The 108,839-nt window shown below is 46.0% G+C and overlaps 18 protein-coding genes and 1 long non-coding RNA gene across 41 annotated transcripts; 8 read left to right on the forward strand and 11 right to left on the reverse strand.

Moving 5' to 3' along the window:
* The first annotated feature begins 12,530 nt into the window (after positions 1-12,530).
* LOC117899999 (loricrin) lies at positions 12,531-13,328 on the forward strand. Of its 2 annotated transcripts, XM_034810183.1 has the most exons (2): positions 12,531-12,961; positions 13,022-13,328. In XM_034810183.1, exons 1-2 carry the CDS (start codon positions 12,584-12,586, stop codon positions 13,094-13,096), a joined length of 453 nt encoding a protein of 150 aa, XP_034666074.1. In that variant the 5' UTR covers positions 12,531-12,583; the 3' UTR covers positions 13,097-13,328. The 2 variants fall into 2 exon arrangements, with proteins under 2 accessions (XP_034666074.1, XP_034666065.1); XM_034810174.1 differs by having other exon boundaries at positions 12,531-13,328.
* Positions 13,329-15,047: 1,719 nt separating this feature from the next.
* LOC117899823 (glycine-rich cell wall structural protein 2) lies at positions 15,048-15,947 on the forward strand. 10 transcript variants are annotated; one of them, XM_034810092.1, is made up of 3 exons: positions 15,048-15,289; positions 15,323-15,343; positions 15,377-15,947. In XM_034810092.1, exons 1-3 carry the CDS (start codon positions 15,088-15,090, stop codon positions 15,841-15,843), a joined length of 690 nt encoding a protein of 229 aa, XP_034665983.1. In that variant the 5' UTR covers positions 15,048-15,087; the 3' UTR covers positions 15,844-15,947. The 10 variants fall into 10 exon arrangements, with proteins under 10 accessions (XP_034665983.1, XP_034665988.1, XP_034665989.1 ...); XM_034810097.1 differs by lacking the exon at positions 15,323-15,343 and having other exon boundaries at positions 15,048-15,286; positions 15,383-15,410; positions 15,606-15,947; XM_034810098.1 differs by lacking the exon at positions 15,323-15,343 and having other exon boundaries at positions 15,048-15,286; positions 15,383-15,406; positions 15,632-15,947.
* Positions 15,948-17,120: 1,173 nt separating this feature from the next.
* Positions 17,121-17,856, reverse strand: LOC117900045 (glycine-rich protein DOT1). The gene has a single exon (XM_034810238.1). It carries the CDS (start codon positions 17,744-17,746, stop codon positions 17,309-17,311), a length of 438 nt encoding a protein of 145 aa, XP_034666129.1. The 5' UTR covers positions 17,747-17,856; the 3' UTR covers positions 17,121-17,308.
* A 1,822-nt stretch (positions 17,857-19,678) lies between these two features.
* LOC117900057 (putative glycine-rich cell wall structural protein 1) lies at positions 19,679-20,224 on the reverse strand. Its single transcript, XM_034810264.1, has one exon. It carries the CDS (start codon positions 20,124-20,126, stop codon positions 19,743-19,745), a length of 384 nt encoding a protein of 127 aa, XP_034666155.1. The 5' UTR covers positions 20,127-20,224; the 3' UTR covers positions 19,679-19,742.
* A 1,385-nt stretch (positions 20,225-21,609) lies between these two features.
* LOC117899721 (vitellogenin-3) lies at positions 21,610-23,910 on the reverse strand. The gene is made up of 3 exons (XM_034809944.1): positions 23,613-23,910; positions 23,286-23,545; positions 21,610-22,392 (listed from the first exon to the last, which is right to left on the reverse strand). Exons 1-3 carry the CDS (start codon positions 23,872-23,874, stop codon positions 21,655-21,657), a joined length of 1,260 nt encoding a protein of 419 aa, XP_034665835.1. The 5' UTR covers positions 23,875-23,910; the 3' UTR covers positions 21,610-21,654.
* Positions 23,911-24,932: 1,022 nt separating this feature from the next.
* LOC117899771 (phospholipase A1-like) lies at positions 24,933-26,198 on the reverse strand. The gene is made up of 2 exons (XM_034810041.1): positions 25,712-26,198; positions 24,933-25,652 (listed from the first exon to the last, which is right to left on the reverse strand). Exons 1-2 carry the CDS (start codon positions 26,177-26,179, stop codon positions 24,969-24,971), a joined length of 1,152 nt encoding a protein of 383 aa, XP_034665932.1. The 5' UTR covers positions 26,180-26,198; the 3' UTR covers positions 24,933-24,968.
* A 402-nt stretch (positions 26,199-26,600) lies between these two features.
* Positions 26,601-27,804, reverse strand: LOC117899796 (phospholipase A1-like). Its single transcript, XM_034810082.1, has 2 exons — positions 27,362-27,804; positions 26,601-27,302 (listed from the first exon to the last, which is right to left on the reverse strand). Exons 1-2 carry the CDS (start codon positions 27,773-27,775, stop codon positions 26,616-26,618), a joined length of 1,101 nt encoding a protein of 366 aa, XP_034665973.1. The 5' UTR covers positions 27,776-27,804; the 3' UTR covers positions 26,601-26,615.
* A 3,457-nt stretch (positions 27,805-31,261) lies between these two features.
* LOC117899989 lies at positions 31,262-31,937 on the forward strand. The gene has a single exon (XM_034810162.1). It carries the CDS (start codon positions 31,302-31,304, stop codon positions 31,860-31,862), a length of 561 nt encoding a protein of 186 aa, XP_034666053.1. The 5' UTR covers positions 31,262-31,301; the 3' UTR covers positions 31,863-31,937.
* A 103-nt stretch (positions 31,938-32,040) lies between these two features.
* LOC117895931 lies at positions 32,041-32,463 on the reverse strand. Its single transcript, XM_034803900.1, has 2 exons — positions 32,355-32,463; positions 32,041-32,291 (listed from the first exon to the last, which is right to left on the reverse strand). The coding sequence occupies exons 1-2, from the start codon at positions 32,461-32,463 to the stop codon at positions 32,041-32,043; spliced, it is 360 nt and encodes a 119-aa protein (XP_034659791.1).
* Positions 32,464-33,442: 979 nt separating this feature from the next.
* On the reverse strand, positions 33,443-34,979 carry LOC117899723 (glycine, alanine and asparagine-rich protein). Of its 3 annotated transcripts, none has more exons than XM_034809978.1 (2): positions 34,287-34,979; positions 33,443-34,178 (listed from the first exon to the last, which is right to left on the reverse strand). In XM_034809978.1, exons 1-2 carry the CDS (start codon positions 34,872-34,874, stop codon positions 33,624-33,626), a joined length of 1,143 nt encoding a protein of 380 aa, XP_034665869.1. In that variant the 5' UTR covers positions 34,875-34,979; the 3' UTR covers positions 33,443-33,623. The 3 variants fall into 3 exon arrangements, with proteins under 3 accessions (XP_034665869.1, XP_034665861.1, XP_034665852.1); XM_034809970.1 differs by having other exon boundaries at positions 33,443-34,176; positions 34,258-34,979; XM_034809961.1 differs by having other exon boundaries at positions 33,443-34,976.
* Positions 34,980-37,964: 2,985 nt separating this feature from the next.
* Positions 37,965-76,952, reverse strand: LOC117899419 (partitioning defective 3 homolog). 9 transcript variants are annotated; one of them, XM_034809423.1, is made up of 10 exons: positions 75,737-76,952; positions 45,893-47,623; positions 45,159-45,817; positions 44,815-45,093; positions 44,076-44,749; positions 43,429-44,017; positions 43,069-43,176; positions 42,420-42,839; positions 42,239-42,265; positions 37,965-38,745 (listed from the first exon to the last, which is right to left on the reverse strand). In XM_034809423.1, exons 1-10 carry the CDS (start codon positions 75,854-75,856, stop codon positions 38,034-38,036), a joined length of 5,319 nt encoding a protein of 1,772 aa, XP_034665314.1. In that variant the 5' UTR covers positions 75,857-76,952; the 3' UTR covers positions 37,965-38,033. The 9 variants fall into 9 exon arrangements, with proteins under 9 accessions (XP_034665314.1, XP_034665304.1, XP_034665322.1 ...); XM_034809413.1 differs by lacking the exon at positions 75,737-76,952 and adding an exon at positions 49,469-49,724; XM_034809431.1 differs by lacking the exons at positions 43,069-43,176; positions 75,737-76,952 and adding an exon at positions 49,469-49,722.
* On the forward strand, positions 39,488-41,157 carry LOC117899679 (probable tubulin polyglutamylase TTLL1). 3 transcript variants are annotated; one of them, XM_034809871.1, is made up of 4 exons: positions 39,492-39,784; positions 39,840-40,416; positions 40,475-40,815; positions 40,867-41,157. In XM_034809871.1, the coding sequence occupies exons 1-4, from the start codon at positions 39,507-39,509 to the stop codon at positions 41,144-41,146; spliced, it is 1,476 nt and encodes a 491-aa protein (XP_034665762.1). In that variant the 5' UTR covers positions 39,492-39,506; the 3' UTR covers positions 41,147-41,157. The 3 variants fall into 3 exon arrangements, with proteins under 3 accessions (XP_034665780.1, XP_034665762.1, XP_034665770.1); XM_034809879.1 differs by having other exon boundaries at positions 40,475-40,819; positions 40,867-40,946; XM_034809889.1 differs by lacking the exon at positions 40,867-41,157 and having other exon boundaries at positions 39,488-39,784; positions 40,479-40,643.
* A 1,634-nt stretch (positions 76,953-78,586) lies between the features above and the next one.
* LOC117899499 (protein xmas-2) lies at positions 78,587-83,239 on the forward strand. Its single transcript, XM_034809551.1, has 4 exons — positions 78,587-78,687; positions 78,756-78,907; positions 78,968-80,510; positions 80,570-83,239. The coding sequence occupies exons 2-4, from the start codon at positions 78,864-78,866 to the stop codon at positions 83,099-83,101; spliced, it is 4,119 nt and encodes a 1,372-aa protein (XP_034665442.1). The 5' UTR covers positions 78,587-78,687; positions 78,756-78,863; the 3' UTR covers positions 83,102-83,239.
* A 19-nt stretch (positions 83,240-83,258) lies between these two features.
* On the forward strand, positions 83,259-83,634 carry LOC117900101. Its single transcript, XM_034810326.1, has one exon. It carries the CDS (start codon positions 83,293-83,295, stop codon positions 83,506-83,508), a length of 216 nt encoding a protein of 71 aa, XP_034666217.1. The 5' UTR covers positions 83,259-83,292; the 3' UTR covers positions 83,509-83,634.
* A 223-nt stretch (positions 83,635-83,857) lies between these two features.
* Positions 83,858-84,562, forward strand: LOC117900128. The gene is made up of 2 exons (XR_004649265.1): positions 83,858-84,175; positions 84,250-84,562. It is a non-coding gene; the product is annotated as an uncharacterized LOC117900128 (long non-coding RNA).
* Positions 84,563-84,876: 314 nt separating this feature from the next.
* Positions 84,877-85,816, reverse strand: LOC117899981 (histone H1-like). The gene is made up of 2 exons (XM_034810150.1): positions 85,657-85,816; positions 84,877-85,594 (listed from the first exon to the last, which is right to left on the reverse strand). The coding sequence occupies exons 1-2, from the start codon at positions 85,784-85,786 to the stop codon at positions 85,152-85,154; spliced, it is 573 nt and encodes a 190-aa protein (XP_034666041.1). The 5' UTR covers positions 85,787-85,816; the 3' UTR covers positions 84,877-85,151.
* A 679-nt stretch (positions 85,817-86,495) lies between these two features.
* LOC117900068 (histone H2B-like) lies at positions 86,496-87,042 on the forward strand. Its single transcript, XM_034810275.1, has one exon. It carries the CDS (start codon positions 86,581-86,583, stop codon positions 86,959-86,961), a length of 381 nt encoding a protein of 126 aa, XP_034666166.1. The 5' UTR covers positions 86,496-86,580; the 3' UTR covers positions 86,962-87,042.
* Positions 87,043-87,960: 918 nt separating this feature from the next.
* Positions 87,961-89,124, reverse strand: LOC117900009 (coiled-coil-helix-coiled-coil-helix domain-containing protein 2). Its single transcript, XM_034810196.1, has 2 exons — positions 88,969-89,124; positions 87,961-88,672 (listed from the first exon to the last, which is right to left on the reverse strand). The coding sequence occupies exons 1-2, from the start codon at positions 89,013-89,015 to the stop codon at positions 88,234-88,236; spliced, it is 486 nt and encodes a 161-aa protein (XP_034666087.1). The 5' UTR covers positions 89,016-89,124; the 3' UTR covers positions 87,961-88,233.
* A 13,547-nt stretch (positions 89,125-102,671) lies between these two features.
* On the reverse strand, positions 102,672-105,264 carry LOC117899660 (hexokinase type 2). Its single transcript, XM_034809847.1, has one exon. The coding sequence runs from the start codon at positions 104,916-104,918 to the stop codon at positions 103,266-103,268; it is 1,653 nt and encodes a 550-aa protein (XP_034665738.1). The 5' UTR covers positions 104,919-105,264; the 3' UTR covers positions 102,672-103,265.
* Between the last annotated feature and the right edge of the window lie 3,575 nt (positions 105,265-108,839).

Genomic DNA, 108,839 nt, shown 5'->3' on the forward strand with positions numbered 1-108,839 from the left:
TCTATGCCAAGCTGGGGCCGCAAAAGCAGCCAAATTGTGTCAGAGTACAAGTTTCTGTGGTCTTGGAGCTCTGGGTATATTTCTACCATAATTAAGCAACATATTGGATGTACAATTTGTACATTTCAATGGGTTCAATGCTGCCTTAAATGGAAATATTTAATCAAATGTACAGGGAACCATTCGATTTCACAGTCAGAACAGTGCTTTTTCAATAGCTTATTATTTATTGCATTTAAATCAAAGTTCAAACCATTTTCTGAATCATTTTCCCAGTGATGTTTGCTCGGGCTTTCGAGATCCATCTGTAAGCATTCAGCAGCCTCAGCAGCCCCAAAACAAGTGTTATATAAATCATAAACTAGTCGCCTAATCGCATTAAATGTCTCATCATATCACATCACATCGCCTTGGATCGGATGTGATCGAAAATGTGTTCGAAAGTTACTGGGTTTTCAGTTCAAAAACATTTGTTTTCCCCCCCATTATTCGGCTGCTGTTGTCATTGTGCTGAGTTATTGGGATGCGGCGACTTATTTATTAACGATGCCCTCGACGAGGTTTCACTTTCCAGCCACACAATTACAACAAATGTGTGTCTGCCAGGAGAGGGTGGGAGGGGGGAAAAACATATCTACAACCTACAAATTTGTTTATAAATGTCGGCTGGTATTTATTTGTTGACTCCGTCATCGATTTGTCATTGTTCGAGCGGAGTCAAACTCTCAAATTTATGATACTTTGTGACAATTTAGCTTTTCACTCGCTGTCTCTCTCTCGGGAAGGCCGAAGGTGAAGGGTTGACAATGGGCCATAGAATCGCTGTGGGTATGGTAACAAAAGACCAAAAGACAACATCAAAACTAAGCGATTCCAATTCGAAAGCGAGCAGAAAGATGCCGAGAAGATGGAGATGGAAAAAACCCTATCAACATTTATGCATAATTTCTGTGACAAATGCGACAAAAGGCCGCCGGGAGGGGAGACAACAAATTATGAACCAGAAAGCGCCGCATGGAAAGTGTGAAAAGTGCAGCTGGACGCAGCTGCTGGAAGTCCGAGACCATTGATAATTATGTTAATTGTTTGCTAAAGAAACACCAGAAAAAATGGACTGGCACTGGCACTGGAACTGGCACTGACACTGACACTGAGAAATGAAAAATATGATGTGTTCGGCAATAAATAAATTTTCACATTGACAAAAGGCCCCGAAAGGCCCCTACCCGAAAGGTGGTCCACCGCCGATGGGGTAGCCATCTGAGTTTCGTATTATTTTGTATTGTTCAAGTACGCGGCGTACAACAGTAACTAACTTTCATTCTTACGAGTCGACTGTTGATTTGACACAAGCGAAAGAGACCCATTTGTTGCGCTATCTCGTATTCCTCTGCCGTTTGTTATTTTCTGGCACTTATTTTTAGTGTTTTGTGGGTTGCCTGCCAGTGAGCGCAGCGCTTCTTGATTATATGTTGTCGAGTATTTCATTTGCTGACGGAAACAAGCCACAAAGCTGCACAACTGCCAACCACAAAACAACCAACGACAAACACCAGAGTCTAGGGCGCAACACCGAACAAGTGGCTGCTCTTCGTGACTGATTTGAAGAAAATGTAGATACCATAACGCTGGGTGTAGGCACAATTTTCATAGACATCATTTGATGACAGCTTATACGAGTTTTGGATAGATTTTCGAAACTGGAAAACAGGCAGAAACTTCTACTTGTTAGCACTTAACACAACGAAAGAGTAAGCAGAAGATCATCGTTGATACAAGAAGTCATATTTTTAGCCCATAAATCTATTGCTTAAAGATATCTCCCACCCTTTACATCTTTTACTTTTGCCCCGACAAAGTTCTCGAGAAAATCTGTATGCCCGTTGCAGGGTTAACACAACATTAACAGCCACAAGTTGATCATGATCATGGACATGAACTCGACTGCTGCGTTGCTGGTTACACGATGTACATACATATGTAGCTAATTCCACTGCTGGCTCTCCTGCTGCTGGGTGTCTTCTAGCAGCAGCCTATCCATTCAGCAGTACGAGTACCCGTGCCCGAGCTCTGGCGGAGCAATTATGATCCGCTAGCTTCACTTTACTCTCAGTTAGCTTTGCTCAGAGGCATGTCAACGCCTAGGACTGGGTGGCTGTCAGCCCATCCATTCCGGAATTCTTGGAAGTGCTGCTCGGCCAGCGATCCCCAAGCGATTTCCCATTGGCAAAAGGTTGGGAAAAAATACGTTCCCCACCCCACCGCACCCCACTTACACATGCAAAATGAACGGGCGAGATTTATTTTAATCATTGTTGCCGCTGCTGTGCCGCTGATTTATAAAAGTGAAATTGCTCCGGCCCAACTGAGAGATATGCAGCCGGCGGTGGTGCTGCTGTTGGTGGTGCGTTGGGGTGGTGCAAATTATGAAATTAGTATTATGTGAAACGGAGTTAAAAGTGTGATTAAACTGGAGCTGCAGTCAAAGTCAGGGCAGCAGCAGCAGCAACAGACGTGCGAGTACATATGTACATATATAGAGCATAAAACAAATAAAAATAATACTCCTATGTACATACATACGCCGTTTGCCGCATAATAAGACACCACAAACCATCGTTAAGACAATGAAAGTCAACTAAGTACCCAAGTGTGTGTGTGTGTTCATGGGTGTGTGTGTGTGTGTGTGTGTGTGGGGGCAATTAATATCATTTCAGCTGGAATACGAGCGGCATGGCATAGTCCCACACGACACTGTGGCAGTCGGAGACTCTTTTCCAAGTGAGCGACTCGCCCAAATTGAGTTGCGTTCAGGCCAAAAGGTTAGACCCTGCGATGCTCAGTTCCTACAACTAAGCAGAACTACAAGAATTAAGCATTAACTTAGCTGCGGAGATAGCAAGGCATAAAATTCGAACCAACCTAAATGCTAGCTCAGATTTATCGCAATTTTGTTCAAGTTTCATGGCTTAGTTGGAGTGTCCATCCTTATAGATTTTGTCTGTGATTTTTGTTGCATTTTCTTAACATTTTTCAGCAGTAAAATTGTTTGTGCTCGAGGCGTACTTGTCATCGAAGCTGCACGCCCGTGGCTACCCTCGAGCGACAGACAACAAACCGAAACAAAAACCAAACAACAATCCCCTTGGCTTATTAGCAATGGCACTTAGAACGAGAGTCTGCAGCTGGAGCCACGCGGGAGTCACTGGAGCTGGGAGCTGGGAGCTAGGCACGGCAGGGAGAAAGTCATCCATCTGAATGCACATAGAGACGTTGCGTTGTCACCTGTCACCCCCGCTACCACTCCCAACCTGCCGCAAAACCGCAAGCGCAGTCAAGTCTGTTGCCCAAGTCTTTTGTTCTGCAAAATCCAAACAGCAGCAACCAACAACAGCAAAAGATACGCCACCCCAGGCCAAGTCCCCCTCGCCATCATCACTTGGTTAATGGGAAATTGCGTACGGCTTCCGTTGCGGTTAATATTTCAATCGTAATCAAAGAAAACTTCCAAGTGCCCCGCGAGCTGGCTGAAAAATGATTTTGACTTTTCGACCATCAAAAATAGCAGCCAAAAATATACAAAGAGTGTGTGCAGAGTAGAAATATGAGTGTGTGTGTGTTTGTGTGTGTAAATATAAAAGAAAATGCGCTACTGCCATGGCAATTAATAGACCATGAACATTTTGCTAGACGAAAGAAAATTGCAACAAAGCAAAATGAAGCCTCATCCTAAAGTTTGACTAATGCGCACTTATCAAGTGAGATGCACAACAACAAAAAACACACACACACACACACACACACACACACACACACACACACACACAAGAAGAAGACTTTCAGTCAGAAAATAACTATTGAATATGAAGTACGTGTATCCATAAATATGAGTGAGCCACTGTGGGACTGTCCACTTGCTAATGAGTTATTGACAATTAATTAAAGTGGAACGAGAGATAACAAAATATATGTATGCGGATTTGACTTTTACTTTATGGAGTGCAAATTGAAATGAACATTTTATAGAGCATTTGCTGAAGCATGGCCAAGTGTCCTTATCATTTTTAACATGAACTTATTATATTTTTAACAAATACATTTATATATTTATAATTAAAATTCGATGCACATATTTCTAGTTGTAATCATTCTGATTTTTATTTATTTATATCTTCATTTCAATTTATATTTATCTATTTACTTGCCATACCGATTTCTATGTTATTTTTGTTACGTTTTCTTTTGCCTCCATTTATTTCCGACACTTTTCTATTCTTACACTTTGTACTTCTTTCGTCTGTGTGTATTTCTGTTAGTGCCTTACCATTTGTCTTAGTTAATTACTTTGAAGTATTCCCACATTCCAAAGGTATTTTTAAGCTTACCTTTTCAATTCTTTTGCAAAAATGTGAACAACAGCTCTGTGGATCGATTGGCTTTGTATTCCGCTTGGCAGTACGACTATCGTCTGGTTATGATTCAGCAAACACTTATCATATTTCTTTTGTAGCTTGGTAGTGCAATTTTTTCAATTTCAAACATTTATTAATAGTTGCCGACAATGATTAACGATTAACGAAAAGCAACAAGCAAAAAAAACATAAACGAAACACCGCTAAAAAACCTAAGGTGTCACGCACTTTGAGTCGGTCTCGCGAATAGTGTTCACTTCTGACGGGGGGGAGGGCGGAGGACACGGACAGGGGCGATAAATCATCTGGGAAATGCACGACTCGCGACAAAGTTGACGATGGCAGCAGCGCGATCCGGCAGGTTCGCCAGCGATCCGTTCAAACACGTTTTCCAGTTACAACGTTGGCAACGGAATGATTTGGCCAAATCTGCAGCGCCTGAAATGAAGCCCGGCTCGGCTCCAAAAAAATAACCGAAAGAGCGAAAGGCAACGGAGAGAGCCTCAGTAGCAGAGACTCGGCAAAGAAAGACAAATAGAGTTGGGAGAGAGAGCGAGCAAAAGAGAGTGAGAGAGAGGCTTTCTCTTGCACTTGCATTGAGAGAGCAGCCGCTGGCATCCACTTTGAATACCCTACAACAAATTTTGATTCAAGCTTGAACACAAAAACGGTTTAGTAGTCAGCTGGCTGCAGCTTCTGTTTGGCAGAGCAGCCTGCAGCTCGCATACATTTCCATCTCTCGCTGCCAGCTTCAATTTTCCAAGCTTGCCAACCCTGTCAGCAGCTTCTTAATGCTCAACACATTTGTGCCCCACTCGTTTTTACGGTATTAAGTCATTAGTTCTGAATGATTCGCTGAACCAGTCTGCTCATATTTCTTGGTCCAATTGAAGTGTTCAATTGGAGAGGGAAATGAAGGAAGAGAAGTGATGAGCAGAATGAGGAGACAGATCCTAACATGCCCAATTAAAGATAGTTTTCAAAGGATTCAAATATTTCCCCTTACTATCAATATTTTGTCTGCTAAAACTTGGCACATAAAAACCGCCAAAAAAGTACTGGCAGTCTTTGCATGGTTTCTGTCAGTATGCTATAATTTTGTAATCCTTATAAATAGATCTGATTGAAGCTTTTGGTTAGTTGCTTTGACAGTTTATTGTATCTTCGGTGTAGCTAATAGTTCAAGATTCAATTTTAGGTGCATTTTCTGATACTCCAATTATAATTTGTATCTCTTGCTCTCAATGTAGAATTATTTCTACTCCCATCTGCAAGAATATTTGATATTAATGTCATAAACTTTACCCAAACTAGTGGAGTTTCTTGGGAAATCTGTTGGATTTTCTCCGCTGTGTTTGTTATACGAAATTTGTGTAAAAATCATTCCCCCCCTCGTTGTGCTGTGTGTTTGTTGAGATTTCCATTCGTGTATGTTTGTCCGGTTCATGAGTTGCATGTCTGCACTTTCGGTTGCATAAACAAATTTGTTCACTTTCAAAAAACAAAAAAAAAAACACAAAACAAAAACGTAAACCAACAGTAAAAAAACAGTGAAAAGGAAGACAGGCAGTAGGTGGGTGTAGCGCCCCACGCAGTGCATTTGGGCAACTGATTGTGGCCATGGCTGGGCATAAACTGGACGCACAGCGTCCACTTGGGGCGCCTTTTAAGCGCCAGCTGGCGCTGAACTCTGGTGTGGGCTACAAATCGGAAGCCCACAGGCAATAATCGATGATGGCTAATTGCCGCTTTGCAATTAATTTGAGACTTTTTAATTAAAGCCAAGGAAAACAAAACGAGAAACGTGAACCGTGAAACAAGACTGCAAAAGCGTCAAAAGATAAACATAAATATGAGTTCAGGTCGTAACTATTGGCCAAAGAGCAGTACCAGAGAGGAGAATCTAATGATTGGCCAGGGCAAATTGATGTTTTGGTTTTTCGCTTTTTTTTGGCTTTTCAAATTTAATTTTTGTTTGTTGCTGTTGTCCGGGCATCTTGAGAAGATCATTAGCACAAGACTTGGACTATAAATGGCGTTGCCTCTCGTTGGGTAGACATCACAAACCATTGGATCTCAGCTCTGAGAACAATCTCAACTAAATCTCAAGAATCTCGAATCGCAATCCAACTCTCCAGAATGAAGGCAAGAATCACACAGCTGGAAGGACATGGACTTCAGCTTAATCTTTGTGTTCTTTTCGCAGGTATTCGTCTGCTTGTTGGCCTCTTTGGCACTGGCTAATGCTGGCGGCTTCCGCGGTGGTGCGGGTGGTGCTGGCGGTGGCTATCTTCCCGGCGGTGGACGTGGAGGCGGCGGCGGCGGTGGCTTCGGCGGCCGATCTGCCAATGGAGCTGGACTCGTCTCGCATGTCTCGCAGTCCCATGGAAACACCAAGGTCCATATTGCAGGACAGGGACATGGACATGGTGGTGGCTCTGCTGGCTACAGTGCTGGAGCTGGCTCCTACGGAGGTGGTGCTGGCGGGGGCTACGGAGGAGGCGCTGGCGGCGGCTATGGTGGAGGCCGCGGTGCAGCCTGGCAAGGATCTGGAGCCGGTGGAGGACGCGGTTCCAGCGGCTGGCAGGGAGCTGGTGGTGCTGGAGGTGCTGGCGGCTGGCAAGGCGCTGGAGGAGCTGGCGGTGCCGGTGGCTGGCAGGGCGCAGGAGGCTCTGGCGGTGGCTGGCAGGGAGCCGGCGGTGCTGGCGGTAATGCCTGGGGCAATCCCGCCGAGTTCGATTACACCGTTAACCATGCCTCCAGCGCTGGAGGCGGCCTCTACGGTGGTGCTGCTCGTGGTGGTGGCGCAGGAGGTGGCTATGGCGGTGGCTCCCGTGGCGGTGCTGGCTGGTGGAACGATAAGTAAATCAGCTTTTAAAAACTGTCACGAAATCCTGAATCTGAATCCGATAAACTAAAAATAAACAATACAATGCATCGAAAAAAGTTCGTTTTATATTTGATTTGATTGCTGCAAAAGCTCAACTGAAGATTTGTCTGCCTAGCTTTATCGACAGATGCCACGAAATGTGCTTTGGTTGTTGGTTGTGAGCTTGGCTTACGGTTACAAGCACAGTTTTAGTGCTTTTTTAGTGCACAGAAAAAAGACACATAGTCAAAAACGTTTCTTGCTTCTCTGCCGCTGCGGCGTGCGAGCAGTTTTGCATTGGGCATACGAAGTTGTTTCTCCTGCCGCTGCCACTGCTTCTCTGAAGCTTTTGCGTTCTGCTTGTGCCGACTGCGCTGCCCAATATCTTTTCCAATGCACAGAGCACACGACGCTGCCGCTGTTTGCAGTAAAAAAAAGCTTTTAAAGCCGCGACTGTAGCTTAAGTTGATCTATATCACACCATCGAGCATCACACTGAAGCTCTAGTTAGTTCTCAAAGACGATAAATATGTAGTTTTAGTGGGGGAAGCATCACGAATTGTCTGCAATTCGTTTAAGGTCTAATTTAATTTAATCCAAGTTGAATTGGCCTGTAGGTAATGAGTGTAAAAACTACTAATTACTTACTTACTAACTAAGCACTTACCAACTGACTTACTAATGACTATTTTCTAATGAATTATTTATTTTGATGGTGATTTCAAATGACTTCGTACATACACTTCGAGGACTCATTTTTTTGTTCATTTTTGTTTTTAAAAAACTCTCCAATATCCAACACACGATCACAAACTACAGCGAAGTCTGCCCTATTAGGCCACGAATTTATCGAGCATAGGCAGGCCAAACTGTTATTCGCGAAGCTCATCGCAACTTCACAGACAGATGGCGCTGCTGTCAAGTTTGTTGCCGAAGTCTTTCGTATTTTGGCTGCCAAAAAAAACCCGTTTTCCGCTGTGCATTTTAAGCTCTGCCCTTGCTGAAGGTCAATGTCAGTGCGACGGAAAGCGAAAGTTGCAGCTCGAAAGAGTTTAAAAAGGAGTCAGAAGGAGTCTGTGAGGCAAGGTCAGTGTCCAGTTAAGGGAAGACAAAACAATGCCAAGCCCATCCTTGACACTAAAGCCCAAGGCAAACTTTGTTTTCCGCCTTTAACAAATATGTACATACGTCTGTACGTCTGTATGTACTTACATATGTACATACATAAAACAAATACAAACCTGAAGTGGAACATTTGATTGGTTGTCATTGATTTATCGCACCATGAAAATGTATTTCTTTGCTTTTTCGGTGACTTTTGTTGTTGTTGTTGTTGTATTTTTGTTTTACTTCCGCTGGCCGTCTTTGTTTGGCTTTGGATTTCATCGCTTTTCTTTGTTTGCCTCTGTCTTTGTGCGTTTTAATTCGGCACTCGATAATGATGAAGTTGCGATCGTCAGCAGCCGCGGCTGCGGCGTCAACGAGTCTCGACTGGGCTCTGTCTCTGGCTCGAGTTCGTTCGATTTGCCATGTGCTTAACGCGGGCTCTGTCCCTGTCTTTTGGTTGTATTTCCATGGGTTTGGCTCTGCCTTGGCAGCAATCGCGGGCAGACACAAATTAAATTACGTTTTGTTTGTTTGCTTCCACAAAATTGGTAATCGGTTTTATGTACAAAAGTCTGAACAAATTATGCATTCATGTGTGCGGGCCCGAATGGGCGGCATTTAAAACTTAAATGTGTTTTTACTGTACTTCATTGATAAAGGGGACTTTTTAATGGTGGATTGAGCAAATCTTTTGAGCGCATTAAATGTTTCTAACATGGAAAGAGTTCTTGCATAGAAATATTCATACTAAAATTATTCCTGGAAATAGTTTGTGATGCTGCATGCAGAAACAACGAATTTAATTGAACAGTTTCAAATTCAAATTCTATGGGAGAAGGATATTCAGATTTAGGAAGAATTCTCTCAAATGACATATCGAAATAACATATTTTATCAAGAAAATGTATAAAACTCAACTCTCACGGCGATCCTTTACTTATTGGAATCATTGCAAGCTGGTCAGCAATTTCTCACTATGTATTTGCCCAAGAGTTATGTTTTGCACGATGTGTGCCAGTGTTGGCTGGAATAATGCAATCGATTCACCTGCAATTACCAATCGATGCTTTACGACCACCCCCCACCGCTGATGTTCTGGCAGTGCAGTATAATTTGTTTATATTTATATGAGCTGGACTGCCATCAATTAGCTGTGTGTCCGTGTGGCTGCAATGATAGTAAATGGAATATATACTCGTACACATGCAGTTGATTATTTATGTGTTTGCCTAATTGCCATTAAAGGGGAATGCGAATTGCACTTGCATTTTTCTATGCAAACTTGCAACCTTTCGCTTGGATTAGAATTAATGCTACTGCCAAACGGTTGAAATATTAATTATTATACTTGGACGCTTATTATCCAGCAACGATTTATGAGTATCATCAATTTCAGTTTTAATGTCCAACCATTGCCGCAGACTGATGTTTCGGCCCTTTCTGATGTGATGACTCTGCCCTCCCTCCAGCCCAAATATCTGATTTTTTCTCCTTACAGCATTACTCGTATTTTCCATTCACTTTTGTGGCAAACATTCAGCAATCATTTTGTTCGGCTTCGGCTTCTATTTGCACTTCTGTTTACTATTGCACTGGTAATTTCATTTGGGTACATAGCTCGTAATTAAATATGTTAATTCTGTTGGTTTAATGGAAGCCTTCAGCACTTTGAAGGCAAAATGATGGGAAATATTGTAGGTTTTCGGTTTGGCCTGTAAATTTACTCCATTGTAAGCCGGACGAGTGTGTTGTGTATGTGTATATTCGCATCTTGATCTAACAATAGGGTAGACATGGTTTAGTGGGCGGGGATGGGGTTGCCGGTGCCGATGCCGATGCCGATGCCACGCAAACGGGTTAATGTTTGCGTTGCTCTGCCGAAATCATTGCCTTGGATCTCTGCTAGATCTGAACTGGTCTGGCGTAAGCCTGAGAGTGGGTTAACGAGGAAACCAAAAACGTTCTGATGCCCTGGGGGTACCATCGATACTCTTTAAGATTTTGGAACATATTTTTTATTCGTTTCTGATGCTTTTGGTTAGAATAAATAAAATACAAGAGGCTCTCTTGTGGCCAGGCGTGCGGCTGATGGCTCTTCAGCTCTCCCATGCCTGCATTTGGCTAGAAATCATCATTAGCGACAGTCTTGGCCAAGTATATTAGCCAAATAAAAAAATAAAAGGAATCTCTGGCCTAGCTCTGCAGAGTGCGAGATGAACATTGATTGTTTCTTTTGTCTACAATTTGAGCGCTCTATTACAATCAGGAAACCATCGAATCGTTAGCCAAATACTAGTTCAAAATTCTCATTCATTTTCTTATCCGATCTTCCATCTTTTAAATGGCAATCTTTCAACACACGTATGGCATTAGTTTCCACTTGTCTGCCAACTCGTTTCAGCCTCAATTGATAGATGTACCCACATATGTCTGTCTGTTCGATACTCAAGAACGCGATCTAAAGTTGATCTGTCGATCTGTCCATTTGTCGTTGGGTCGGCAGCTTACAGCTTCAAATAGTGGCTGAACCATAATCATGAGGAATAATGCGATTATGAATATTCAACGGCAGCAAGACGAGTATGTAAATGCCAAATGCGATACAGAAATACAATATCTTGAGCTCTTCTGCTCTTTTTTCTGTGTGTTTGATTTCGTTTCTTCGTTTCGCATAAATTTCCAAACGCGTGTGCCGAAGAAGTGCATTGAACCCATGTGGCCATTCGTGGGCGGGCGACATAATAAGTGAGACTGTTTATATTTAGTTAGTACCGACAACTAGAGAGCGGGCGAATACACAGGCCTACAAAGTCTGGCCATAACCAGCAAGTGGCTATGCAAATATATGCCAATCCGAGCTATAGAAATAGAATCACAGGCAGGCAGAGCTTACCAACCGGTTTAATGTATTAATAAGCGGTGATGTGAACTAAGCCTCAACTCTGAGATACACAAACATAGATAATAGACAAGTATCTAAGTATATATGCCCAACTAGGCCGTAAAGCAAAGTGGACCCTAGTTCTGGGTAAATGATCTTCCTGATTTCCTGCTTTCTTGCGGGCTGTGGGCAGGCCTTGGGGCAGCATCGATTGGTTCTCTCCTCCAATTTGGAGCCATTAATCAGTCTGACACTTGACGTTGCTTCTGCTTTTGACGCTGCTGCTCTTTGCTGGCCAACTGACAAAACATTGATATGTGTATGTTGATTGTTGTTTGCCGTTTGCTGCGTTGATTATATGCCGATAATTTGTTTGACTTTCGGGCATAGGCACAGTGGTACGTGCGCTGTCTAGAAGCGGAAATCCAATTGGATTTCGTGAGAATCGATGCACAGCATCAAAGAGGTGCAATACAGCATTTAAGTTTATGTTTTGGGAGTTTCTAAATGCGTAAAGAGTGTGTATTTAACCTATAATTGCCTATATTGACTTGCTCGAGCAATGCTCGTCTGTTTCCAGGTGTTCTGTAGATCCAATCACTGATATAAAAGGGGCTGTAAGCCATTTCTCGACTCATTACTTCGCTTTGCTGCTAATATGATTATTTAATTTCAATATAAACTCTGAGAGCGTAAGCATAAAGCGGGTAAAGCACACATAGAAAGCCAAAATAGTGCTTATTGTGTTTCGAATTCATTCATTAAAATTCTCAAATGAAATTTCCGAAATAATTGAAACCACTGTGCAGTCTTGAGACACAACAAAAGATGAAGATCTTAAGCCGTAGACCAAGTCGCGCATGCGCAGAGATTAGCATAAGCAAACAAAAGAACTGCCGGCAACGAAGCATCAAGAAAGCATCAAAGCATCCGAGCAGCCGAGCATCCACAGCCAGCAACAAACATGGCCACACGGACATGGGCATCTTCGGCAGCTGCTCGGCTTCGGTTCGGCTCGGTTCGGTTTCGGCATGGAAATGTGGGTTATTATGAAATCGATAGCGTGCTGCTGCTGCTGCTGCTGCTGCTGCTGCTATGCGGCGTCCATCAATGGCTTCTAATTGGGCAGGGTAAGGTGAGGCGCTCTGTCTCCGTCTCTGTCTGTTCAGCAGCATCTTCAATTCCGATTCCGATTGCGATTGCTTCGATTTTGGGGTATAAATGTGCGTGAGTCTGCCGATTTTGGAATTAGTCAACGCTTCCGCTTCTCTTCGTCAGCAGTCAGCAGTCAACAGTCAACACTACAGCTTCGAGATGAAACCCTTTGCCTGCATTCTTGTGATCCTCGCCACCATCCTGGCCGTCGGCCAGGCCTCGCTCGGTGGTCTGCTCGGCGGTGGCGGTGGTGGTGGTGGCGGCGGCGGCGGCGCTGGCGGTATTGCACAGCTCCTGCAGAGCAAGCTGGGCGGTCTCGGCGGTGGACTTGGAGGAGGACAAGGCGGTGGATACTCTGGCGGCGGCGGTGGTGGATACTCCGGCGGTGGTGGCTACTCCGGCGGCGGTGGATACTCCGGCGGCGGTGGATACTCTGGCGGTGGTGGATACTCTGCCCCAGCTCCCAGGCCCGTGGAGAAGGTCATCATCGTCAAGGTGATCAATGAGGGACACTCCGGTGGCTACTCTGGCGCCCAGTCCGGTGGCTACTCCGGCGGATATGGTGGCTGGTCCAATGGCGGCCAGTCCGGTGGCTACTCCGGTGGCTACTCTGGCGCTCAGTCTGGTGGCTACTCCGGCGGCCAGTCCGGTGGCTGGAACAAGGGCTGGTAAACAATCCACCCAAGTCCTGAAACCCCTCCTCCCTGACCCCACCCCACCCAACCATCCAAACTTAGTTCAAACTGACAACCAAAAAGCCATCTGAAGAAGGAGCAAAGGAAACGCGTTCCAAAGTGTCTTCAATGGCTTAAGATTAATTTTTTTTTTATTTTTTAGTACACATGTTTTTTTTAACATATAAAATAGATACTCTTTGGTAGAATTGATCAAATCTGCCAGAAATGAATTTCCATTTTAAATTGTTTCTATTTATACTCTGCGAACCGGTTGAGGTTCTGTGGTTCTGCCGCTCTGCGGCTTCCTGCTTTGACCCAATGCCTGAGGTCATCAGTGGAGGGAAGGCGATGCCACCAGTCAGTCAGTCAGTCAGTCAGCCTGTCTGTCAGTCGATTTGGTCGGTAATGGGACAGCAGGCGGCTGTGAGGTTAGCTCTCAATTGAAGACCAAACACAAAGGCAAATCAATTTGGGCCGTCTAGCACTTGGCCTGGTGCACAAAGTTGCGCAACCAAAGTGCACTGCCATTGTGATCTATGCTGATCTGTGCTGATCTGTGTCTGTGGCAATTGATTGATCACCAATCTTAGTCAGCCGTAGCTGCAGTTGCTCGCACAAAAGACCCAAATTTGATTTTTATGCCGCCCATGAAAGTCAAACCAACGTGAAAAAGTCAAAAGGTTTAAATGGTTTTCCAAAGCGGACAAACCATTGTGTCAGCACCGTGAATGGCAGAACCGAATGGCGATCACTAAACAGAAGCGTTCTCTTTTTTCTTTGGTAGCTAGACTAGCTATAGGGCGCAGATCAGTTTCAACATAATTTAAATCATAATTGAACTTCTAACTTCTAAATTCTTTTAGCCGTATCCAAATTTGTGTACCTTTCGGCTGACCCTGACATTTGGTTAGACAAAGAGACAGAAGTACGCACTGCAATTCAAAGCCGCATTGTGAAAGAAAAATGCATGGAAGCCGCTCGTAAGTTTTGCCACACCGAAGATAAATTACCGATGCTTAAGTTTATTTAAGCCAAAAAGCCGGTCGTTCAAAGCGAGTGTTACGTAAGCGTTGCTGTGCTCTTAGAAGACGGAAAATCAAGGCAGTTTTTAGTTCTCAGTTACTCTCTCTCTCTGCGTATTCAAGGTCCATTTTTCTTGGGATCTGTGTGGAAATTCTTTGCAACAGCTTAAGTTATGTGTCAACTCATAAAGAACATAAAGTTGCACCAGAAAAATTAACCCCAAACTGATACTGATTGATTGATTGATCGATTGTTTTGCAAACCTATTTGCCAGACAGCACGAATTGTGTGCAACCATTGCAAACGGTAGCCAAAAGACAAACACGCAGCTGGTGGCACCGGCACCCTCGACAAACCAGAAATCGTTCTGAGTAATGGGCAGACCATCAAGAATCGATTGAAGGCTCCTCGGGGCACTGCCAGAAACTCCACCAAACTCAATTAAGTAGACTAAGGCTGGCTGTTACACCAAAATGGCGAGCCAATAGATCGATGATCGGTGTTCGGTGATCGGTGATCATGATGCGGGTTCGCCATGGATCGATATCGGTGCAGTCAGGTGCGCATGCGCAACTGAACCTGGAGGCGTTGCCGGGCAGACTGCTGCCGTTTGGGACCTACGGCTTGCTGGTCGCTAACAAAGCGTACGAAATTGAAAGTCGATGTTGGCATAATGAGGCCCAAGCCAAGACGAGCGGCAGCCAGTGCAGGCGGCTTTGGCTTTGGCAGTTTTGGCAATTACATCTGATTATACGACTCAGCCGACGGCGACGACGGTGACGGCGACGACAACGAAGTTGCTGCTGCTGCTGCTGAGGCTGAGGCTGATGCTGAGGCTGAGTCTGATGAGGCCGGCTAGAATCTTAGATGAGCTTAGCTCTGGCTCGGGCGGTTGCCAGCTCTGGTATAAATAGCCGAGAGTGGGCCCAGTCGGAAATTAGTTAGTTCACGGCAGCTGCAAAGATGCATTCGACAACGAGACGTTTGGCCCTGGTCGGTATCCTGGTGGCTCTGGGCGTCACCGCCTTCGCCAAGCCACATGGCAGTTGGAGCAGCGGTGGTGGCGGCAGCGGCGGCGGTGGTGGAGGCTGGTCCTCAGGCGGCAACAAGATCAGCATCAGTGCCTGGCCCTCCAGCGGTGGTTGGTCCTCCGGCGGAGGAGGTGGCAGCAGCAGCGGAGGCTGGAAAAGCGGCGGAGGCAGTGGCTGGCAGAGTGGCGGTGGAGGGGGAGGCAGTGGCTGGAAAAGCGGAGGAGGAGGCGGCAGTGGCTGGCAGAGTGGCGGTGGAGGAGGCAGTGGCTGGCCAAGTAGCGGAGGAGGCAGCGGTTGGTCCTCCGGTGGATCCTCGGGCTGGCCCAGCGGCGGAGGCGGCGGTAGCTCTGCCTGGAAACTCAGCTCGGGCGGTGGAGGTGGCGGTGGATCCGGCTGGTCGAGTGCCTTGTCCGGCCTATCCGGCTGGAAGTCCCAGGCCTTGTCAAGCCTAAGCAGCGGCTGGAAGAGCGGCGGAGGAGGAAGCGGTGGAGGCTGGTCAAGTGGTGGAGGCGGCGGCGGCTCTGGCTGGAAGAGCGGCGGAGGCGGCGGCAGCTCTGGCTGGCAGAGCGGCGGAGGCAGTGGAGGCAGCGGCTGGTCGTTGGGCGGCGGCAGCTCCTCAGCCTGGCCCAGCAAGAGCAGCAGTGGCTGGTCATCCGGCGGCAGTGGCGGCGGCGGCTGGAGCTGGTAAAGAGATGCACAGATGCGTGATCCACATGACAACAGGCGACGAGGCGACACTAGATACCACACTGCTCCACTTGTACATAAATAGCATTTCTCTTCTTAAGTTTACCCAAACATTTCTTCTTTTTTTTTGCATTTCTTAATATGCCACATAAATGTTACAACTCTTGTAATTCTGTGAGTGAGAGAGCAATATGGTGAAGAGAGCGAATAAGCAGTGACCAAAGAGGTTGAACTGTTGCAACGGATTCTCCTGAAGTTTTCTGCATACATATGTACATATGTAAATGTAGTATGTATGTATGTACATACATATGTCTTGTGCACTCTTGCAATCAGGCGAAATCTATTTGATTACGAGTATTATCTGTGTGGCGATACTTGCAGCTATCCGATTACAGCGAATTATTGATGCTGCTCGCATTTTGATGGCGTCATAATTGGACACAATGTGGATGCAAGCGATAATGCATCTCTTATACAAATATATTTATGTACATACATGTGTACATATATGTATATGCATAGAGTGCCAAATGAGCTTCAGAATATACCAAAATGCACCCAAAGCATTAACTATCATTGGCAAAGGTAACAATTATGTTGCGATGAGCTGCAAGCACAAGCATCAGAATGCTTTTTCAACTTCCCTTTTATTTCGTTTCGTTCTTGCAAAACTAACTGTACATCTCGCAGGTAGCGGACCCTCAGCGACGCTGCGAGAGCGTCAAGCGGGAGAGCAAAGTGTGCGTTAAGCTAGAGATGGCACTTTTGGCTCGTTTCTGCTGTTAGTTAACTGCATATTTATTTACTGCATATTGGCATTAGCCCCGCGGTTTTTTCACTAAAAGGGTTTTTTGTTTTTGTTAACAAAAACAATTTATTCTTGACACACATTTTTTTCGATATTTTTACGGCACTTGCTAAACCTTGACATGCTACTTCTTCTGTAAGCGCTTCTCGATGTGCGAAAATTTGGCTACTCCTGCTACAGCAATAGTCTGGCTTTTTTTTTGGACTAAGAGCTCCAGGCAGTGCTACTTCAACTCTTTATGTTCTGTCAAGTTATCTTTATAAAGAAGTTGAGTAAAAATAGGCCAAAAGAAGCGACAGCTCTTGGACATTTGATTGATTTTAAGTTGAAGTCCGATTTATGGCACATGTCATGAAAATTGCTGTGCACTTCTGAAGAAATATAAGAAAAGAAATACCAGAGATCTCACTTACAATCTTCCTCTATGGCAGCTGCCTTGGGCTTTGCGGGGAAAAAAGAGGCTCGTATAAAATGCATTAAATTTCTTTATTAGTAAAAAAAAAATAGAAATAATAGAAACAGTTGGGGCAGAAGCTTTGGATCAAAAAAATATTAGAAGTATTTATGGTGTCTCTATCTCTATGCCATGGAACACATATCAGCGTCAGCTGATGGAGTAGTTTGGTGTTGGTGTTGGTGTGGGGTTTGGGGTGGCTTACCAGCCTCCTCCGCCGTGCTTGCCACCGCCGCCGCCGCCGCCACCTCCATTGCCTCCCTGCCAGGAGACTGAACTTCCGCGATTGCCAGCCAAAGACCTGCTACCGCCGCCATATCCACCTCTGCCGCCGCCGCCGCCGCTATTTTGCCAGCCTCCCTGGCCACCGCCGCCACCGCCATTTTGCCAGCCTCCTTGGCCGCCACTGCCATGGCCTCCTCCTCCACCGCCGCTTTGCCAGCCTCCTTGTCCACCGCCGCCGCCGCCGTTTTTCCAGCCTCCTTGGCCAACACCGCCATGGCCTCCCTGTCCTCCACCATTATTTTGCCAGCCTCCTTGGCCACCGCCGCCATGGCCACCTCCGCCACCCAGCAGTCCAGCCGAGGCAAATGCAAAGAGCAGGCCGCAAAGGAAGACGACGAGTAGAGCGTGACGCATCTTGATGAGCTGTGGGAGTCCTTGGATTTGAATTGGAATTCGAATTCGATTCGGAGGGGGGTTGATTAACTGCCGCTGACTGACTGCTGTTGGAACCTTAGCTCCACTGATGATCCAACTGGGCCCAGAGCTGCGTTTTTATAGCTCTTGCCACGGAACTAAATGGGCAAAAACTCACACACACATCAGCTGAGTCATCCAGCGCCCGATTTGGTGGCCCATTCCTTTGCTAACGCTCCCAAAGGAAGGTTGAGAACTGCACTCGAAGTCGAGCGAATAATTCTACACAATGCACAATATTCTATATGTTCAAGTACGGCCCACAAAGCGCATACGCAATGTCGAGACATCAGCGCATCGCGTATACGCCACCGCCGCAACAACCACAACAACCACTCGAACCACTCGTAAATCGCTGAGCCATAGCTGCATCATTAATTGCAAACAGTTTACACATTTAGCCATCAGAGCCAGAGCAATTTGTCTTCAAATTTTACAATATTTATTCTATGCTCTGAACATCTTCTGAGTGTACCCTGGACATGGGAGGGTGTAATGATTGTATGCTGCAGATGGTCCCCGCGAAAAACAGTCTCACAATACTAAGAATATAAATAAAAAGCACATCAATTGAAGAGCCACCGCCCTGGACTTATCTTAGTTTCAATTTGCAAGTAAAGTTGAGGGACTTAAGCAACTTGGGGAGACAATTCTGTGGCCAGACACATCCAGTGATGGAGAACTGTTGAATCTGGCAAATGGAACAACTTTGCCCTTCAAAATAATCTAAGAATAATCTTTACAAGACAATATATATGGTACGAAAAAAGTGCGGTTAGTTGCATTTTGAGCAACATAAATGGCATCCATAGAGCATTCATGCTGCGTTCATCATCAGAAGCTGCAAATTCATATTTATGTTCATTTTTGTTGTTGTTTCGTTTCATTTTTGGTGTTCCCAGGCAATATTTGCGGCAATTAATCTCCATTTTCAGTGCGGCCACAACCGCAACAGCAGCAGCAGCAGCAATAGTAGTGGCAGTGTCAGTAGTTAAATGTGTTTAACACGATTACCATACACCCAGCAGACTCCCCTCGCTGCCAAGCGCAGACCAGGCGGCACACACGTACAGCCAGGCGGACAGACAGTAGTTCAATGTCAATTTGCATGTAAACACAGCAAGATGATTGCCCAAGTGCATTACTTACCATAAATTTCAACGCCAGAGCGTCAATCTCCACCACCAGCACCACCAGCACCGCCATTTGGCTGGTAACGCATGCTGCACACATGACCCAGAGCCAAGTCCATGCGGCGACCTCTAACACACGATACAGCACTGCGCACTATGGGGCAAACTTCAGATGGAGATGGAACCAAACTCCTGCACTCGGCCATAAATTAATTACTACAAAGAGCGAATATTTTTTGTAACCATTTAAAGTGTTGTAAACAAGCATAATTTGCCCCACTGTACCACCTGCTGCTGCTTGCTTCTTTGGACTAGTGATGATCTCCACTGAACTCCACTCGCATCTGCACCTTGGAAACAAGCAACGATAACAACCACAACAACGATGTTCCACAATCATTTAAAAAATGCATAAAATAATAATTGTTGCTCCAAAGAGAATCGAAGATTCTCAAGTTTAGAACGTTAATTGCTAACGATCCATAATTCAAAGTTCCTCTGTTTATGCGATGATGATCGAGCAGCTGAGGTCGAGTCTGGGTCTGTGCATTCAACATTTATCCCATAATTGAGCAACTTTCGGATCTTAGAAGTGGGAGGGAAACCAGTGAGCATCAATTTACAATGCGATTTTTGTATTTGTTTAAAAAAAAATAGTCATAAGAATACAAACAAAAAATATACGAGTATTACAATAAAATATTATGATACAAATTCAGAGAGAGAGAGAGGAAGAGGGAGAGGGAGTTGGCAGGATGTTGGCAGGGACTGGCTTTGGGGGGTTGGATTTTCGAGGGAGCTGTTCACCACCAGCCGCTGTTGGAGCCGGAGCTGGAGCCGGACCAGCCATTGCCCCAGCGGCTGTTGCTGCCCCAGCCGTTGTTGCTGCTGCCGCCCCAGCCTCCAGTGTTGCCCCAGCCTCCGCTGCTGCCGCCCCAGCCTCCAGTGTTGCCCCAGCCGCCGCCGCTGTTGCCCCAGCTGCCACCGCCTCCGCCACCGCCAATCTTGATTACTTTAATGATCTGTGGCTGGGAGGACCAGCCGTTGTTCCAGCCACTGCTGCCACCATTCCAGCCACTGCTGCTGCTGCCGCCCCAAGGATTGGAGCCCCAGCCAGCGGATGAGGTACGGATGAGGCCGGCGGTGGCGCCAGCAACCAGAGCGCAGAGCACAATGAGCAGCTTCATGTTACTTGGGAGTTGTGGCTTGTCTTGTTGGGGAATCCTGATCCTGGTTGGTTGGTTGTGCGTGTGCGTCTCGAAGTGTGGCACTCGAATGATACGGATGCTTGGACAGCGTTCGGTATTTATCGCAAAACTGCGTGCCCAGAGACAGATCTCGTCTGGGGCGTCAAGTCGAGAATCCACAAAATAAATCGCACTCGACGCTGGGTGGGTGGCAGGGGAATGGAATGGGATGAGGATTGGGGATTGGGGATGAGGATGAGGGGGCTATTGCGTTGGGTTGGTTGCCCTGGACGGGTGATAAACAACCGAAACCAGCTGCGACATAGACACCGACGCCGGTCGAGGTAATTGCAGTTTATTAAACCACTTTGAGCGTCCGATTCTTGACCAGGGTCAACTTGTTTACAAGCAACCACAACACCAGCTGACACCTTCTCCCAAACAGAGGCAGAAGCAGCCAGCCAACTACTCAACCAGCCATGTGGCTAAGTTGCAACATTTTTCGTACATAATTCACACGCTTGATGGATCATTTCCTCGCCTCGCTTGTGGCGGAAACTGCCTCCGACTCGGCTCGGCTCGGCTTGGGGCTTAGGCTTAAGCTTAAGCCGCGGACAGGCGGACAATCGGACAAGCGGACACACAGCGAAGAAGCTGGCGTCGGGTGAGTCATTTGTCATGCTGGACAGAGACAAGCCCAAACAGACACCAGGTGAAGGGGCCCGCCTGCAGCGGCACAGTGGAAAAATCAACCGAAAAGCAGATCAACCTCGAGCCCTTGTCATTTCCTGCTTGTCAGCTAAACGGGATCAAGTGAGACTTTAAGTAATCCGACACTTAATAAACAGGATGGAACCCTTGAAATGTTGAACTTATTTCAGTTATAATTAACAATATTTCATGGCATCCCATTCATATGTTAATCGAGCACATTGAAAGCAAATTTAATTGTTGAGCTAACATTGTAATAAACCGATTGAAGCTAACAACTTTCGACACATAAAGATGCCAGCCAGCGTGTAGGACATCCAGAACATTAAGAAGGTACCAAAAATGGAGCTCATTTCCAGCTGCAACTCGCTCCAGTTGGAGGTTGGAGGAGTCAAGTTCCCTGACAACATTCACCATTGACCTTAGCTGACAATAAAGCATCAGCTGGATGCAAACCAGATGACATCCAATACCAATTTCCGACACCGCTCACCGATCCCACTGTACGCCAGAGTCAACAATTATCTCGCAGCTCGTTGCATGCACAGAGATTTGTGGCGACACTGCGGCCTCTTTCTACACACAAGTTGTGCTTTGCATAAGCACAAATAATAATAAACACGAATTTAATTGAATTGTCAACGCTTAGAAGGCAAATTGTAATCGCAATCGGGTCAGACCAGGCCAGGCCAGGCCAGGCCAAGTCGAGCCAGTCCAGACTGAGACCAGGCCAACAATAAACAAAAAAAGAAGAGAAATAACAAAGCCTTATTCTAGCTACTATTATGTATGTATGATTGTGTGTTAGAAAATAGTTTTAGGACTTCTTCGGCGTTGCCGTGGAAGTTGCAGCTGGTGTGGAGTCCGCTGTGCTCGAGTCCGTTGCATTGGGGCAGACGCCGCAGTGCTCGTGGCTGGCCGAACGCACTGCGCTGGAGTGCTTGCCGTAGGGGGATGTGCCGCTGACCTCCAGGAAATAGTTGCCACGAATGTTGTGCGGCACGCCGTAGCCCATTGGCTGCTCGTTGCCCGGACAGCGGAGATCTCGCAGCCGCTTCAGGGAGTTGCAGCGCGTGGCCATGAAGTTGTGCTCGTTGCCGGGCAGGATGGACTCTGCGTAGTACTGCCAGGAGCGGCCGTGGGCACAGACCACCGAGTAGCAGCCCTCGGGCAGCGGATTTATGCCGCCCGGATAAAAGTCCACGTCCCCCAGCGGATCCTTTTTGCCCAGCACGCCCGGATTGCTGTGTATCACATCGATAAAGTCGGCATCGCCGCGCTGCAGACCGGATAGAATTTCGCCCTCGTTGAAGCACGGCTTGGCCGGATCGAGGCCGGTGATATGCGGAATCGTTTTTCCCGTCAAACGTTGCAGATGGCGACCCGCCGAGCCGACAATGTGTGCGCCCAGACTGTGGCCAATAAGATGAATGTTGTCCACGGGCACAATGTCCAGCAAATGCACCAGTCCATGGGCAATGTTCTCGCCAATCTCCTCCGTGTTGAAGGCGGACCATGTGTAAAGGGTGTCCACGAAGCGTGCCGCATCCACTGCCTAAAATAAATCAACAATTGATTAGAGGTGATAAATAATGATGTAGCGCATACATCGGCTCAGTTTATTACACTGTTACATTACTCTGCTCATGAAGAGTGACTTGCTAGGAGTGGACACCTAAACATGCATACATATCTGATTGCTTGGAACCAGCTAACAATTTCATTTCGTTTTATAGAATATAGAATCCCAAATATTTACTTTCCCTCTGGTGTTAGGCTCACGGCAGCAACATTACAATAGTTCCATCTCTAGTTAGACAGTCTCTGAGAGAGCGCATAATTTACTCTCTCTCATCTTCGCGATGGGTCTCCATGCACCGCTACCTGCTAGCTGCGCAGGTAGCTGAAAGAATGTAACGGGAATAAACTCTGTCCCTTTTCGCAATGTGTCGCAGACACCCCGAAAGTATTAACAGTTATGTATTTGCGAGCTATGGAACAAAGAGACCGTGAGTCTACATTGCTGTGGGCACAAATATCAATCACAGCTAAGCCAAATGCTTCTATCACACTTTCGTATTCTGTTATGTGTCGAAATGGGGGGAAATTAATTTCTCATGCAGATCTGTGCAGGCGAGTTTCTTACTCGCTTCCCTTTACTTTAAATCTCAATGTGCATAGGAGAAGGCTTTGCTGCTGCGCTGCCGCTCACGCACACATGCAGTACAGTGGTGTGCACCAATATAGTGCTACGTTTTCTTGCAAAGCAAGTGCTCTAAAAAGCTTCAAGGGAGGTGGCATAGGAAATGTTTTAAATATCTACTTATCGTGCCAAATCTTCTATCATTGTTGCCCAATTCTCATCTAATCTCTTTTAGAAAAAATCTGAAGGATTGCTGAATAATTTGCCAACAATAAACCCTCTGCTAAACGTAAGAAAAAACTTACCACAAAGTTAACATCACCGCGACAATTATAGGCCTTGGACATGACATCTATGGTGTCGGAGCCATTCACTGTGGTGGTCCAGCCGGTGGCCAATATGACGACCTTCTTCTTTGGATCAAACAGCGGACTCTTCCACATGGATTGCGCATCGGTCAGAGGAAAGTTTGTCTTGGTGCAGGTCGTCTGCAGCTGGAAGTTCATCTTGTTGATGTCCGGCGTAAACTTGGACTTGATTTTATGCGACGACAGAGCCTGGGAGCCTGCCAATTTGCAAAAACAGACTTCATTTGGCACTTGAATATCACTTTGTGGTGGATGTTTACTCACAGATGAAATTGAGTGAGCTGGAGACAAACTCAAAGGGGTAGCCGGCAATCAGCTGTTTGCTGCCATCGAGCAGACCCTGGGGTGTGGGCAGCAGGCTGGGATCAATGATGCTCGTGCCCACGGTGCCAATCGATTCTAGGACATCCGGCACGGTCCACTCAATGCACCGAATGGGAGAGGCCAACTGCAGCACCAGCAGTCCCACCAACGGTAGTCGTCCCGTAATCTTGGACTGGCCATGAATGCGTCCTGAGTTACCCATCCTGGACGGGAGTTGAGCGCGAACTGAGTGCCGGAAACTGCTCGACAAAAGTATTTATAGCCCGAGGGTGATGCCTGGTGCCTAGCATCACCTTATATATACATATATACATACACCTATTTAATACCATATCGATGTGATGTATTTCATGCGCATCACAGCAATCAGATAAGGTGCACTTGTCACTTAATTAGTTTCCATTTCTCGATCACACTCACTCGCTCACTCGCTCACTTGATCGTTTGCTCGAAAGCCCACAGTGCCGCACAGCCGGAGACGCCCGAGTTGCACCCCATCAGAATCAGATCTGGAGACAGAGATAGAGTGATACGAGCTTGGAGTGGGGCGGCAGCCTGCAGTCGCATGCCCAACGCCTCATCTGCATAAATTTCAGTTCTAACCAACTCAAACTCGACGCAGATAGCAAACCCGTAAGGCCAAGACCCACCCGATGCGGTTAACACTCTTTCAAGCAACAATTCTTATGATTATGATCAATAGCAAACACTTGCTGAACCCACAGGTCTCTGATCTAACGGCACCGAGGGTCGACATCGAACTGATTAGCGACATTCGCACAGATTGTTCTATAATTTATAAGCTCCATATACGGCCACAAACTTCCTCATCCAGCTGGCAAGGTCTGCTCTCCCGGGAGTGTATCAAACTGTAGGCAAAGTCTCACGTAAACGACAACAAGTGAGTGCCGCTGCCGCTGCTGCTGCTGCTGCTGCTGCTGCTGGTTACGGTTACGACAACAATGCCATATTAATGCGAACCCGTTTCCGACCCATCGGACTCACAATTCTCAACTCAATATTCCCGATCCCCATCCCCATTGTTATGCTGACGACGTGCATTTGATAATTATTGATGGATGCCCCTTCAAATTACCGAAACCAAAAATACGTCACCCGAAAATGAAGTCTGCCTTCTCAGCGATTCCCAACACGAAACATGAGGACAGGAGAGCTTCCCCATAGAAGCTCTGATGTATGAGCATTTGTGTAAATAAAAGACATTTAATCACACAGATAGATGCAACATAAACAGAAATCTGTTGAAATCTTCCATTTCCAACACCTCTGGCAGGCCTAACAGGCGCCGCACTGGCTGTTGCTCGAGGTGAAAGAATTCTTGTCTGCATTTTGCCCGAATGGCTCTTCAGCATTGGCATCCACATAGAAGAAGCCCAAATCGCTGGCACTGGCATCGTAGCCCATGACTGTTCGGGTGTCATCGCAACTGCGTCCAAACCAGAGATTCGCATACCGATCGCATCGCTTGCCAAGGAAGTTGTTTGTGTTCGTGCGGTACACCGTCTCTGAGAAGTACTCGACGGCGCGGTTGTGCGAGCAGCTGATGTCATTCAGGCCCTCACAGCCACTCTTGAACGCAAACAGTCCCTCGACAAAGTAATCAGCATCGCCCACGACCTTCGGAGTGCCCAGGATTCCGGGATTCGAGTGTATAATGTCCACGAACCTGGCATCGCCACTGCGCACGCCCTCCAGATCGTTGCCATCGTAGAAACAGGGATTGGCCGGATCCAGGCCAGTCACTCTCGCCAAAGTCGCTCCTCCCGACAACTGTCTGAAGTAGCGGCCTGTCGAACCAGCAATCTGTGCACCCAGACTGTGTCCAACCACATGCACGTTCTCGACGACATAATTTCGGTTCAGCGTCAGCAAGGCCCTGGCCACATACTCCCCGATGGCGTCCGTGTTCAGCGCCGACCACGAGTACAAAGTGTCAATGAAGTTGGCTGCATCCAGTAACTGTTGCAGCAAAGGAAGATCAAATGAATATTAGATGCATGTAACTCAAGTTAACTTACCACAAAATTGGTATCATTGCGGCAGTTGTAGGCCTTGGCAGCTGGACCACTGTTCGATTCGGAAATGGTTGTTTTCCAGCCCGTAATGAAAATGACCGTGGGCCGATCCTGATAGAAGCCCGGCGCCTCCCACAGCCTCTCGGCCTCAGTGAGCGGAATGCTGACATTCTGGCACTCGTCAGTGCGCAGCAGGAAACTCATAAGCGACATGTCCGGTATAACCTTGGGACGGACAAGGCCCAGGTCAACGATTGTGCTGCATATATGATTGAGCACTGAGAAGGTGATGCTCAGCGGCTGCCCAACGACTGCTTGCTTCAGCGTATCCTGCAGCTGCTCCAGCCGCGCACCCAAGTCTAGAATTTTCAGAGTCTCACTCCCACTGAGGTCAGCTCCTTGGTCGCCGCTGGACGGAGCCACGGCCAGGCCGAGAGCCAGCAGAAAAAGCAGCGGAATGGAAGGTGTCATGGTTGTGTGAGGAGACCACGGCCCATAGGAACCTTTTATACACCTGTGGACAAGCCAAGCAAATATTTTTTCAATTATAAATAATCATTATGGCCCTAAAGATATCCGCTATCCAGATTCTTATTTGTTTCGTGTTCCACGGGCGAGGTAGATACACGTACCACAGCCAGCTCCAAAGGGGGAAGGCCATGGGCAATTGCAATATAAAGCTGTCTGCGTTGTCAACTGCGACAGTAAAACAATTGACGATCGTTAAAAATATCGCAAGTAAAATGAGAAAAACGAGCAGAAACATTTAAAATCTTTATGGATGTTTTCTTGTATTCTTTTCTTTCAGTTTGGCTATCTGCAATCTGGCATGACTGGACTAGCTGCACATTCTTACTGCATATATTAGTCAGTTTGATGAAACACTGCAATTTCTTAGAGACTTTGCTTAGGCCCAACAGGCGCCGCACTGGCTATGGCTCGAGGTAAAAGAATTCTCGTGTGCATTGGGTCCGTATGGCTCATCAGCATTAAAATCCACATAGAAGATACCCAGATCGCGGGAACTGGCATTGTAGCCCATGACTGTGCGGGTTTCATGGCAGTTGCGACCTTTCTCGAGATCCTCTTGCCGATCGCATCGCTTGCCCAGGAAGTTGTTTGTGTTCGCGGGGTACACCGTCTCGGCAAAGTAGTCGACGGCACGGTTGTGCGAGCAAGAGTTGATGTTCAGGAGCCCACAGCCCTTCATGTAGGCCTTTTTCAATCCATTGACAAAGAAATCAGCATCGCCCACGACTTTCTCTGTGCCCAGGACTCCAGGATTGGTGTGTATAATGTCCACGAACCTAGCATTGCCGCTGCGTATGCCCTTGGCATCATCGTAGAAACAGGGATTGGCCGGATCCAGACCAGTCACGCGCGACAGTGTCGCTCCTCCCGACAACTGCCTGAAGTGCCGGCCTGCCGATCCAGCAATCTGTGCACCCAGACTGTGTCCAATCAAGTGCACATTATCGATCACATAATTGCGGTTTAGCTTCAGCAAGGCCTTGGCCAAATACTCCCCAATGAGCTCCGTGTTCAGCGCCGACGACGCGTACAGGATTTCTATGAAGTTGGCTGCATCCAGTAACTGTTGAAGAAGTCACAGATCAGATGAATTTTAGACACATTTCAGTCCAATTTACTTACCACAAAATTAGTATCATTGCGACAATTGTAGGCCTTGGCAGCTGGACCACTGTTCGATTCGGAAATGGTTGTTTTCCAGCCCGTTATGAAGATGGCAGTGGGCCGATCCTGATGGAAGCCCGGCGCCTCCCACAGCCTCTCGGCCTCAGTGAGCGGAATGCTGACATTCTGGCACTCGTCAGTGCGCAGCAGGAAACTCATGCGCGACATGTCCGGCTTAATCTTAGGACGGATAAGGCCGAGGCGAATGAATTTTGTACAGGCTTTACTGAACTTGGAGAATGTGTGATCTATGAGAGGCGCAACTATCTTTCCTATAAACGGTCCACGCTGCTTTCCCACTTCTTCCTGAATCTCATTTTCACTCGAATCAGCTCCAATTTCAGCGATCGAAGGAGCCACGAACAGGCCCATAGCCAGCAGGAGCAGCACCGAAATAAACGCTGTCATGGTTGTGTGAGGTGACGACAGTTCTTGGCCATCGTTTTTATACACAAGTCAAATATTTGGGAAATTAAATCACATATTTCTGCACCCTTAGACATCCAGTTTCTGGATTCCTCGGATTCTTCTGCATTCCTATCAGTGGTGCACGTGCCAAAGCTGCCAAATGCGAGCTCCGCTTGCCCAACCAGGTAGCTTTTCCCACTCGAAAGGGGCAGAAGATCAGCGGGTGGAGAGGGGCAAACTGGCAAGCAAGCAAAAACCATTGGCAATCGCATAATTTCCACAAAAATATTTTGCGTTAGGAAATGCTTTGGCTACTGCGGCCCAAAATGCGAATCGACATTAATAACTACTTTGCTACCGTTGGCAATTACAGACTGCGACTGAGACTGCGACCACCACTCCCCCAAACGGCGCACTATAGTGGGTGTACATACGTACGAGTTTGTATGAGCAGAGGCACAATCTGTGGGGCGGCTATTACATTTGTAATTTTGTGTGCTGGAACCGCTGTTGCCGCTGTGGATGTTAACGTTGATGTTGCCGCCATGCGCCGTCACGCGAGCCGAGAGCCGAGAGCCAAGCCAAGTGAAGGAGCAAAGTGTGAGTGTGAAAGTGAGAGAGGAGAGTGCTCGGAGGGGGCTGGCTGCGCATTTGATCGACCGATTCACGGCTTAATCTTCCCCTAAATGATTGCTCATGTGTGCGCTGCGCTGCCTTTGGTAAGTTATCAATAATTTATCGCAGCTAAAATGTTTCGCAAAATGTATGCCACGCTGCAGTTATATCACCTGGCAAATGGATGAATGCAACGACTTTTGAAACACACTTCATGTGTGTCATTATGTGTGTGATTTATGCTGAGATAATTACCAAATTCAATTGAAACATTTGCTGCATTTTCTGTACTCGTATTTTAAGCAAATATTCACGCAATTCTTGCTGACATTTATTTCGACTTTGTAAAGTTCGAATGGCAAGAGCACCCATAATTCGTGTGCATTTCCATTTGTGTTTTCATTTCGGCAAAATGATTCGCACATTTTACGTTGTATTGGCGGCAGCCACAATCAGCCAGATGTACACATGTAACTTTAGCTATTTTGTTTCGCTTTTTACCTATTGCAAATCTTCCAGATACTCGTGTCCGTCAGTTATTGTTTGGGTTAGTAGATTGGGTGAGTGTGTCAGCTGTTGGTGGCTCTTTGGTGCAGCCTGGCGATCAAGCGAGGAGCATTCGCTCGCTCCGTTGGCTGGCGGCTGAATTGCTTTTAATTGCAGTCAATAGACTCGTAGACTCGTGGAAACGAAATCAATTCCGACTGCCACACATATCTTTTATGGGGATATCTGTAATTAGACAAAAGACATAAGTTTCGATGAGGAAAGGTGTACAAAATGTCTTTCGATATATTTGTGCACTTATATTTGTGTTTCCGAGTCGCCAAATATATTTATTTCCCTGCCATGTTTATTTATTATATTTCCAAAAACACTTCAGTAAATAAAGATACAGAATTGAACATGTAGGTGCAAAAATAGATTGGAAACCTTCACAAATTGAAATTCCTGAAGAACTTTAGCTCCGAGTCACAGCAACGAAGCTATGCCACAGGTTCATTATTTAGTTGAAGAAATATAAGTGCAAAAAATAGATGAAAATTCCTAGCACGATAAAAACTGATTGATGATTGTGCTTGGTTATTTTTGGCACTTGCAATTGGTTCTTTTGGGATACTTCGAGACAGCAGCTGTAGTTTTATTAGTAAACTAAAACCAGCAACTACAACTTGGACTTCTGCAGTAAAATTCCATAAATAATATTACCAACTAAAAGCTATTTTATTATACCCGGTACTCGAAGAGTAAATAGGGTATATTGTATTTGTGCGGATAACGGTTGTATGTAACGCACAGAAGGAAACGTTTCCGACCCCATAAAGTATATATATTCTTGATCAGCATCAATAGCCGAGTCGATTGAGCCATGTCTGTCTGTCCGTCTGTCCGTCTGTCCGTCCGTCCGTCTGTCCGTCTTGTTTGTCGGCTAGTTCTCAGAGACTATAAGAGCTAGAGCCACCAAATTTTGGCACCAGACTGCTGTATGCTCACACTGAAACCAGTGTATTTCAAAAATGAGCCCCGCCCCCTTCCGCCCACGCAAAAGGGCGAAAACCTCCCAAATCTATCATTTTGAAGATAACAGAAAACTAAAAAAGCCATTCCGTAGGGAATGACCATATCTATCAGATCACCAAATTGGGATCCAATTGGATCATTATTATAGCCACAATGGAGAAATTAATTTTCAGTGGCCAAACCCACCCCGTCCCGCAGCATTCACACTCTGCTTCGCGCTGTTTATGGCCTGGCCCCTGACACGTCACTGCCTCTGCCTCTGCCGCTGCCTCTGCCCTGACTCTGCAGTGTGTGTTTCTAGGGGAGGGTGGCGAGCTAAAGGAGCGTGTTGGCGTGAGCAGTGTTGTTGATGTAGATGACAGATGAAGAAAAAATGTAAAATTGGACAAATAACCGCTAAAGTGCAGATTTAGTACTGAGTGCCGGGTATAAAAGTTGTGACGCGTAAGAAGCGTCTCACACGTCCCTTCTCGTTTTCCCTCTAGATCCATTGTCTCTTGGCTCTTTTCGGCTATTCAAACTACATACCTGCCCGCCCAATTTATATTTAAAGTTAATTTGTTTGTTTTTCATCTGTTTTGTTGTACCAGCAATTGGCAACTGCAATTTTTGGAATATTATTTTGCACAATGAAAATCTCTTAGTGCATTGTTTGGACTCAGAGCCCGGGGCCCAGTGTGGCTCGCTCTGCCATTCTATTGTTGATAAACTCAATTAGTTGGCCAATTGACGGAGTTGTGCCAAAAAATGTTGGCAGCTTCCGCATTGGCGCCGGAGATCCGCAACTTTGAGAGGCCTCAGCGGTAGGGCTGGTCTTGGATTGCGCAACGAACTTACACCGAGAACAGCCGCCGAACAGACCCAAAGGCAAAGCTCGAATATTACGTATACGCACCGCCATTGCAACAGGCTACTCAATGGCTACGTCGATGTCTGCCACTGCGTCCACATACACGTAATGCGGAGTAAGTGCAGCAAATTATCAGCTCCAGCCGAACGGGCCGAGCGGCAGGCAGGCAGGCAGGCAGGCAGATGTCCGTTGCAACATTGTGGATGGCGATGGCCCAAACGGAGCAAGCCAAGCCAAGCCAAACAAAAGCAATGCGAAGCTGCCACTGCCACTGCTGCTGCTGTTGCAGTTTGTGGTTGGAAAATGCAGGAAAATGCAGCACGTACACAGGTACACATCATGTGTGTTTGTGCTCAGCCCCGAAGCATATAAAATGAAACAGAGTTTGCCAAAAGAAATTAGTTGATTCGAAACATTTCGCCGCGTCGGTTAAGCCTTCACCCCAGTTCCACCCAGACATCATCGCAGATTCAGATTCAGATTCCAATCACAGTCCATTGCAATATGTTCACGTACCGCTCGAAGCTGATGCTGTTGCTGGGCCATCTGCTGGCTGGCGCTTTGTGCTCCCCCATTGGCGAGGACTACGCCTCGGGCGTCCACTCGGCTGGCCTGCTGGGCAGCTATGCTGGCGGCCTCACTGGCGGCGAGGCGCTCTCCAAGCTGGACTTTTCGCACGAGTTCTCCTCGTCGGAGCACGATCAGCTGGGTGCGCTGGGCGATCATCTGAGCGAGGACAGCTTCCCGGCCGACTACGGCAGCAGCAGCAGCAGCGATGCTGGCGAGGAGTATGCCGAGGCCAGTGAGCAGCACTCCCACTACGAGGAGGACCACAAGCCGGTGCCGGGCATTGATCACGGCAAGGGCGCCTTCAGCTACAGCAGCCTGTACGAGTTCAAGGATCGCGACGAGCACGAGCTGCACCAGCTGCAGCATCAGGCACTCGAGCAGCAGGTGGAGCACGAGCAGGAGCATCAGCTGGAGCATCTCGAGCACCAGCTGAGTCTGGATCATCAGCTGGATCATCATCTGGATCATCATCTGGATCTGGAGCATCACTACTAAACCCTGTGATAGTCAACCCAAATTATAGCAAAAAGCCTCAACAATTACTTCGATGGGCAAACTTTGACGCAATTCCTTCTGTTTTTTTGTTAATTTTTGAAGCGATATTTGAAATAAATCTAAGTTAAAAAAAACACAAAAATATGATCCTGTCGGATCAAAGGGTCAAAGGCAGCAGCTAACGGCCATGGGATTTCACCAGTGGCTGCTCGGAAAAGTCCAAATTGTCGCTGATTACAATGCGTGCCTCATGCTGGGGCAGCGTGGCCGCGTGTGGCAAGTGTGAGGTCAAGCCCTCAACGTAGAAGTGCGGCCATGGCTGGGCTAGGGGCGAGTGTGCGTGCACGTTGGGCAGCAGCAGCAGCTGCGTGTCAGAGTCGGCAGCCAGCTGCAGCACACCCGAGCTGATGTGTATTGCCGGACCATAGGCTAAGCAAATGCATCAAAGAAGTGACAAAAAAGAGAAAAAAAACGCACGTTGCTCATACGCACCGTGGACAGCCTGTGTCGATGGCAGCTCCTGCTCCACCGCATGGCCAGCTGTCAGTGTAACGGCGACTGCCAACAGCAGAATGGACAAGTTTACTTTCAACGCTGACATTTTGTTGTGGGATTGCACTTACAGCACTTTTTATAGCCACCAAGGAACGGAAGTTCTTGGTCTTGGCTGAAAGACCATCGGGGTTCGATCTCTTGACACTTTTCTGCAGCCGAACTTGGCACATAAAATATTGCATGACAACATGACGATAAAGATCAAGATCTTAGGTGCAAAAATTGGTGATTAAATGGATTTATTTCGCTGGTTTCCTTGCTTTTAAAACTCAGCGATCATTGGTAGAAATGTAATCAACGTTTGACTTCATACAAGTGCCAGCTGCATGAGCGTAGAAAGCGTAGAAAACCCAGTGATTTTGAATACAATTCAATCGATCTGTGCTGCTGATAGACTGTCGTCGCTGTGCTGCATAGAAATTACTTTTAATCCAAAGAATGCATGAAATTGCATGGAAAGAACTTTATTCAAATTTGTCACGAACACTTGTCAAAAATGACATAATCGAAAGGTAGCAGCAAAAAAACCCAACTCTTAGATTGAAAGCGTGGATATTCCAGTGAGCTAACAAAATATTTGCGACAATTATGAATCACAGCAGTCAGAGGAAAACGAAGGCACTACAAATGCTACTAGCTCAGGGCTTAAGCAGCCCTCGAAAATACCCATCCAAAGGCCAATCGATCAAGTGGCTGGGAGTCGCAGCTTCGCGTTCATTGCCAGCCTCTGAGAGCCGGAATCGAGTCGGAATCATTCGAAGTTAGTTAGCAGCCGCGTGCTAATTTCGGCTAGAATATCAATAACACAATGAACTCTGGAAAAACGAAGAAACGTAGAGCAAACCATGAACGACCAGCCGAAAAAACCCCCAAATAAAATTAGAAGACAAACGAAATCGATTGATGGACGCATATTCTGGCGATTGCATAAGTCCGCAGTCTGAGGTCGAAGCAATTTGAGAGTGTTATGAGATCCATCAGAGCGTTGTAAATACAATGACTGCGAATAATAAAGTTCAGATTTCGGGGTTGACTTGTTGATTTATTTTATGTACACAGCGATCGGCTCGAAATTATGCATACAACAAAAATATACTCGTAATTATTCGATTTAGAACTAGGAAAAAAAAATAGATACACAGTTGAGTAAGGTTAGGTAGGGTTTAGGTTGAGTGCGATTGGGATTGGGTCGTGGATGCCTTTCGCTTAGCAGCCGACCAGCTTCTCCAAGATGCCACCACGCTTCCAGCCACCGTTGAAGCCACCAGCGGAGGAGCCACCGTTGTAGCCACCGCTGTAGCCACCGTTGTAGCCTCCGTTGTAGCCTCCATTGTAGCCACCGTTGTAGCCTCCGTTGTAGCCACCATTGTAGTCGTTGTAGTCAGCCGCAGAAGCACTGGAGGATGCGCTCGAGTAGCTGCTGGCCACTGGTGCTGGTGCTCCATAGACTGGCGCTGGCACGCGTCCGGACTGATCCTCATCGACAATCACCTTGATGGTCTTCACAATCTGTTGGCTCTGTGCAACTGGAGCATAGCTGACGGGTGCTGGAGCTGGAGCTGGAGCGTAGCTGACGGGGCGAGAGATGGCCACAGGTGCCGGGGCGGAGTACGTGACTTGAACTGGAGCAGGAGCGGCTTGATATCGCACCACGGGCTGGGGAGCGGGCACCGAGTAGGTAACTGGAGCGGGTGCAGGTGCGGCGTAAGTGACAGCAGGCGCACGTGGAGCCGAGTAGGTCACAGAGGGAGCTGGAGCGGAATAAGTCACAGAGGGAGCTGGCGCGGAGTAGGTCACGGAGGGTGCTGGCGCGGAGTAGGTCACAGCGGGTGCAGGAGCGGAGTAGGTCACAGCGGGAGCTGGAGCCGAGTAGGTCACAGCGGGAGCTGGTGCAGAGTAGCTGACAGCAGGCAGGGCCTGAGCCGAGCTGGAGGCACTGGCACTGGAGCTGGCGCTGGAGTAGCCCTGGCTGTAGCCGCCATAGTTGCCGCCATAGTTGCCGCCATAGTTGCCGCCATAGCCCGAGCTACGTCCGTAGGAGGAGTACGATGGCTGCTCTACCACCTTGATGATCTTCACCACCTGCTCGCCGCCATAGCCGCCTCCGTAGCCGCCTCCATAGCCGCCTCCATAGCCGCCTCCGTAGCCACCTCCGTAGCTGTTGGATGAAGCGCTGCTGGAAGCGCCGCTCGAGCCGTATCCAGAATTGTAAACGGGACGACTGGGCTGGCTGTAGTAGCCCTGATTGTATCCGCCGGAATATCCACCGCTGCCGTAGCCACCGCCGCCGTAGCCACCGCCGCCGTAGCCACCGCCGCCGTAGCCACCGCCGCCAGAGCTGCCGCCACCGAGGCCGCCTCCAATGGCCTTGAGAAGCGCCAACTTGGCGCCCAGCAGCGCCTGGGCGGGTGCGGCAATGGCCAGCAGAGCAAGTGCTATGCAAACGAACAGCTTCATGATGTGGATTGTGGATTGGGTTTGGGCTTGGGACTGGAACTGGATTGGACTGGATTGGGTTTGGGTTGGTGGTGCGGTGGTGCTACTGGCTCCTTAAGCAAAACTCAACTGATGTCCCAATTCGTGGAGACGCACTAATTTATAGGCAGCGCCAACGTTCGATCTTTCATCTCGTTCCCCAAACACTTCCCTCGCCCATCAATGGGTTAGCTGTATCCATAGCTGTAGCTGTATCTGTGTCTGTGTCTGTGTCTGTATCTGTAGCTGTATCTGTAGCTGTGTCTGTGCGTGTGTTTGTCCAGTTCTAATCTATGCCACAAGCAGGGCTCAGAGCTGAGCTGAGCTTGATCCAACGAGCGACAGTTTGGAGCTTCACCAAGCTGTTTGCTTAATTCATAAATAGTTACTTATAAGCCCAGCCAAGCAGAGACCAACAAAAAACATGGGCGGGGCAGCAACACTCATCTCACAGCTCACATATCCGCCAGCACCGGCCACTGGCACCATCCATCCCATCCATCCATCCATTGGGCTGTACCTGCCTGTCCCACGGTTCATCTGTCCGCCTGTCTGTCACCTCAACTACTTAACCATCAAGTGAGATATTTTGCTCGCATCTCTGGGCAAACAATCTTAGCGTGGAAATACAACAGCAACAAAAATAAAATGGGCAGCCAACTTTTGGTTGCCGGCACGGATTCGCAAGAAGCGCAGGTAATTCCCCAAACAAAATAATACACTGAGAGAAGATTGAGTGTGGCTTATCAATAAAATGGAGAGCATCACAAAGAGCATCTGCGCTTATTTTGAGGCAAGAATATATTTGAAGAAATATGCCAAAAACTAAAAATATTTTGTACATTTTGAACATATATTTTTGTATGGAATGTTAATTGATTTTAATTTCTGAATTTGTGTTTCTTTTCACATTAAATAATTAAGTACAGAAGTAGAAATTCACATAAAATTTGTTTAAATTGTAAAGTGTTTCCTTGCTATTTTTACCTATAAGTTAAGTTAAATACCTAAAGTTATAAATGCTGAGTTTTGATTTTCTGAGTCCGACAACACTGCTCTGCATATCCGCTACTCAATTTCTCTCAGTGCACCCGCTAGACCATGTGCGTGGCCATTGTATTGTCTTTGTCACTCATTCAGTCACTGAAATCTTGTGCATGGCCACACGTAGTCAAAGGGGTTGGGGGTGGGGGCGATGGGATACGGGGACAACGACAGCCTAGCCAACGCTACGCCAAAGCACGCCCAACCCTAAGTCCGTACACCGAACGCCGAACCGAAGCGCAACGAACAGATGCGATCCGAGCCGAGCTTCATCCCAGTGTGTGACGCTCAGAAACTTGTCCACGCTGGCCACGTCTCAAGTATGTTTATTTCCATTTAAGATCAAATATTACAAATGTAAATGTAAATGTAAATCATGCCTTTGCTTTGCTTTTGCTTTGCTTCGCTATTTATCTAGACTGTTATGCAAATTAGGTCACCAACCAACAGAACACCGCACAAAAGCTTTTCCTGAATTCTGTGCAAAATGTGCTAAGCCATTTCCATAATTTAGCAACAGGTTATCCATGTGTCCGCATGTAGATCCGGGCGGGGTGTGGTGGCAACATAAAAATTCCCTTTTTAACATCCAACTTTTATGTGTGGTTGGGGGCGTATTCTAGAGTTTATATTTGCAATTGAATTGAGTTGAAGTTGATTGCGTGGAGTACACTTTTAGCCCTTCCCAAAGTAGCTTTTCCTTATTAATTTTTGTTGTCTGTTAAATCTTTAGACACTCATTGAAATGCCAAAATAGTTCTGAGCTGTACTGTACCCCGTAACTAATTTCTCTGTCTACTTTTCCACCACGTTCTCTGCCGCTGCCGCTGCCGCTGCCTCTGCCACTGCCGCTGCCTCTGCCTGTGCCTCTCCTCCTTTAGCTCTTTTTGGCTAAACATGGCAAATATTAAATCATAGCCAATTTACACATTCCCATTTACAGATTTTTGTGGGTTTTTCTTATCTCCCGATACAGTGGGGTATTTTGATTTGAAGCAGATGTGTGTGCAACACTCAGAATATAATTCTGACCTGAACTCATTCTCGCATTTATCCCTAACTTTATATACTTACAAGCTAACCCCTCAGTTCGATGCTCAACTTTCTGTTTATTGTCAAAACTCTCAACCCATGTGTAAGGGTATTAAGACCATCGACTCAAAGCCACAGATTTTCTGCCTAATTTTTGTTGTTTGTACTTTTTGGTTTCGCATTTCAGTCTGCGGCTGGTGGCAGCGATTGGGAAGCTGAAGCTGAAGCTGGAGCTGGTCCAGCAAAATCAATTTACACCCAAAGCGTGTACAGCATTCTTGGCCCATACGTTTTTTTGGGCTTGGCTTTTGTGACTTTGACTTTGGCTTTGGCTTTGCTTTTGGTTTTTGGCACTTGATCACCATTAGCAGTAGATATTGTTCGGCTAGCCACACGATCTGCACCGCAGAGAGAGAGAGAGAGCGCAGAGGGTGGGTAGCACAAAGAGAGAGAGGAGCTTAGAGAGGAGCAGAACGAGAGAAGCAGAGAGAGCGCAGAGTGAGAGGAACAGAGTGAGGTGCTTAGTGGGAAGCAGTGAGGGGCGGAGAGGAAGAGGGATAGAGTGAGAAGCAGAGTGGGAGGAGCAGAGAGAGACAGAGAGCTAACTGAATGCGTAAACAGGCAACTGAATGCCGGGCCCAGCACTCAACTCAACTCAACTTAACTCTCGATTTCATTCAGAAACCCCCACATGAAGGTCAACCATTCTATGGGCGTTGGGTCTTCAATTAGGTGCGAAATTTTCATTTGGTAGTTGTCAAAGCGTTGAATTGCAACAGACAAATATTACACAACGAGAGAATGGGTTTTTCTTGCCACTGCCACATGGAACTGCAGCTGTAGCACGCTTTCGGGCGTCTGAAAACCTTCGAGAACAGCCAAAGAACCATCCAAGAATTATGTTTATATGCTGCAATAAATAAAAAACAGACTTTTTTCAATATATTTTAACATTTTATTTATTAAATTCATTAATTAAACATTCTTAAACATTTTTTATAAGATATTTGGACAAAAAAAAAAGGAAGAGAAGCGAAGTTAACTGTAATTCGTTCGTTTTTGCGTCTAGCACAGGCCTGATGCCAGGCCGAGGGGTGGTGGTGGGGCACCAAAGCCCAGGCCAAAGCCACCGCCAGCGCCATAGCCGCTGCCAAAGCCATAAGAAGCGGGCAGGGCACCACCTCCGAGACCACCGCCCAGACCACCGCCAAGACCACCTCCGAAGCCACCCAATCCAGCTCCAAAGCCGCCCAGTCCGCCGCCAAAGCTGCTCAAACCGCCGCCATAGCCGCCGACATAGCCAGCGCCGCCAGTCAGTATGGGACTAGCCACGGGTGTGGACACTGAGGTGACCACTGGTGTGACCACGGCAGATGTGGAAATGGCCGGAGCGGCGCCAACAAAGCCGCTGCTATAGCCGCCACCATAGCCGGATCCATAGCCTCCGCCGTAGCCTCCGCCGTAACCGCCGCCGTAACCGCCGCCGTAGCCGCCGCCATAGCCTCCTGAATAGCCGCCACCGCCTGGCAACACCGACACCTTGATCACCTTGACTACGTTCTCGCCGCCGCCATAGCCATAGCCGGAGCCATAACCAGAGCCATACCCATAGCCGGAGCCATAGCCGGAGCCATAGCCAGAGCCATATCCCGATCCGTATCCATAACCAGAGCCGACGCCCGAACTGGCGCCGCCCAGCAGTAGATTCAGCTTGCCAAAGGTTGCCTCTCCGGGTGCGAGGAGTGTGACCGTCAAGACCACAAGGAGCACAATGCTGGAGCTGCTGCCGCTGTAGAACTTCATGATGATGCGATTACTGAGCTAATCCACAAAATTTGCTGTGACCACGACTGACCACCACCAACTCGCTGACTGTTGAACTCTGGTGACCGGCACTGGGCATTTATAGTGCGCCACGCCAGGCCGCTGGACAATGGTCAACGACTGTTCTGGGGCAGCGATTACCAACGTGTGAAATTGCTCAATGGGCCAAGAGTCCGGCCCTAGGCAGGCAGAAGGCTGTCACAAATATATATTTATGTCAAAGTCAATTTACCCAGCTGCGGTTGTTCGCTGTGAGGTGTCCATCTCCACATAGAACCCACCGAAGATGGGCTTAAAAACCCCGAAATGCGATCATCCACAGAATGAGACTATTGTGTGTGTGTCAACATTGCAAGTTCAAGGGAATTAACACTTTCGATTTCACATGAGCCAAGCAACTTGTGGCATGATCAGCGTTTGTGCAATGGCAATGGGCAAAACAGTTCTAGAAGATTATCATTATCATCCAGCGACAAAGAGACATTTGATTGTCGTTGTGCACAACCTGCAAAAGCGGAACTCAGCTGCCTCATAATTGATTCTACAAAGAAAAGCCTGGAAAGATCTTTGGTTCTCCTGCCTTGCAATTCTGAACCCTACTAAAAGTAGAGATCACTCAGGCTAGAGCTCAAAACTCAACACAAATCGACTGTTAAAAATCCGTAGTTATATCTAAATTCCAAACAGTATCTTTGGTAGTTCTATCTGATTCCAATGAAGAAGCTCAAGCGCCAGTACGATGATCAGATCGTGGAGCGCAGCGTGTCCAGGCCCTCGGCGCGTAGCAGAAAGCGTTTGGAGTCACCGGAGACGGAGAAATGTTTGCTCTATAGCACGGATGGTGCCAAGTCGACACTCACATGCAACTTTGAGAAACGTGGCTGGCAGCAGGTGCCCTCAATCAAAGGGAATTGGAACTTTTACTGGGCCTGCACCCAAACGTGTCGCTACATCTTTGGCATCGATCAGCCCTATCGCATGCGACCGGATCAGTAAGTGAAGTCTGAGCACCTCATTGAGCTGCCGCAATGGCTATTCTCTACACAGAATCATTAATCACTTTCCCAACTCGATGGAGCTCTCGCGCAAGGATCTGCTGATCAAGAACATAAAGCGCTATCGCAAGGATCTGGAGCGCCAAGGCGATCCGTTGGCCCAGACCCATGCTGGGCTGGAGCTGGGCATTGGGGGTACACGCTACCTGCATCTGGATATTGTACCCATGACCTTTGTCCTGCCCACCGACTACAATCTGTTTGTGGAGGAGTTCCACAAGAATCCGGCCAGCACGTGGATCGTGAAGCCCTGCAGCAAGTCGCAGGGCAATGGCATTTTTCTGGTCAACAAACTGTCCAAGCTGAAGAAGTACGCCCAGGAGGCGCGACACTTCTATCCACTGCTGAGCCGCAACATAAGTGTCATCTCCAGGTACATCGATAATCCCCTGCTCATCGGTGGCAAGAAGTTCGATCTGCGGCTGTTCGTGCTGGTGACCACGTTCAACCCGTTAAAGGCCTACCTCTACAACGAGGGTTTCTGTCGCTTTTGCACGGAAAGGTATGACCACACTGACATTAACAACGTGTTCATGCATCTGACCAATGTTAGCATACAAAAGACAAACGTAAGACACGACCACAGGCAAATTCGGGGTCACCAATTGAAGTATTTTTCACCCACAGAAAGTGTACAATTCGACGCATGGCGGCAAGTGGCCTGTGCAGAATCTTTGGCTCTACTTGGATAGCCTGAGGGGCGGTAACGTTTCTACAATTCTCTGGGCACGCATCTGCGAGACAATTCGGCACTCGCTGGACGCTGTGGCCCCAGTGATGTCCAACGATCGGCACTGCTTTGAGGTCTATGGCTATGACATCATCATCGACAGCAATCTGAAGCCCTGGCTGATTGAGATCAACAGCTCGCCATCGATGCACGCGACCACACCGAACGATCGCATGCTCAAGTCTCGACTGATAGACAATGTGCTGGACGTGGTGATGCCACCCAGTGGCATGCCCGAGTGAGTAGTGGTCCCCATTGATCCATCCCAACTAATCTTCCATCCGTTAAGTGATCACTGGGACAAGTCGCCCGATCCAAGTCGACTCACAAACTTCACGGTGCTTGCGCCCGTCGTGAAGAAGATGGAGCCGCCAGCACCACTGCCAGTTGCAGCTCCAACACCCAAAAAGAAACGCAAACTAAAGACAGTCAAGAAGAAGCGTGCCCCGCCAGCAAAACAGGAAGACGACGACGATGATGAGGAGGAGGGACCCATAAAGAGCAGCAAGCACCCAGCACGACGGCCCCCGGCAGTGCCAAACATCAAGACTAGAATCATTCAGCGTTGAGAACGAGCATTCAATGTGCGATTATTGTTTATGGGAAATTGTTAACTTTTAATTCGCAATTCGGTGCCGCAAATTTACAAATTACTTACAGGGTACACAAAATAAATTTCTAGGCTACTGCTCTATAATTTATATGTATAATACGCTTATATGCTATGTACTACAAGTGTATATATTTTATTATAATTATTACGTATAAACTAAATGAAGCTGCATGTCTTTTAGAGACCCCCGGTAACCGAAAGTCGGCTGCACAAAATTTGCCAAAGCTTCGGCTTTGTTCTTAGATACACAAAAAAAAATAGTAATATTCTATATATAAATGGATATGGTATACAATATATGTACTGCTTATGTGTGTTTATGTGTGTGTGAGGGTTTTCTTTAAGTTTAACTTTTCTTGTAACTTTTTTGCAAAATTCCTAACTTTTTGCACACAAAATGGCGTCCGCTTTAAAGCTAACAAAAAAAACAAACGAAAGTTCTCTATATACAACAAAGACGAAGAAACAAAAAAAAAGTATTCATAATTTTAAATTAAGTAATGAAGGAGTAATGGTACTTGGAATCTTAAGTTGTGTGGGGTTTTCTTTTCTGTTGCTGGCTTCTGGCATATACCTAATTATGTACAAAGGCATTTTGACTTAGACATTAGAAATAGATGAATACAATCGAAAGTTCTGGTCACCAAATGAGCAGCGACTTGTCGCCGCTTTAAAATGGTAGTTGCTACTTTTCATAGCTAATAAATGAACTTAAATTAAAGTTAATACAAGATGTATGTATGCATGTGTGTGTAGGCATGTTTTCATGTGTTTGTATGGGTGTGTCTTTGTGTACAAAATGTGGACATTTTTTCGAAAAATTCCAACCCTCTCAACTCGAATCGTTTTGCGTAAAAAATAAATCTCTAATTTCTGTTTGTTGCCGGCTGCCAGCGTCACACAAAGCGTCACTTCCATGCGGAAGCGAGGCAAGATGTTCAGTGTAGGATTTGCATTCTCAGCATTCGGTGGCGTAGTAGAAGATTTCTACCTCGCTGACCTCGCTTAGCTCCAGCGGCTGCTGCTGCTGCTGCTGCTGCTGCTGCTGCTGCTGCTGCTGCTGCTGCTGCTGCTGCTGATGATCCTCCACGAGCACATCCCGTGTGGCGCGCGCATGCGCCAGCACCTATAGTCACACTTTCGAGGCATGCGGCTGGGAGCCAGCACTGCTGCCATACTGTGACTGTGCGCCCATCTTCTGCACGGTCTGGTAGGTGGGCTGCTGCTGCTGCTGCTGTTGCAGCTGGGATGGCATAACGCTCTGCTCCCTTATGGTCACTTGGGTAACAAAGGGTCCACGGCTACGCGAGCTGCTGTTCAGGCTGGCCGGTGAGTAGCCGTTGAGTGCGGCCGCCTTCCAGTGCGGCACATTGATGGGCGACGCCGAGGATCCGCTGACATTGGCACTGCTGCTGCCTCCTCCATTGTGACTGCTGTGGTTGTGGCTGTGCTTGATGCTGCCCACACGCTGCTGCTGCACCGTCTCGTACTCGTAGTAGCTGCTCAGTGGACGAATGACACCGCCATTCGTGTGACCCTGGCCCGTCTGTCCCTGCGGATGCTGGTGATGCGATGAGGAGCTGCTCGAGTGCATGCTAATGTCCTGCGACCGGGCGCTGCGCTGCGAATGGTAATGCTGATGGCGGCGACTGCAGCGGGAAAGCAAAGACAAGCGTTTCAGTATGATAAAATGATACCAAACAAGAAGGCAAACAACAAATCTACAAAGATCCAAAGACAATGAAACCCGAAAACCATTAAGTTAGTGCCAAATTGGGCAATTTCGAGGGCAATTCTACTTTCATTTTGTTCCTTTTGTTCCTTAAATAATGTGCATATGTGTGCGCTTGTGTGTATGTGTGTGTGTGTGTGTGTTACCTTTCCGCCTCCACCTTGATGCGCTGACGAATCACCTGCTGTCGCATGCATTCGAGCGTTGACTCCGACAGCGTCTCGGCAGTTGCTTCTGCTTCGTGTAGGCTTGTGCTGCTGCAGGCCACAACCAGTGTTGGTAAGCGTGTTGTTAGATGAGGTGTTGTAAGTGTGTGAGTGAGTGTTTGATGCACGGATTAGACAGTGAAATAGACAGAGAGAGAGCGAGAGACAGACACAAGACAAGAAGACACAAAGATTGAGATTTGTTTGTTAATAATGTTAGTCATGGCTTCATGGTTAATGTGTGTGTGGGGGTGGGATTAACATATACAAATAGCATGTGGCTGCTGCCCCATCTCTCACCTTATTTGATGATGCTGTGGCTGCTGCTGCTGCAGTTGCTGTTGCTGCTGTTGATGCTGATGCAGATCCTCGTAGTTGGCATAATGCTGATAACGATGATTGAATATATCATTCTGATGTATGCCACCATTCGCTGCAGATGCACCTGCCCCGCCACCACCTACACCCACACCATTTGGTGCTGGCAGTGGCGGCGGTTGCTGGTATGCTGGTGGCTTTCCATTCCTCTCCAATGCGGCCAAAGCAGCGGCAGGTATCTGCTGCTGTTGCTGCTGCTGTAGCTGCTGTTGCTGTTGCTGCTGCTGCTGTAGCTGCTGCTGCTGTTGCTGCTGTGGCGACGAAGACACCACCGAGGAGGGCGGCGAGATGGCCACAGCACTGTACGTGTCCACGGGCACCACACCATCCTTGCGGTTCTTGCCAAAGCGGAACATGTGCCCAATGCCGCGCAGAATGCTCGGCTTCTTGGCCCGCGACGACTTGCTGCCGTGCTTGCCATCGTTCAGGGAACTCTGGAAGGGTCCATTCCGCTGCGAGGCGAAGCCACCCTCGTGATCGCCATCCTCCAGCAGCCATGTCTTGCGGGGCTCTGCAGAAAGTAATACAAAAATTAAGTTGCGACTCGCGACGAGCGTTTGCCCACTCACTGTTTGCGTCTGGCTCGTGGACCACAGCCGCCCGCAGACTGTCCTCCCGGCCACGACCGCGCGGGGCACGCAGCGCCTGATGGCCACGCGGCTCATCGGACATTTGCAGCTCCTGCACCATGGTCTGGAGCGACTCCAGCGACGAGGACTTCTTCATGCCCAGCGAGGGTCCCAGATCCCCCAGCTGATCCCGGGCCTCGGCCTCGGCCGCTGCCAGCTGCTGCTGCATCGATTCGCGCTGCTCAATGCTGGACGCGGTCTTGGCGTGCCTGTAGCCCGCCAGCTGTGCGTTGGCATTGGCAATGCGCGTCGTCAGCGACTCAATGGAGCCACCAAAGACGGCCGACTTGGTCAGCTGAATGCGACGCTCGCGCTCCCGCTCCTCGCGCAGCTTCTTGTTGCGCTGATAGGTGCCCGTCTCGCGGGCATCCAGCGCCGCATGATGCTTCTCCGAGATGCTGCGACGTCCCAGGGCATCGCGCGAGAAGTGCTCCACGCCCGAGTTTGTCTCCAAACTGAGCTGAGACGAGTAGGTGGCATCGAAGGTGCTGCTGCTCGATGGCGTGCCCGGCACGGTGACTGCCACGGCCACTGGCACTGCGGCCTTTGTCTGCGCTGCGTTGACGCTGCTCGGAACGCAGTGTTGCCCGTCATGAGGCCGCGCCGGCAGGGTTCTACAATTGCATAAAAGGAATCAAGCAATGAGCTTTGAGGAGGAAGTTTTCTGTGGTTGACTTACGGTGACATTGGCTCGGCATCGTCCTCGATGAGCAGCGCCGTATTGCCGCCATGTCCCGTGAGCAAATGCAGCTGTGCCGGCGACCAGTTGTCATTGGTGGCCATGTAGTAGCTCTCGTTGCGCAGTGCCGCATTGCTGCAGATTGGTGTTGGGGGCAGGCGACGCTGTGGCTGCAGCTGCTGCGAATGCTGCGACTGCTGTGTGGGCTGCTGCTGCTGCTGTGACGTGTTTGTGGAGCAAATGCCACCGGTTAGACGATCCAAAACGGGATTGCTCCATCTACACAATAAAAACAGAATCATTGAAGGGTTTTCCTTGAAGGCTCTCCCACTGCCATGTCTCACCTGTTCATTTCATTGCTGGCTGCGCCTCCTCCTCCGCCTCCCACTCCCACACCCACACCATTGCCATTGCAGCGCTGTTCCCGCTTCTCGGGACTCAAATAAATGACTGTGGCACCCGAATTGTCGCTGGCATTGGAGCTGCTGTTGTTGTGGCCGCCGCTGTTGCTGCCGCTGCTGTTGCTATGGCTGTGATTGTGACTTTGGCTCTGTCCCTGGTCCAGTATGTCGCTGGAGCTGGCCGAGCGCTGAATCTTTCTGCCCACCAGCAGCGTTATGGTGCCCGGATGCTTGCCCGGCGTATTCACCATCGCACGCCGCAGCGTCTCCATGGCCTCGGCATTGTTCTGGCCGCGCAGCGACACTCCATTGACGCTCAGCAGCTGATCGTTCATCCGCAGACGTCCATCACGTGACGCAGCACCGCCATGGATAACGCTCTTCACGAATATGCCCAAGTCTCCGTCATGTTTCATCAGTCCAGTGCCGCTGCCGCTGCCACTGCCGCTGCCGCTGCCACTCGAGCTGGAGGCATTCAGATTGGAGCATGTCTTGCCCTTTACGCTCACCCCCAGGCCAGCCTTCTCTGTGTCGTGCACGGGAATGTGCAGCGTGAGCTCCTCGCGTGTATTCCAGCTGTTGCTGCTCGGCGGCAGGCTGTCCTGTGGGGTGCACAAGGAAACATTCGGCAATCAGAATGGGAATTGCAAATGGCATTTATCAATTTTTCAACTTACATTTGAGGCTGCCGACTCGCTGCCCGCATCGATGAAATGCTGAGATTCGTTGAGGAGCTGCTGCTGCTGCAGTTGCTGCTGCTGGAACAGCGAACGGGCGCTGCTTGATTTCTGCACCTGAATGGTTGCCGCAGGTGCCGCGGTAGCTGCCACAGAGACCAAAGCGGGCGCCTTTTCTGCCTGTGCCGCTGCTGCTGCCGCTGCTGCTGCTGCCTGATCTGTCTGCTCGGCCAACTCCTGCTGACGTGAGACAACTATGCGGACGGTGGCGCCCGCCTGCATGCCCCTGAGTATGGCCACCACATCGGTTTGGGTCTTGCCCGTCATCGGTGTGCCATCGACCTCGAGCAGCCGATCGCCGGGCTTGAGGCGACCATCCTCAATGGCCGCACCGCGTGGCAGTATATTCTTGATGTAAATGGGACAGTGGCCGCCGGCGGGATTGTCGCGCGTCGTCACCGAGAAGCCCAGGCCGTTGGGTCCCTTCTTGAGTAGAATTTCGATTTTGCGGCCCAGCTTGCGGGTGTTGGCCACCTGCAGCGAGGTGCCCACGGGCGCGGCGTGCGGCTTGCGTGTGGGCGAAACGGTGGCCACTTCGACCATTTCGGCCACCTTGGAGTCGCGACGCTGCTGGCGCTGCTGCTGGTCGCCGCGCAGGACGCGCACCCGCAGCTCGGAGCACTCGAGGGCGCGTCGAAGGTGCTCCTGGACCTGCGACTCGCTGAGGCCGATCAGCTTGATGCCGTTGATCTCGAGGATGCGATCCTCGCGCCGCAGTCGACCGCGTTCGGCGCGACTGCCGGGCTCCACGTGCTGGACAAGGAGTCCGCCGCCGTGCTCCTTGTCCGGCATGGCCGTGAGGCCCAGCGGACTGCCGTACTCGTTGATGATCAGCAGCATCTCGCCGTCTTTCTCGCGTATCGACTCGTACGCCTGCCCCAGCGGCTCCTTCCGCTTGCTCTCCCGCGGCAGGGACTTGCTCGAGTAGGCGCTGTTCGGCAGCGACGACTGCAGCGAGGACTGTCCCGAGTTCAGCTCGGAACGATGGCTGGAATGGTGATTCTGATTCTGGTTCTGGTGCTGGTTCTGATGCTGCAGCTTCTCGGCCGCCTCCATCCACTTGTAGCCGTTGCCATCGCCCAGGAACTGCATGGACAGGCGGCCGGACCGAGCGAATGGCTGATGAGCGGCCGCTGGCGGCTGCTGCTGTTGCAGCAAGAGCTGCTCCTTGAGCTGCTGCTGGCTGGCGACATCATCCTCCTCCTCCCATTGCGGCGACAGCTGCCCACCGGCCTTGTCGATCAGCAGACGCTCGGGCGAGTCGCCGCCCGCGTAGTGTGGAGCCGCCGCCGACCAACGCTTGTTGCTGCCCTCCGCCTTGAGCGAGGCCAGCAGATTGGGATCGCTGCTGCGGCGCACCATCAGGCCAACGCCCAGGCCGGCCATCGGGCCCGAGGTGGTGCTCGTCACCTCAATGTGGGGCGTGGACAGGTCCCGTGTGGGTGCCTCTGTGTTTGTGGGATCGCGAAAGATGTCCGGCGAGCCGGTGCCCACCGATGAGCTGCCAGAGGCACCGTCACCGCCGCCCTGCGCCACACCCGGATCTGGTCCGGGATCTTCAAAGTGTGCGAGTATCTGTTCCCGATCATCGGCCACATCACGCACACAATCATCCGGATCCAGGATGCCGGATTGCGTCTGCAGATGCGTCACCGTCACCCATGAGTCCGGCTGTAAAGCAAAAAGAACATTTTGGAATTAGTTTAGATTCGAATTTTGGACAAATCACTTCGGAGCAGCGTCTGTGGCTGTGTCTTTGGCTGGCAATTGAAGGGAATGAAAGGCAACCCATGGCATAGGCTCAGCTCGGAGCTGCTGCTTCAGTTCGGTTCGGTTCAGTTCAGCTTTTGCAACCATTTCCCCATCAAGATCAGAGAGCAAGCTGCAGGTTGCCCAACATGCAGACAGACAGTTGAATGGCTAGGCACAGGCTCCATCTTTCATTCTTTCATTCATTCATTCATTCCATGCGTTTCCGCATCAACAGACTGTGATCTGTTCCAGCGGCCCACGCGGTTTCAACTTGAACTCCCTACTCGAAACGACACTCGAAACGGGACGACCTCCGCGGCCCAAATTGCAATCAGCGGCACTGTGTTCCATTCCATTCCATTCCATACCGACGTGTGCGTGGTTCGTGTGCAGCTCGCTTTTGGCATTCCAATGGATGCCACAACAAATGCCAAATGCCGAATGCCGAAAAAAGCAGAAACAAAAACAAAAACAAAAGGAATTGCATCATGCCATGGAAACCAGTCAAAAGCGTTGGTGGTGAACAGAGAGACGGAGAGACTGGCGGCTCTGTCGCTGTCTCTCTGGCAGCAAAGCAGAGCAGCGGCAGAGCGTCTCCGCCTCCTCCTCCTACCCCCGCGCTAAACTGAAGAACTGGAACGTCAACTTGGCGCAATCATTTTAAGCTATTTCTATTGTTTTTATTGTTTCTCTCTCTCTCTCTCTCTTTTTACTTTTAGTTTTTTATTTTATTTCGCGTTTCGCGTTTCTGTTTTAATTTTCTTCTTTTGGGTTTTTGTTGGTCGGTTGCTGGTTGCTCGTTTTGTGGGTCAAAGAGCGCGCTCAAACATTCTATCGATTTTGTTTTTTTGGGGAGTTCAAGTTTCGCGACAGCAACAGGAATGCAGTTTGCAAATGCCTGCGCTACAATGGGTCAAAAAAGGATCACATTTTGGTGATAGAATCAACCAGAATCTACGTGGTTACACTTGATCGCTTTTTTTGTGGCAAAAATCAATGGAAAAAGCAGCGCAATTTCTTGTTCATATATGAAAGAAAATAATTTCACAGAGGTTGCAAAAAAGAGAACAGAAAGTGCTACGAAATGATGAGCCCGAACTTGGAGGTTTTTTGTTTATATTATTTTAAAAATACTTTACGTTTTAGAACTAAATCTTACTTTTGGTCAAACTACAATCGTACAATAAGCTTTCATTTCAAAAATAAATAAAGTCTCTAACGTGCAGCAGGGCTTATGAGCTTCTTGGGATATATTTGGGGTAAGATTCCCAAGATTTATATCAAAGAAATTCCAGCCTTAATTCGAGCTGCTCTCAGCTGCACATAATACTTCCATCTCAATCATCGCGTTTCTTGTGGCTTCTCTTTTAAGCTTCGCTTTTTTTAATCACTTTCTTAGCCAATGGGACCCACTGCCACTAACATCCGCGCGCGCTGATTATAATTCTTGATGTGGTCATTTGTCACTAAAAATTATGAGCCAATGATCACACCGTAAGAGGACAGACAGATAGCCGGACAATCGTCACGTTCTCATATATCAGTCGAAAGATTGAAAACATAATGTGGGCGTGGCATGGCTAACAAGTGGCACTGCCGCCGTCGCCCCTCAACTCAAGCGTGTGGGACGCGATGCGACGCGTCGCGACGCAACGCGACGGATCTGCATCTGGCATAAGCAGATGACAATGATGATCTGATCATCATCATCTGATACATATTTGATATGGAGAGAGGAGGGGACGGGAGACATGTTATCTTTACCTTCACACACGAATAGGCCGACGGCGATGGTGGTCGCTTGGGCAGGGTGAGGGAGTAGGACTTGTGCAGGTGACCGTGCGGTATGCCCTCGTGCTTGGCCGCCACCTTGTAGGTGTGTCGCCAGCCGAAGAGTCCGCCCAATTTATTGGCCAACGCCGGGCACTTGGGCGGAACGTCAAACATGCTTCAAGTCTTCAATGTCCACTGCCACTGGCACTCCGTTTCGATTCGATTTGCGTCGCTTCGATCTTTCGTTTATCTTTGGTTTACTTTTGCTCGTTTTTGTTTCGAATTTTGGTTTTAGCACACTTTTAATTGTTTATTTTCGTTGTTTCTTAATCGCTGTCGGTTAGTTTTTGTTATTGTTTTAGTTTTTGTCACAAATTCGCGTTCGATTCTCACAATTGGTTCGTTTCTACTGATGTCATGACGTTGTAGGATGAATGATTTGGGCTGCATTGAAAGAGGAACTTTTCACCGTTGGGTTTCCCTGCAAAGGTGTCGAACAAACTTCGTTATGAATCACTCCCTCTCACTTGCTCTGTCTCTGTCGCTGTCTCTATCTTTCTTTTTAGTCACTCTTTTGTGTCGCTTATCGTTTGTTGTTGACTTTTTCTTATCGATGATGCAATGCCAAGAGAGTCGCTTATCAATTTCGACTGCTTACGCCGCCCGCTCTGCTCTTTCCGCTCCAAGGCAAATGCAGTCGCACACACGGAAACTTCTGCCACCAAGAACACGGCATTGGGATGTCAGTCAGCAAAAGCACTTTATCAGCACATTTTGTCTCTCTGTCTGTCTCTGTGTTTTTCTCTTGCATTGTTTGAATTCCAGTCGCAGTTGCTGCAGGGGCTTAGATATCGAGATCATTTCTCTCTTCATCTTTTTTCCTTCAATACAATGAAAAGAATTCCACAAAAAACAAACAATCCTCATTGCCGAACTAACGCATCGTCGCCCATGGCTGCAGCAGCATTTTTCCCGAATCTACTCGACACGCACAAGCGAATTTTGCCAAAGAGAATGCCCTAGAATAAGCAGAAACCATCAAAAACCAACAAAATTAGGAACAACAATTAAAGAATCGCTGGGAAGAATATGTGAAGCATATTCTGATTAAGTTATCTTAAAGCCAATAGACAAGACACGTCAATGCCACACAAATACTTGCAGCAACAAGTGAATGGTCTGATCTGTGCTGTCCAGTCCAGTGTAATCAACAGTTATGCACACATGCAGAAAGATATGTTCTACGGAAAAGGCATTTGCAATTTGGTGCACTATTTTCATAATCTCGGCATGAATAGGCAACCGGTTCAGTGGTTCTAGAACCTTTAACACTCCATAAGCCAACTGCACTTTTGCTGGTGATTATTCCGGCTTGCTACACGCTCGTTGCATGGCCACAAAACAAAAATGTATGTACAATATTTTGATTGAATTTTTATTTTATTTTTTTGTTTGCATAAAATTACAAGAGATATGTCGGGTGCATGTCGGTGGCATGTGGCATATGTTTGCATGTACCCTTACAGAAGGAGAGTGAATATGACTATGGGACATGCCCCTGCTTCCCTGGCTGCCCAAGAATATTCAAGAACAAAGTAAATTATTACCAAAAACAAACAGAATGCAATTTCAAAACCATTTTGAAGTGAAATGGTGACCACTTTAGCTGTTGCAGTGTGTAGCCACTTCGTTGTCGCCTCCAAATGTAACTCTCAAGTTGATTTTTATAAAATTAAAACGAAATATGCTTTGCAGAGTAGAGTGGAGTGTGCGAGTGGTGCGAGTGTACACAGATGTAAATCAACTGACAAACGTACACAGAAAGGCAGTTACAGCAGCACAAGTGGCAGACAGGCAGACAGGCAGCCAGGCAGCCAGGCAGGCAACAAAGCTGAACTCATTTCGCACAAAAAGTTTTCATTTGATTATGCACCTGAGCGACGACGACGCCTGCCCGTGTGAGCAGTGCACAGAGCTACAGTACCTGTAGACACACCTGTAATAAACATACAACGTTCAGGGGAAGTGGGGGCTGGAGTGGTTTCGAGGCAACAACAATAGGCAGACAATTTTGAAGCGCCAGCAAACCGCTGAGGCATGACAACAAGCGACAGAGCAAGCAGTCAGCGAGGGAGCGAGGGAGAGAGCAAGCGGACGAGCGTCGACCATCCCGAACGCAATCCAAATCCCCTTCAGAGCCACACGGACAGACACTGACTGAGAGACGAGAAGCGAGTGCGATTTATTTACTAGAGACTCAAGACTCTCCCACAAGATAGCAGCAACGAAAATAAAAAGAGAGCAGAAAATGTACACCCAAAAAATGGTGCAAATAAAACAGAAATAAACAATTTTTAAGGGCAGTTCAATATTTGATTAAGCCGAAAATAACATTCACATATGGAACGAAGTTAATTTCTAGGTGGAAACAAGTGGATGTCAGGAATAATCGAATAAACATGGAAATGATAGAATCCACACATTTTGAAGGTCAATCCAAAGGCAAAAGAGAGCGAAAAACGGTGTAGAGCGATGCAGAGAGAGTGGAAAAAAGTGCAACAGCACGAGGCATTAATTGATTGATTGATTCATTCATTCATTCATTCATTCACTTATAACACTAATTAGTGGCGTATACAGGGAGGCTCAATGGAATTCCTTTGTGGCAATAATTGTGGAATATTGTGGAATTAAATGAAATGAGAAATGACAAATGCTTCCTTGCATTGAAATTACCCTACGAAAACTGTTTCTAAATCCAAATCCAAGCAGCTATCGTAGCCTATCGCATGCATATTAATCGCATTTAATGCGAGGAGCAGCCAGCCCCAGCCCCAGCCCCGATCTTTTTGGACAAAAATTAATTAAAAAACCGCCACACACACAGATACACACTGCGGAAGAAAAGTACTCGTAAATTAGCATAAAATGGGATCCCATATGAAAAGAGCTTTTCGAGAGACACGCCCCCCCAAAACGATGCTGCCAGACCTAGGAGTACGAGTAGGAATAGAAGGAGATGGAGATGGAGATGGAGAAGGAGAAGGAGGAGGAGATGTAGTTGGAGATTCCTTTGTGGTGTGCCCTGGGAGCTGCTTTTCCCCGCTTTCCGACACACAGCGGAGGTTGGCCATAATTTGCAATCAGGCGGCCTTTAACAACCCACGAGATGCCGTGAGGTTCCAATAGGAGGGGGAAGAGGGACAGAGAGAAAGGGAGCGAGGAATGCGACTAGTGCCACAAACGTGCCACAGAAATGTGCATACAGCATGCGCAGGGTGGAATGGTGGAAAGAAAGGCCAAATTACATGTTGCATGCCACGGACGGAGTGTGGCAAAAGGAGAAACATTGCATGGAGCGGGCAGAGCCGCCTACAATGTGCAACAATCTCCGCCGCTGTTGGGCTAGTGGGGCGGGGGAGGAGGCGTGGTACATTGTTGATTTGAAAAACATTATTGTTAGACGGCAACAAGCACAAAAGATGGCCGTGCGCGCCTGCGCGGATAACGTACAAAATGCGCATAAAAGAAATTCTAAGAAAATCAAAATAAAATAAATTTTAAAAAAAATGAAATAATAAATAAAATGTATTGACGGAATTAGTTCACGGACAGGTTCACAGGTGAGTGGAACTATGACTTCGCTTACTAAGTTCCCATAAGCAAGCGGCCCATCGCTAAAAACGTAACTAAAAACTACTCAAATCATCCAGAAAGAAATCGTTTAAGTTCGGAGCAAATTCTTGGAATATTTTTCACTTAAAGCAACATCTGCTGCTGAATCCTTAACAAAACAAAACAAAAAACCCCTAAAAAATCGTTTAATTTTGCATCTAATGAGAAAAAACCCGCATAATGTCCGTAGACTGTAAAACATAAAATATAAAAGAAAAGGTTAATCAAATATGTATCCACGAAACTTGCGTGTGCACAACATTGCTCCGTCTCTACCTCTCTTTCTCTATCGGTAGACACGCGTCTGAGGGCAACCGTGAGAAGTGAAAGGAGAGAGGCATTCGGCATTCGAAAAATCTATACCCGCCTCCTCGCTCTTTTTCCCCAACCCCATGGCAGTTGTTTTTTTTGCATGTGATTAACGTTAACGCAAAGAAGGTGGAAAATAAGAGCATGCCAACAATTTACACAAATAATTAGCAACTAATTGAACAAACAGCAGCAGCAGCAGCAGCAGCAGCAGTAGGAACAACAACCATTGATAATGTCTGTTTTTGGCCAATGAAATGTTGATCTTTGTCTGTGGAATCAGCTGCAAAAAACACGTTGAGTGTGCGTGGGGGGAGGACAGAAGCTAAGGGCAACAGATGGTCAACAAGAGATACATAGAGAAAAAAGAAAACAGCCGGCAGCCGCAGCCGCAGCCGCAGCAGAATGTCGGTGGAAAACCAAAGTGAAAATGCAGTCACAGATGCAGAGCCATTTAAGGCTATTAATGTCAATTGGAACGCTTTCTAATGTCCAATAATCGAGTGTTTCGAGTCATCATCCGAGTGTCGAGTGTCTAGATGTGTGTGCCTGTCGCCTTTTATCCTCCTTGCCCACTCCCACAACAATCACGTTAAGCACTTTAATTATTATCAATGCGATGGATAAACGATTCGATGCCGATATCTATTGCATAGATATGGGAGGGGAATCAGCGCTTTACGTGCAGGTAAATGTCATTAGAGAAGTTTCCCATATGTGTGGATGGGCGCTGAACAATGGGACTGGCGAAGACTCTCTGTACAAAATCGAGCAAATATTTCACAAGAGCACAAAAAAAAAAGAGAAAATCCAATAAAAAGTGCTTAAGCGACTCACTGCACCGTGCCCCTGCCCCAGCCCCTGTCAACTGCTGCAATAATCGTAGTTCCATTCCAGGTTGATGGCCAAAGAAAGCCCTCCCCACATAATTACACAAAACACACCGCTTTCATGTAGACCTTTAACACCCATCAAAGGCAGCAAATGAAACGAACTTGCCACCCAACCCAAGCAACAACAAACGCCACCGTGCCACCTTGCCACCACACCGCAGCTCTACTTGCGGCTCATCAACTTTTGCTTTTGTTTTTTGTTCTGCCTGCAATCTGGCTTTGTTTTTCTCTTGGCTTTTTGGCTAATTATCGTACGGTTGTTCTACTCGGAGTAGTTCTCTTCGAGCTGTAATTACGCACAAAGCAAAGGAGTTTGGGAAGCATTGGAGAAGCATTGGCAAACAGTTTTTTGGCTATTGGGAGAACAGTTTGAAGCTGCTGAGTACTCGTAATATGTACAAATGTATATCTATTTTCTTTTATTTACTTTCTTTAGCTCCCCCTGATTGAGTCTCACGCATATCTGTAAGCTCTAACTGCACTTGACAGCTTCTTGACAAATTATGGGGAAACGAGGGCGGGCAGGGCAAACTTTTTGCCGACATTTGGACTCGCTCTCTCCCCCCGCTCCCTCAGCGACTCTTTTCAATTGTTTACTTAATGTTTGTTGGCTTTTGCTTTTCCTTCTGCGTTTGTTACGTATTCCAAAAATTAATTGCTGCCGCCAGAGGGGAGAAAAACTTTCTCATCTTTTCCCCCGATCATCGCGGAGCTGTGGAGAGCTCGTAAACTGCACTTATTGTATGTACACTGTACACTGTACGGAGGCCACTGTGGCGCACGCAAAGTGAATACAATGAATCAAGCAGTGAATGAATACACTCTGAGTACTCTAGTCATTACGAGCTGATTATATGTATATCTACTTATACCCTGCCAAAGACAATATCAATTGTAGGATAAGTAACAAATATTTTTGTGCAATTTCTTGAGCCTTCAAATGGATGCTACAGTCTGATTTGAGCAACATGTTCCTCCGGAGAGGCAGTAACCAGAGAATAAACTATTTCCAACGAATTAAAGACCCTGCCCAAACGAAAGATCTCTGCATCTCTGCAAGAGTATCTGCAAGTTTCGGCTGCCAGAGCATTCGTTTCCGTTTTTTCTTTCGTAATTGCCAAAAAAAAAGCAACAAAAGGAGGAGGACAGGGGAGGCCGCAAGCCGGAAAGCCCAAAAACTAAACCGGTTTGCGTCTTGACAGCCAAAAAGTTGATTGAACCTCAATCAAAGCCACGATGCACGGGGAGGGTGCGCAGGGCACGAGCAGAGGCAGGCTTTTTTCGGTGAATGAGTTGTGGTGATTGAGTAACACAGATTTTTAATTGATTTAAACGGCCATTGAGCTTAATTGCACGTGAAATGCGTGCAGGGAGACAGCGAAAGAGGAGAGAGAGAGAGAGAGAGTGGGAGAGTGGGAGATCCCTTGCAGAAGTTTTGGCGGAAAAGTAAAAGCCAGAGAGAGACAGGGCCAAATGGGAGCTGCTCTGGTGGGTTAATGTTTCGGAACTAACAGAGATCTCCAGGGTACCTTCATGTACCAATCTGAATGGGTCAGGTGGGAGGTGAAGATTTCAAAAGAGATGCAGTGAGAGAGTGAGTGAGAGAGCTTGCAACACGTGCGCTGCCGCCGCACAACGCAGCGCAACTTCAACGCATTCGTTTCGTATTCGCATTCGCATTCGTTTCAGGTCAATTGAGTTCACTGTCACTTTCACTCACTGTCCAGCACTGCCCCGCACTGTCCGCTGGCTCTGCCCGTCTTGTCTGGTCTTTGCCTTCTGTGTGCGCGGAAAACAAGTTTACAGCAGCAGCAGCAGCAGCAGCAGGTTGATGGGTGGGTTGGGGGGAGGGCTGGCTACTTTGGTGACACTTTGAGGTGCACGAGATTGCGGTTGTTTAGCCAACGACTAAGGAGAGCAACAGACTGAGAGAGACAGAAAAAGGGAAGAATAATCGTCGTTTGAGACAAGCCGGCATTTAACTGTTCATTTCGTTTGGTTTTTTCTGTATTTGTTTCGTTTCTGTTTTTATTTTGGTATTGGTTTTTTTGTTGATAATGATCGTACCATGGATTTATTGGTATTTATGCTTTGTTTCTCTCTATTTCTCCCTGCGACTCGGTCTCTCGTTTGAAAGAAGAGGAAAATGGCAGTTTCCAATAAATTTTCCTGTTTCATTTTCACATTTTTTTCTTAAAATTATTTGTATTTTATTTTTGCAGGTCCGAATGGTACCCACATTAATTCAGTTAGTATTCATATCACATTCGCAGGAAATTAAACCTAATCCGCTTTACCGATTGCGGCCTTCAGATAGGGCGGAAAAACCACAAGCGACAACGCCCGACCCCACCCACAAATACCAATCAAAATAAAAAGAAAATACTAACAAAAACACACTCGTGCCTGGCTGACTGCTGGTGCAAATATTTTATCAAATTTAGACACAAACAAAGCGTAACCGTAGCCGCAGACCGCAACCGTAACCAGAAAGCTATTTTATCTGCAAAGGACGATAAGATTAAAGTCAACAACGGGCGACGGGCGAAAATAAACAGAGAACCGAGCACGGAGCAGAGAGAAATCTCAGCCAAAATTAGAGAAAAATAACGATAGGACACCCCACTAGGTCACAGCGAGCAACAGATCGATGGCAAAATATGCGAGTGAAGGCCAACAACAGCGTAGAGAGAGCGCAGAGAGCTGCAAATGCCAGAACAAGAACCGCGCCAAAGAGACTGCTTCCACTTCAGCTTAACAGCTTCAGGTGCAACTGGTAGAGCAGCCCCCTCTGGTTCTGGTTCTGTTTCTGTTTCTGGTTCTGTTTCTGGTTCAGGGGGTGCTGGCTTGCGTGTTGCATGTTGCATTCCTTTCAAGTGAAAGTCGCCGACGTCGACAGCAGAATCAAGGCTGACATGACGGAGGAGGCTTAAGAATTGGGTACCAGAGCTACATGGGGGAAAACATAGGGAAAACCTCTATGAAACTCGCACCTACAAATAAATAGGACATGAAAATTACAGCGGAGATCCAAGGGCGATTTAAGATGGCTTTCAGATGCTTCTAATAGATGCACCGCGAAGATCAAAGTTAAAAAAATAATCACTTTGCCTAGGTAGAGAATGTTCCAATCAATCAATTCCCCTTCCCTTTTCCCAGCCATGGCAGATACATACCTAGCCCCTCCCTTCTTATCTAGGATCCCGCCCCCGTCCATGGTAACAGGAAACCCAAATGGATTTATTAGCTGCAGGGCTGCGACTCTTAATTAGAAGGGACAGAGACAGGCACCAGAAGATAAGTCAGATATAAATGCAACAACAATTCTTCTTCTACTTCTTGTGGGTTACTCCTTCTCCTTTCTCGACTCTATTCCTCATTCTTCCCTCTTTGCCAGAGCTGTGGGAATAAGTCTGTCTCTCCCTCTCCGCCTGTGTGTGTGTGCCTGTCAAGACATTTCCTGCAGCAGAAGCAGCAGCAACAGCAGGTCCGCGTCGGCGTCGGCGTCGTCATGGGAAACTAAGCAGCAAACGCAGCAAAACAAAAAGAAGCAACAGCGCATAGAATCACCCCTAACAAAAACAATGAAAAATACAGGCAGAGACAGAGAGAAGAACAGCAACAAGTGTTTGCCTCTCACATGCAAATACAAACAAATAAAAATTGGCCCTGGCGTTATCTGCAATTTAATCTGCATAGAACACGCACACCACCACCACCGTGTGCGTGTGTGCACTCTCTTTTGTTCTCTCATTCAGAAGAGTGACCATAAAACTGTTAAAGCAATGCATTTCCTTGACCGCAGCCTTGACAGCCAAAAACGAAATCACACAAGAAAACACATTCTTGGCACCAACAAAAAAAAACAACAAACGATGCACATTTGTACATAGTACCAAAAAAACAAATGACAACAACAAACGCGCACTTTTCTTGGCATGACAGAAAATTTCTACATAAGTTGTGTATTTTCTTTTTCGCTTATTCGTTTAGTTTGAATTTCAGAAATCCAACCGTTAAAACCAAAGAATTGCATAAACGTGCAACGGGCCACGAACACGGACAAGCGACGCTGCGGCCGACCGACGACGTCGCATGGCGGGCTTTTGAAATGAACTGTAAATCCCACACAGTGAGAGCAGAGTCGAGCCAGCAAGCGCCCGAGCGCGCTACCATGATGGAATTATACGAGGTGGTCTCGTCGGCAAAAAGTAGTCAACAATCAATGCTGTTTATAAAGGCGAGTAGGAGGGTTCTGCCTAGTAAGTGTGAGTAAAACGGCAATAGAGTGTGCTGATCAACCCTAAGATTGCATGGGGCTTATAGAAAAGAAAGAGAGTGGAATGATTTCCCAACAAGTTACTACTTAAAGGTAGTGGTTTGCTTTAGTAGATTTTTAATTTCTAATTTTTTTGCTGCAAAATTTGAATAGCAATTGTTTCCTGCGCCGTCAACAAGCATGCACGCACTGAAAAATAATTGACCGAAGGCCGACGGTTCGGCAAGCGACGAGACCACCTTGTTTAATTTCTTCATGCGCGCTACAACAACGCAACGATCGCAGTCGACAGGTGGGTGAAAGAGAGAGAGACAAGCAGCAAGCAGCAGAGTCGAGGAAGTTACTCTCCGGCTCAGGCAAGTGGCTCTCAAACTGGGCAAGTGACCAACAACAAACGATAGCAACAACAACAGCATATGGGCAGCGCAGAAACAGAACTTTTTCAAGCGGAACGCAAACTTAAAAGCGCAAAAAAAAACAGCAGAAGCGGCAGAAGTAGCAGGAAAAGGGGATGGGGATGGGATGCAACCAATGCAAAAACAATTGCAACAACAAACAGAAAACAGCTGGCAGCAATAAAAAGCGCCACGAAACATGGATACCCTCTCTACTAAAGCGAAGGCAAATAATAATTATAAACTGCCAAGTGAAATAAATACAAATTGCACATCAGATAAATCTGATTTTTGTGGATTTATGTAGTGAAACGAATCGAATATATGAACCAATTATTCTGCCCTGGTTGTGTATATTTTTCCATTCATTTCCGGCATGTACAAATCGCATCACTGCTGTGTATACCCTTCACATTCTTCACTACCATAGAATGCAAATTTATGTTGAGTGGCACAGAAGGAGGAGCTGAAGAAGGAAGAAGAATAGCAAAATCGACGACAGGACGTCGTCGCTGCCATTGTTGTTGCTTGTTTCTGTTGTTGTTGTTGCTATTGTGGGCTGTGGTTGTTTTTGCTGATTGTTGCTGGAAGTGTACTTTGCTAGGAAAAAATGCCAAGAACGATTGACGACGACGACGCAAGGCGGAGACGGTGCTGATAATGATAATGACGATGGTAATCATCATCATTAACAGTTTCCTTTTTCCCAACAATGGGATTGGCCGGCCTTCCTAGTGCATTCTGGCAATAGTTGATGTTGTTGTTGCTTATTGGTCAGTTGTTTTTTTGTGTGCGCGCAGAAAATTCTCTCCGCAATGAAATTAAACGAACTGGAAAGCGCTTCCTTTTCCAGCAGCAGAGCGAAAAAAAAAAGAAAATACAAAGTAAAACTCCACAATGCTCTGGCACAGCATAATTAATGAGAGAAAACCAACCAGCAACAATAGCAACAACAACCATAGAGTATGCAACAATTTGTGACTATAGTTGTGGCACTCTATTTATTGTATTTGTTGATCACTCGGAGAGAGAGAGAAAGAGAGAGACAGCTCGTGGCGAGAGATGAGCGAGGCAGCAACACGGAGCATTAGTGTACTTTGCATAAATGAGTATAAAATAACAAATTTTAAAAATTAGAAAACCGCAATTTGGCTACCTTTTGCACTTTTATAATTTTTACACCGAATCTGCAGCGCAGAATTTTTGATTCGTGGTTGGTAATAACATGAAAGATATAGCGACTCATGGCTCAAGTTTTCTACCCATTTTACCCATACCATTGTAATGGTATGGCTCTATTTCCATACGTGTACTTGTAATTGGCGTCCATGTTTAACCACATAAGCTGATAATCTTTTAAAATGCTCAAAGAATGTCAAGGGTAATTATTTAAGCAAAAATAAATGTCCAAGCTGATTTTAAATGCTATTTTCGGTGTTGCGTTGCGTTTCGTTTTTCTGTTTTCTTTTAAAAAATTGTTTTTCAATTCTAATGGCATTTAATTCAAGCACTCAAACACTCAATCACATCTCACATCAATCAAAAGCTTAACTTAATTGAGCCATCAAGATGATTTTCCCCAATTGTAATTAAATCTTCACCTTTCGCGGCTCTTCTCTCCATTCATTCATTAGTTGGTTTCGTTCAGACATTCTTCTCTTTCTCTTTGGGTCGTCTCCTATGGCTCTCCAACTGTAGAGCGACCAAAAAAACATCCGTCGGGGCATTAGCAACAATAGCCAAAATCGCTTTGTCATCGGCCGAAAGGAGAGCACGCCACTAATGAGCAATTGGCAGCAGCAGCAGCAGTAGCCCATGATGGGAGCATGCACGATGGGTTGGAGGAGGGTTCATACCACCACCTATTCCCATTCCCATTAACCATTCCCATTAACCATTCCCATTTAACATTCCCACCCTCCACCTGATTCCATTAGAAAAAACCAACTGAAAATGCTCTTTGTCGTCGCTTCATTATCTAAAGTATCTTCTGCTCTCCATCTCTGGAGTGCCGCCACAACAGCTAACAGCTGGTCTCGTTTTTAATACCCTGTAAAATCGTGCAGCAACAGGTGTTCCAGAAACTATATGAAGCGGGAATAATAAATGTTAAGTAGGGTGTTTGTCTCGTCTTACATTACGTTTGCAACTTTTCGAGATTCTTGCGTGTCCCAAGTCGAAGAGCTGCTTGACTGGTCCATTGTTTCCGCACCTCTCTCGCTCGTTTTCTTTAGTTAGGCTGAGCTTAAAACAATAGAAGACACACACTTAGACATATGTTTACACACACACATGCATGTAAATGAATCTGTGTGAAGTTCGTTCACCATTTCACCTAATTTTCGATGGGTTTTTGTTTTGATTTGTGGGTTCGGTTCCGTTTCTTGTGATCCGTCTGTTCTCTTCTGCTCATTTGTGCACTCTCTCTCGGTCTCTCTATCTCTCTCGATTGAAACAATTTCTTTGTTCGCTTCAAACGTAAGGGTGGTGGGGCGTGGCAGCTGGAGGATGCACTTGCTCCGCTTGGTTTGGCATTACCCACCACGTGGGCCATGTTCGTTTGCGCTTCGTTGACCTCAAGGTCACAACACAGCCATCACTCCCTAGGTATATTTCGCTCTCCCTGTCTTCTCTGCAATAAACCAACTAACTCTCTCTTTCTTTCTCTTTAATTAAACTCCAGTCCATCTGACGCCATCTGGCAAGTTCAGCGGCAATGACACAATAGCGCCCTCTGTTGATAAGTAGATGAACGCTATGCTCGGGTAATGTAAAACTGTATTTACAGATTCTATGAATCTAAAACTGTGATTTCTTAAGGCCAATATCTGTATGAAAAGAATTATAATTTGTTTAAACTTTGATTTCCTTTGTTTTAAACACTAGTATTAATAGTTTCTCTTACGGAAAGAAACGTGTTTTCTTTGAATCTCAAATGCAATTCTTCAACCAGTGGCTGGCGCCATCTGCGCATCTAGGCTAGTAAGCTTCAGAGCGCCACCTAGCGCCGTGTGTGCCGTCTTGTATGAGGTTTAAATTGTGTAGATGGCGGCACTTGCTTGACAAATTTCCCTGGCTTATCTTTTGTTTTTGTTCCGTGCGTGGGGCGGAACTGCGAGGGGTGCTTTTGTTGTTTTGTTGTTTTTATATGTGTTGTGCCTGCCTCATCGCCATCGACATAAATAATTGATTAGTTTTTAGCATTTGTGGCCCTACGGTCGGTCGCCCTATTTTTGTCGTTTGTTGCAACACAGCACACCAGCACATCCCATCGATTGATAAGATATGCCGCGTCTCTCCACCCCACCCTCAATGGATTCAAACTGGAATCTCTGCATTCTGAGCAGCTAGCCATAGTGCCACTGCCACTGCCACAGCCACATCACGATTCACTGCACCCATGGCATGTGTCGGCTCTCGGTTTGCATTTCATTTGTCAATTGTTGTTGTCGTGGCCGTTGTCAGCGTTGTCCTCTCCACCCCCCGGTCGTTCAACTGGGTCATCTGTGGCATGCCTTCTTAACTTACCCCACCAATTTATTAACAACCAATTCTAGTTCTAGTATCGCTTCATTGTACACTCTCTTGCCTTCACTCCATTCAATTAGCTCTTATCTCTGGTGGTTGCTTTGCGTTCCTTTCGCTTACCTGCAAATGGAAAATGAAAAGAAAAATTCATTTTAGTTGCTTGTGATTAGAATTTCGTTGTGGTTTTGGGTATTTTTGGGGTAGGCTTGGGGCAAAGTAGAGCACAATATTTGTGAGGCACACGTGTACCCCCGCACCTTCGGCAACATATCGCGGCGGGTAACCCAATTTTCTTCAATCAATAAATGCGTACATACCCGCCGATACTTTCTGATATTAGTACAACAAAATAATAACAATAACTAGGTTAAGTATTCCACTATAGATAACAAAATAGATTTGTTCTACTTAATTGTATGTGTTTTATGAATCTTTATATTGATTATTATAATATTTAGGGCGCCAGAACGCGGCGGGAAATTCGGGAATCGAGAACTAACAATTTTAATCTTTCTATGCACATATTTTCCTATGGTTTCTCAAATATTTCTCCTCCCCTTCCAGACGCCTCCTCTACCGTAAGCAACGGCATTATTCAAACGGAATCAAACAAAAAAATAAAAATAAAGCTTTGGCTGGCAAACATTTCTGGGACTTCATGCAAGGAGGTGAGGGAAATGTAAGCGTCATGCATTGGGAGCATTGCCCCCCACACCACCTCCCCCACACCAACTTGTTGCATTACCCTCCCCTGCACTCCTTCTCCTGTTCCTGCTATGAGGCATTCCCCTTAATTCTCTCCCCCACATCTTGCTCTGACTTCTCTTCCACGTCTCATTTCATTTGACACTCGCTGAATCTCTCCCCTTGTGTGGCTTCTCTCCCTCCATCACCCCTCCTCTCTTAAGTGGATTTGCTGTGGCTGTGGCTGTTGCTGCCACTGCCACTGCGTGCGCTTTATTAGCCACCGTGCACCAGTTGGCGTCATGTCTGGGGTCTGCTCCTCTTTTGTCTTGCCACAAAAAGCGGCAGCCGCAGAGACAGCGAAAGGGGCGGGGGGGAGTTGTGCGACAGAAAGAGAGACAACAAAAAAAAGAAAGAAAAATGTTTTTCTAATGTCAAAGACACGATCAATTACAAGCGGCTTAAGTCGGTGGCTCGTGACTCGCTTTTTTTTTTGCTGTTGTTGCTGTTGCTGCCATCGTGTGTTGCGGGTGGGGCGGCTGCCTGCCCCGTAATCATGGGAGTTGCAGCTCCCCCTCCCCGGCTGCACTCTTGGGGCACGGCACTTTGATTTGACACGCAGTCCGCAAAGGGAAACGTGAGCGGAATTGCCAGTGGCAGCAGAAGGAGGATCTGGATTAGAGGGCTTAAGTGTGGTTGCGGAGGAGGGGAAGGAGGAGAGGAGAGCCCAACCCATGGCCAAACCCCTCCCTTGACATTTTAGAGGGAATGTCATGTGTCGTCTCTGGCGTTATTTATGGATCGACTTGCTCTGAATATTAATACATATTCTGGATAGCAGCGGAGCAGCCGCAGAGGGAAGAGGATCCTGGGGACAAGTGGCAGATTTCATGCCCACATTCCTGGATGGCATTCATGTCCTGTGGCACTAATGATTCGGCACTATTTGTCGGCCATTCAATTCGCTTTTCATTTTCATTCATTCCCATTCATTCGTCGTTCGTTTTTCGTCGCTTTTTGGGCAAGTCATTTAGCGCCAACGTAACAAATCCGACCAAAAAGGTGACCCAGAGACAGACAACAACACAAAAACTTCAAAGAAACAAATAGCTCGCTCTCGTGCCACACTCCACTCTACGGCTACTCAACTACAAAATGTCTCAATTGGCAAAGCAGATTAGTCGTCGTCTTCCATGGCGGAGGGAATCCTCCACTATAGTGTGGAGTAGCTCCACTAGGAGATGCTCCTTACACACTCCTTGCTCCTCTTATTGGAGCAGCTGTATTCTATCCCATAGTAGATAAAAGCAGAGACTGGGAGACCTAGAGACCTACGGCCACAATTAAAGGGTGTCCCACTATCACGACGAATAAAAAGCTAAACGAAACAGAAAAAAAACAAAACAACGAAAATCGAATCGGATATTGCGCAAGCGCCATTTTCTTGTTTTTATTTTGTGTTTTGTTTTTTAATGTGTGTGAATTTCCGCAATGCCGCTTCCACAGCTAAGGGCAGGGGGGGTCAGGCCGCGGCAGGTCAACAAAAGTTCATTACAAAAAGCTTCGCTGTCCAATTATTGAGTTATGCAAAAGCATCGCGCGACCGAGATTGAAGAGAGCTAAAGAGAGAGAGAGAGAGAGAGGTGGCAAGAGCGAGAGATGACAATACAACGGAAACGCATTTCGATGTGCTTTTCAAGGCAAACAAGCCACAGCTGAGGCTGAGAGCTGAGAGCTGTAGTTGTAGCTGTAGCTGGAGTCGCAGCATCACTCAATCAATCAATCAATCAATCAAGTGAGTAAGTGAGCTGCCATTTCCCCCCGTCTCTCTTTTTGTGTGGGATGCCAACCCCCTTCGAGACCAACGAGCAAACAAAGAGATAAAACCCAACAATAAACGGTGCATTGGTAACTGAATTCCCCTTTTGGGGAATTCCTCTCTCTCTCTTTCTCTTTCAGTGATCCCTATGTACATTGCTGCTGCTGTTGGTGGGGGAGAGCAAGAACCAAGCAGAGAGCCACGGGCAGCAGCAGAACAAAAAGCAAAGATCCAAGAAGAATAAGAAGAAGAAGGCAGGCAGGCAACGCACAGCGTGTGCGTGTGTGTCTGTGTGTGTGCCAGAGAGACAGCCACACAGGTATCCAAAACAATATAATTTATTGTTTGCGGAATTGAAAGACCCAAGACGACATCAAGAACTCGCGGGGGGCAGAAGATTTACATGAATGTCGCATGACACACACACACAAACACACGGCAACTGTGATCGGATGGAAGGGGTACAGTGGAAACTCATATTTAATATACATTTTCAAATAAAAATAATGTTAATAAGAGTGTTGTGTTTTTTGTTTAGAGAGAGATCTGCATGAACAGATTAGATTCGGCCAACTATCAGCTTTCCACTTGCACATCCATTCTATATTTGTCCCACTGTAGTTCAGTAGAAAGCGTTAAATGAAAGCTTCCTTTCATCTGCACAAAATGAAGAAAAACAAAGATACGAGCCAAGAAGAGCAGTTCAGAAAGAGAGAGAGACGACAAAAACAACAAACAAAAGGATCTCGCGATTTCATGCTAAATGACACTTGAGGAGTACTGCTGTGTGGCATAGTGTACTGTACTACAAAGAATACACAACACACGCACAACAATAACCCTTTCTATTCCATATTCCATATCATATTCCTTTGTACGCACTAACGCACCGCATCCCAGCACTCTCTTCCCAGTCGACAAGTGACGCGTGGGGGAGAGCTCCGAAAGGTACCGAAAGAGAATGCCCCTCCCTAACCAGCGCTGCATCAGGTCAACATTTTCCAATTCTAGGAAATTCCCTCAATGTCTCTGGCGACAGCACATTAAAAAGAAATTACGAGAGTGGAAGGGAAGTTTATGGGCATGGGCACGGAAATCTTCTCTACCCTGGGATCATAAAATGTCCGCCGTTTATGGGCTGGATTACGAGTTGCGACCTCTCCTCTACGGCTACGGCTGCCCGCAAGAGCACCAACCGCAAAATCAGGAACCAGGAAATCGCTATTTTGTGCAGAAAAATGTCTAAGAATTTGTGTACGTTTTTTTTTTGTATAGAAAAAAGTGCAAAAAAGCTTAAATTTCTATGTTACTTCTTGAAACACGCAGACCCTGGACACCTAAATCCCTGAACCGCAAACCGATGACCCTGGGGATGTCGTAAGTTCATTAAATTAAAAACAAACAACACGGCAACAAAATCAAGAAATAACACTTATCAAATAAGCAAAAAAAAGAAAATAAAATACAACCCAAATAATGAACAAAGAAAACAAGCCTCAGCAGAACTATGACAAGCTGTTTTTTATATAGAAATAAATTGTTTGTTGTTTATTGTTCATGGAAGTGAAATTAAAAGCCCAAAAATGGTTACAACAGAGAAGCGGAGGAAATGAAATAAATGGAAAGTCTTTGGTGACATTTAAGCAATAAATAATGCCTGAACGGCAAGAGAAACACAGAAAGAGACAGAGAGAGAGAAGAAAAGTGGACTATGGAAATTGTTTGTCTGTGGACCGAACGTCCGACCGAATTTGTTAACTAATCACAAACCGAACCGAAAGCGTGTTGAAAAATCTCTCTTATTGATTGAACCAATTGGTCTCCCAAATGTTTGTACAAATATTTTCGTTTACTGCTGAACCCATAAGAAGTTCCCCTTTGTACAATCTCTCAACATTCAAAGAAATGTCACAAGGGATACCGTCGACAAAAGAAGGGCATTTAGTTGTAGTTGTTTTTGAAATTTCAAGGCCAAAGCAATTGCTGTTGTTGTTGTTGGGGCATGTGGGTGCACACAAATCAAACACGCGCTCAATTGGAACACCGTCGTCCGCCATTTGCCAAGTTTGTCGCCTCAGTCTTTTGTAAGCACAAGAGAGACTGTGGTGAGAGCAGAGAGAGAGAGAGAGCAAGACCATTTGGAGAGCGCGAGCTCAACCACATGGAATGCAAAAAGAGAGAACGAGATGGAGAGATCATCGCCCCCGCCGCAAATTATTTAATTAATTAAGCGCACAGAGGGGTGTGTGAAGTGGGAATAAGAAGAAGGCAGGCAGCACACGGCAAAATGCGCAATTTCTTAGGCGTGGCAACCACATGCGGGTTAGAGAGAGAGACAGAGTGGGAGAGAGGATTAACGCTGCGGTTCTCTCTGTGTTGTGCCTCTGCTTGTGTTGTTTCTCATACATTTTTCTGATTCAAAAGCTTGCACGTGCAGCGCCTACGAAAATCGTCTGAGAAATGTCCAGTAACCAACCATTCGACTAATGGCTACCCAGTAATAAAGTCCTTTTATCTATTATTTAATCTTATGTATCAGAAATGCATGGAGCAGCTACTCAATAGATAAACTCTTTCACACGCCACAACTACAGGGTATGCAGCACAAACAACAAGAATGTAAAAACCAAAGCCGCCAAAGCCACACCAGAGTTCCACCTCTCCCGCCTCCTTCTTGGCATCTTCTGCTCTCTTGGAATCGGGCAACCTTTGGCGATGGCCTTCATCAGCATTCTTGCGTTCTTCCTCTCTCTTTCTCTCTGTCTCTTACCGCTCCTACTGTCTTTCGGATGATTCATTTATTAAAGTTTCGCATGGCTTTTCGTTGTTGTTGCCATGTTTGCTTTTCTTAGAGGGAAACACCTGGATAAATAAATAGGAAATACAGCAGCGACCCGATACGATCCGACTCTTTTTTATGTGGAAATGTGAGTCAACGTAAATATGACTTGGTCCCCCGACGACTGACTGCTACGCATATGCGTTCTGACAAAATGTTTATGGACATATTTATGTGAATAATACATATGGACATATGTACATACATACATATGTACATATGTATTTATGTATTTGTACATCATCTTTTTAACATTAATGAATCCCGATTGTTCGCTTGACTTCAAGAATACTTAATTTTGTTCCTAGAATTATCCACTTTTCAGCAGTCGAATACTTTTATGTACAGTGCATATTAGTGCCTGACCTTACACAAAGCTCTCTCTCTCTATGCAGGTTGCTCTCTTCGCTGTTTCTGTTTCTGCTGCTGTTGCGTCTGCCGGGAAAGCTCTACTTAATTCCAATTAATTCCGTTAATTCAATGCACACGATACTGAAGCCACACGCTTTTCTGTGTATATATTTTAGTACATATTTTGCTTAAATTCCTTTCTTTCAGTATCGATTCTCAATAGGTTCAGATATATTAACGACATAGCCGCAATAACAAATGAAATCTGAGCAACGGCTGGGATATCATAAGCATCTGTATGTACACATTTATCGTAATTTTTTATCACCAAAACGTGAGCGACGTTCTGGGTTTGAGATTGTTGTTGCGATATTTGTTTTTTATGACGAGAAACCAAATGATATAATTTCAGCAGAAGTTTTCTTGGTTTTCGGTTACGCGGCGGGCGAGCGAGCTGCCAGCGTCGGGAATTCAACGGAAGAATCGAATGGCTAAAGCAGAGAGAGAGAGAGAGAAAAGGAACGAAGGAAATAAAGTGCAGAGCGAAAATGTTGAGCAACGTTAAGTTACCGTTTTATAGCAAGAGAGTATTGGGTCTCGTGTGTGTGCTTTATGACGATGACTGGCTATGGGGTATGGGTATCGTATGTTGACCCAAGAGCCAACGCCAACCCTTTTGGCAAATACTGGACATACACTCTTCCACACATGGTTTATATATCAGCCATGTGTGATCGGTTACACGGTTTATGGGGTTCAGATAAACATACAGATGTACATTCATACATAATATGCCACATGCCACATGCACATATGTACACTCATAATGGCCTAAAGCTTCTGGTTATATGCTGAGACCGTGCATATTTTGCGCTTACTCATTTCCCAAAAACGTCACGTTGTTGCACAGCAGAATATGGGGCCACCGTTGCATGAGGGAAGGGGACTGGGCATGGGGGATCAGGAGCTGCTGGCTGGCTGGCTGACTGTCACGCCCACTTCGGACAACGGACTCTACTCTGCCCGACTCTAGTCACTGACCGCCACAGATCGCTGCATTGTTTTGTCTTTGTTTGTTTTGTTTGACTTTTCCGTTTGTTCGGATGGCACAACAAAAAACACAGAAAACAAACAAAACTTGTTTTAAACAAATGAAATGAAAAAATATAAACTAATAACACTAGTAAGTCTGCAGCCCAAATAAATATACAAATATAACACAAATAAATACAAATAAAATAACAACAAAACGAATTCATTTCGAATAAATTAATTGAGTTGTTAAGAGAAAATTTGAATATAAACTGATGTTAAGTTATAATTAAAGTAATATTTTGTAAAAAAAAAAACATGTTTAACTAATTCTATCTCCCAAGTCCCACAAATATGGTAAAGAAACCATCAAAATTCGGTTACACGAGTTAATTATTATGAGTTTTCATACGAAAACTGTTTCTGGTAATCGCACACCGTAAAAGAGGTAAAGGTTGAGAGTTCACCATTCATCGGCTGATAATTTCAAATATGATTATTCAAAAAAACCTTCCACTGTTTGGGGAAGAAATAAATGAAGAAATAAATGAAGCTTGAAGGTTGGAAAAACCTGCACTTGACCCCGGGTTACCCTTCATTGGAGCCCCATAGCCCCGCCCTACGCCCATCTGCACGACATGCACTGCTTGAATCGGAAACCCCTGGAACGGCCTCTGCCCTAGAGCCAACAAATTAATTCGAATGATATTCGGTTGGAATTATTGGGTGCAACGAGGGTCAGGAGACAGACAGGGGGAGGGGAGTGTGGGAGTGGCAGTGGGGGTGGGTCAGTGGGCTTATATTTTCCATGTTTCCGCTCTTTGGGCTAACGAAACGTCAATAGTTAAACAAAAATTAACAAATTAATTTGTTGTTTGCCTTTTGTTGCCAGGAAGTTGCATGCCACAGAAACAGAATAAAACAGCAGCTGTCCCACCACCGCTCTCTCCTCCCTCTCTATGGAAATGCCACCCTTATGTCAATACCAGGCGCCAGGGTATCGCTACCAAAAGGTAAATCGTCTCAAATGCATCCCAAAAACGGAAGCAAAAACCCAAAACCATCTGGAGCACACGCACCAGGCACACACCAAACCAAACCACACCCAACCACCGTGCACCACACCACACCACACCACACCACACCACAGGAATATGCCACCAAACAATTGCAGTAAACAAACAAAACGAATAGACTACTCTAACGACTAGAACATACCCCTCAGAGCTAAGCAGAAGAAAGGAATGCACAAAAAACGATGAGGAACGTTGTGGCACGCGTCTAACTCCGCGGCACGACTTGTCCACCCGTTACTCATTCAGTACACAAAACTAGTATGTGTATCCCCAAACTCTTCGAAGACTGCGTATACAAAATAATAGTGGTAGAATTACAGATATTCCTGTATAGGGTATGTGGAGAAGAAGAACGACAATGGGAGCGGTAAGGGATAGATAGACAAACAGACACACGTGCGTGCGTGACCGAAAATAGATACTCAATTAGTGTGGCAATAAAACGTTTTGTAATTCTAGAAGGGAACAATATGCATATGCATATGCATGCCGTGGCCCCAGCTCCTGCAACAGACAGAACATAAACAGCAGCCATCTATGCATGTCTGTCGTTGCCATCCCAATTCCAATTCAATCCCCACAAAAATCGTGCAATCGTGCTAGGAAAATGGACAACAAATGTAAGTCAAATACATTTTTGTATAATAGCCCAATTCCATCTTCATCCTTTGTCTGCTTCTCCTTCTGCTTTAATGCCTTGCATTCCACAAAAGAAGAGAGCAAACGACACGACAACAGAAAGGAAATGGATAATGGACAGCGTAGAGATCGTAGAGAGCGGTGCGGTGGAGCAGTGGGAAAAGGGGATCAAGTGCAGTCTATAAGCAATGCCACAATTTATCAAAGCTGTAAGCATCCATGAATATTTCTCATCCATTTTTAACGCATATTCAAACATCCTTGGGGTGTCGCTCAAAGTTTCAGAGTTCTAAAGTGGGTCTTGCCCTAAAAACCTCCCTGAAATGTATTTTATTTATTGGTAGAATTTCACAATTCAACTGGATTTTATTTTGCTTGTTTTTAGACCTTTTTTTTACTACTAATCGATAGATTGGCTGTGGGCGTCTCTTCGATTATTATTACTACGACGATTGTGAGTGGGTGTCGCTGTGGAAATTATTTTCAATTACCAGAAGAACACACAAAAGTACGGGAGAATGGAGAGAAGGTTAAATATAAAACTGAAACAAAACAAAAACATCAGAGTACGCTCGTAATTCAATTGAATTTCTCGCTCCTAATTTGGTATCTCGATTGCCACACAGAGGGAGAGAGCGAGAAACAGGGAGAGAGCTAGACGATGAATCAGCAAAGCCCACAATGCACTGCAATAATAATAAGAATAATATTATCTAGTGGCTTTATGTGTACATATGTACATATGTATTGTATCTGTAGATATGTCTCTATAAATACTAGTAGAAAATGACGCAGTCAACTGATATTTTTGCTAGGCCAGACATTACATGTACATATTCAGGTTGCTGTCATGACAACCGACAAAACAGCAACAGAAACTATTATTACGAGTACGACGAGTATGGGCTGCAGTCAACCCTCGCACACACACTCGCACGCGGGCCCGGCCAGCAGCGCACAGAGTTCTGTAGTACAGTGCTACCTGGCTCTGGGTAGCCAAAGGAGGAGGAGGTGGAGTAGGGGCCCCCTCACCGATGCGTGTCAGCGGCATTGTGAGGCGACACTTGAAAAGCAGATTCATTTTTTGTTTTCGATTTATAAATGGAGCATTATTGGTGGAATAATTGTTTTAATTATTAATAATAATAGTAGAGAATTGCATGCATTTCCTTGGCATTCGCAATACGTTTCGTGGCATGACCGGCATAAAAATATGTCGGAATTCAATTAGTTTTATATCCATGGCCCTGCACTGTACTTTAGTTTTTAGTGAAGCGAAAAACATTGAAACTCAATTGATTTTTGTTTCTCTCTTTCCGCCAAAGACAGAGAAAGCAGAGAGAGAGATATAGAGTGTGGGGGGGGGGAGAGATTAGATAACAGCAGAAGATAGCAGCAAGGAAGAATAAGTATAATAGAATAGGTAAGGGAAGTGTGTGTGAGGCAGGTCGTAAAATATCTTCCATGGTTCGGTGGCTCTTCTTCGTCTTGTTCTGGTGGTCAGTGTCTCTTCGGTGCCTCCATAATTGGCTTTCATTTGTCCATGGATTTTTGCTTTTCCCTTTTCAATAATATTTAACATGGAGAAAAGCAGATAATAAATGAAGGCGAGGTGGCAGGGCAAATGCAGTTGGAACCCTGAACCAGTGGCTATTTCCTTCTTAGATTATTTTGGTAATTTATTCTCAGTTTTGAGGTAAAATAAAATCGATTCAGTTGCCCGAAAATTGTAACGTTCTCCTTCCTCCAGCAACAACAAAAATCACAAGCGAAATTCCAAGCGAAATTCCATTGACCATAAAAAAAAAGAAACTTCTCAAGGTGTTTGCTGCTTGGATTTATTGATTATTTACCCCGCTGCTCCCTCCCCCCGTCACCGCTTACTTATTGTCGTTCCACATTCCACCAACAGTGGGGAATGGGAGGAGGAGGTGCCGTGCTGTAGGTGCTAGCTGCTACCATATTTTCATTCTAATTGTTGGCTTAAACCAATTAGAGCGCACTCAAAATACACTAACAATTAACCGTGGACGTGAGAGTAGAAAAATCTACGAAATATTAAGTGCAAAAACTACATCTATGAAAGAGACAGAGACAGCGACAGAGAGAGAGAGAGCATTGCTGGTGGATATTTCTTGTTATGACTACAACAAAAACAAAAATTTACAAATTGTTCAAAACTGGTTTTTGCTGCTGCTGCTGCTGCTGCTGCTGATGCTGGCTGTTGCCACTTAATGCCAAGAATTTCAGCGGGCAGCCCCACACAGAAACAGAAACAGAAACAGCGACAAGAAAAATGCTCAATGAATTTTTTGTTGCTGTTTTTGTTGTTGTCGTTGTTAAGCTTTGCTTTTTTCTGTACCCTTTTTGGTCACACGGAGGCATGCGGTTTTTTTTTCCTTTATTTTCACCTTTGCTTTGGCTTAAAGGGTATGTGTTTAGTCGGCTAAGATTTTAGTCATCCCCACCCCCACCCAGTTGCAGCATGCAAGCAAATGAGCAAATTGCATGACGAGACGGCAAGAGGAGGACAGTTTCTACCAGTCCCCTCCGTCCACGCTTTTGTTTTCTGTTTTATATTTAATTTGTTTGATAAGAAATATCGAAACGCCCACTGAAGCTGCGCTCAAACAAAGGGACTCTGGGATGGGAGACATCGGAGATGAATCAGAGAACATCACGGGGTAATCATAGAAGAAGAATTTAATTTAAAATCCTAAATCACTACACCCCCAACCAATCACTACACTACTCGAAACCCTTTCGGAGTGCACTAATAATTCCTTAATAAACCCAACCGCAATGCAGCATTCAACATTCGGATGTCATATCAAATATCCAAAGCTTCCAGAGCTCTCTCTGCATTCCACAGATACTGGGTACAAAATGGAACCCCCACAAGATGCCAGCCAGATACATATGTACATCCCACGACTGCACTTGGCACTGGCAGCAGCAGCAGCAGCAACAGCCGCTAGAGCACATGCCAAATATACTCGCACAGCATATTTTTCAATGCTATTGAGAACTCTATACTTGGTAGTATCGTGTATCTAGATTCTAGAATATGCAATTGCAAATTGGTTTCAATCTGTTTCTTCCGCGGTGCTCTGGGGCACATGCCCGAAACAAAAGATAAGAAAAACCAGAACCAAAAACAAAAGCAAATAATTAAAAAAAAACCCAAAAAAACCATGACGAATGGGAAGCAAATAAAAAAGAAAACCGAAAATATAGCACAGCAGCTGCAACAAAACGGCATCGAAAGAGGAATTGTAGAAATACTATAATAATAATAGTATCTTTTATATACGGGAAAGAGATCGGGTGGGAAGAATTCCAAAATGCAAAAAGCTGGAAGAGACATTTGATTTTTGTTGAGTTTGCAAAAAAAACGCTTGGTACGGCCAGTAAGGGAGGGGGTGTATCATTTAATTGCATAATTAGCAAGTTTGAGATATTTTGTTGGGTGCTTTGTGTGTGTGTGTGTGTGTGCGTGCTTGAGTTTTGGCGTTTTTTGGTTTGGTCTGGAATTGTCCGGGTTTTCGGGTTCCGTGCCGCCGCACACGTGATCACGAAATGGAAAGCGTCTCAGTCTCATCTCTTGCTTCTTCTTTAGTTTATTTTCGCTGCATTTTTCACAGCTGACACAGTTTCACGTCTTTTTGCGGCCAGACAATCCGACAATCAGACAATGGATGCAAGCCGAACCGCATGGACAAAAATTCACACAGGTTGCACCGGAAATGGAGCCCTACTGGAGCGAGCACATGAGTATCCCAGCCCAGCCACATAATGACTTAATCAAAAGGGAAAAGCTACAGCTCAAAATCATTATTAGAGATCGCTTCGCATCCCCTGGGCGCTCTCCCACCACGCCCCATTCGAAAATTGATTTCAAATTTCGAGTTCCCTGGAAAAGCCAAACCTTTTTTGATTAATTATATTACTCGTAGGATCTCCGAACCGAAACCCCAACACAGACAAATTTCCCATTAATTAGGGTTCCCACAACTACAGATCTGCCCCATGCCCCATGCACCATGCACCATAGAGCAGCAGTGCATCTCATCTGCACACCCCAAGCCCCCACCCTTTGCCACACGCTGTTTCGGGTTACCTGTCGCTGCGCTCTATTTTTTCCCCCTCTCCCACACACCTACCACTCCACGGTTACTGCGGCTGTAACGCGGGGTTCAAATGGGTTCAGCGAGATATCAAAAATGTTCTTTTGATTGCTGCTTGCCTTTTTCTCTTACATTATTATAATTCTCATGCTTATTTTGGATCTTCTTTTCGTCGTCTCTTTCTTTCTTTTCGATTTGTTTGTTGTTGTTATCATCTCTTCCAAATTCCTCTTTTTTCGGTGTTTGTTTTTATGGCTCACTCACTCTACCTCCAATCTTCTCCCGCTCCCTCTCTTGCTCACTGTCTTATCATTATTCAAATATTTTACCTACACACACACACACCGTCATGCACCGTCTTCTTCTTCTGTCACTCTTACTGTTTGTTGCCCTCTCATCTTTGTTTCTTGTCTCTGTCTCACCGCAGAGCGCCGACCGAGGGGCTGGCTCCCCTTCATTCTAAAGAAGAACCTTTTTTGTGTGTGTCTTTCGGGTCTTTCGATTCGGGCTTCACTTTATTTATATTTTTATGTAATTACTCTCCTTCTCAAGTGCAGCGTTTCCGCTGACGAGCAATGGAGGGGGTGGTAATGGTGGTGGGGGGCCTTCTTACCTTTCCGGCTGCCTTGATGTAGCGCCGCGTTGCCTCCTTTACCAGTTCGCTGACGAGAAGTTCTCCGTGGCCGCAGGGCACCAGAATGCGCACATCGCCGAAGCAAACGGTAACCTTCATTTCGTTTGTATTGCTTTAGTATTGGTATTTTTACACTTTACAGTTTTGTTGTTGTTGTTGCTGCTCTTGCTATTTATGCACTTTCTATTTCACTCACACGAACGAACATGTATTTCGTTGTTGTTTTAGTAATTATTAATTATATTAATAATAATGCACGCGTTTTTTTCCAATGGAATGCTCCCTCTTCTTTATGCTTGTCTGCCCGCTGCCGCTACTGCAGTTTGTTGTTGGCATCCTCTCTCTCTCTCTCTGCTTCTTGTTCGTGGTTTTTCGGTTTTCGGTTGTTAGAGAGGCAGCTGCAGCACAGGAGAAGAGTGATCTAGCGTGCGAGCGAGATGGCCTGCTAGTCGAACCAAAAAGGACTTGGACGTCGCTGCCGCTACTTCGGCGCACTTGACAGCTGTACAACTACAACACACCTCTATTCTCTCTGCGTATATCTTTCTCGCTCACTCTCACTGAGTGCGATCGTGGTGTGTTTGTGTGTGCGTGTATGGCTTTACCTTGCGCTCTCAATTGAAGGATGCACGCGTCAAAGAATTATTTTGTGGCTTCTACGACTCTCTTTGCCTTGCCATTCATTTACTTAGCATATTTCACTGTTTTTGTCGCTGTTGTTGCTGCTGCTGTTGCTGTGGGTTGCATGAATCACACGCGCGCACAAAACGAGTTACAACAACACGAAAGGCAAACAACAACGGGCCAAGATCATCGGAAACGTCGTAACAAAACGCGCGTCACACCAGCAAAAAAAAAACAACTACTGTATACACAAATATACGTATATATCTGCAATAATCTGCTTTTTTAGTCGATTGCCGCGGCCCCCAGCCAGAGCTGCAGTTCTCCTTTGTGCTGTTTTAGCCGTGGCTTTTAGTTGTATTTTGGCCACAAACTGCTACCAAGATTTGGCGCATAGATTCGGCTCGATCATTGTCGTTGTCAGCGTTGCGGTTGCTGTCGTCGTTTTTCGTAGTGGGCTGGCTCCACACTTATTGCCTTCTTAACGTATTATTTAAACTTAAAAAAAAACTAACAAAAATTGACGAGCCGCTGCCAGTTAAACATCGCGCGAGAATTGTTTTTTTGTATTAATCGACGATGAATCCGCATTGACCAGGTACTTCATTTCGATGATGGGGCTGTCGATATTTTCTTGACAAGCGTATGTTCGGTGTTTCTGTCGATATTTGTTGCCATCGATGGTTGTTGATGGGGGCATGCAAGGTGTTGCATTGGAAATGTTCTTAATATGAGGCTTAGATAAAAAGTGTAGTCGTGTCTTTTTGTTGGTGTTTCTGGCTTTGATTTTCTGTAAACAAACGTTATCATAGGTTCGGTTAATTTATTTATGACCTTTACGTTCTTTGCACTCCAGTCGAAACCCAGTGCCATGGTTTGACAGGAATTTCATTATAAATTTAAGCAAAATAAATTCGTTTGGTTTTTAATATTTCCTTGTACTCGTTGTTCAATACCGTTTGAGCTTTTATTTAAACTTTTCTGATTACTTCATCGAATGTTAGAGGTAAATTAAATATTTGTTGCCTACACTAGTGGAATTTTCCATGTTGAGGTGGATTTCGTCTGATAAGTATGAATTTGATTCATTGCTCTTCAGAGCCTTTAAGGCGCCTTGACTATCACAGATAATTACAGTTTTACTGTATCTTTTTATATTAGATACATTTACTGCCGTTAATACTTCGTTAATAATACAGATGAGGAACTATTTTAATTTTCAACTATAGCTATTGTTACTAGGCTAATCTAGGATACCTACACTATTTCCTCCATCGATTGTGGCCATTATCGATGTTTTCCCAGCCCGAGTTTCCAGCGGAACTATCGATAAAGTGTATCAACATATACCTTCTCATTTTAAAAATATACCGTAGTCTTAAATCATATTCCTCGATATTGATGTTCTATTTGATTTTACTAGCTTGCAAAAAACTTTTATCACTGAAAAAATAATTTAATCCGATTGAAGAATAAATTCTGCATAAGGGTGATGTCTTCATCACGAGGTTTCCTCACAACTCTGCTCTTTATTACCTTATTCAGTTACATCTAAAAATATACCACTAGTACTAATTGTACCAAAAATACTAATTGCATCGGTTACAATTCAAATAACTAACAATAAGATTTGCTAGCTTTCATGAATTCCTTTTATTGGAATGTTTTAAGTTTAAAAGTGTTAATTTAAAACTAAAAAGAATATCAAAGAATACAACATAAAAAGCGAGTGGGATGGACTGTTTGTGTTTGTGTATGTGTCTCTGTAAACATATGTCTTAATGACTTTCTAACCTCTGTAAATGTGTTCCATATAGTTATGCAGTCTCTGTAGTTTCTACAATTTTCGTAATTAAAGTACGAAAAGTAATATACGCTTAATGGTCACTCTGTTGTCGAATTCAGTGCGACCGCGGACTTGTCGATAAGATATACCGACCCTCGGAAATATACCGAAATATACCACGTCATTTTCAAAATATACCATCCATAAACCGAGAAAGAAACTGACAACGCACTACCTCCTCCCACTATTTAAACACATGAACATGAATGCCCTGAGTAAAACTGCGGAATATAATTCTGCTTGTAAATTCTTTATGTAGATACTTCCTCTTTTCTAACCATACAAATGACATACAATTCCGAATATTCTGAATCCCAAAGGTCGACAATGGGTTAATCTATACGATACTTTAAGGATGAGCATATCGTAACAGCGATATATATATTTCTTGCGGGCTGGCGAATCTACAAACAAATTTGCCATACAAAAACCGTGTGAGCAGGAAAAGTGTCTGTAAAAGGTAACTGACTGAATAATTGTGTATAGCCATTCAGGACATGCATTAATTTCATTAATATCTTATAATAGGTACGCCAGACGCTAGTGAATCAATTGCCGCGAATATAAAACTGTCATCGCTATTGCCCGGCGTTTTCTGGGTGAATGTGAAAATTGTAATAAAACTAAAAGAGTCCGATGGAAGATACTCGTCCAGGCGCCTACAACTACAAAACGCTGCTGTAAGTCCCTTTGCATGTGGCATTTGAAAGAACAAACCGATAAGCTGATTTATCCCACAGATGCACCAATATACCAGAATTATTCCTGGACAAATTCGTGGCGCGCACACATTTCGGGCGCTTCGGGAATTTGGTAAATTTTGTGCTCCGCCCGCGTCGCATGACCTGCACCGTGAGCTACGCCACCGAGGAGGAGGCTGAACTGGCACTGCACGAGGGCAACGTCTACAATGGCCACGAGTTTCACATGACCTATGCCGAGAACGAGACGGCTCCGGCCCAAAAGACCGAGCAGTGGGTGGATCCCGAAGTGCAGGCCGAGCTGAATGCCCTAAGCGGCGGCTGGCCGAACGAGTACCAGCCGACAAAGCAGAGCAAATCTGCTGCCACCGAACTTCCGGGCTCCAGGTCCCAGCACAGCGAACGTAGAGAGCGGCCACCGCCGCCGCCGCAGCCGCCCGCACACTCCAAGGCCTATGCACAGGAGCTGGAGGCTATCATGTGTCGTCCGGCACACAGCAGCGAGGAAAAGTACCGCGTGCTCGATGCACGGGACAAGCTGCTGCGCCTGAACCAGCAGTCAAATCGTCAGCTGGACCTGCAGCGATCGGGCAGCACGCAGGGCTACTGCCCGGACATGTGTCCGGAGAAGGAGCGCCTGCTGCGCGAATTCCAGCGCCAGGTGTCCGTCTTCGAGCTGCAGCCCGACTCGCTGTCGCGTCAGCCCGGCGGCCTAATCTCCCACGAGCTGGCCCTCAAGCAATATTCGCGCAGCAGTGCCGACCAGGAGACACCGCTGCCGCACGAACTGCGCGGCGAGCCCGCCCTGCACATGACCATGAGCTACCTGATGCACGAGATTATGGACATTGATCGTGAGCCGCTGGGGGATTGGTTCCACTTTGTGTGGGATCGCACACGCTCCATACGCAAGGAGATAACACAGCAGGAGCTCTGCTCCCTGGGCGCCGTCAAGCTGGTGGAGCAGTGCGCCCGCTTTCACATCCATTGTGCCGGTCGTCTGGTGGCCGAGGATCCGAGCGTCTTCGACAGCAAAATCAATGCGGACAATCTCACGAAATGTCTGCAGACGCTCAAGTACATGTACCACGATCTGCGCCTCAAGGGCGTGCAGTGCCCCCGGGAGGCTGAGTTTCGGGGCTACATTGTGCTGCTGAATCTGGCCGACGCCAACTTCCTGTGGGACGTGGGCCAGCTGCCCGACGAGCTGCAGACCTGCCCGGAGATACGCAGAGCCATCAAGTTCTACTTCTCGCTGCAGGACACCAATTTCGTGCGCTTCTTTCAGCTGCTGCGCGATCCGGAGACCAGTTATCTCAGTGCCTGCATTCTGGTGCGTTATTTCACCCGATTGCGGGTGCTGGCGCTGCATCGCCTCATTCAGGGCTATCGGGCGCCGCGCAAGAACGAAGTCTCCTCGCTGCCCCTCGCCTATGTGGCCCAGATGCTGGCCTGCGAGAGCCAGCAGGAGGCCGCCAACTTTGTCCAACATTATGGGCTGGAGATCAACCAGGACGAACGCGTTTCCCTCACCAGAATTTACAATCCCGAGGTGGAATACAAGCTCGAGCGGCAGCTGGAGGTGAGTTAGCGTCTGAGGAGCAACGCCACAGCTCTTTAATGTGTTTGCTTTTGCTTTAGTTGGTGGAATCGAAGCGTTATCAGAGCGTGGGGGAATGCATCTGCGGGGAGCCATTGCCGCCGAAGAGCCTCTACGTCAGCCATCGTCCGCACAACAGCTTCAATGCGCAGCACATGCTGAAGCGTAGCTCCTGGTCGGCCAAGGATCAGATGCCCAACCAGGAGCCCGAGGAGGAGCCACTGCCACTGCCGCTGCAGCGAGACAATCTCTTCAAGGTGCCCATGCAGCCGGCCACGGCTGTGGCTTCGGCGGGTGGCTTCAGCTTTTCGCTGCCCAAATCGCGGGCGCAGGAGATGCACGAAATGCAGGAGGCGGCGGCTGCGGCCCTGGCGGAGCAACAGCGCCAGCAGCAGGTGCAGCGGGCACAGGAGGAGGCCAGAATGGTGGCGCTGCAGCAGGCCATAGCTGCGGCCAAGCAGCGCGAGGCCGAACTGATGGCAGTCAAGGCTGCCGAAGCGGAGCGCTTGCGCGTGGAGCAGGAGGAAAAGTTGCTGCGTCTGCGGCACGAACAGGAGGCGGATGAGCAGCGCAGGCAGCAGATGGAGCGGCAAATGCAGGAGACGCTCGACCAGCAGAACAGATGGCGACGCGAGCAGCAGCAGAAGCGCCAGCAGCGACTGCAGGAACAGTCCATCCGCCTGTACGAGCAACTGTTCGAGGACGCGCTGCACAATGTGTGCGCCAAGCAGCTGCAGCTGGAGCAGCGAGCACGCCAGCAGTTTGATCAGCTTGTGGACAGCCTCACGGCTGAGCTGGGGGAGCGCGAGCACCAGAAGGCCATCTACGAGTTCAGTCTGATGCGGATCTACTGGCGCCGCTGGCGCGACTTCCGTGGCGTGCAGCAGCAGAAGGACACGCTGTTCAATCAGCTGCCGCTCAGCTTTGGCGCCGAGAATCCCGAGCGACTGCTGAACGAGCGTAGAGTGGATGACTCGCTGCGTCTCATACGCCGCTATCGGCAGGGCGAGGCGTGCAACTACATTCAGCTGCTGACCGGCATGGGGGATCGTGGCTGCGCGCTGAAGCTGGACCTGTGGAAGCTGCTGGGCCAGTATCTGCCGCAGGGTCAGCCGGGTGCGCGGCGCTTCTACAAGCTGCTGCTCTCGCTGCCCGAGGGCGAGCCGGGACTCAAGTTTGAGTACAGCCTGGACCGTGAGCTGCTGCAACGGCCGCCAACAGACGCAACGGAAGCGGAGGCAGAGGCAGAGGCGGAGCCCGAGTCGGGCCAGAGCTTTATACGTGGCGTGGCCCATGGATTGGCCCTCAGTGTGCTGAAGACTCGCGCTGGGCAAGATCCTACCCGCTGGGCCCATGCCGATGGCATCGTTTGCTTTGCCAGCAACGCGGACGTGTCGGAGATTCGCCAGCGTCTGCGGACCATTATCCAGGCGAGTCGTTGCATCCATGTGGCGCTGATACTGCAGCATCAGCCGCATGAGGCGGCACACGAGGGGCCAATGTGGAGGGAGCTGCTGCTCAATCAGCTGGGCCTGCAGGCCTACAAGATCTTCTGGCTGCGCACAGAGTCAGCGTCGCCGCGCACTCAGCTGATGTCGGTGCTGCAGTCGGCCCTCAAGTTTCTGGCCCAGCAGCCGCAGCGCTGTCGCGACGGATGCCTCAGGCAGGCGGAGGTGCGCGGCTTTCTCGTTGACAATCTGGGCCCAGAGCTGTTTCGGCGCCTGAAGCATGCGGCAAACGAGGATCAGACCATACGCCGCAAGAGCCGCGCATCGCCGCAATTCTGCGTTGAACTGTACAACGAGGCAGTGCGTCGCCTGCAGCTGGTGGTCGGTGAGGATCTGCAGCACTGTCTGCAGTTTCCCCAGGATCTGCGCCCGTTCGTGGAGCCCCTGCAGGCACAAGAGCTGCTGCCAGGCAGTTGTCTGGAGTACTTTATGCCCGGGTGGGAGCAACCGGAGCAACGTTATCCCATCTACCAGCTGCTGGAGCTGGCCAAGCTGCCGCCAATGCCGCAAATGCCTGAGTTGCCCTTCGATAAGCAGGAGGACTTTTGCCAGTGGTTGCTGGAATATGTGCAGCTCAGCCAGCAGGAGGATCTGATAGAGTCCATCTGCCTGCAGGGCATCCACTGCCTCGAACACGAGTCGGACTATCTCGGCCTGACGCAGCTGCTGGCCGTGGAACGGCTGCAGTTTGTGCTGCGCAACGAGCAGCTGCAGCTGCCCAAGGCCATTGTCTACAGATCCCGCACCATGAAGAGCTACTTCCAGTCATCGTGGTACTACGATTTTCAGCAACCCGAACCAGCTCCCACCGAGCCACCAGTCCCCGCCGCAGAGTCCTTCCCACCGCCCACAGAGCAGCTCGACTTTGACGAGATAGTCAGCAATGCGGAGCGCGTTCTGCACAAATGTGAGAAGCGGAATGAGCAGCGTCGCACCCTGAGGGAGCTGAATGTGACGCGCAGTCAGGCGGCACAGCCGAGCAGCAGCGAGTCAACGGAGGACGAGGAGAACTGCGCCAAGCGTCGACGCCGCTTCATGGCAGCTGAGGCTGGCAGGCGCAAGTAAAGCCCCAACCCCAAACGCTTTTATTGGTTGACAAGAGGAAGGTGTATGTCTTTTTTGTTGTAGTTAGTAAACAGTAAATAATTAATAAAGAAACAAACAAAGCGAATCGAGTTGGCGCTTAGCAGCTAATCAACTACAGCGGCTCTAAGCCAAATCTGTCTGGAAAATAGAATTTTGGAAACGTAAACAAAATGAGCAACAGACTGAGACACAGACGCGATCCCGATGCGCAGCACAGCGCCGATAGTGTGCAGACACCAGAGCCAAAGGTTCACTATTGGCCATTCTGGCGCATTGTCTACTGGCTGGTTGTCTTCGTTGTTGTTTTGTGCTTATGCGTGGGACTGTACTTCACCCTGAAATCGGATCGCGGACACTGCAAGTCGTACGACGTGCGCTGCGATTGATGCAACAGACTTAAGCCTCTACGACACTTCAATATACTTCAATCCAGTGTGTCCAACAATTCTATGACGTGTTCAATCTATGTGCAGGATTAATTAAAGACTCATTCAAGACATTGTTTATACCATTAATTGATTTTGTATTATGTGTTTGTAGATTATTAAAAGACCTTCCACTCGTTCCTCGCTTCCACCAAACCAGACAAAAATATTTACAAATTATTTCGATCTGGTAGTCCTCGCAAAAGGAGAAAGTCTCATAAAAGTCCGACAATGCAATTCCCAACTAGTTCAGTCCATGCGGTCACCAGGAGACGAGTAATTTCAAGCCAAAATCTAAACTAATATTCGGACCAATTCAATTCCTCTACAAAATCTTTAAAAGTGGACCAGTGGTGGACCTTCCGTCCAATGGACATTGAAATCCTCACTGGACGAGGCTGCATTCTTCGGTGGCGCATTCTCTGTTGGCGTTTGCCACACTGCAGCTACTCTCACTGAAGTTGTCCTTTCGGGCAGAACTCCCTGGCCGAAAAGTGACACCAAAGACACCGTTGAGCAAGGAGGCTTCACCCATTGCATCTGTTGCTGTGTGCGGCGCATCTACGCTTGAAGCGAAATAGGTACATAATTCAAATTGCAATTGGATTGGCTGCATACATCCTTAAAAGTAAGTAAAACCTTTAAAAATTTAATTTTTATCACCGATTAATGCAACGAATTTCCTCACATCCATTGTGGCAGACTGAGGACCGAACTTACGGCGGAAGCGTTTTACACAGAAGCGGAAACAATCGGTCAAGAATCTCTACCCAAAGGCAGCCACCAATATGGTCCGCCCATTCTCGATGTTTGGTTAACTCTTCGGAGAGCAAAGCCCACAACAAGGACAGCTTCAGAGACGGTAGCTGCAGTGTTGAGAGCTCGAACAAAAGTCTGCTCCACTGTGGCAAGCAGGCTCATCCAGTGAAGATCTCAATGGTCATAGGACAGTAACCAGAAGCCACACAGTCATGCCCGTACCCTTAGTGAATGAATAAATTTATTGTAATCTACAGCCACGTATGTGTTGTGTTGTGTTTGCTTGCCAAAATAGTGACGAGTTATTTTTGTTAGAGCATTCTCTGTGACGAATGCAAACAACAAGTTAATTTTACTCTTGGACATTCTCCCCACACACGAGGTGAAAGCGGAGCTTAATCAGAGCTTTCATCGCAGCTAGGCAGCAAATTGCGCCGTCTATTCCTATTTGGCCTCCAGCCGGTAGGCCCGAGTTCAATACCCCTTGTGGGTAAGAATTTTTGTATTTACTTATACTTTTGTATTGTTTTTGTACATTTGTTAAATAATTCGCATCTCTTCTGCTAAAGTTTAGTAGCCCTTAAAAGGACTTAAGTCAATTGCAGATGCACTACGCATCTAATATTTCGTCCACGACCACGTTTCGTTCACAGTTTCGGTTTGGTCGTCTTTGCTTTTGGCTTCTCTTCTCCTTTACATTGGCGAGCGCAGGCAGCTCTTTTTCGTTGCCTTCTTTGACTTGGCAGACGCTGGGCGCTGCAATTGTTGCTTGGAGCTGTGCCGTTGTCTTTGCAGGGGGCTGGGGCTCGACTGGAACTTTGCTTTCCTTGTCTTCTCAATCTTCATCATCCCCGCCTTGCGGTCTTCTTAGCAGCGTCTGATATTTTTGCATTTGGCTTCTTGTCACCGGCTTTGGCTGTTGCTTTGGGGCTTGGCGTCTTCTTGGCTGCCGCCGCCGGCTTCTTACCTTTCTCTTTTTTCTCCACAGACCCGGCAATTTTGAACGAACCAATTGCACCTGTGCCTGTTGTTTGGATTAGCTTTCCATTGGCGACGGCTGCCTTTAAGTACTTTTTAATAAATGGCGCCCGCTTCTGGGCATCGCATTTGTATTCGGCTGTAATATACTTCTTAATCGCCAGAAATGACGAGCCTCCACGTTCGTTCAAGTTTTTAATCGCAGCGTCCACCATTTCCTGGGTTGGTGGATGTTTGGCTGGAACTTCGGACTGCTTTGGAGCAGTGGTTGGTGACGGAGGCGCAGACATACGCGCTTCGTATTGTGCGGCTGCAGAAACGCACAGAAAACAATTAGAAGTGCACCTAAAAATGGGACAAGTTTAACTGTACCCCAAAATGATCGAACGTCGGGCGGCACACTTTTACGTGCGGCCCTGTAGGTGGGCTTTTCGCTTGTCACCTCACCGAAGTTCGAGAACCGAGCAGTCGCCTTAGTGCGGGTCATTTTCACAGCACACATAACACGTAAACTTCTGAACACACAATAAGTGGTCAGAGCATCTTCTGATCTATTTATTGCATGTGCAATTTGTGGAGTGTGGAGAGGGAGAGAGAGAGAGGGAGTTTGGCTCAGCCCTGTGCTTATGCTGCGAGCGAGACGGGTAGAAAACTCTTTGTACGCACTCGTGTCTATCTCTTCTATAAATAGGAGCAGAGCTTAACTTTACTGCATCAGTTCCTCAGTGACTTTCGTACGTGTTGAAGTGAGCTTTAAGCATACACACGTAGTGAGAGATGACTGATCTTGGTAAAGGGGACAATGACAAAGGCTTGGTAAAGGGGAGAAAATATTTGCCTGCCATGAAATGGATAATGATAATTTTAGTAACATTATTATACATACATACATAGATTATATTGTCTTTGACCCTTTACGGTTTTGGTGGCCAATCAAATAATTAGAACTGCAGTTTTATATTTCCCTTTCTTTATTTATGAGATCAGTATATTCAGATCTATGGATTTCATTTAATAGTTTTTTTATTTTGAGTATTTAGGGCTATTATAAGCACAACAATTAATATTTTCGTCTTCTTGTTATTATTTGTCCCACTCTTTTCACGAACGGCAGGAGTAACAAAAGGCCACGGGGAAGGGGAGTGTCACAGGGGAGTGTGCATTAAACCTGAATAGATTGCTCGAAAAAAAGTATAAGACTGAGTGCATTGGATTCACTTCTCACGGCAAGCGTGTTACGTCTATTGAGTGGACTTTTTGTTGTTGTTAATTTTGTGAAACTTTCGTCGGTAAAAAATGGCGCCTAAAACTCCAACTGGCAGCACAAGCAAGAAGGCTGGGAAGGCACAGAAGAGCATGAACACTACGGACAGGAAGAAGAGGCGCAAGGTGCGGAAGGAGAGCTATGCCATTTACATCTACAAGGTGCTAAAGCAAGTCCACCCGGACACTGGTGTCTCCTCGAAGGCAATGAGCATTATGAACAGCTTCGTAAATGATATTTTCGAGCGCATTGCCGCCGAAGCATCGCGCTTGGGCCACTACAACAAGAAGAGCACCATCACGAGTCGGGAAATCCAAACGGCGGTGCGCCTGCTGCTGCCGGGAGAGCTGGCCAAGCATGCCGTCAGTGAGGGAACCAAGGCCGTCACCAAGTACACCAGCTCCAAGCAATAGTTTTCGCTGCAGCAAAAAAAAAGGAATGTACCAGATCATTGCAGCCAAATGAAGGTCTTGGCGGTGCCAAAAATGTTTGTCTGGTACATTCCTTTTTTTTTTTTTTATAAGAAACAATACTAAGAAACAAATAAAACAGAAATTAATACTCGAATTTTGATGTACATACATACATATGTATGTTTGTAAGTCTGTACATTTGTAAATGCCGTTAAAGTAGCTCGGGAATCGAAAGCTTTTAGTACTGTACTTGGACAGCATTCAAAACTCAAAACTGCATTGGTGCCTGCAACTGTTATACAGGTTATACACACATACCTACGTGAGCGACAGCGTAGCAGAAGAGAACTTTCCCACACGCACTATATAGTAGGGCCTTGACATGATCGCTTGTCTAGTATATCGGACGTTCCTTACGTTCGTCCATTATACAAATACATGTAATGTACATATGCATAAAAATAGAGGCTCCCAAATTGGGGCAAAAACTTGTAAGTACAGACGCGGGGTTGCTAGCTAATTATGCCAAAAAACGAAAGCGTACAAATAACTGTAATAAAAGTCTACATCGCTGCACTCACATGCACATATGGACATACATACATACATATGCATGAGTGTACACATACACATTACCTTGGAAGACAACAGCAACTGGTGTACGAATGCATTCTATACTACGAACGTGGTACTCTATTTATAATGTATAAATATTTTCCACTTAGCTGCCTCGTAAACATGTTTATCATTATCGTTGCAAGTCCCCCCTCCACAACAAAACAATTTTCACCAAAACAATCGAACATTTCAACAAAACGAAAACACGATTGCACGTGACAAGGAATCGGGTAAATAAATAGAAGAAATTAGTAAGCTAATCTATTTTTAGAAGAACATTGTCACATTTTGTTTTTGTTGTTGGCCCATTTCACAATTTAGTGCAAAATGTGCAGCATTCATAATCCAAAAGAGAAAAAAAAGAAAAAGAAAATTGTTGTTGTTTTTTTTTGTTGACAGCGATGGGGCTGCTGCCAATGGGGTTTTCTATTGAACAATATTTTGCACTACGGTTAAACAATTTGCATCCTTTGGGGAGTTAAACAATTAAAACTAACGGAAAAAAAATAATTTACAAACAACTTTAGCTCAACATATTACGCCGTCTGTCGATGTTGGATGGTGACGGGTGTGACAGTTGTGACGTTTGCGTGTGTGTGTACCGAGGATGTTCTCTCGAGCATGTTTTTGTTGTTGTATTGTCTTCCAGCTTCTCTACTGCATATGATTCGCAGTCTTGCACTGCCTCAGCGCCTCATTGAATCCCTCGCACAGCGTCAGATCCGACTGGCCCTGAGCGCACTGGATGAACTGTTTGAGCTCCCAGGCACAGGTGCCCTGAGGTTCGTTGGGCTGAGCGAAGTACGGCTGCTGCTGTTGCTGGGGAGCTGCTGCAGCAGGTGCTGGTGCCGCTGCTTCCTTGTCGCCAGAGCCGCTGAACATGGATGTGAGGCCGTGGCCCACGGTGTGGCCGATGGCGGAACCAATTGCAACACCGCCGGCGGTGGCGGCCATTTGCTGGAACATTGAGGGTTGCTGGGGCGCCGGCATACCGACGGCGCTGGGTGGAGCAGCCATCGGGGCTGGTGGCGGTGGTGGGGCGGCAGCACGTGCCGGCACTGGGGCCGCAGCACGAGCGGGTGCCGGAGCAGCGCTATTAGGATATAAAAGGAAAACATTCATTAATTTCATTGTGTGTGGACTTTGCACGGAAACGTCTCATTTTCTTTGTGTCTTCCTTTTTTTTAGGTTACGTAACCCATTGGCCCATTTTGGTCCAAGGGAAGTTCCAGAAGCCGACTGGCGATAAGAAGAAGATCAGAATCAGCGCTGGTTATGAAACTAAATTCCACTCAATGCCAATGTCATGCCACTTCCTCTTCCCTTGGCCAATTTGATGCACATTGTTGCGTTTCTTTGTCCAATATTTTCGTCACTTCACAAACTTACCGTCTGGCGGATGGTGGGGGGCTGGCTGAACGTCCACGGCGAACCATTTTGTTTGATTTAGTTGTGTTGTTTGCTTTCAAATTTAATAATATGTCTCTCACGAAAATTTCACTGCTGTGACTGTTGCTGTTTACGTTTTATTTCTTTCTGACTTAAAAATCTTATAAGTTGGATTTCGACGAGAAACTTCGACAGTGTGGCCGCGAAATTATACCGACAGACCCTCGGAAATATACCGAAATATACCTTCTCTTTTTTAAAATATACCGTCAATATACCGTAGTCTTAAGTCTTATTCCTCGATTTTGATCTTATTTTTATTATTATTGGCTGGTTGGGACACTCAGCATTAAAACTGACATTTTACCCTAATCATCATTCAATTCTCCACAAGATTGGGTGCTAAATCTTACAAGTGAATTTCGATTTCGACGAGAAGCTTCGGCCTGCTTGTGCGCAGTGTGTCTTATCAATAGCAGCCCTGGTTGGCAATACGCTTGGTATTTTTCCAATAAGTGACTACGTTCCCACTGCCAAACGGTCCGTTACAGAAAACCTACCAGAAAAACTCTAAAACTCTACAAATTAAATACATTTATTGCATTCTTTTATTTTTATACATGAGATTTCGTATCTGAAAATAGAATGCGAGATGTTCTGAAAAAAAATACCATAAAAGTATTTTCCTAAATATTCACTAAAATGGTTTGTCTTTTTTTCAACAGTATGGCAGCATTTCAGCAAACCTTGCAGTCTTTATTTTAACGTAGTGGCAGCCTGTCCATGAAACCGTCATTTGTATGCATTCCAGCATATTCCGCCAGCAGACACAACTCCCTTTGCTTTTATTTACATATAAAGTGTATCTGTAAAGTGTAAAGTGCTGTTTGGCCAGCAACCTGTGGCGACAGACTGCCATGTGGTTTCACCTTAAATTAACCTTTTGACAGGACACACTGGTCGAAGAGGCGCATGCGTCTAAAAAGGTCCTCTAATAATAGAATAGGACGCAACTGAGGCAGAAGCTTGCATCATCATTCGAACTGGCCACTGGTTCACGTGGTGGGTGGGTCATGGTGGCGTTCAATGGAAGCACGTGCAGCCTACACAAGCACATACCCGGATACTTCCAAGCTCTTACATGCGCGTATATGTATGTAAATACATGTACATACAATGTACATACATACACACATATTTACATAGCTGGGTTAGATATGCGCACGCCGGTGACGAGCCTCCTACGCTCGTCGCCGTCGCTCTTTATCTCTCTCCCGCTGCTACTGCTTCTGCCTGCTCTGGATAAACTGTTATACCAGGCGGCAAAGCGAAACCAGTTAACATGCGCAGCGTATAACAGCTGTTGTCGCTGCTACCACTGTGTATGTGGCGGCGTCTGCGCCAGCCTCTGCCGCTAACCGCTGCTCAAAAAGGACAAACTCAAGGGCATTCATGGCCCGACTCAAATACGGCACGAGCAAGCTAGAGAAGCTCAAACCCCAGTGCAGCCCAGCCGTAGCTTTGCACAGCAATTTCATACGCATGACTTTGATAAGTTCACCGGCGTTGAGGTGGGTACGTATGTATGTACCAATGATTACCATACTATATCATACATGTGTATGTACATATGTTTGTACATATGCCTCATACTTGAAAGCTCTTTGGGTACTCTCTGCCATTAGATTACACAATCGTAATCAGACGAGGAGCTTCGCCCACGTCACAGCACCCTCCGGAGCGGCGGTCCCGTTCTTCCCGTCACTCCCACGTTTCTATTTTTCTTTTGCGAGAGTGGAGAGGATTTTGCGAGGTGTGCCCAATAGACGGTATGAGCATTTCTTTCATACCATCGCCATTCTCTGTGTCAGTTTTCGTGCATGAGTGTGTGTGTGTGTGCGGGAGCAGACTGACACAGTTTAGCACTGAACTCCTCTCCACTTCACTTCACTCTCTCTCTCTGTCTGTCTCTCTGTGCAACACCCCCGCAAAAGCTGACCGAGCGTGGGTGGGCGTGTTTAAGCTTGAACTACTGCTGTGTTATGTATTGCTTAAATATTTAAACAATTCCCATTGATTATCCATCAGAAGCAAATTGCTCTTGTCGCGTTTTCCTCATTCTCTCTCTCTCTCTCTCTCCCTCTCTCTGCCTCTCCTTCTTTGGCGCAGACATTCCATTCATTAACGGTTATGGATATCGATTGTGGGGTTCGGTCAGGTCACCCCCTGGGCCCATGAAGGGTGGCTATGCACGTGGATTTACAGCAAATGGGGATACAAAATTCAGTTTCAAGGTTATCCAGGGCTCACTTTGACCATCGATCCGAACCGATCGCATTCCCAACTTACTGCACTGGTCCGGTCCGCTTCTAGATGAACTTTTCCCGGCAGTCTTATCGTGGGCATAGCCAAATTCCTTCTCCATAATCGATCGATGGATTTATGTCATTCAGGCGATAAAACGCTGCCCCCCACCGACCGGACCGATGTCCGCCCACTCGGCCAAGTCCCCAAAGTCCATTTGATAAGAGGCACCACAGGAGGAACCACTTGAATGAATGCTTTTCTTTTTTTATTCAGACCAATCAATCGCAACACAAATGTTTGCAGCCCCTCTCCCCACACTTTATTGTATGGTTGGGTGGGGGCTTATTAATTCCAAACCAAAAACAACAATCCACTCAGCCAAAGAGAGAGGGAGAGAGAGAGAGATACTAACGTATTGAAAAACATGAATTAATTACTAACGGGCAGTAAATGTATTTTTACTACGTAAATATGTACATACATACATACATGTACATACATACATACATTTATGTACGTAATATGTAGTACCCCACGTCCGGGCTTATCAATGATCGATCCCCACAGGTGGAATTTTGGTTGGGGTACTCGTACCTATTATCGCTTCACTGGACCGACCTATCACTTTTGCTTTCATTTATCAAATTCATATTGAAATCAGACTGATTGGGGTGGATTGACTTAATCAATCCGCTTGATCGTTCTGTTCAACGAATTCTGCTGAAATAAGCTAAAATATTCACCAAATAAGTAGTTGCAATAAAAGTGAAAGTCTTTAATGGTTTGGACCCTCGCTAAGACTTGTTTTCAGAACACTCAGTCAAACAAAAAACCATAAACAAGGTTGATATTAGCCAAAGATTTTTGTATTTTTACTCATAACTCTTACAGTTCCATCAACAATCCTCTAGAAACCACTGATAGAGTATGTAATCTTCATAGTTTTTCTTAACTCAGCATGAATCACCTCCTATTGGTTAAGAATAACCAATCGATTGTGGGTTTAATCATAGAAGTACCAGTACCAAGTACCAGTGTACCAGTCGAAGCAGATTTAAGGTACCGCCATTCAAAGGTACCGAAACTCTATCAATTAATATGACACAATGGGGGATTAACTATATAGTATACGGTGCCATTCAAAGGCAATCAAATATTCTTATCAGCTGAGTAGGTCTCTGAATGAAAGAATTTCTTAATTGTTTTCTTATTGTTTTGATAATTCCCTAAGAACATCTTCCAGCTGTAGAGTCCCTATGGACATGATACATATAATTCACCTTCTACTTATTAATAGACTACAATTAGGACCCTCTTCCTAGTCCCACTTCAGTTTTGTGCAATTGCGCACTTCGGTTCGATATGTGCTGCTTATCAAGCTGAGTTTCGGCAACAATTCCAATTACTCCTCTAAGCACTTGACATGGCAACGACCACCCAATGATTTTATCCCCCCCCATACCACCAACACGTTGCAATCTGGCCACAAACATTTGCAAATATTCCTTTGTCGAATTTATGCGTGGCGCTATATGGCCCCATCCATAAATATGTATATGGTTTATAATCGTGCAAAAATAGAAAAATAAAAAACGAATAAATATAGTTGTGGTACGAAATGCTCAGTGGCCGATGTTTTTGATACTCTTGGAGACCGAATGATAAAAATTCCTGTGATATTTTCCACCAGTCTGTAAAACTCTTTATAATTTGCTTAGCAATACTTTGTTTTTGGCAACGATCGACAATAAAACTATATAAATTTAGATAACGATAACGACTGTTTATCTTCAAAAAGTAACCAGAATATTGTCAGGTTTTTCAACCAAACTATCGCATTATTATCTCTGTCGTTTTGTTCACTTCAAGCTTCAAAGGATTTGTAGAACTTTTTTAAATTGTAATAGAAAAATGCAAACGGAGAGAAAGACTTGCATACATATTGAAGTTACTATAACAAGGAACCGTTCTTAGGTTGAAAGAGCCTTATTCGGTGAATGGAAAACTTATTAAACAATTATTGAATGGAACCCTCTGCTAGGGTATAAAAATATTGCGCTGCACTGGCGCCACTAAGCTTGGTTTGAGCTGCCACAGCACCTCGAGGTGTGAAGAATGGTGGCTGAAGCTATATATTATAAAGATTGTACATAGTAGTATATAGATGATTGCCTTGGCACTTGACCCGAGCTTGAGCCTCTCGCTTATCTGCCGTTCAAAACAAGCCAAGGGTCCCCGAATGTGATGCGCAGTGTGGCGGCTTCCAGTTTCAGGCGGTTGGAACAAATTGAGACATACAAATGCATGGAATTATCCAATAGATCCGATCCGATCCGATCCCATTTGATTTGTAGTGCTTGATTGGATTGCATACCATCTGGTGCTTATGCAATGCCAGTGGCAACAACGTAGCAGCGCAATTGAGAAGCGGAAGACAACGAAAAATACGTAGTACAGTCTCATATCGAGATCGCATTGCATTTGTTGCTATTCTCTATTTTTCTGTTTACGTTGCAGGTAATTATCGTATATGGAAATGCTTGAATAGTTGCTAAATGACACACAGTTTTTCGCTGAATGAATGGACTCTGTTGTCTGTATGGACAACCTGTGGACACTGTGGGCTGACGCTGACGCTGACTGCCATTCAAAAGTGCTGCCATGGTCGACTGTTGAAGCACCTGCCCCGCAGATAATTATTAGATGTTGAATTCTGCAATCAAAATGAAATACCTTTCACCACATCCATTCCATGTGATTTTCCCAACATTTTGTGGCGCAAACATCCCGTAAAATTGTTCATGTTTAGCACTTTAAGCCGGAGTTGCAACAAAAGCTGCCATGAGCGGCGCTTACATAAGCCTTTTACTACCAGCAAATATGCTCAGTGGGGGCTGGTGTAGGGTGCAGTGCTGTGGGGGCACCATATGAGAAATGCAGAAACGTGATCTATTTCCATGTTGTCTCTCCCCGACATTTTTTGTGGTTTATCAGCCGCATAGTGTGTGTCTCCAGTTGTACTTGTTGTTGTTGTTTACGTTTGCTTATTTGTTATTGTTTTTGGCCGCTGTTGCTGTATTTTGTTTTTCGTTGCTGTTATTATTTATAGCCATACAGAAAGGTGTTTAATTTACGACCATACCCCACATACAACCCCCACAACAAGTGTCGCAATCAATCAATTCCCTTCCCAGGCACGAGCCGAGTGAGTTCTGTATCAAGATTCGATTGATTCTTGTGCATCATCCCATATTCGTTTACTCTCTGGCTATCATTTTAATTATAGAAATTTGATCCCAAAGCCAACCTTGCACCAGACCTTGGCAGAAAATAGACTTTTAATCGGACTTAGGATCATTTTTGGACGTGTTGATAAGAAGACCACAGAGATCAGTCACATAAAAGTTCATTTATGGAAAAATCTGCATCTTTCCGTATACCCTGTCGTTCCATCGATGATCAGTTTGTTACCCACACAAATTTTAACCAAAGTCTCAAGACTGTCTGTCAATTGATTCAAATGTTGTGACTGGGCTCTCCGGGCAGTTCGTCAGTTGGTTCTAATAAATTTGTATGCCGCCAGGCAATTCCTACAAGTAGAGCACATCTTCGATGCCATTCCATTTCATTCCGTTAATTGGGAAAGAGACTCGAGACTTGTGAGCAAGTCTCGCGAGCACCACAAGAAAGCAGTTTACGGCGGTTCGTACCGCTCAATTGTTTTGCATTTGTCTCGTTAAGTGATTAGAAACGAGACGCACACTGTTGTCGCACTTTCATTCACATTTCAATTCCCAATTCAATTCAATCATTCGCTTACATAACAACAATTTGGCTCACTTAGTGTCTGAGCGGAGCGGTCTGGCCATGACCGCTGTAAGATCTCTGTAGTCAGTCGTCGCCGCAAGCCTTGAAAGCAGCTGGGCCCTTGACATCCAGACGAGACTGTAAACCGACTAGAACCCAAGCCGAAGCAGATTCTGAAGCTGATTGCGCAAGCCCTCCTCCAGTTTTCTAATAATTAATCACAGGCCTCCCCACTTTTAATTATTGTTCGTAATTATTGTCAAAATGATCGTCTGTTTTCTAGTTGCCGTCTGTTTTTCTCATTTCGTAAATCTCATTAGAATTAATTATTGTTTATTGGGCTTTACTCGAGTCAATGGTGCGGGGCTCAACTCTGGCTTTATGTAAGTTTTAAATTTCAGTCTGTGGCGTCTTACTTTTTCTGGTTTATTTATTTGACTCGTGCAGGCAATGCCCCCAGACGATGGTTTCTAAAGAATATTAATACGAGAAGGAGCAAACAGCGACCGAAATGAAATTCAAATCATTCCATTTAATGGCACAAACAATAACAATCTGGAACACTTTTGTGAACAAACATAATCGGAGTAAAACGAGTGGCAAATACTCTTTAGAGAACAAAGCAAATGCAAGCCAACAAGATTTGGATGGAAGTTCATGGTATATTTTCACTAGAAAACCAATCCAAAATTTCCTGTCATAAAATTAGTAATGAATGAACTGCAAATCTCTCGCAAGATTAATCAAAATAGAATAAAATCGCACAGAGAACAAACCATTTTAGAGCGGATTGCAGGTATTTTATTTAATTTCCCCTGACGGATGAGGCCCCATATCTCCATCTTCGTTTCAATTAGATCATCTCCATGACAAATTGTTGTGCAATTTGCTTGTTACTTTCCCAACTGCTTTAATTACTCAATTCTGTGGGGGTTTTTCTGAGCGCGGCTGGCTTTGTTTGTGGTTTAATTGAAATTTAATTAAACTAATTTCGCAACCACATTTATTGTTGAAAGCTCCAGGGCGTAGCCACCACACGATCAAAGTGGCGCACGATCAAATCAGCGGTGGCTTCTCCATTAAAACTCTACAAAAAAAGCTGCTGGCCAGCAAAAACTCGGCCAATATAATTTGACAATAAACAACAACAAAAAATGGTCAGAAAAATTGTGGTTTTTGGTGCAGAAATAAAGCAAAAACAAAAACTGAAAACTTTTATAAAATAATAGAGACAGGCACCGAGCAAACCAAAAACGAGATCGCAGAAGGAAATGGCTGCAACCACCTGTGAATGTGATTAGTTTTTTTTTTGTTGATTGGCAGTGTTGTGGATTGCTGCTTGCGGTTGTCTGCTTTTTGGCCAAGAAATGATTGACCCAATGGGAAATTTACTGGGCAGCCACCTAAAACGATCATTCCTAAGCATAAGGAAGGATCTCAACTATCAGAAAGCATTACTTTCAAAGCAAAAATAAAGAAACAATTGCCAGCTCTTCCAGTGTGGCTTAGCACATGTACTTGAAGCGACTCCAACATCTGTCTTACCTTGTCTCTGAATCACCTTCAGGTGAATTATAAATTGCATTGTCGTAAATGCACCTGCAACTGGAGCTCTATCTGCACTTGTTGATTTATTCCTATGAAATCTTTGTCTTTCGATATCTAGAATACTTTCTTCATATCAGCGATTACTTTTTATTTATACATATATCTGTCAGCGCAGCTACACACGCTCGTATCTCGTATATTTCCTCACCTTTTCCATGAACTTCTGTTGTTCTCTAGAATTGCAAGTGCTGAGAGTATATCAAAGACACAGAGATAGACCGATCCTATAAAGATTCAGCAATCTTTAGATGTTTTATCTGTGCATTAAAACACGCAATTGTACCAAGTTCTATGCTAATGCCTCGAAGATAAGATTTGATAGCAGAGATAATATGCACAGGTTCAAGGTAGCTCGTACATATTTACCGATAACTTGAGAAGGCAACCAAACATAACTTGAACTTGAAATTGCGATTGCATTACATATGTATGTACGTACATACATATGTACATAATTTCTTGTTCAGTCACACTTGAAACTGCTAAAAAAAAGAATAATTTTTGAACTGGAATCGGCTTGATACCAGTTCTATGCCTTCTCTGCTCATCGCACTCTTAACTACTCGTATTGTTAGCAGTTTCATGTTAATTAAGTTATACTTGCATAGCATGGACATTGTCAAAGGTTTTTGACTAAAATTTCCGTTATCAGATCGCGTGTAACGCTTGGACAGGAATTTTGAGTAAATATTACCATTTTTGTACTGAAAATACATGGGATAAGAGAAAATTGAAAAATCACAGAAAATATTAAGTGCAAAATAATTAATAATAATAACATCCTACATATAGCCTAGTCTTTGCCTATAGATTGTCCACTGGGCAGGCCAACATTCCCGGCCTCTTTCTTACCCCCAGCCTAACACTTCTTCCTGTAATTTGCTGTTAATGTTGCAATTGTATTTTGCACTGCACTGCGCTGCATGTGCTTAAACTAGTTTGATGTCTGCTGGATTGCTGTTATTTTCGATTCGTGCTTGCATGTATCCGCATGTGAAAGTTTTATGGGCGGACAGCTTCCGAAGGCAAACCAGAAGGCATAACCTAGCCGAATAGCTGTTAACTGGAGTCGCGATTACTCGACTGTTGATGTCTCCTACGTTTGTACCTTATGGAGGGGGCTGATTGATGTTTCCCTCTCTCTAAAATCATAATACCCCCATGCAAAGATAAAACAGCCACACGCTTTTGCATATGGTTGGGTGTGAGGAGGAGAGGGAGAGTACAGCACAGCTGTTGGTGCTGTCGTTGTTGCTGCTCTTGGCACCTCACATGATTTTCGTTTACGCTTTTGCATTTCCATTTCACACTTTCGCAAAATGCATTTTGCTGTCGTTTGAAATGTTCTTTACAGTGTTTTGCATTTGCATAACAACAACAACAGCAACAAACAACCGTTGGCGAAGCAGCGGAATACGAGGAGGATACGAAGCAGCAGCAGCATAGGCCGATAAAACAGGAGCAGGTAGAATTTGTTGGTAGATAATGAACTCGAGTCCAAGGTACACAGCTGCCCACACACCGTGGTGGGGTGCGCACCAAAAGTGCAAAACACAAAGCAGCGCTTCTTGCTGTTGAGAACGGCCGAATTATGCCAGCTGAGAGAGCGGATTTGCATTACCTTCTTATGATTGAACTCGTGCTTCCATATGTGTGTACATACATACATACATATGCACTGTCTGCTAGTGAGAAGTTAGCGAGAGTGTGATGAGGTGAGTATCCGTGCCAGCCGAAGGTGAGAAGCAGAGAGCAAGAGAGATACAAGATCAAATGAGCAAATTTGTTGACTGTCTGTCAACTGTAAATTTCTGCACTCCGCTCGGCCGCAATGCTGGCTCGCTCACCTTCACCTCACCCAATCTTCCGTACGCTGCTCTTTCGATGTGGTGACCCTCTCTCGTTTGGCATATGTTTTGATGTTGTTGTTTTTGTTGCTGTTGTTGCGGCGTTGTCGTTGGGTTTTTGTATTTTTGTAATTGCGTATTTTGTTTTTGATTCATAGCATAAGGCTACTCAGGCTACCCCTCCCCTCCCTTTCCCTAGCCATTTCTTTTTGCGGATAAAAACACTAAAAATAAACACTCTCAACAATTTTTAGTTTCACACAAAAATACAAAGCATTTTTTTGTAAAATCGAGGCAAAATTAACGCGAAAATTCCGACAACAACAATCTGTCAGACATTTAAAAAAAATTTCAAAAAATGTTGTGGCGGTTTTGTTTTTTTGTTTTCTGTGATAAATAGCAGTCCGGTCGTCGACTGACGCACTATGGGCGAAAACTGCTGGGGCGTGAGCAACGCCTATAAAGTGACACAAAGACGCGTGGTATAATAAACATTTGTACATAAGATAAAAAATAAAGATAAATACAGATATAGTATTCATAAATTCAAGATTTTCCAATATTTGGAACATCTTATCACTCATCTGACTCGCCATCAGATTCCATTAAACCCTCTTAACCCCACTCAGCACCACTTAACACTTACTTGCCTTAGCCTGTAAGACCTGCTAACCCTTTGCAGTCGTATCAGCCTCACTCGTGGCTTATCAGAGAGGCTCGTGCGGCCGGCCATGCATGTAATCAGTAAATGCATCATCCAGTGATAAGGCAACCTCCCCACACCACAACAGTACCCACATTTCCAGGGAAAGTTCTCATTACATTAGCTACCAAGTAATAGAAGAATTGAAATAGGGGCCAATTGGACTTGATTGTACATTGCAATAGAAGATAAAATTGCTCAGAAAACCCCGGCGTATGCGCAGTTTCAGATAATACGAGGTTACAAGATTCAGATGTTGTTGGGCAAGAGTTCTGCGAGGGAATTTACTGATTCTATGGTTCATTAATTTGTTTCTCCATGTATTTCTTTTATTATTTCAGACTCTTTCCAAAAAACCCCATAGGGTATCTCCAATTTAGTTCCCATTTAGGGTTTCCCCCCTAATACCCACACAAATACAAATAAATAAATACTCGTAGGGTATCATGTGCATTTTAAATTGAAATTTGCATTCGAGATATTTAAATTGGTTTTGTTGTCCGCGTCAGTAAAACGTGATCGAGAAATAGCTGAGATTGCGCTCTCTCTCTCTCTCTCTCTCTCTGTCTCTATGTCTGTCTCGCGAGCAATAAAAATGCATTCTATTCTATTTGAATAAACACAGACTGGAGTGGTGGAAGGAGGGTAGTAGTGCGGCGCAAAGGGGTACCGACATAAGAGATTTTTCATTTGAATTTCTAAAAACAACTTTCGCGGAACTTGAGCCGTGCTTTTGCTTCAATCGCAAAATTGAACAAAATACTTACAGGCTAGCTTTAGCTGCCTGCACTCGTTCTGACCACAAATACTATATACTATACACATGTATATGATATGTAAATACTATATCATATTTACAAAGAAACTTGAACAGGTTGCTCATGCCCATGCCCATATGACATTTGCTGCAACACCTCAAATAACGTCTCTGAAACGCTAAACGTTTGACTTCAAATTCGTCACTTCTGCCGTTTCTTAACAAATGCATATATCGCTTGTCAGAATGATTGACTGCTTCTCATTATATTATATTCTCAAATATATTTAATTTTCCTTCGTAAATTCTACAAATATGCTGTTAAATAATTCTGTAATTTGTCATTTGCTGTGGAAAAAACGTCCTAAAGAATTTCAAGTAAGTGTCATAGAACAACTGGATGACTTTGCACGTAATACTCATGGTGCTGTTCCAGCAAAAAAAAAACCACTCTGTTCATTTCGATCTGTCATTTGCGTTGAATGAATGGCTCAATCAAGCTTTGTCTGGTCTCGGGTATGTATCCCGCCACTTGCAATTCAAATGCGTCAAACGAAAATTAAGCTGAAAATCACTCAATTTAAAATGGACTACAAAAGCAAAGCAAAATCGCAAGCATAGATATGCCACCCTGCAAGTACCCTACAATGGAGAGGAAGGTACATTTTAAATTCATCTGGATATTGTTGAGCTACAATTAAATGTATTATAAATGAATTCAACAAAAGTAAGGTAACTTGAGATTTTTGTTTCAAATATCATTATGGAAAGATGTAGCCTGAAAACATATGAAAATTCATTTAAAAACAAAAGCTTGAACAATACAGACTTTCGGATAAATGAATAAAATTAATTAGATACACTCGCCTCCCCAATTCCTGCCCAGCTGCAGAATTGATCAGCTTGTCGGAACTTTTACCAAAGCGCCTTAGCCCAGTAGCCCAGGGTATTCGTGGGAGTGCATTGGCAGCGTAATAAAGTATAAATTACAAAATAGAGACTGATTGTTATTGCCTCTGATGATGCATAATTCCTGTTTCTTGTCTGCAAACCAGCAAAAAAAGAATCTATATGTGCAACAGCAACGAATAAAATTCCACGCGAATAAATCCACACTCAAATTAAAAAAATGTGTTAAGTAATTTTGTAGATTATATTTTGTTGTACGCTCCCCCCCAAAAGGAATATTCCCTTAAAATTTCTTGATTTTTCTTCAGTTTTTGTTGGTTCAATCGTGTTTATTTTCTTGCTCTTCGAAATCCGTTTCTGTTATTTTGACAAACATTCCTTTTGTTAATAATATCATTTCCTAAGTTGTTCCGTTCGGTTCCCTTCCTTCCGGCTTTCCTTTTCATTGCAGCAACAATTGCAGCATGTGGCAAAGCATGTGTCTGTATTATGTATTTTCGTAGTATTTTTTGTTTTGTGTAATCGCCTTTGATAACTATAATTTAAATTGATTTTAATTTTTTTTTAACAGGGTCTACGTTTTTTTTTACAATCTCATGTTGAAAAATATAAACAATTTATTTGCTGATTTTTTATATCATTTTATCAACGTTTTCCATAGTATTTTTCATTGTTTATTAAAAATAGACAAAAAAACTGTCGTGTCTTTGTTTTGCTTTGATTGCGAATTGTTTTTGTGTTGTCGTCTGAGCATGCCGGCCAGCAGCCGCCAAAACTGCTAGTTACAGTCATAAAATGCGAAAACTATAACAAAATACAAGAAAATACCACACACAAAATTAAAAATACCAAACGAAGTACCAAGAAAATATTATTTAAAAACAGAATGTATGAATAAAGAACAAATTTTATTTGCTTTTCATATTTCGCTTATTTGCCTTTCGTTTCTTTTGTTTGTTTTTTTTTTGCATTTCGCATCCACCCGCTATTGTTTACAAACGATAATTAAGTATAATTAAGGGGTTCCGTGGGTAGAATTGGGAGGCTATTGCGGGACTTTTTCGACAACATTTAGAAACTACGATAAGAACTAAACACTAAACTAGGTCACAAATGTACAATTACATAAATAATAGCTCACAAAGTGCATTTCTAGATCGAACGAAACAAAAAACACAATCCACATTGTTTTGATTAGTTTTTACCTCCTTAAATCTTAGAAACGAAATTCACTAAACGAAGACAATAATTAAAAAAAAAATAACGTAATCATATAGTGGCTAAATAATATATGTATATTTATATATATATTTATGTATATGTGTGTGTGTATGCAAGTATTATCATATAACGCTTCATAATAGGTTCTATATAAACATTTACAATTACAGGGGAAGGACACCTCCGTGGGTGTTCTCTTCTCTTCTTTTTTAGTATTTTTTGTATGTCGCAGAATTTGATTTGTTTTTTTTTTTGCTGCTCTCCCTTAGTTCTTACTTGTTTGTTGTTGTTTTCTTTTCTCTTTTTTTTGTTTGTTTTCTTTTTGCTTTAACAATGTGCGATTTTACAGTTTCTCATTCGTTTTTGCCATCCTGTCCTGTCCTTTCGTCCCATTCTGCTTGCGCCGTAGGATAGATATGCTTGTAGCACAGTGGTATAACGGTTTGTTCTCTTCTCAGCATCTCTTACACGTAAGTAACGCCCTCTCCCTCTTTCTCTCTGTGGCTGTGTGTGGGTGGGGGGTTACCAAATGTTTTTTTTTTTGTTTTCTCGAAATCGAAAAAGAAATTCTCTTAACAAATTGTACTATTCACATATGTATATGTAAATATATATATGTGGGTGTGTGTATATTCTCTTTTGTAAAATAGATATAACAAATTTTCAACAAAAAAAATCGGAAATCGGTCCAATTGGAGCGAAGGAGATAGAACGAACATAATCGTAAGCATTCATTATCATTATAAGATATTCCTCAAGTTAGTTTTGGTTTATGTTTTTTTCCGGTTTTTTTTCTGCTGAAACCCGTACTTTTCTTCTCTTTTCTTTTCGCCTAATTAAAAATACTAAAGAAGCGCGCACCGCAGCCCTGGGTCATGGGAGGGATGGGGCCGACACGTGGCGGCAGTGGCGGGCCAGAGCCCAACCCCAGGGCGCCCTGTGTCGGGCAACGAAGGAAACTATTTTCTCATTTGCAAATCGGAAATTGCTGTTGGCTCTTGCTGTTGTTGTTGTTGTTCTTCTACTTGTTATGTGGCGACCCGGACACGTCTGGGATGCCAATGATGCCGGCGGATGCAGCAGTTTGGGGAGCATAGACCGCTGCTCTTTCTCTCTCTCGCTTTCTCCGGTGCCTCGTCTACTTGCTGTTGAGTATGTCCTCGCGACAGGCGACGGCCGCTACGAGCGCTGCCCCACGGCCGGAGCCATCCTCCGAGAGCATGAGGTCAAAGGTGATGCCGGGCTTGATCAGCTTCGTGATCTTCTCGACCATCAGATTATGGAACTTGGGATGGAAGCGGTACACACTGCCGTCAACGCCCACCGTCACAAAGGGCTCGTCCATCTTATTGATCAGCGTTGCAATGCCGGCAGAGACGAGATGAGCGGCTCGCTTCGAGACGCACTCGCAGATGTAGCGCACGTTGGCACAGTCACCGTCGGTGGCATTGGTCAGGCCCAGCTCCTCGAGCACCAGGCGGCAGTTGGTGAAGGTTCCAGGCTCGTCCGCCTCGATCTCGCTCACGTACTTGGTGAAGAAGAGGCCGCGCGTGTTGAGCACCTCAGAGTCCTGGCCCTTGAACAAGATGCCGGCGTGCGTCATTTTGACAAGAACAAGGCGCACCAGCTCGCCCATGTACATGCCGGAGATCATCTTCTCGAAGGTTTGCTTGCCGGGATTAATGCTATGGCTGTCGATATCCTGATCGAACTCGGTGCGAACAAAGTCGAGGGCGCCATTGTCACCAAATGCGCCCCACTCGGTGTTGATGAGCACATGGGGCTTGCGGTTGCCCTCGACATCGAAGAGCTCCGCCTCCTCGACCCGCTCCACGTAGCAGGCGTTCGAGCCGGTGCCGACGATAAGGCCGATTTTGCAGTTGTGGTTCTTCCAGGCGCAGCTCATCAGGGTGCCAGTGGTGTCGTTGAGGATGGCGCAAACGTCGATCTGTACGTCGCCGCGCCGCGCAATCGCGTCCTTCAGCAGCTGCACCACATCCTCGTTGACGACTCCGGCGCAGTTGAAGCCCTTGGTCCATGTCTCCAGCAGGCCACGGGTGAGGCCTAATTGGCGCAGCGGGAACGAGAAGGTGAAGCCGAGAGGCAGTCGCTCCGCGTACACATTGTGCTCGGCCATGAAGTTGGATAGGCACTCGGCAATGTGATCGAATAGCTGTGTGCCCGAGCCGATCATGATGTGCTGGGGTATCGCGTAGATGCGCGACTCCATCTGGAAGTCGTTGTTTTCCTGCAGGTGGATCAGCAGCACCCGGAAGTTGGTGCCGCCGAGGTCAAGGGCTAGGAACTTGCCGCGCTCGTTCCCATTGGGCAGGTCCTGCACGTAGGTCACGAAGCACTTGACATTCGCCTTCGGGTGCGTGTCCTTGGCCAGGCCGCGGCGAATCTCGTGCAGGATGCGGTAGCACAGCTCCTGCACCTGCTCGTCTGTGAGCAGAAGCTGCTGACATAACTCGTAGACCATTTTCTTTTTCTCCGCCTCACTGGCCCCGGCTAGACCCGACAACGATGTTGCTTCTGTGGCTGTGGATGCGGACGATGCCGCCGCTGGGATTGCTCTGGCCGCTGCAGCGGCTGTCGATGCATTTGTCGCTTTGCTAACGCTGGCGCTGGCGGCGGCCGATGCAGATGCACTCAATGCGCCCCCCGACGCCGCCGTCCGCCGCACATTGTCCGGCTCGTCTTTGCTGTGGCCGTTCAGATGCGGTGTGGCCGCCAGTCCATTGCTATTTATAGACACGCTCCGCATGGCCCCGTTCAACTCCTGGTCCATCTTTTCGGCACTCTAACGGACAGTTCTGGCAGTCGTCTCACTACACACCCACACCAACAAAAAAATAACAGCGCAAGAGACACACGGGGGACTACAACAAAAATCCACTCAAAACCGATTCGTTGCGATTTTACACTCGCGAATGCAACGCAAATTTTTTTTATTTTCTGTTACTTTTCGAGTTTTTGTTTCGTTTGCCTTTGCTTTGCTTTAGTTTTGTTTGCCTTAGCTTTTTTTCTATGTTGCTTATGGTTCCGCTTTCCGAGTCTCGATCTCTCCACCGTTTTATTTCTGTCCGCTACACGCGTCCGGTTGCTGTGAGAGCTTTGTTAACAGTTAAATTCACTTGCGCTCGCTGCTCACTTTACGCTGCTGCTGCTGCTGCCGCTGTCGCTGTCGCTGCCGCTGCTGGCGTTACAAAAGCGTCGCATCTGGCTGTGTGTATGTGAGAGAGTGTGTCTATGTGTGTGCGTCGTGAAGGAACCTTGAAGGTCAAAACTGAAAATTAGTATTGGGGCGGGCTAGTTGGAGATATGGCAAAAGTACAAGCAAACATACATACGAATATACAAATGTATATACGCATATCGGAGACAGAGAGATATGGGAAATGGAAGAGAGAGGGCGAGAGAGCAAGCGCCAGAGTACACGACATGCGCCGCCGCGCCATGAATGAGTCAATTTTAACGTTCATGCGTGGCTTCATTGTGAACTTGGGAGCAATTTTTGAGCCACTCCAGTTCAGATTTACAAATCCGATATAACAACAGTTTACTGTTAATATGATATGGAAATAATACATTAATAAATAAAATTAGGTGTGCCATATCGGTAGGTAGGTACGTCTGCCGCATAAACCGAGTTCAATAACAGGCGGACAGCTGGACGAACTGCTCTCCCTCTCACGAGAGAGCCTACTATTGTCGTCGTCAGCAAAAACGGCAAGTTCCCTACCGCATGTGTGTTGTACTGAATTTACATGCGATTGGCTTCGAGTTTCACTGCGTTTTAGGCATACAGTGAGTAGAAGTAAGTAAGTTAGATACATAGTTATATAAAGCCCCGCTTATGACTGGGATCTTAACAACCCATCCACAGTATCGCTTGCAAATTGGATGGTGCATAAGCATTGTAGGGCATTTAAAGAAAGATGTTGTCGAAAGTATTTCTTTGGCTGCCTGCTGAGCCGTCCCCGCCATCCCTCCATTCAGACACAAGCTTTTATGCTCTCTTCTGGGCAGCCCGTGGCTGGTTGCGGGTTGTATAACAGTTAAAGAGAGCTACATACCTAGGGAGAACAAGTTTGTATAGCTGTGGCCAACCCCTCCACACCCCTTCCCCATCACTGCCAGAGCCAACGGAAAGTCTGGTGGAATTTGGACGCGTCAACATCCTCCGCCTTGGGTAGGTATTTTCTTCTTGCTTCCACTCTTGTCCGTGGGCTCGTCTCGCACTCTGTCGAGGGCCGGCCGTCTGCGCCACCCCCCTCTTTAACCAACAAGTGAATTTTTGTTGTACATATGTGTACGTGCCAAGAATCTTGCTCCAGCGCAACAACTGAGCGGCTCTCTTTGACTCAGTTCTGTCGTCTCTCCCTCTCTCTACCCAGACACGGCACTCATGTAGTTCAATGGAATTTTGTTGTTGTTGGTTTTACTGCTTATTGGATTTTTATACATACATATGTATGCATGTGTATGCACATATGTACATACATAGATACAAATGATATATTCGTTTGGATTTCGTGCGAGCTGTGGCATATTATCAATTCACCCATCCCGACATGCGTTCTAGCTGGTGCATTATGCATTGGCCCCCAAGAGGCTCGTCACTAATGCAACAACAACTAAATACTTACATGCACATGTACAAATGGATGTGTAGAGAAAAAGAGAGTGCATGTGTACGCTCGTGTGTGCCTGTGGCCTTATAACTGTTATACAAGCCTCCTGACACACACCAACAACCCATTCACACACGCCTTCCTCTAACTAAGCTCGTGAGAGCGAGATGACGTTTGAGCAACAACTACAACTCTCCCACTTGCCCCCCTTCCCATTCACCTTCAGAGGCTGCTGCACGTGTCTTTCGGAATTATTTCGCCATCAAAACAATTATTTGTTTACACCAAATTGTTAATAACCAAAAAGAGAATGAGGCCGATGCCAGAAAGTGCACGAAATTGTTGCAGCTTTTTACTTTTTTCATTATGCTATGATAATGACACCCTTCCAGAAAGTACATTGGCACCGGTGCAAATTACAGTTCTTATCAAGTTTAATATTGGATCACAATTGGAAGAGTGCAAAAAGCTTGCGCTTCCGCTCCCGAAGATAGGATTCCATGCAATTTTGTATATGTATGTACATTGCATGGATTAATATTATAAATGTGTGGGTGGTATTTTAGGGTAGGGAAAATTGTAGTGAGTTTCTATTTATTATTTATGTGACTTCGGTTTCGTTACCCATAAAGCACATTTGTTTGTGTGTGTGTACATTAAAATGGTAACAAAACCCCCAGACGGGGAGTGGTCTTTGTTGTTCTTGGTGGAACCTCTTATCGGCAGCGACGGAAATTGCTCGTGTGGAGAGGGGTGTGTGTGGGTGGGCTCGACTGTCTGGAAAGAGGGGGAGCGTTCTACAAAACAGAAATTCGTGCGCTGCACATAGACCTGATGTATGTACATATGTCCATATGTACATACATATGTACATATGTACACACATTGTTAATAAATTATTATATTATATTATTCCTTGTGTTGGCGGTTAACCGATGCGAACGATAAGTTATTGTAACTACAATAGGTTCTTCTGGGGACTGTGCAACCGCATGATGAGTCAGCCCCTTTCAACGCCTGAACATTGAACGGTGGACAGGCAGGCACCAACCGCCCCCTCATAGCTCATAGTCAAAGAAGGGGTTCCAGGAATCCCAATGCCCATACCTCCTCACCACAACCACGCCCTCAGTATTTCGTCAGAAAAGCTTCAGCTTACAACTGTCCTACGAGCATATCCTGTGTCACCTTCAACTGTCATACGCGGACGACGGCGACGTAGCTGCCGGCTGGCTTCTGTCTGCTGGTGGCAGCGGCCTGTGCAGAGAGTATTCGAGAATCCAGTTTTTGGGGGCTCGCCCCGTCACACACAAAGCGACATGCATACATACAAACATAAGTAGTGCGCTGTATATACATAAACTTATGTATGGGTACATATTTATGTGCATGAGTTTGATGGTTTGCCTTTGCGCTTGACGTTTGGTATATACAAAATAATTGATTTTTTTCGGTATTTTATCGTGTTTCATGTATGTATGTATATGCCAACTTTTCAAGTGTGTGTGTGTGTGTGTGTGTTTGTGTGTAAGGAAAGAGACCACGCGCTCAACTTCTGCCGTGACGTCAATGATGATGACGTCGACAAGGCAGCGTCTGATGAAACGCAACCCACTCAGCCTCTGCCTCAGTCCAGAGGTCAATGCAGCGACAGCGACGGAGCGGCTAATGACAGAGAGTGGAAAATTTGTGAAAATCCAAAAACTTTGGTAGGATGACAGAGAGAGAGAGAGGGAGATGCTGTCCGGCCTTCGATCATAAGGAAAAGTCATTAATTATAATACTTTTTGTATGGTGGCAAAGCCGTAAATAAACTTCACGTGACGCTCGAAAAACGCGGAAAACACACATAAAAAATCAAGAATACAAATGCGAAATCCATTTTTAAACGCAGCAAATCATAAAAAATGTGTGGCCCCAGCCTTAGATGAGCGAAATGGCGAGGGATTGTGGTTGGGTGGTGGATTGAGTGGCTGGGGTTTTGGGTTTTACGTTCTCAATGGAAAAATATCGGACCATCTTTCTTTCTCATTTCGTCAGCTGGAGCGTTGAGCAAGGTCAATGGAAAGACAGAA

This window comes from Drosophila subobscura, chromosome A (assembly GCF_008121235.1).
Source record: "Drosophila subobscura isolate 14011-0131.10 chromosome A, UCBerk_Dsub_1.0, whole genome shotgun sequence".
In the NCBI taxonomy this organism is placed as follows: Eukaryota; Metazoa; Arthropoda; class Insecta; order Diptera; family Drosophilidae; genus Drosophila; species Drosophila subobscura.

Coding starts and splice junctions, on each gene's coding strand:
- LOC117899999 (XM_034810174.1), top strand. CDS start 12,584: ATGAAACCCTTTGCCTGCATTCTTGTGATCCTCGCCACCATCCTGGCC.
- LOC117899823 (XM_034810088.1), top strand. CDS start 15,088: ATGCATTCGACAACGAGACGTTTGGCCCTGGTCGGTATCCTGGTGGCT.
- LOC117900045 (XM_034810238.1), bottom strand. CDS start 17,746: ATGCGTCACGCTCTACTCGTCGTCTTCCTTTGCGGCCTGCTCTTTGCA.
- LOC117900057 (XM_034810264.1), bottom strand. CDS start 20,126: ATGAAGCTGCTCATTGTGCTCTGCGCTCTGGTTGCTGGCGCCACCGCC.
- LOC117899721 (XM_034809944.1), bottom strand. CDS start 23,874: ATGGGTAACTCAGGACGCATTCATGGCCAGTCCAAGATTACGGGACGA. Junction 23,546..23,612: donor CAGCTCACTCAATTTCATCT/GTGAGTAAACAT, acceptor GCAAATTGGCAG/GCTCCCAGGCTCTGTCGTCG. Junction 22,393..23,285: donor GCGGTGATGTTAACTTTGTG/GTAAGTTTTTTC, acceptor GATTTATTTTAG/GCAGTGGATGCGGCACGCTT.
- LOC117899771 (XM_034810041.1), bottom strand. CDS start 26,179: ATGACACCTTCCATTCCGCTGCTTTTTCTGCTGGCTCTCGGCCTGGCC. Junction 25,653..25,711: donor GCAATGATACCAATTTTGTG/GTAAGTTAACTT, acceptor TTGCTGCAACAG/TTACTGGATGCAGCCAACTT.
- LOC117899796 (XM_034810082.1), bottom strand. CDS start 27,775: ATGGGCCTGTTCGTGGCTCCTTCGATCGCTGAAATTGGAGCTGATTCG. Junction 27,303..27,361: donor GCAATGATACTAATTTTGTG/GTAAGTAAATTG, acceptor CTTCTTCAACAG/TTACTGGATGCAGCCAACTT.
- LOC117899989 (XM_034810162.1), top strand. CDS start 31,302: ATGTTCACGTACCGCTCGAAGCTGATGCTGTTGCTGGGCCATCTGCTG.
- LOC117895931 (XM_034803900.1), bottom strand. CDS start 32,463: ATGTCAGCGTTGAAAGTAAACTTGTCCATTCTGCTGTTGGCAGTCGCC. Junction 32,292..32,354: donor ATCGACACAGGCTGTCCACG/GTGCGTATGAGC, acceptor GCATTTGCTTAG/CCTATGGTCCGGCAATACAC.
- LOC117899723 (XM_034809961.1), bottom strand. CDS start 34,874: ATGAAGCTGTTCGTTTGCATAGCACTTGCTCTGCTGGCCATTGCCGCA.
- LOC117899679 (XM_034809871.1), top strand. CDS start 39,507: ATGAAGAAGCTCAAGCGCCAGTACGATGATCAGATCGTGGAGCGCAGC. Junction 40,417..40,474: donor TTAGCATACAAAAGACAAAC/GTAAGACACGAC, acceptor TTTCACCCACAG/AAAGTGTACAATTCGACGCA. Junction 40,816..40,866: donor CCACCCAGTGGCATGCCCGA/GTGAGTAGTGGT, acceptor CCATCCGTTAAG/TGATCACTGGGACAAGTCGC.
- LOC117899419 (XM_034809413.1), bottom strand. CDS start 49,651: ATGTTTGACGTTCCGCCCAAGTGCCCGGCGTTGGCCAATAAATTGGGC. Junction 44,018..44,075: donor CCACGAGCCAGACGCAAACA/GTGAGTGGGCAA, acceptor TACTTTCTGCAG/AGCCCCGCAAGACATGGCTG. Junction 42,840..43,068: donor ATCAAGGTGGAGGCGGAAAG/GTAACACACACA, acceptor TTCCCGCTGCAG/TCGCCGCCATCAGCATTACC.
- LOC117899499 (XM_034809551.1), top strand. CDS start 78,864: ATGGAAGATACTCGTCCAGGCGCCTACAACTACAAAACGCTGCT. Junction 78,908..78,967: donor TACAACTACAAAACGCTGCT/GTAAGTCCCTTT, acceptor TTTATCCCACAG/ATGCACCAATATACCAGAAT. Junction 80,511..80,569: donor AGCTCGAGCGGCAGCTGGAG/GTGAGTTAGCGT, acceptor CTTTTGCTTTAG/TTGGTGGAATCGAAGCGTTA.
- LOC117900101 (XM_034810326.1), top strand. CDS start 83,293: ATGAGCAACAGACTGAGACACAGACGCGATCCCGATGCGCAGCACAGC.
- LOC117899981 (XM_034810150.1), bottom strand. CDS start 85,786: ATGTGTGCTGTGAAAATGACCCGCACTAAGGCGACTGCTCGGTTCTCG. Junction 85,595..85,656: donor CGACGTTCGATCATTTTGGG/GTACAGTTAAAC, acceptor GCGTTTCTGCAG/CCGCACAATACGAAGCGCGT.
- LOC117900068 (XM_034810275.1), top strand. CDS start 86,581: ATGGCGCCTAAAACTCCAACTGGCAGCACAAGCAAGAAGGCTGGGAAG.
- LOC117900009 (XM_034810196.1), bottom strand. CDS start 89,015: ATGGTTCGCCGTGGACGTTCAGCCAGCCCCCCACCATCCGCCAGACG. Junction 88,673..88,968: donor CCCCCACCATCCGCCAGACG/GTAAGTTTGTGA, acceptor ATATCCTAATAG/CGCTGCTCCGGCACCCGCTC.
- LOC117899660 (XM_034809847.1), bottom strand. CDS start 104,918: ATGGACCAGGAGTTGAACGGGGCCATGCGGAGCGTGTCTATAAATAGC.